Below are 144179 nucleotides of genomic sequence, written 5' to 3'. Positions count from 1 at the left end.
GCAATAGAGAATCTGAAAAGACCAATAACAAGTAAAGAGATTGATCAGTAATCAAAAATCTCCCAATAAAAAAAAAGCCTAGAACCAGATGATTTCACTGGTGAATTCTACCAAACATTTAAAGAAGGAGTAATGTCAATCCTTCTCAAACTCTTCCAAAAAATTGAAGAGAAGAGTGATGTCAGCAACACGTGGAGTGAACTGTTCTCTTTGTCCTCTGAAATATGATTAAATGGACATTCACTGACAATGGAGGAAGCCCACACAGCACAACAGGATGCCTGAGAGACCCCCGCAGCTATACACCTGAGGGTGAATTGACTGGCCCTCCGGGAAGTGGTGGAGATAGGTGAGCACTTCCTGACCTTCCCTGGCAGTCCTGTGCACATGCACAAATACTTTCCAGCCTGTCACCAGCACCGACAGTACCGCTGAGCACAGAAAGTGGGAACACGCCCTGGGGCGACTGTAAGAAGAGGCGGCGGCAGCCCTTAGCCCACTCCTGATTGCTTTCCCGGTGGTGTGGGAGCCCACTGTATCCCTGCAGCCCCAAGGAGTGGCCCTGGCTTGGTCCCTGTGAGGAAGCCCCGCCCACCAAGCACAGTCTACACACGTGCCCGACACTCTCCAGGGCAGTATAAGTGCCCATAGTTCCCCCACATCTTCCAGCAGAGGGGGTGGGATCCAAAACTCAGCTCCTGCTTCCCCCTAGCGGTAGCAGGTGGAATCTGCAACCTAATACTACTAAAAATGCGCCTCCAAAAGATTAGTTCATCAAACACCATGAGAAACTACAGCAAAAATTCAGACAGGAAAGAAAATGACAATTCTCCAGAAACCAGCCCTGAAGGCACAGAAATTTACAATCTAAATGACAGAATATTCAAAATAGTAGTCATAAAGAAACTCAAAAAGTTACAAGAAAACACAGAAAGACAGTTGAATGATCTCAGGAAAAAAATTAATGAGAAAAAGGGATACTTCACCAAAGAGATCGAAACTATTAAAAAAAACAAACAGAAAATCTAGATATGAAGAATATAATTAATAAAATAAAAAATAATCTAGAATCCTTAAAAAATAGAACTGATGTTATAGAGGAAAGAATTAGTGAATTAGAGGCTAGAAATATACAAATGCTACAGGTGGAGGAGGAGAGAGCACTAAGATTATTTTAAAAATGAAGGAATTCTTCAAGAAATATCTGACTCAATTAGGAAAAGCAACATAAGGACTATAGATATTCCAGATGGAGAAAGGAGCAGAGAGCTTCTTCAAAGAAATAATAGCTGAGAACTTCCAAAACATGGAGAAGGAACCAGATTTACAAATACAAGAAGCTAATTGAATGCCTATTTTACATCAATGATAAAAGACCTTCTCCATGGCATATAATAGTAAAACTGGTAAAAGTCAATGACAAAGAAAAAATATTAAGGGTGTAAGGCAGAAGAATATAACCTACAAAGGAACTCCTACCAGGCTTTCAGCAAATTTCTTGGCAGAAACCTCACAGGCTAGAAGAGAATGGAATGATATATTCAAAATACTGAAAGACAAAAACTTCAGCCAAAAATACTCTATCCAGAAAAATTTTCCTTCAGATACAATGGAGAAATAAAAGCTTTTCGAGAAAACAAAAGCTGAGAGAGTACATCGCCTCTAGACCTCCTGTACAGAAATGATTAATGATGCCCTCACATCAGAAATGAAAAAGCAAAGGTCTACAAAGCTTTGAGCAAGGAGATAAATAGACTGACAAAATCAGAAAACTGTGGCTCTCTTTCACAACAGGGTAGCAAATACTTAATCATAACTTAAAAGATAAAGGGAAGGAAAGCATCAAAAGTAATTCATAACACTTCAACTTAGTAACAAACTCACAACACAAAACAGAATAATTTGTAACAACAATAACTCAGAAGGGGAAGAGGTAAGGGATGGAACCTGCTTAGGCTAATGGAAATAAGAGGCTATGAGAAAATGGACTATTTCTTCTACGAGATTTTTTGTACAAACTTCATGGTAACCACCAAACAAAAAATCAGAGTAGAGTCACAAATCATAACTAAAGAGAAAACCTCCTCAGAAAACCATCAAAATGAAATGGCAGTCAGAAACACAAAGGAAGAGAAAAAATGGAAACATAAAACAACCAGAAAACAAGAGATAAAATGGCAGTATTAAGCCGTCATATATCAATAATTGCTCTAAATGCAAATGGATTGAATTCTCCAATCAAAAGACACAGAGTAGCTGGATGGATTAAAAAACAGGACCCAACAACATGCTGCCTCCAGGAAACATATCTCAGCTCTAAAGACAAACATAGTTTCAGAGTAAGGGGATGGAAGACGATATTCCAAGCTAATGGCAAACAAAAGAAAGCACATGTTGCCACACTTATATCAGGCAAAGCAGACTTCAAGTTAAAAAAGACAATGAGAGACAAAAAGGGTAGTATATAATGATAAAAGGGACATTCCATCAAGAAGACATAACACTTATGAATACATATGCACCTAAGACAGGAGCAACAAAGTATATAAAGCAACTATTAACAGACCCAAAAGGAGAAATGAACAGCAACACAATAATAATAGGGGACCTCAGCACCCCACTTACATCAATGGACAGATCATCCAGACAAAAAGTCAACGAGGAAATAGTGGTTTTAAATTAAACACTTGATCAGCTGGCCTTAATAGATATATAGAGGGCATTCCATCCAAAAACACAGAATACACATTCTTCTCAACTGCACATGGAACATTTTCAAAGATAGGTCATACCCTGGGAAACAAAGCAAGCCTCAATAAATTTAAGAATATTGAAATCATCTCAAGCATCTTTTCTGACCACAATGCTATGAAACTAGAAAACAACTATAAGAAAAAACTGAGAATGTCAGAAATATATGGAGACTAAACAGCATGCTACTGAACAACCATTGGATCAATGAAGAAACAAAAGGAAAAATTAAAAAAATGCCTGGAGACAAATGAAAATGAAAATACAACATACCAAATGTTATGGGATGCAACAAAAGTGGTCATAAGAGGGAAACATATAGGAATACAGGCCCACTTCAACAAACAAGAAAAATCTCAAATAAGCAATCTTAAACAGAACTAGAAAAAGAAGAACAAAGACCAAAGTCAGCAGAAGGAGGGAAATAATAAAAAATAGAACAGAAATAAATGAAATAGAGACAAAAAAAAAAAAAGTAGAAAAGGTTAATGAAACTAAGAGCTGGTTCTTTGAGAAGATAAACACAATTGACAAACCCTTAGCCAGACTCACCAAGAAAAAAAGAGAGAAGGCTCAAATAAATAAAATTAGAAATGAAAGAGAAGAAATTACAATGGATACCACAGAAATACAAAGAATCACGAGAGAACACTATGAAAAACTATACGCCCACAAATTGGATAACCTAGAAGAAATGGATAAATTCTTAGACTCGTGCAACCTCCCAAAACTGAGTCAAAAAGAAATACAGAATCTGAATAGACCAATAACAAGTAAAGAGGTTGAAACAGTAATCAAAAACAGAAGTCCAGGACCAGATGGCTTCTCTGGAGAATTCTACCAAACTTTCAAAGAAGATTTACCGCCTACCCTTTTCAAACCATTCCAAATAATTGAAGAAGACAGAACACTTCCTAACTCATTCTATGAGGCCAACCATACCCTGATACCAAAACCAGACAAGGACAACTCAAAGAAGGAAAAGTTCAAGCTAATATCGCTGATGAACATAGATGCAAAAATCCTCAACAAAATACTGGCAAATCGAATAAAGCAATACATTAAAAGGATCATACACCATAATCAAGTGGGATTTATTCCAGAGACACATGGATGGTTCAACATCAGCAAATCAATCAATGTGATACACCACATTCACAAAATGAGGAATAAGAATCACAGGATCATCCCAATAGATTCAGAGAAAGCATTTGACAAGATTCAATATCCATTTATAATAAAAACTCTCAATAAAATGGGTATAGAAGGAAAGTACCTCAACATAATAAAGGCCATATATGGCAAACCCACAGCCAACATCATACTCAAACAGAAAAATACTGAAAGCCATCCCTCTGAGAAGAGGAACCAGACAAGTGTTCCCACTCTCGTCACTCCTATTCAACATAGTACTGGAGGTTTTGGCCAGACCAATTAGGCAAGAAAAAGAAATAAAAAGAATCCAAACTGGAAAGGAAGAAGTGATAATCAACAACTATAGCAAAGTTGCAGGGTACAAAGTCAACTTACAAAAATCAGCTCCATTTTTATACACTAACAATGAACTAGCAGAAAGAGAAGTCAAGAATACAATCCCATTTACAATAACAAAAAAAAAGAATAAAATATCTAGGAATAAATTTAACCAAAGAGGTGAAAGACTTATACACTGAAAACTATAAGACATTATTGAAAGAAATTGAAGAAGACATAAAGAAATGGAAGATATTCCATGACCATGGGTCAGAAGAATAAACACAGTTAAAATGTCCATACCACCCAAAGCAATCTACAGATTCAATGCAATCCCAATCAGAATCCCAATGACATCCTTCATGGAAATAGAACAAAGAATCCTAAAATTTATATGGAACAACAAAAGACCCCGAATAGCCAAAGCAATCCTGAGAAAAAGAACAAAGCGGGAGGCATCACAATCCCTGACATCAAAATATACTACAAAGCTGTAGTAATCAAAACAGCATGGTACTGGCACAGAAACAGACACACAGATCAATGGAACGGAATTGAAAGGCCAGAAATAAAACCACACATCTATGGGCAGTTAATCTTCGACAAAGGAGCCAAGAACATACAATGGAGAAAGGAAAGTCTCTTCAACAAATGTGTTGGGAAAACTGGACAGCCACATGCAAAAGAATGAATGTAGACCATAATCTTGCACCATACACAAAAATTAACTCAAAATAGATTAAAGACTTGAATGTAAGACCTGAAACCATAAAACTCCTGGAAGAAAATGTAGGCAATAGACGCTTTGACATGGGTCTTAGCAGCATCTTTTCGAATACCACGTCTACTCTGGCAGAGGAAGCAAAAGAAAAACTTAACAAATGGGACTCCATCACACCAAAATGCTTCTGCCAGGCAAAGGAAACCATGAACAAAATGAAAAGACAACTCACCATTAGGGAGAAAATATTTTCCAATCATATATACAACAAGGGGTTAATCTCTAAAATATATAAAGAACTCATACAACTCAACAACAAAAAAACAAACAACCTGATCAAAAACTGGGCAGAGAATATGAAGAGACATTTTTCCAAAGATGTATAGATGGCCAACAGACACATGAAACGATGTTCAACATCACTAGTTATTAGGGAAATGCAAATCAAAACTACAATGAGATATCACCTTACCTGGTCAGAATGGTTATAATTACCAAGACAAAAAATAACAAATGTTGGAGAGGATGTGGAGAAAAGGGAACCCTCATGCACTACTGATGAGAATGCAAACTGGTGCAATCACTATAGAAAACAGTATGGAGATTTCTCAAAATATTAAAAATAGAAATACCCTATGATCCAGCTATCCCACTACTGGATATTTATTCAAAGAACTTGAAGTCAATGATCCAAAGAGATTTATTCAGCCCTATGTTCATTGCAGCATTATCCACAATAGCCAAGACATGGAAGCAACCCAAGAGCCTTACTATGGATGAACGGATAAAGAAGATGTGGTATGTATATACAATGGAATACTACTCAGTCATTAAAAAGACAAAATCATCCCATTTGCAACAACATGGATGGTCCTTGAGGGTATGATGTTAAGAGAAATAAGCCAGAAAGAGAAAGACAAATACTGCATGATTTCACTCATATGTGGAAGATAAAAAAATACACAGATAAAGAGAACAGATTAATGGTTACCAGAGTAGAAATAGGCTGGGTGTGGGCCAAAGGGGTAAAGGGGCACATATGTATGGTGACAGACAGAAATTAGACTACTGGTGGTGAGCACGATGAAGTCTATTCAGGGATTGATAAATAATAATGTACACCCGAAACCCCACAATATTATAAACCATTATGGTCTCAATAAAATTATTGAGAAAAAAACTGAAGAGGAGGAAATACTCCCAAACTCACTTTACGAGACCAACATTGCTCTGACACCAAAGCCATATAAGGACACTGTAAGAAAAGAAAACTACAGGCCGATATCCCTGATGACTTAGTGACAAAAATTCTCAACCAAATACTAGCAAACCAAAGTCAATAGCACATTGAAAACATTATACACCATGATCAAGTGTGATATATTCCTGGGATACAAGGATGGTTAAAGGTACACAAATAAATAAATGTGATACATCACATTAATAGAACAAAAGATAAAAATCGCATGACCATCTCAATAGATTCAGAAAAATAATTTGACAAAATTCAACATTCTTTCATGTTAAAAACCCTCAACAACTTAGGTATAAAAGGAATAAAGGCCATATATGGTAAGGCCACAATAACACTATATTCAGTGGTAAAAAGTTAAAAGCTTTTCTTCTAAATCAGGAACAACACAAAACGCCCACTCTCACCACTCCTATTCATCATAGTACTGGAAGCTCTAGCCAGAGTAATCAGGCAAGAAAAAGAAATAAGAAGCTTCCAAATTGGAAAGGAAGAAGTAAAATTGTCTGTTTGCAGATGACATGATCTCATATATAGAAAATCCTAGAGACTCCACCCAAAAACTGTGAGAATTAATAAATTAATTCTGTAAAGCTGGAGAATACAAAATCAATATACAAAAACCAATTGCATCAGATACACTAAAAACAAATTATCTGAAAAAGAAATAAAGAAAATAATTCCATTTACAATACCATCAAAAAATAATAAAATACTTAGGAATACATTTATCCAAGGAGGTGAAGGATCTGTACAATGAAAACTAGAAGACATTAATGAAAGAAATTGCAGAACACACAAATAAATGGAAAGATATCCCATGTTTGCAGATTGGGAGAATTAATACTGTGAAATGTCCATACTACCCAAAGGCATCTGTGGATTCAATGCAATCTCTATCAAGATTCCAATGGCATTTTTCACAGAAATAGAAATAATCCTAAAATTTGTATAGAACCACAAAAGACCCTGAATAGCTAAAGCAATCTTGAGAAAGAACAAAGCTGGAGAAATCACACTTCCTGATTTCACACTACAGTCATGAGTCGTTTAAAATGCATCGTTACGTGATTTCATCCTTGTGCAAACATCTTAGAATGTACTTACACAAACCTGGACGGTATAGCCTACTACACACCTAGGCTATATGGTACTAATCTTATGGGACCAGCATCATATATGTGGTCTGTCATTCACCAAAACATCATTATGTGGCACATGACTGCATACTACAAAGCTATAGTAATCAAAACAGTGTGGAACTGGTGTAAAAACCAGCATATAGACCAGAGAAACAGAATAGAGAGCCCAGAATTGAACCCACACATATATGGTCAACCAGTCTTTCACAAGGGAGCCAAGGATACACAGTGCGGAAAAGATAGTCTCTTCAATAAATGATGTTGGGCAAACTGGATATCCACATGCAAAAGTCTGAAACTAGATCCCTATCTTACACCACTCCCAAAAATTAACTCAAAAGGGATTAAAGACTTAAGTGCAGGACCTGAAACCGTAAAACTCCTAGAAGAAAACCTACTAAAAAGCTTCTTGACATTGATCTTGGCAAAGATTTTTTGGATAAGACACCTAAAGCACAGGCAACAAAAGCAAAAATAACAAGTGGGACTACATCAAACTGAAAAGCTTCTGCAGCAAAGGAAACCATCAACAAAATATAGGTCAATCTGTGGAATGGGAGAAAATATTTGCAAACCATATGTCTGATAAAGAGTTAATATCCACGATATATAAGGAACTCATATAACTCAATAGTGAAAAAGCAAATAATCCCATTTAAAAATGGGCAAAGGACCTGAATAGACATTTTTCCAAAGAAGACATAAATCGCCAATAGATACATGAAAAGGTACTTAACATTGTTAATTATCAGGGAGATACAAATCAAAACAACAATGACATATCACCTTACGCCTGTTAGGATGTTTATTATCAAAAAGGTGAGAGATAGGGGCCAGCCCGTGGCGCAGTGGTTAAGTGAGCACACTCTGCTGCGGCAGTCCGGACCCCGGGCGCCCACCGACGCACCGCTTGTCAAGCTGTGTTGTGGTGGCATCCCATATTAAGTAGAGGAAGATGAGCACGGATGTTAGCCCAGGGCCAATCTTCCTCAGCAAAAAGAGGAGGATTGGCATTGGATGTTATCTCAGGGCTGATCTTCCTCAAAAAAAAAAAAAAATCCACGAGAGAGAAGCACTGGCGAGGATGTGGAGAAAAGGGAATCCTTGTGCACTGTTGGTGAGAATGTAAACTGACACAGCCACTGTAGAAAATGGTGTGGTGGTTCCCCTAAAAATTAAAAATAGCATTACCATATGATCCAGCAAGTCAACTTCTGGGTATACATTCTAGGGAAAGAAAATCAGGATCTCAACGAGATGTCTGCACTCCCGTGTTCATTGCAGCATTATTCACAAGAGCCAAGATATGAAAACAACCTAAGTGTCTGTGAACAGATAAACTGATAAAAATGTGAGGGGTGCGTGTGTGTGTGTGTGTGTGTGCACGTAATGGAATATTAATTGGCCTCAAAAAGAAGGAAATCCTGCCATTTGCAGTAACATAGATGAACCTGGAGGGCATTGTCCCAAGTGAAATAAACGAAATCTGAAAAAAAATTAATTGAACTCATAGAAATAGAGAGTATAATGGTGGTTGCCTGGGGCTGAGAGTTGGGGAAAATGGGAAGATGTTGGTCAAAGGACACAAACTTCCAGTTATAAGATGAGCAAGTACTAAGAATCTAATGTACAGAATGGTGACTACGGTTCATAAGACTATATTGTATACTTGAGATTTGCTAACAGAGTACATCTTAAGCATTCGCACCAAAACAAAACAAAGGTAACTATGGGAGGTGATAGATGTGTTAATTAACTTATGGTAATCATTTAACAATGTATATGTATATCAAATCATCACATTGTACATTTATATATGTAAATATATGATTTTATTTGTCAATCTTACCTCAACAAAGCTGGGGCAATGAAATTAGAATCTGAAGTTCTTAGTGTAGGACCTTGAGTACGGTAAGTGCCTAATAAATGGTAACTGTTTATTATCCAGTTAATTGTTACTTCGTTTCTATCCTCAGTTGATAAATGAGGAAACCATAGTGGAAAAGGTGAAAAGACTTAACCAAAAGCCACATGGCAAGTCATAGCTGAACTGAGGCTACAACTCCTGTTATTTTTCATCTCGCTGGCTCCTTTTGCCCCGGGTTCCACGTGACTCTTGCTGATTGAAGACACATGCGAGCTAACCAGAAGCCAGGACTTAGCAGATAAGGTGGTGGTACTTGATCTCGCTGTTCTCTGGGAACGCCTAGGATCTGGACTGCACACACTCCGCCCCATGCTTAGTGTGTGCTGTTAAACCCAAGCAAGAGGAAAAGGCTGGTGGGAAAGGTTGGAGCAGGAGCAGTCTGTGAACAGTTAGAAAATCCAGAAAGGTTGGTACCAGGACTGGCTCTTCTCCACCAAAATGTCAATGAGGTTAGGTGATTTTCAAGCTCCAAGACAAGCATTTTGAAACAAAGGACAGAGAAGAGATGATTGCTTCACGTGTGGTTTGCAGGAAGCAGATGCCCCGTCCTTTCAGTGCGTGGAGGCAGATCCTGTGCACGAAGGTGAGTTCCAAAAGTGGCCCGGACCTCTGTGTCCTACTTACCTCTTGACCACGTTCAGGAAGGACTCAGGACTTCCTTGGGGCTTGCCAAATTTCCTGCAACCAAAGTTGGGTCCAGCCAGAACCAAGACAATAAGCCAAGTCCTCTTCTGTCCCCAGAGGAGGAATCATGACCAATCACGAAAGAAGAGGCAGCCAGTGCCAACTCTCCGAAGTGTGTTCAAATGCTCTATGGAGGCCCCAGTGCACGCTCCTCTCTTCCTGAAACACTCTATGGACTGTGGAGGAAGCGTCTTTCTCTGTTCCCCTGTGTGCCCTGATTCACCACACATGTCGACCTTTGCTCATAGGGCGCCTCCTACTCAGAACATTTCACTCTGGCTTCTCCAACTCCCCATGCTGGAAGACCTGGCCTGAGCACCACCTCATTGTGAAGCCTCTGTGATCCCTCCAACCAGGGAGTAACCCCTCCAGTATCTCATGGTGTCTGCAGCTGCCACGCACCGCCCAGTGGTGGCGTCCTGGAGCCTGTGCTTTCTATGTCACTACTTGACTTTTTGTGTGAGTTCCTTTCAGTCCTCAAATGAATGAAAAGCCTCTTAGGGATGAAGAATGTGTAGAGTATGTTTCAATGTGTCACAAGAGGTGAACAGCTCATAGAAACCCAGACTGTAATCACATTCCATAAGTTATGACTTTCTTGTTATAATACATACATTATAGATATATGTGTATATATGTTTGTATGCATATATATTTCACATATAATATGTACAGTATACATTCTGTATACTAATACTATACATTTTATATAAATACACTAGCAAATGCCAAAGGGATTATAATAAGATCAATAAACAGAAAGATGATATATTCTGAGAGATATATGCCACATAATCCAATGAAAAAGAGTTTTCATATCGGGTCTCCCCAACCCCAAGATCTGGGCTTGCACAGATGCTGGGATAGAACCTGTAGATGTTTCTGGAGAGGGTCACTGGGTCACACTGTCTCTCCCTCACCCGCTGATAGTCCAGCAGAATTTTGGCTCAACTTTATTTCAACAGTCACACAAACAGCCACATGCCCAACACGCCACATGGCCAGGCATGGATAGGGGAGGGCGCATCAGCAGTACCCTTGTCCCCATCCACCTACCTTCTGGATCACCATAGTAATACACATAGAAGCAAGAGGCTGGGTGGTCAGATTTTCTGGTGTACTTGATGGTCAAGATGTTGCAAGAAGGTGGAAAGGTGAGACCTAAACCTTCACAAATCTTCCCATAGATTTCAGATCCTGGAGGTTCATCTTGGATTTCCACATACTCTTTATTACAGGTGAGGCTGTTGGGGCAGAGGGAAAGACAGGCACCAGCATTTGGAATTGCCCTCCTTCCAGCAGGCAGCCTGTCTCCACCAAGGACTGGACAGGATTGCATGGATTTGCTTAGGAGAAGTGCCAGGCCTGGTGGGCAAGGGAAGGAAAGTCATTCATTCTTCTGAAGAGAGGACAGTCACCCCAGGACCCTCTGACCTCCCGGGGAGGCCTTCTCCTTGCCTGGGCTGCAGGTGACCTCCAAATCTCCTGGGAAGCGCAACCTATGGCTCTGGGATGCCCACACGTGGATCAAGAGCCACTTGTCTTTCAGGACCTCTGAGAGTAATGACTCAGCCAACAAGTGGTATGTTCCTTGGTCAATGACCACTGTGTCATGGTGAGCGGCCCCAGACATGAGTGTGTGGATGCCACTCCTGGTATTTTACCCTCCACCTCCCTGGCAGTTGGAGCCCAGCTACTGAAGATTGGCCTTCATGCCCAGCAGAGGTGAGAGGGGAATCCATCTCTACCTCCTGCAAGGCAAGATGCATGTGGGATTATCACACTTCTGCTGAGGTCTCCCACTGCTTTCTTCTACCCTTGAAGACCCAACCCCCTCATCTTTACTCCACCACCAGCATGCCTCACTCACAGGAGAGAGGCCAGAGGGTCTCTGATTTAGAAAAAGACAAGAAGAGGACATCCTACCAGGACATACACAGCACCCTTTATATTAGTTTGCTCTTGGCCTGAGTCCTTCCTAGGTGCCAAGGACAGTCACATCCAAAATCAATCTTTGAAAAGGACGAGGGGACAACAAATGGAGTCTTTCAAAATAATCCATCCCTTTCACCCTTAGAGAAATGATGATGCAGAAAATGCCTGAATCCTTCATCCCTGGGGAATGGTTTGTGGAGATGGCCCAAGCTTTATTTTTGAGGCAGGAATCTCTAAGTTGTCCTTCATCTCACAGAGCACCTATGTAACCTAGTGGGAATCCCATGCTGTAGCAAGTCTGGAGGGGCAGGGGTCCTTAGTCACAAGATTACATCATCTGTCTCAGCCACCATTGTGGGCTGTGTTTGGTTTGGTCTGGAATTGACGGAAATGTGGATCCCATGTTAAAATCTGTGAAGAACGTTCAGGCATATGAATGCAGTTACTTATTGCTACTTTGGAAAAGCTTACTGTGGCCTTATCACTTCATTCACTCTTTCTTTCATTCATTCTTTCATTCACCCATTCACTCATTAGTTAAAGAAATATTCTTTGAACCCTGAAGATAGACTCCTATTCTACTGGACACAAACAAACATAGGCAAGAGTATTACAACTCTAAATTCCACTCAGACTTTTGCACAAGGTAACGGATGTGACACAAATGAGAGAAAGACCTGTCTAGCTATGAAGAGCCAGGAAAGGGGTCTTAGGTGTTATGGAAAAGTTTGTCCAAGAAAACTCAGGAAATACAAAATGAGGACCGTAAGCAGTGGGCAGGTGAATCTGGAAAGGGTAGAAGGATGCATTCCAAGCAGAGCAGACAGTGTGAGCAAAGGCATGGATCTTCTAAAGGGTCTGGTGTACCAAAACTCAGTGTGTGAGGGCTCAGCACAGAGAGGGGCAGAGGGGAGAAGTGGTTAGAAGAGAGGGGAGATCCAGCAGCCACCATGAAGGAATTTGAAAGCCATGCTAAGGAGAATGAATTTTCTCCAGAAGACAGGGAGCCACTGATGGATTTTCAGCTGGGAGTGAAACAGAGTCAGAACGTGTTTTAGTTGTGTGTGCTGGATGGTGGAGGACAAGATGGACTTGTTCCTATGAAACTACAACATCAGCAAAGAAACACATCCTGAGCACTCACTGGAGGGCAGGTGTTGCCATAACAACGTGGAGACCTGGAGTCGTCTGGATGGTTCAGACACAAACAGTTTTTGGCCCGACATAGTTGAAGATCCTGCCAGAAGGAGGAGGCTGCCACAATCACTACATGCTACAACAGAAGAAAAGGATTCCAGGACCCCAGAAGCAGCACCAGGCCGTGAGGGGCTGTGCCGTCCTGGGGCCCCACACTGTTGTTGACGGTCCTAACTTCCCAGTCCCTGCAATCACAACCCAACATCAATGATCCAAGTCTGATGAGCCCGCAAACAAGGTGGCTTTTATCTTTTACTCTTTTCAGAACTTGTTAAGGGACCTATAGTCATTACTACAAATGGCTTTAACCGAGTGTAGAGAAGAAATTTAACACTTCCTCACCAAAACATTGTTTATCATCAACAGCATCGCCAGATGGACAGCAGAAAGTCCACACAAACAACTCATTCCTGCCTCCCTGAAGATCTCTTCCTAGTGCAGGCATGAGACAAGGCAAATACACAGTTCTCTGCCCCAGAGGGGGCTGACCCCTCAGAGAAATGAGAATCCATCTCCTGATAAAGATCTGCAGGAAGGAGTTCCACACTCTGCTCAGTGATGCCTCAGGCTCCAAATCTGTAATGAGGATAAAAACAGCGCCTTCCTCAGCTGTGTTTAGGATCAAATGTTTTCATGTTTGTAGTATTTTCAGCCAGTACCTGGACCTGGGAATCACTAGGTACATAAATCAGTCAACGAGCCACCCATATGATGAGAAAATCCTTCTTCTCTATGATCCGTAGACCTCGTGCTGCAGTCCGGCCCCCTCCCTTCAAAGCTCTCGGTTCTGACACTGAAGACAGCGAAGCCTCAGGTCTCCACACTCCTGCCCTTCAGAGGAGGAGGCTCCATCCTCCTGTGACCCGGGATCTGTGGAGAGGTGGCTCCCCTCCACGCGCAGTGAGGCTGTGCAGACTGGAGGGAGGAGGCTCCCAGGGCCGTGGAGGAGCTGCAGTGGGGTGGGGAGGAGGAACAGGGAGGAGCCTAGAGGGGTCGGGGGAGAGGGGGGTTTAGGGATGGTTAGGACTGAAGCTACTGCCAGGTTCAGTAATTGCAGTTCTTTTGGTCAAGACCGTGTCCTGATACATGCATTTCCCAGAGAGCCATCGGGACTCCAACCCCACAGCCCACCTCTGTGTGAGGAGGGGAAAGGGGGACACAACACTGTCTGCGTTTGCCTTCTTTCCGTGCAGTTGAAACCAGTGTGGCTGAAAAGAAATCAAAACAGAAAAACAAATGAAAAGCTGAAAGTCAATGATGGGTCAGGGCTCAAGAACAGAAAATACACACACGGGGCCGGCCCCATGGCTTAGTGGTTAAGTGTGCGTGCTCCGCTACTGGCGGCCCGGTTTGGATCCCGGGCGCCCACTGACACATCGCTTCTCTGGCCATGTTGAAGTGGCGTCCCACATACAGCAACTGGAAGGATGTGCAACTATGACATACAACTATGGACTGGGGCTTTGGGGAGAAAAAAAAAAAAGGAGGAGGATTGGCAATAGATGTTAGCTCAGGGCTGACCTTCCTCACAAAAAAAAAAAAGAAAAGAAAATACATTGTGAGGAGGAGCTGCCGCCAAGGGATGGTGCTGAGCATGAAGAGGAGAGAGCGTCGCTGTCCTGGTCCCTGGGGACAGTCCTGGTCACACAGAGGGAAGGGCAGAAAGAAGGTCTGGCACTCAGCGTTCAAGGACTGCTCATTCAGTGGCTTTCTGCTTCTTCTCCAATTCCAATCAGTTACTGTACAATGTTCCCACTCCAGAGCCCAGTCAGAGAGGGCAGTTCTGTAGAGCGTGACCAATGTGTCCCGGAATTTCCTGGCTTTAGCACTAAAAGTCCCTTCTTGTAAGAAACCTCTCCATCCTGGTCAAACTAAGACAGCTGGTCACCTTAACATGACCTGAAGATTTCTTCTAAATTCTGTAATGAGATCAATGATCAATTTGATGTTGGAGAAGACCGACTGAAGAAAATTTTCAACTGAGGAGAAACGGACCATCTGAATTTATGGAAGTTTCACTACATCAGAGACCCCAGTTAGGCACTTGGATCCAAGAGACCTGACTGCAATCACATGGCCTCCCACAGGTGACCCGCACTGGGGCTCATCCTCATGATAGGACATAGTGGGCACAGCACATCTGAGGAACCAGATGGCCCTGGGTCACAGTCCTGGGGTCGTGAGAGCTGGGTGGCTTTGCACAAGCTATTTACTCTCCCTAAGCCTATTTACAGTCTATTCACCTGTAAAATAGGAATCTTAGCAGAAAATACCTCATAGGTTCAGCAGGATAATCTACACAGACCAAGGCTTAGGGCCCCGTGCAGGGGAGCTCTCCACAAAGTCCCCTGTCATTGTGAACATCACCAAAATAGGCGATATTTCTTTCCTCGGTAAATTAGAAATCAACAAATGCTCTAGAACCTATGTGACAATAAAGCTCAACCAGGACACTGAGTCCATCTCCAGCTGCCTTCCTGGGCACTGAGGCCATTGGTCTTTGGGGGTGCAAAGAAAAGTCTCCCCACGCCTGGGGTGTCCATCAACTCTGCTTGGGAAAATATAAATCCCGGTTTGCCAGACAGCAGGCCTCAGGTGCAGAATCCTAAAACCTCCCTGTCACTTTGAGTGACGTCTCTGGACTGGACCTCATCTACATTGAACACTGCTGACCTGGAATCTCAGGTCCAGGCCTTGAAGGCCAGAGAACTCACTGCACCTTGAAGGAGTTCAGGACATGTCACCCAAAAGTATGCCAAAAATAATGGTGTATTGATGATTTTGAGCTGAAAGCACTTGAGAAACAGTAGATGCAGGAAGGGCTCTGATTTTCCCTTTTCTTCCTAAAAACAATCCGTACAGTTTCCCATGAGAATGGTGCCCTCCCTGCACCAGGAGAGAGTCATGTCCTCATCACCAGAGTCTGGGATGGACGCTGACATGGATCTGTGCTCACACACTGACTGTACCACCCCTTCTCGGCCCCCGTTCCCCCATACAGTTTCTAGTCCCATCCCCGCAGTTTACTGCTCCTGCCCAAACCCTTTGTCTTATTGTCTCTTCCCAAGTGGGTCATTTCTTTGACTGAAAGTTATAAAGCTTTCTGCTCTGGTCACTTCTTTGGGTCTTCATTTATTTGTGAAGGCCCTCAGGTACATGTAAAAATGTTTAATAAAATATGTATTTTTTCTCCTGTTAGTATCTTATGTCAGGTTAATGCTTAAGCTGTGCCAGAGAACCTAAGAGAGTAGGGGAAAAATTTTCCTACTCTACGCCTCAATAATAATCACAAGACTTCACATGGCTCAGTTGTTTTAGAAACTAAGTAGTTTTCAAACTTTAGAATCACTTAGGAGCTTCTTTGGTCGGCCTGGTGAAGGGTGGTGGTTCACAGTCCACACCCCTCCACCTGTGACTCTGACAGAGGTGGCTTTCCAGGCACTTCGAGAAACACTCCTTTGACCTTGAGTGAAGAGGCTGCGTTGGTCTCTTCCTAGAAAAAACTCCCTGGCATTCACACAGCAATGTGGATACCATAGGAAAAAGCAAAATCCCATTATGGGTCACATAGAAGAACAATGTTTCCAAGGTCTGGAAACGTTGACGAAGCCAAAATGGCCAGTGGGTGAAGCTCAGGGTCACTGGGGACCTGCGAGCTCCCACTGATGTTTGTGTCCCCAAGTGATGCCCTGGAAGGGCCTGGAGCCAACTGACCAGTCAGGGACTGATGTGCATCGACCCACTGCCTCCTACTAGCTGAAGGAGGCTGATGAAATCCTTCTGCCTAACCTGGCGCCACCACTGTGGGAGGCAGAGGACACAGTCACAGCCCAAGTGCTCCTGGATCTCTGACTAGATCTGCCCTTTCTCCAGTGTCTCTGTAGGGGATTCCATTGGTTCTGGGCTCTGAACCCAGGAAAGAGCCGTGTGGAGGTAACAGTGAAACCACTAAGACTGGAGAGGGGAGCGTGGGGTTGGAGGATGGGGAGGGGTCAGGGGAGGGGGACAGAGACATGAGATTCATAAAACATCCCACTCTAAATGGACCTGTAAATCGTGGTTACAACACATGGAATGAATGAAATGATAAGCATGATGGCCAACAAAACCAACAATTGGAACAGAAATTCACTTCAGATTAATTTGTTTTTGGAAATTTTCTTATGAGGTGAAATTCATATAACACAAAATATTATACGAACCATTTTAAAGTGTATAATTCAGTGGCATTTAGTACAATCATGAAGTTGTGCGACTACCACCTCTATCTACTTCCAAAACATTTCCACTACCTATAAATAAAGCCTGTCCCCATTAAGTGGTCATCTCTATTACCCCCTCCCCACCAGGTCCTGGCACCCACCAATCTGCTTCTGTCTCTGTGGATTTACCTAATTACTCCAGATTAATATTAAGGAGAAATCCTGCAAAGACTTTGGTAAGAATCTTGAAGGTGATCGATTCAGTTATTTTCTTAAAAATCGTTTATTTTGGAATAATTTCAAAATCACAAAAAAGTTGTAAGAATTTCACAAAGAACTCTCATATTGCCCTAAAACAGATCCTCACAATCAGCATCTCACTGCATTTGCTCCCTCACCCTCTCTCTGTCTCTATTACTCCCACTTTCATTAGTCTTTTTTCTGAACCACTTGAGAGTAAGCTGTAGACAAAATGCCCCATCCCCCCTGAATAAGCCAGCGTGCATTTATCACAAACAAAGACATCTTTCTGCATCACCACTAATTCAAAAAGTCAACTATGATATGACCCTCTGATCCAGGCGTCAGATCCCATTAGGATTCTGTCAACTATCCCTTGAATTTCTGCTTCATTTTCGGTCCAGATAACACTCAGAAACACATGTTGCATTAGTTATCAAGTCTCTTTAGCATTTACTAATCTGAAAGATTCCATAGTCTCTCCCTGCCTTTCATGTCCTTGATAGTTGTAAAGAGTGCAGGCCCTACAGTCTGTAGGACGGCCCTCAATCTGGGTCCATTTGATGTTTCTTGGCAGGAATACCATGGGATTGATGCTCTGCTCCTTTAGTGCATCACATCAGGGGCACATGATGTTGACCCATCCCACCCATGGTGACTCTAACCTTCATCACCTGCTCATGTCAGTGGCCGTCAGGTGTCTCCATGGCAAAGGCACCATCTTTCCCTTTGTAGTTGATTAGCATTTTGTGGGAAGATATTCTGGGATTTTGCCAATGTCCGTTTTCTATGTCAATCTCCCTCACTAGCATTGGTGCTGACAACTGTTGTTTGAATTCAGACAACTCGTGTCTGAATACCTCAGACAACTGAGATAGTTACCAAATGGTGATTTTTCTACTTCCGCCATTCTTTCCGCATTTATTAGTTGGCCTTTTAGCATAAGGAAGCATTTCTCCTTTCTGCTGTCTTATTTATTTATTACTATTTTATTAATATCTGTATGAACTTATGGACTGCTACTTTATTCAATGGGTTCTACTCCATTATATCATTATTTCTTTGATGACCAATTTGCCACATTTTTGAACAGTTGAGGCTTCTTCTAGGTGGCTCCTGTGTCCTTTTCACATGTTCCTCTCATACTTTGTGCACTTCCTTATTTTCTGGTACAAGAAGATGTTCCAGATTCACTTTGTACTTCCTCACCTTTAGAGTCAGCCATTTCTCCAAGGAGTCTCGGTTCTCTTAAGTGGTGGATGGTGTTTAGAAACCAAAATATGGTGCTGGGTGTTCTCATTGCTACTGGGAAATCATTGCTTCTAGGTCCTCTCAGCGAGCAGAGCTGGGAATATACATCTATATGTGTTTGCGTGTGTGTGTCTTCACACACATATACACACATTTATCTATAACTATTTTTATATCTATGTATGTATGGATACATATGTACGTTAATATATGTATATCACTATGATAACATAAGTTCCATTGTAATCCAAAACATCTCAGTTTTCTCAATCTTTCTGCATTTCATGTATTTAAATACCTTTTGTTTTCATTAATCTCAATATATTTACTTATATGTTTCCTCAATTTACTAATTTGCTCAATATAACAATCTCCACAAAATGTCAACTTCTTCAGCTGCCATCTGAGTCCCGCCCACACCCAGTGTCCCATGTCCTTGAGGGCCAGCAAGCATGCTGGCTCCACTGCTCCTCCTCCTTCCTCAGCACCCTGTGTCCTTGGCACTGATGGACACAGTGCTGATGTACCTCTCTGTAGCATCCCTTCCTGCCCTGTGTCAGGCTTTGACTCCCGCACACCAGGAAATAACGAGAAGGAAAAGATGAGTAAGAAGAAGGGACGAGCTGTAAGTGTTATTTTAAAAGAAAAAAAATTAAATTATTATATATCAGAAGCAAAACAGATAGATATGTGAAAGAATCAATTGGAAGTGTTGGAAACATAAGTATAGTCATTGAAATAAAAACTGGAATAGATAGTATACACTCTAGGTTGTACATGCTCCAAGACCAAATTAATGATTTGGAATATACTTTGGAATTAATCTAAAATGTAGCACTGAGAGACAAAGAGATTCTTTTTTTAATGAAGGACATAGAAAGGAAGGATTAAGAGACATCAAAATTTATTCAATAGAAATAGTCAAAGATGAGAGAGATGGAATGACTCACAAAAAAGTATTTGATGAGTTTTGGTTAACAATTTTCCAGAATAGATGGAAGTCATGAATCTTCACTTTGAAGCTTCCAAGAGTAAGAGATAGTGTAATAAATATAAATAAATGCCCAACTAAAGGCACTGCAGAGTAAAGATATACACTGTATACAAAGGAATGGTAGCTAAACAGACAGCTGTCTTCTCACTGGCAACAAGAGGACCAGAAAACAATGAGCAACACCTTCAAAGTGCAAGAAAAAATAACCAGAACATTTGAACGTCCAATCCAACCAGAGTGAGACAATCAAAGATAAAGCGAGCTCACCACCCACAGACCCTCACTGAAAGAATTATTGAAAAACAGAGTTCTGAGAGAAGAAAAGTTAGGAGGGAAACTCAGAAAGAATATAAGGAACAATAGTGAGCACAAAAATTAAGTAAATATTTAACTTTAAGTAAACATTGATGGCAAAAAGAACAAATTTTTATGTGTTTAAGCATAAAATGTAAAATTCTGATTGTGGTAACAAGATGAGGGTTATTAAGGAGTAGCTAATACATACTAAATTCTGTGTATTTGGAAGGATGGTAGAAATGTGAAATAACTGTAGACTCTGTTAAAAAAAGACTGTAATTAAGTTTATATTTAAAAAAATTTTAAAGTAACCACTAAAAATGTAGAAATTCTTCCAAATCATCAGAAGTAAATAAGGTAAAACAGAACACCTTATCAATTAAAAGTAAGATGTGAAAAATACAGAAAAGAAGTTAAAGGAAAGAAAAATTAACAAGAAACACACCTGAAGAATGTAGAAATTAGTCAAAATATGTAGGTAATCTTAATAAAAGTAAACGTATAATCTTAATTTATTAAGATACAGATTATTATATAGAGCTGTTGGAAGCAAGTGTTGGTATAATCACTTTGGAAAATTGTTTGTAGCACCTGTAAAACTGAAATAGGCATGCTCAATAATTCTACTCTTAGCTATATACTCAATAGAAATACTTGTGTGTGATCACCAAATGATATGTGTTAGAATATTTGTAGCAACACTATTTAGCTGGATACTGGACGTACACAAATTGCCATTCAGAGAAGGATGGTGAAAAACAAATTGTAGTATATTCACTAGAATACTATCCAACAACGGTAATAAATGATATATAGCTACACACAACAGTATGAATGAATCTCACATACGTAATACTGAGTGAAAGAAACCAGACGTAGAAGACTACATACTGGAGGGATTCGTGTATATAAAGTACAAAACAGGCAAGGCTAGTTTATTCTGTTGAAAGCCAGGATAATGGTTACCCTTGGGAGAGGTGGTTCACTAACGAGAAGTGGTCCTTGTGGGATTTCTGGGATGCTGAAAATATTCTGTTTCATGATCTGGAGGTTGATTACAAGGATGTGTTTGCTTTGTGGAAATTTGTTTAGCTACTCATGTAGGTATGTATATATTTGTATATGTATCTATGCATGCATGTTACCCTCCAATAAAAAGTTAAAAGCATGATTTATTAATTTGGAATTTGAAAAATTTCTAGCTATATTCTACTTTCCAAAAGATAACCTAAAACCAAAACACAAAAACGATTAAAAATTAAGTGATGAAAAATGATATCCCATCCCTCCAAAAATGTGATGAATTTGAAATATTAATATCAAGTAAAATGATAATTTAAATTAGCACAAACCAATACTAAAGATAAATATAGTTACGAAAAACAATGAAAATAGTAACCCATCGAGAAGATAGAACAATCATAAATTGCATACCTAACAACATAACTGCATGTAAAAAACCTGATAGAAATTTAGGAAGAAATAAATATGGTAGGGTAGGGAAAGAAACTCCCAAACAGTAGGGCAACCTCTAGGGCAACCACTAAAAAAAAGTAAAAAAAATAAAAGTAGAAATATAAATGATATACTGAGAAAGGAGAGAAAATAGAATCATATAAAATGTTCAATTAAAACCACAAAAGGCAGGGAAAAAAGTGGAAACAAAAAGGGGAACAAAAGAAAAAGGCCGCAAATAAAAAACAGTAACAAATTTGATAGATATTAATCCAACTACATCAATAATCACTTTGAATGTCAATGGTCTAAAAGCATCAATTAAAAGACAGAGATTGTCAGAGTATTTCAAAAAACATGATCCAACTATATGTTGTCTACAAGAAACCTGCTTTAAATATAAAGATGCATATAGATTAAAAATAATAGATGGAGAAAACTACACCATGCTAACCCTAATCAAAAGTGAGCAAAAGTAAGTATATTTATCTCAGACATATCAGACTTCAAAGCAAGGAAAGTCATCAGGAATAAAGAAGAGCAGTACATATTGATAAAGGGATCAATTCTCAAAGAAGATAAAACAATCCTTGATGTGTATGCATCTAACAAGAGAGCATCAAATAACATGAGGCAAAAACTGATAGAATTGCAAGGGGAAATAGATGAATCTGTTATCGTATGGAGATCAACACTCCTCTATCAGAAATGGACAATTCAGCAGGCAGAAAATCAGTAAAGACATAGTTAAACTATGTCAATAACTGGAATAAACTGCAATCAACTGGATATAGTGGACATCAATAGAGTGCTTCATCCAACAGTAGAAGAATGTACACTCTTCTCAAGCTCACACGGAACATTCACCAAGATAGACCATGTTCTAGGCCATAAAATACACCTTAATAAATTAAAAATAATAGAAAGTGTAAAATGTCTGTTCTCAGACCACAATGGAGTTAAACTAGAAATAAATAACAGAAGTTAACTGAAAAATGCCAAAATACACAAACATTAAACAACACATATAGGGCAAAGAAGAAATCTCAAGGGAAATTAAAATATATTTTGAACTAAATGAAAATGAAAGTTCAACTTATCAAAGCTTGTGGGATGCAGTAAAAGCAGTGCTTAGTGGTAAATTTACAGCATTGAATTCATATATTAGAAAAGAAGGAAGCTCTGATACAATGATTTAAGTCTCTATCTTTAGGAAACAAGAAAAAGAAGAGCCAATTAAATCCAAATTAAGGAAAAGAAAAAAAATTAGTGCAGAGATCAATGAAATTGAAAACACAAATCAATAGAGAAAATCATTGAAACCAAAAATCAGTTCTTTGAAAAGATAAATAAAATTGGTAAGCCTCTAGCCAGGCTAGTTAAGGAAAAAAGAGAGAGGACACGAATTACTAATATCACAAATGAAAGACATCACTACAGATCCCATAGATAATAAGAGGATAATAAAGGAATATGATAAACAACTCTATGACCACAAATTTGATAACCTAGATGAAATGGATCAATTCCTTGAAAGACACAATCTGCCCATACTCACACAAGAAGAAACAGATGATCTGAATAGATCCACATTTACTGAAGAAATTAAATCAGTAATTAATAACCTCCCAACCGAGGCCGACAAGAGTTCACTGATGAATTCTGCCAAACATTTAAGGATGAAGTTATACCATTCTCTACAATCTCTTTCGGAGGATAGAAGTAGAGGGACTAGTTCTTAACTCATTCTATGAGGCCGAGATTATAACAATACCAAAATCAGACTAAGACATTACAAGCAAGGAAAACTACAGACCAAATCTCCCATGAACATAGATGCACGAATCCTCAACAAAATATTAGCAAGTTTAATCCAAGAGTGTGTGAAAAGAATTATACACCATGACCAAGTGGGATTTATTACGGGTGTGCAAGGCTGGTTCAACATTCACAAAGCAATCAATGTAATCCATCACACCAATAGGCTGAAAAAGAGAAATCATATAATCATACCAATTGATGAGCAAAAACATTTGACAAAATCCAACACCCATTCTTGATAAAAACTCACAAGAAACTAGGAATGGAAGAGAACTTCCTCAACCTGATAAAGAATATCTACATGAAACCTACAGCTAATATCGTACTTTGAGTGGAAACTCAAAGCTTACCTACTAAGATTGGTGCAAGAGAAGGATGTCCCCTCTCTCCACTCCTTTTCAAAATCATACTGGAAGTGCTTGATTCCAGTATGAAATAAGACAAGGGAAGTAAATAAAAGGTATACAGATTGGGAAGGAAGAAACAAAACTCTTTCGTAGCAGATGACATGATTGTCTCTAAGTCTGAAGAAATCACCAAAAAAAAACTTCTCGAACTTATATGTAATTATAGTAAAGTTGCATGATAAAAAGGTTAATATACAAAAGTGATTCATTTTCCTATATACTAGCAATGAACAAGTGGGATTTGAAATTAAAAACACAATACCATTTACATTAGCACTCCCCCAAAATGAGATACTTAGATATTAATCTATCAAAATTTGTATAAGATCTATATGAGGAAAACTACAAAATTCTGATGAACGAAACCAAAGATCTAAATAAATGGCGACATAGTTCACAATCATGGAAAGGAAGACTCAATATTGTCAAGATTTCAGTTCTATCCAACTTGATCTATAGATTTAATGCAATCCCAATCAAAATCCTAGCGATATCAACAAGCTGATTCTAAAATTTATATGGAGAGGTAAAAGACTCAGAATTGCCAACAAAATATTGAAGGAGAACAAAATTGGAAGACTGAGGCCACCTGACTTCAAGACTTACTATAAAGCTATAGTAATCAAGACAGTGTGGTAGTAATGAAAGAAGAGACAAATAGATTAATGGAACAGAATAAAGAGCCCAGGAATAGACCCTGATAAATATAGTCAACTGATCTTTGACATAGGGGCAAAGACAATACAAGGGAGCAAATATAGTCTCTTCAACAAATGGTGTTGAAACAAGTGGATGTCCACATGCAAAAAATGAACATAGACAAACAAACCATTCACAAAATTCTACTTCTGACCTAAATGTAAAATGCAAAACTATAAAACCCCTAGAAGATAATATAGGAGAAAACCTAGATGACCAACCAAGATGTCCTTTAGTAGGTGAAGGGTTAAATCAACGTGGTACATCCAGACAACGAAATATTATTTAGTACTAAAAAGAAATGAGCTATCAAATTATGAAAAGACAGGTGGATGAAACGTAAATGCATATTGCTAGGTGAAAGAAGACAATCTGAAAAGGCTACATGTTGTATGACGCAATCATATGGCATTCTAGAAAAGGCAAAACTATGTACACAGTAATAAGTTCAATGGCTGCCAGAGGTTGGAGGATGAACAGGTGGAGCACAGAGGACTTTTAGGGCAGCAAAAATACTCTGTATGTTATTAAGTTGATGGACACGTGTCATTATACATTTGTACAAACCCATAGAATGTACAACACCAAGAGTGAGTCCTAATGTAAACTATGGACTTTGAGTGATTATGATGTGTCAATGTATGTTCATCAGTTGTAAAAAATATACCACTCTGGTGAGAGATGATGATAATGGGGAAAGCTATGCATGTGTAGGCGTGTGGGATATATGGGAAATCTCTGTACCTTTTTCTCAGCTTTGCTACAAAACTAAAACTACCCAAAAAAATAGTCTAAAGAAAGCAAGAGTAATGACAGAGATTTCTCTTATCCATTCAATTTTCCATTAATTCTTTGATTCAACAAATATTTATTGTTTCCACCGAAAAAATCTTTCATAATCAAAAGTTTTCTGCTCCACAAGACTGTAGGTCCAGATAGCTTTACAAGAAAATATCACTGTCTTCAATAATCTTTATCTTATTCAAAATATTTTAGAGGAAGTGAAAAGCCTACTCAATTCATTTTCCAAGTTTAGAATGATCTGATATAACTCAAATCTGATATGAGTAATGGACACGGACAGTGCAGGAAAGAAAATTTTAGGCAGTTTAATTTATGAATACATATGCAAACATAAGATAAAATAAAATAACAGAATAGAGTTTTAGGAAATTGAATTTAGTAATGTAAAACATATTCTTAAACACTAAAGGTTTATCCCAGGGATGCAAAGATAATTCAAAATCAGAAAATTTGTTAAGTTAATTTCACATATTAACAGAATAAATACTAAAATCCATATTAATACCTCAATGGATTCAGAAACAGATTCAACAAATTTCAGTAGCTATTAATGATTCCAAAATACTCTTAGAAACTAGTCATTGAAGGGAACAAGCTTAATGCCATAAAGTGCAACTATAAAAAACCTCCAGCAAATAGCTAATCTATGATTGAGATTTGAGAAGCAATTCCATTAAAGTGAAGGGCAACACAGAATGGTGTCATCATCTCTTTCAATCAATGTTGTATTGGAGGCTTTAGCCATTTTAATAAGAAAAGAAAAGGGAGTAACTGTTGTAAGAATTGGCAAAGAAGAAATAAAACTATCCTTGTGTTTAGCCAATATGATACATATTGAGAATCTGAGATCATCCACAGTCAAATTATATGTGTATATATATATAAATATACATATGTATACATATAAATACATATATATAAATATATATATAAATCTTTAATATTAAGATTAAAGTTGCCAGATCAATGTATGAAAAATAATAATGCTTCCAATTTAATAACCAATTAGCATATCAGGGTTCTATGAAGAAAACTTATAGAATGGTATTGAAAGACATACAGGAAAATGTGAGGAAATGAAGAGACATAAACGTTAATGGTTTAAAAGCCTCAATACTACAAAAACGCAAATTCTGCCCAAGAAATCTATAAATTAATGCCCTTCCATCAAAATCAAATTTCCTAAAATTTGACAACTTAATCCAACACTCATATGGAAGAGAAAACAGTCAAGAATAGTCAGGACAATTTTGAAAAGGAATGACACATAGAGAAGAGAAAGTGCACCTACCACCCATTAAGGAGTGTTATAAAGCCGTGGTCATTAGCCTGTCATGTTATTGGCACAAGGAGAGAGAAGCAGAACATTGGCAGAAGAACAACTGACTACCCACATGGAGGTAAATAAAATTAGTATCTTACCTTATACCATTTGCAAATAATCAGTGACAATATAAATGTCCATCACAGGAAAATGCATAAACAAATTTTAGACTTTTTGCTCAGTGAAGTACTTTACAGCTGTTATAATGAATTACCTAAAGCTATTTCTATGAACATGGAAAAATATCAATATGAGACATATTGAGCAAAAAGCCCTCAAAAATTTGCAGGGTGAAACCATTCCATAAACTTTAAAACCAGTGACATAATATTCTATAAAGTATATGGACACATCAATATCTAGTAAACTTTTGAAAATTGCATAGGCATAATAAAACTGAATTTACAATATAGGACATCTCTTAGGGTGGGTATACAAGGAGCTGTCTTGAATCTGTGGTATTTTATTTTTATTTTTAAAAAGTTCTGAAGCAAATATGTCATTATGTGAAAACTTGATAAACGGTATCGTGAGTACACAAGGGTTACATTATATTCTATTCCTGGATGTGGTTTTGAAATGTTTCACACATACCCAAAATAAATTTTTTAAGGAAGGGTCACTTAAGAAAAATTTTTTTAAACAAATAAGTTGTTCAGTTGGAATATAGTCTTGAGTTTTGCAAACCTTGAGAACTGTAATAAGAATTCTTTAGCCCGACGCTTGTGTGTGCACAGACAGCTGGGGTGAAGGGGCAATGTGGAAAACAGGTTTATGTTTCCTTTCTTCCTTCAGCTACTGGAGGAATCCTTTCTAGGGTTTTAGTGTTCATCTTTTGATGGTTATGATCCTGGTACTCATTGAGACGAAAATACAATTAGCTAACATTTTTTTTCCCCTCACATTACAAGCCCTTGAATACACCCATGGTTTTGAAACAAGGAATGCCTTATAAATCTTTAAAAGCAATAATCCTCCTCTTTGTGTTTCAGATTTAAATGGAAAAATCTCTCCTCTAAACAGGAAAGAATATCTCATACCTTGTATTTCAAAAGTGGCTGAAACAACCCCAGACATGGGGGATGAGATGAATTGTCAAAAGCTGAGATTAAAAGGATTTCAGTTAATGGCTGCCTAGATGCTAAAAGCGATACCACTCACCAGGAAGCATGCTTACCCAGTGGTGACTGCAGTTGGGTCTTGTGGATCCAAGCGCCTAACTCGGGTCCCAGATGTAGTGAAACTTCCACAAATTCAGATGATCCGTTTCTCCTCAGTTGAAAATTTTCTTTAGTTTGTTTTCTCCAACATCAAATTGATCATTGGTCTCATCACAGAATTTAGAAGAAATGTTCAGGTCGTATTAAGGTGACCAACTGTCTTAGTTTGACCAAGATGGACAGGTTTCTTGCAAGAAGGGACTTTTAGTGCTAAAGCCAGGAAATTCCGGGACACATTGGTCACGCTCTACAGAGCTGCCCTCTCTGACTGGGCTCTGGAGTGGGAACATTGTACGGTAACTGATGGAATTGGAGAAGAAGCAGAAAGCCACTGAATGAGCAGTCCTTGAACGCTGAGTGCCAGACCTTCTTTCTGCCCTTCCCTCTGTGTGACCAGGGCTGTCCGCAGGGACCAGGACAGCGACGCTGTCTCCTCTTCATGCTCAGCATCATCCCTTGGCAGCACCTCCTCTTCACAGTGTGTGTATTTTCTGTTCTTGAGCCCTGACCCATCATTGACTTTCAGCTTTTCATTTGTTTTTCTGTTTTGATTTCTTTTCAGCCACACTGGTTTCTACTGCACAGAAAGAAGGCAAACGCAGACAGTATTGTGTCCCCCTTTCCCCTCCTCACACAGAGGTGGGCTGTGGGGTTGGAGTCCCGATGGCTCTCTGGGAAATGTATGTATCAGGACACGGTCTTGACCAAAAGAACTGCAATTACTGAACCTGGCAGTAGCTTCAGTCCTAACCATCCCTAAACCCCCCTCTCCCCCGATCCCTCTAGGCTCCTCCCTGTTCCTCCTCCCCACCCCACTGCAGCTCCTCCACAGCCCTGGGAGCCTCCTCCCTCCAGTCTGCACAGCCTCACTGCGCATGGAGGGGAGCCTGGGTCACAGGAGGATGGAGCCTCCTCCAAAGGGCTGGAGTCTGGAGAGCTGAGGCCTGCACTGTCTTCAGTGTCACAACCGAGAGCTTTGAAGGGAGGGGGTCGGACTGCAGCACAAGGGATACGGATCATAGAGAAGAAGGATTTTCTCATCATGTGGGTGGCGCGTTGACGGATTTATGTACCTGGTGATTTCCAGGTCCACTACTGGCTGAGCACCTTACAACCATGAACACATTTGATCCTCAACACCGCTGAGGAAGGTGCGTCTTTATCCCCATTACAGATTTGGAGCCTGAGGTATCACTGAGCAGAGTGTGGAACTCCTTCCTGCAGGTCTTTATCAGGAGACGGATTCTCATTTCTCTGAGGGGTCAGCCCCCTCTGGGGCAGGAGAACTGCCTATTTGCTATTTCTCAGGCCCGCAGTAGGAAGAGATCTTCAGGGGACAGAAATGAGGTGTTCGTGTGCACTTTCTGCTCTTCAGTTGGGTGACGCGGTTGGTGATGAAGAATGTTTTGCTGCAGAAGTGTTAAATATATTCTATTTCTCAGGGGGCTAAAAGAGATTATACTACAAATGGCTATGAGGTCTGTGAAATCCTTGAAAAGTATGAAACAAGAAATGCCCTTTTGGGGGGCTTTGTTCTCAGATCATCAATTTTTTACCAGGACCTGGTAGTTAGGAGAATAAAGACATCAGGCCCCAGGAATGGAAAAGCCCTTTCATCTCAGGAGCTGCCCTGGATCCCCCAAAATTCCTATTCTCCTGATTATAGAGTCTGCGAAATGTGGGGGCTTCCTCACACATCCTTCAGGCAGGTTGATCAACCTCTTGGGAACAACACAGTGTGTGTCTGGACCATCCGGGTGAAGCCAACATGGAGATCCCATCTGTCCTTTCATCACCTCAAGGGAGTGCTCACAATGTATTTTCCTTGCTGACATTGTAGTTTTATGGGATGGAGACCATCTTGGCCTCTACCAGTTCACCCTACGTTTAACCTCCAGGCGTGTAAAACAAAATTGGACTCTCTCACTTCCTGCTGAAAACTCCATTAGTGGCTTCCTGCCTTTGGGTAAAGTTGATCTCTTCAGCGTGGCTTTGGAAGCCTTCTTGATCTGCCTTTTGGATCTCCCCTTCCTTCACATTCTCTCCCCTCTGCCCCTCTCTGTGCTGAGCCATCACACATTGAGTTTGGGACACAGCAAACCGTTTAGCAGCTCCATGCCTTTGCTCACACAGTCACCTCTGCCTCTTTCCACCCCTGCCAGACTCACCTGCCCTCTGCTTAGTGTCCTCCATTAGCACACCATGGTTCAACTGGAGAGCTAACACTCCCATAATATCTTCCTGACTCTCTCCCAGGTGGATGGATCTCTCTCTCTTTTGTGCTCTGTTAGATGCTTTATGGGACTTCCTATGTGAATTTGAAGCATATGGTTGCCCTTGTTTATTTCCTTCACTTTACTGGAATAAAATCTCTAATTTCTAGCTCAGGATAAATTTCTATATTGAATGATGGATAAATGAATGAATCACTGCAGTGATAAGGCCTCAGAAGGCATCTCTGATGAAAGAACAACTTACAGATTTCGATTCCAGAGTAGTCTTCACAGATCTTAACATGTGAGCCACATTTCCATCAGTTCCAGACCAAGTCAAACACAGCCCACAGGGAGGCTGACCCAGACCATGTAATCTGTGTGCCTAAGGACCCTGCCCCTCCAGACCTGCTGAGGCTTTGGGACCCCAACTAGGGTACACAGGTTCTCTTGGGATGAGGAACACCTTAGTGATGGCCGTCTAAACGTAGGGCTTAGTCAATGATCTCAACCTTTGCCCCAATGAATTTAAAAAAATAGCTGTTGTATAGGATACCGTGTTGGGGAAACAAAGAGAGAGGAGGTTGAGGAGAGGACCAGGGATGAAGGATTCAGGAGTTTCTTGTGTCACCATTTCTCCTGGGTGAGGAAGATAGACTTTTCAGAAAATTTCCCTAAAATATTGCTTTGTCCTTTTCAAAGATTGATTTTGGATTTCACTCTCTTTGGCACCAAGGAAGGACTCAGGCTGGCCAAGAGCCAACTGGTGTAAAGGGTGCCACGTGTGTCTGGGTGAGATGTCCCCTCCTTGTCATATTCTAAACGAGACAGGCTCCAGGCTCTCTCTTGTGAATCTAGGTGGGGCTGGTGTCCATGTGGGGATGGGGCATGGGGATCAGGTTGAGGGTAGAGTGTAGAGAGAGAGGTGGGTTGACCTCCCAGGACTGAGAACACCCATGTGCAGTGTCTCTCACTAGATGGAAGTGGACATCCTTCTCCCATGTGCCCTGAATCAGGGATGGCAAGCTTGGCTGCTGGGGCCATGCTGCCTCACCTCCTACCCCATCTGACACAGGAGAGGGTGCAGAAACCATGGAGTGACATTCACACACTCATGTCGGGAGACTCTCACCCTGTTGTGAGGTCATAGCTGAAAAACACACATGACTGAGGTAGCTGTATTTAATGCTTTGGGCCTGAGATTAAAATTGCTGTGTGCAAATCTCAGAGCCATAGGCAGGGCTCCCTGGGAGACCTGGACTCCACTTGTAGCCCAGGTATAGAGGACAACCTCTGGGGAGATCAGATGGTTCTGGGATGACTGTCATTCTTTCAAAAAAGTGATAAACTTTCCTTCCCTAATCCACATCTGGTCTTACACTTCTCAAGAATGAAGATGGGGTGATCTGGTGTCCGGTCATTGGGGGACGCAGGATGCCTGCTAGAGGGAGGGCAGTTCCAAGAGCTGATGCCTGCCTTTCCCCTCTGCCCCAACAGTGTCACCTGTGAGAGTGAAAAGGTGGAAGTCCTGGATGGACCTGTGGGGTCCAATTCCCTGAGTGAAATTTGTAAAGGCATGTCTTTCTTCTACCAATCCTCTTCCAATATCTTGAGTATCTGGTATTCCAGAACTTCCACCCACTCACCCACCTTCTTTGATGCATATTACCATAGTGATGCAGAAGGTAGGTGGGAGGTAGGCCCCTGTTTCTTCTCCCTCCCCTGTGCAAGCGTGGCTTTGTGGCAGAATGGGGATTTGGCTGTTGTGTGACTGTTGGAAGAAGCTTTAGCCATCCTTCTGTTGGACCATCCTTGGGTGAAAGAGAGTCAGTGTGACCCAGTGACCTTCTCCGGAAACATACATAGGTCCTATCATTTTGTGGAAGGTCTACTCCAGCTTTTCTACATTCCCAGACCTGCAGGTGGGTGTACCCAATAGGAAAACTTTTGATGAATTGTAAACTCCATCCAGAAGATGGGGGAGACATCCATCAAAAAATAGATATTTTTCTCTTTATTGATTTATGTTAAGTCTTTGGCATTTTCTAGTGTATGTGTAGTATACTTAGTGTACAGTAGTGTATAGTATTTTTATTTGTATTTATGTATAGAACAAAAAAGAGTGTCATGGCATGTGATTATAGTCTGGTGATGCTCAACGATATTTTTATTCACCACTTTGTGACACACTGAGTGGTACAATTCACAGTCTTTATCCCCAAGAGGGTTTAATTCTGCTGGAGCCTGAAACCACAGATAAATGTGAAATAGCGACATAGAAAGCACAGGCTCCAGGACGCCACCATCAGGCAGTGGATGGAGTTGCAGACACTGCTGGAGAGGTGACTGCCCAGCTGGAGGGGTCATGTGGGTTTCACAGTGATGGTGGGTGGTGCTCAAGCCAGGCCATGCAGCATGGGGAGTTTGGAGAGGCCAAAGTAGAACATTCAGAGCAGGAGATGCCATATGAGCAAGGTGGGGAGCCAACAAAGTGGGGTGATTTGAAGGACAAAGAGAGAAAGCCTCTTATTCATAGTCCCTCTGGGCATCTGGCTGAGAGAAGCCTGCACTGGGTCAGGTGAGCAGGACTGCTGGACTGAGCGTTTGATGTATTCAGACACTAGATGTGACCGCTGAAGGCTCTGTTCCAGGTGCACCCACCCTCAGTCCCCAACCCTTCCCTGGCACAGTGGGGACTCCTCCACCTCCATCTGCACAGCCTCACTAGGCAGAGAGAGAGGCCACCTCTCCACAGAGCATGAGCCAGAGGAGGATCAAGTCCTCTAACACTTGGGTTCTGGAGAGCTGGGGGGCGTCACCTTCTTCAGTAACAGAAACCAGAGCAGTGAGTGAAGAGGACATGACAGCAGCGTGAGGTGTGGGTTAGAGGGAAGAGAGTTTTCCTCATGATGCTGGCTGCTTATTAATTTAGTTATTCACCTAGTGCTTACGGAGGTGCTGGATAAGTGCTGAGCACCTTACAAACATGAACACATTTCATCCTATAATACCCTTGAGGAAGGTAGTATTTTTATCCTCATTTACAGCTGGATCCTCTTCCCCAGGTGTTTACAGTGAGATGGCTTCCGTATCTCTGAGGGGTGAGGCCTCTTTTGGGGCAGGAGAACTGCCTATTTGCTATTTCTCTGGCACGAACATGGAAAATACTTTCAAGGTGGCAGGAATGAGTTGTTCATGCTGTCTTTCTACTCATCAATCTGGCAATGGGATTGATGATAAAGAATGTTTTCATGAGGGACATTATATTTCTTCTGTTTCCCAGCCATCAAAAGTAAATTGTACTACAAGTGGATATGGGTCCTTAAAAATCTCAGAGAGAAATAAAACAAAAAATGCAGCTTGATTGTGGTACCATTACTCTAGTCATCCATGTTATATTTTGTTCACCAACCAGGAAGTTAGGAGAATCAACCAGGATGTGGGGCCCGTGAGTGGAACAGCCTTTCTCAGGCCTGGAGCTGCCCTTGACTGCCTCTGTGTCCTTGCCTTCTGTTTGTAGAGCCTGGTGAATATGGGGGCCTCCTCACAAACGCCTCGGGCCAGTTTACCAGCTCTCCAGGGAACAAAAGTGCCTGTGTCTGGACCATACAGGTGAAGCCACCTCAGCAAGTAATTCTTGCATTTCCTTTCCTCAAGTGAGTGTCAGGATGTGTTTTTTTTTTGCTGATGTTGTTGTAGATTCCAGGAAGGAGTCTATCTCAGCTTCTTCCAGCTCACCCTCGTAGGCGAGGAAATATATCTTTTCCTTCTACCCTTCTAAGTTCTCCACTGGGGCACCTGTGAAAAAACAGATTATCAAGGGAAAAACAGAAGTTTATTACCATGTTTACCTCACACATACATGGGAGAAAACCCAGGGAAAGAGAATGAGTAACTCAAAGTGGTGGCTAAGAACTCTAGCTTATATGGCATCTTCAGCAAAGGTCAATAAATTTGAAGAGAAATAACAGGAGAAAAGAAAGTGGTTTTAGGTCTCCAATGAGGCAAATGGTGGGAAGGTAAACATATGGAGGAAACTAAAAGAGTACAGTTTGTCTGCAGATTCATCTGGTGCAGTCTCTGGGCTGATAAGAGTCCACAATCTCTCCACTAAAGGAGAATTTCCATCCTGCCTTTAGGCAGTAGAGGGGGAGGGTAGAGAGAGCTTTTCCTTCATTTGCTGATTGTTAATTGCCTTCAGCTCAAAATAATTTTTATTTCAATGAGGCATATTTCTTTGTGATGTGTTCTGGTTTCCTTCACCCTCCACATGTCCAGCATAGGCATCTAAAACACAATCTGTCTCATTTTTCACTCCTGGCTAAAAACCATTCACTGGCTCCCTGCGGTCTGGGTAAAGTTTACAATCCTTACCATGGATTTCAAATATCTGCACAATCTTGACCCTGAATTTCCCCCTCTTCTAACCACCTCTCTCTTCTGGACCCCCGCTCTGTGTTGAGCCATCACAGCCTGAGCTTTGGACAGACCAGACTGTTTGCCAACTCCATGCCTTTGCTCACACTGTCCCCTCTGACTGAAGAGCAGCCCTCCACCCTCCCAGGCGCACCTGCCCACTACCTAGGGGCTTCCATGCATATTTTGTGATTGAGCTTGAGGACTAACTCTTTCATAACATCTCCCTGACCTCCCCCCAGGTGGACGGATCTCTCTCCTATTCGCCCCTCAGTTACCCCATGCAAAGCTGCGCAGAATATGAAGCATACAATATCATTTCTCATTTATTTGCTTGGTCTACCACAATGGGAGATCTAATGTCAAAGTCCAAGTTATATTCTTGAGTGAGTGAATGAATAAGTGAACGAACTGATCAGGCCACAGGAGGCATTACAATGCATCAATAATTTACAGCATTTCCTTCCGGGCAGTTCACAGACTAACATGGTAACCACATTTACATCAACTTTAGATCAAAGCAAAACACAGCCCACAATAGCAGCTGAGGAGGAGGAGGAAATCTGTGTGCCTAAGAGACCCTGCCCATCTAGACCCACTGTGGAGTCAAGACTCCACTAGCCTACAAGGACTCTGTGGGATCAAGGACACATTAGAGACTGCTGCCCCACAAACAGGTCTTAGACTACCTCCTGAATCCATACCCCAGGAATTCTGAAAAAGAAAAATACTAAAAGCATCATGTTTGTGCAACAAGGAAAGAGGGAATTTGAGGAGACGATCAGGGATGCAATCTACAGGCATTAAATGTGTTACCGTTTTTCAATAGTCAAAGAGATATTGCTCTGTAAAATTTTCTTATACTTGTATTTTGTCCTTTCAATGTTTTTTGGATCTGATTGTCCTTGACACCACAAAGGACTCAAGCTGGAAAAAGGACTTTCCTTTTTCCAAGAGGAAAACTAGTATAAAGGGCATCCTTTTTATGTGCCCTAGTAGAATGTTCCCCTTGTTCTCTTGTTAAATCCCAGAGAGACTCTGATCTCTCTCTTGTGACTATAAGTCATGCTCATGGATAAAAAAGGGTGAGAGATCAGGGCTGAAGAGTAGAGGGTGGAGAGAGAAGTGGGGGAACCTCCCAGGACTGAGAGCACCCTATGTGCAATTTGTCTCTCACTAGATGGAGATGGACACCACTCAAATTTTTGCTCTGGTGATGGAGGCCGAGCGCGGGAGGCTGAGGCCATGCTGCCTCACTTGACAGTGGAGGGGGAGGCAGAAACCAAGGAATGAAATCCACACACTCATGTCTGTGACCTCTCAGCCTGACACAACAGTTGTGCCCAAGGAATCACACCACTGTGTGGGCTGTATTGTCACACTAGTGAATTTGGAAACATGTGGCTCCTGACCTAAATTCCAGTGTCAGCGTCCTAGAGTCATAGGTAGAGCTTCGTGGCAGCATTGGAGGCCAGCTATAGTCCAGGTGAAGGAAAGGGCCTCCTGGAGAGCTAGGAGGGTCCTGGGGTGACTGCAGTCTGTTCAGAAGAACTAATAGACTTTCCTTTCCTTGTTGTCCACAGCTGGCCTTGCATTTGTCTCCAGTGAAGCTGGAGTGATAGTTTCCAGTCTTTGGTGAAGATATGCTGCCTAATGGAGACAGGGCAATTCCAAACGCTAAATCCTGACTTTCCCTCTGGCCCAACAGCCTCCCCTGTGAGACTGAGCAGGTGGAAATCCTAGATGGACCTCCAGGGTCTGATTCCCTTGGGAGAGTTTGCCAAGGCTTCTCTCTAGTCTACCAATCATCTTCCCACATCATGACCGTAAAGTATTCCACAAATTCCAGCAAGTCACCCACCTTCTTCGATGTATATTACTATTGTGATCTAGAAGGTAAGTGGGAGAAGATCCTTTGCTGTTCCTCTCTCCTAGCTTTGTGACAAGATGTGCATGTGGCTGTTTACGTGACCTTTGAAATAAAGTGGAGTCAACGTTCAGTTGGAGCCTTGTTGAGTGAGATAGAGTCAGTGTGACCCTGTGACCCTCTCCCAAAACCTGCACACGTGCTCTCACTTTGCAGATAAGTGCTATCTCAGCATTCCTACATACCCAGACCTGAAATCTTTCCAAGTTTTATCTTCTGTCGAGATGTCAGGACATGTATCCCTCAGAAAAAGAATCTTTTCTCTTTACTGATGTTATTATATGTCAGTTAGCATTTTTAAATATATTTATTCATAGTGTATAGTATACTTACTGTATTATATGTGTGTATAATACACATATACTATATATATGTAAAAATAGGTGTATCTGCTTCTGTATGTAATTGTATGTATTTATGTGTGTATATAATTGTAATATATAAGTATATGCATATATGTTAACAGCACACAGTAAGCATGTGACTTAGTGTTGCAGTTCAGAACCTTTGATGTTCCCAGAGAACTCTTGAGATAGAATAATAAGATACTGTCAGCTAATCCTGACTTCTGGTCTGCACATTTATGGTATTTGATTAAAAAGAGTCTAGTCAATCTCTGGCTAGAAGGAGCTAGAGAGGTGACAATAAGCAGTGTTGTAGTCTCTATTCTGATACCTGCTAACCATGTGGCTTCAGGTATGTCATTTCACCCATTTTGACTCTGGTTTGCTCATTTATAAATTGAGAATGGAAATAATGTAACAATTCAGTACATAAGAATGGTAATAGCCAGACAACGTGTATTGAGTACTTACCACACTCTGAGTATTCCTTTGACAACTTTGGAGAGGTGATCAAATTTCGTCTGGAAAAAGCTCTATGTGGTTGGGTATTTGGTTCCCCATTTTACAGATGAGAAACCTGAGGCTTGGAGAGAGTCAATCACTTGTCCAAAGCCATTCCACTGACGTCCACAAGGAGTATGACCCAGTGCTGCCTGGTTCCTCAGCTGAGCTGTTCCTACCTCGTCTCATCGTGAGGATAACCAAGTGCATGTCACCCGTGGTTGGCCCTGTGATTGCAGTCAGGTCTCTTGGATCCAAGAACCCACTCAGGTCCTTGAAATGGTAAAACTTCCTTATAAAGATGGCTGATCTTTCTTTCTTGAAAATTTATTGAGTCGGTTTCCTCCAACATCAGACTGGTCATTGGTCTCCTCACAGAATACACAAGAGAAACGTGCAGGTCAGAGTTAGAGTGACCAGCTGTCCTGTTTCCCAAGGACTGACGGGTTTCAGACACAGTGGACTTTCAGTGTTAAAGCGAGAAATAACCAGGCAAACTGGACAAATTGGTCAGCCAGGTCAGAGCTGACTTTTCTTACTGTGGCTCCAGAGTGGAAACACTGCACTTCAATCTAATGTAATAAAAAAAAAAAAGGGGGGGGGGTGCCACACAGTTGAATGAGCTAGTCTTTGAATGCTTCATGCCAGACCTTCTTTCTGCCCTTCCCTCTGTGTGACCACGATTGTCCCCAGGGACGAGGACAACAATGCTCTCTCCTCTTTGTGCTCAGCATCATCTTTGGGGCTCAGCTCCTCTTCAAAGGGGAATGCATGTTCATTTCTCTTACTTTTACCCATCAGCACCTTCCAGCTTTTCATTTTGCTGTATGTTTTTGTGTCTTCTCGGGGCTAATCCATTTTACAACAAGGAGAAAAGGTAAATTTGGCCCAAATTATTTTACCTTTCCTTTTCCTCACATAGAGAATGAATGTTTTATGGAGGAATCCAAACGACTCACTTGGAGTTTTATACATGAGGGACACCCTCTTGGCCAAGAGATGGTGGCATTTCTGAACCTGATAATCAACGTCATTCTTAACGATCCCTAAAACCCCCCATCTTGACCCCTCAAGGCTCCTCCCTGTTCCTCCTCCCTACCCCACTGCAGCTCCTCCACAGCTCAGGGAGCCTCCTCCCTCCCGTCTGCACAGCCTCACTGGGCAGGGAGAAGAGCCGCCTCTCCACAGAGCCCAGGTCACAGGAAGATGGAGCCTTCTCCAAATGGCAGAGTCTGGAGAGCTGAGGGGCTTCAGCATCTTCACTAACAGAAATGAGAGCAGTGAAGGGAGGGGGACGGGCTGCAGCGTGAGGGATGCAGGTCAGAGGGAAGAAAGGTTTCCTTGCCATGTAGGACACTGTTGATGGATTTATTGTTTCCAGGGGAGGAACAAGTTTTCCTCAACCCTGTTAGGGTCCCTGGGAGTCTGAAAGTTAAACTGACAAAAACAGATGAACAGGAGAAAAGCATACAAATTTTGATTTTTTATATGGACACGAGAACCTTCACAGGACAATGAAGATCCGAAGGGACCAAACATTTTAGACAAAGAAACAATAAATATGTGACGATTTGACAAGACAAAGGGCTTTGGGCTAGGGGTGGTAACTGGTGAAGAAGCAACTAGGAGGATAGGACTTAGAATAACAAGGTTTCTTTGGATAGAGTTGTCGGCACCGGTTTCCTCGTCTCTGGTACTAAGGATGCCTTCCCTCCTCCTGGTCCAGAGGGCACCTTTCACAGGGGAGATTTATGACCTGTTTCAGGAAAGAATGGCAAGTTGGGGGAGGTTAGGGTGAACTTCCTGCATCTGCCTTGTTCTCAAAGTCTTCCAGCTTATTAAGTTATGCAACACTCCAAGGTGCCGTATTTTGGGGTAATGTGTCCTGACTCCACCATTTATCAAATGCCTGGGACTTGCAGGGTAGGGTAAAGTATTTCATAAATGTGAACACTTGGGATCCTAGAACATCCCCTGAGGAAAGTGCTGTTTTTATCCTCATTATACAGTTTTGGAGACTGAGGCTTCACTGAGAGTACGCGGAAGCACTCTGATAAGTCTCTAAAGTAGACGGTGCTCACTTCTCTGAGAGGATACGCCTCCCTTAAGACAGAAGAGACTATTTGCTGGATTTCTAGCCCACACTAGGGACAGATCTCCAGGGAACACAGATGAGCTGTTCATGCTGGCTTTCTGCTCACCGTCTGGGAGTGTGGTTGGTGATAAAGAGTCTTTCAGTGAGGAGGTATTAAATGTCCTCTCTTTCCCGCTGGTCAAAAACCAGTTGTACTTTACATCTGAGTGTGGGTCCCTGTAACGGCTCTGAGAAGAGAAAACCAAAGCCACATCCTTTGTGGGGTCATCAGACTCGGGTGGGCTGTGCTGCGCTTCCCTGGAACTCTGGGAATTCAGGAGCGTGAGGAACCATTGGGGCCCCAAGAACAGCACAGCCTCTCCCGGGCCTGGAGCTGCCCCGGACTGCCCCGTGTCCTCGCCTTCTGTTTGTAGGGTCAGGGGAATGTGAGGGGTCTTCACAGACCTTCCCGGCAGGTCCATCAACTCCCTCAGGAACAACACTACCCGTGTCTGGACCACCCAGCAACTCAGAGAGTCTCGCCGGGATTTCCATTCCTCAAGTGAGTGTACAGGATGTGGGTTTCTTTGCTGATGTTGTAGTTTTCTGGGAAGGAGTCCATCATGGCCTCGTCCAGTTCACCCTCCACCATCCTGCACAGGCATCTAAACACCGTCCAACTCCATTTCCTCTCTCTCATGAACACCCTTCACTGGCTCCCTGCCTCCTGGAGAGAGTTTACCCACCTTAGCATAATTTACAAAACCCGTCATGATCTGGCCTTTCCTCCCTTCTAACCACTTCTCCCCTCTGCTCCCTCTCTGTGCTGAGCCATCACACACTGAGTTTTTGGACAGATCAGACTGTCTAGAGGCTCCATGCCTTCTTCACACTGTCCCCTCCCTCTGCCTGGAATGCATCCTTCCAGCCCTTCCAGACTCCTCAGTTACTACAGCATGGTTTGACTGCTAACTCTTCAGCATGTCTTCCTGATTCCTTCCCAAGTGAATGGATCTCTCTCTCTCCTTTATCCTCTATCAGATACTCTTTGCAAAATCTAGGTGGTCCTTAAAGCATAAAATTACCCTTGCTGATATTTTTGTTTTTGTCTGTTAGATGGGACTCAACTTGGGGGTTAAGAAATATTTTTTTAGTGAATGAAGGAATAAATGAGGGAACATAATGATAAGCTGTAGATGACATTTCCAATGCATCATTAACTTATAGGATTTCTATCCCTGAGCCTTCTTCACAGATTTTAACATAGGAGCCACATTCCATCAATTGCAGACCAAGCCACACATAGCCCTCAGTGGTAGCTGAGACAGATGATGTAATCTGTGTGACTAAGGGCCCCTGTCTCTCCAGACCTGCTGAGTGTTAGGGAAGTCCAGCAGCTTTAGGTTATCTCTAGGATGAAGGATACCTTAGACACTGCTTAGAGACAAAAATAGGGTTTAGGTCATCTACTGCAACTTGCTCCATGCTTCTGGAAAAGGAAATGTGCTGACACAATCACGTTTGGAACAACAAGGAGACAGAGAAGTTAAGGAGAGAGCCAGGGATGAGAGCAGCATTCTGCATCACAGTTCACCAGGGGTCAGAGGGAGAGCCTGTCCTGAAATTTCCCCGTATTGTCCCTTTGTTCTTGTCAAAGATTGCTGCTGGATCTGACTGTTCTTGGCACCAAGGAAGGACTCAGGCTGGGCAAGAGCAAACTAGTATAAAGTCTGCTGTGTGTGCGCCTGGTGGGATGTCCCCTCCTTGTCTTGTTACACCACGACAGCCTCCAGGCTCTCTCCTGTGAGCATGAGATGTGCTGGCAGCGAACTGAGGAAGAGGAGTAGAACTCATGTGCAGAAGGGTAGATGGGCCTTGCAGGGGAGGAGAAGGAGAGGGGACCTCAACAGGTGTATGACAAGCCCGTGTTCATGTGAACTCACAGTAGGAGGGCTTGGACGCCCTGGCACTGCTACCCTGAGTCAGGGAAGGCAAAGTTGGGCTGCTGGACCCCATCTGGCAGGTGAGAGGAGGCAGAAACCAGGGAGTAGCATCCACCCACTCAGGTGTGGGGCTGCTCACTCTGACACTGAGGCTGTGGTCCAACGAAACTCACTGCTGTGTTGGCTTCATTTTGATGCTTCTGAGGGACTGAAACACAGCTGACCTCTGAGACTACCATTTTGGTTTCAGAATCTAAGAGCCATAGGCAGGACACCCTGGAAGCTCTGGAGGTCACCTGCAACCCACATGGAGGGAGGACTCCAGGTGTTGGAAAGGCTGAGGTGAGTGTCATCTGTCAGAAGAACCGAATAACTTTACTTCCTTGTCTTCATCTGGCTTTTTCCCCTCTCACGAGTGTGGCTGCTCCATTCTGGTGTCCACTCATTGGTGTTGGATGTTGGGTGTTGAGTGTCCACCCATTGCTGTTGGGCAGTGGCCTGGTGGAGGGAAGGCAATTCCAAATGCTGATGCCTGTCTTTCCCTCTGCTCCACAGCCTCACCTGTGAGAAAGAGAAGGTGGAAATCCTCAAGGATTTTTTGGGTCTAATTCCCTTGGGATCATTTTCCAAGCCTTGTCTCTCTTCTACCCATCCTCTCCCAACCACTTAACCATGTCATACTACAGAAATGCCGGCCACCAGCCCACACTCCTCTATGTGTATTACTATAGTGATTCCCAAGGTAGGTGGGGTGGGTGTTCCTTCCGAATCCCTTCTCCTTTCATTTGAATTCTGCCAGAACGTTTGCTTGGAGATTGAAATATCACCTAAAGCTCATTGACATTTTTGAGAAGAAAAACAAATCCTAGTGAACTTTTCAGATCCTGTTCCCATGCCTGATCTCCCACGTGTCCTGTCCTCTTGTTTTTGGTCACAGCACACAGTAAGTGTGGACTCAGTGTGTGCAGTTCCAGACCATCAAGTCCCAAAAGACACCCGATATTGAGTAACACAATATTGTCAGCTAAGTCCTGGCTTCTATTCAGTGTGCTTATAGTCTTTAATTACAAAGGGGCAGGTCAAACTCAAGCAAAATGGAGCCGGAGGTAAAAATAACAAGACTTCTAGTCTCACTTCTGGTACATAATTGTTGGCTGCTCCTAGGTAAGTACTTTCCTCCTTGTTGAATTTTGTTCCTCATTTTAGCGAATGGGGATAGAACAACATAACATTAATTATATAATAATGATAACAATCAGGTAACACTTTTCAGCAATTTTGGGACTCAAGGTACTACACTGGGTACTTTAGACAGGTTATCAAATTTCGTCTTGAAAAGAACTCTTGGTTGGTATTATGATACTCATTTTACAGATGAGAAACTCGAGGCTTAGTGAAAGTGAAAACCTTGTCCAAAGCCATCCAGTAATGTACTCAGGACTGTGACCCATGCTCACCTGATTCCAAAGCTGTGCTGTACCCACTATATTACATCCTGAGGATAAACCACAGAGCCATGGCAACCCTGGGAGGCCATGTGATTGCATTCTGGTCTCTTGGATCCAAGCACCTAACTTGAGTACCTAAAATGGTGAAACACCTGTAAATTAAGATGCCTTATATGTCCTCACTAGGAAATTTCTTTCAATTGGTTAAAACCAACAACAAATGGACCATGGACCTCATTACAGAATTTACAGTAAGAAATGATCATGTCAGAGTACGATGACCAACTCTCTTGGTTTACCCAGCACTGAGGGGTGTCCTGGGACACAGGCCTTTCAGTGCAAAAACGAGTAAATTCCTAGGCAATTGGGGACAAGCTGGTAACCCTACTCAGAGTTGACTTTTCTCAGTGGCTTCAATGGGAAGACTGTAATTTAGTTAAGCGGAATCAAGAAAAAGAAAGCAGCTGAACGAGCTAGTTACTGAACATGAGTGCCAGACCTTCTTTCTGCCCTTCCCTGTGTGTGACCAGGATTGTCCCCAGGAATGAGGACAGCGATGCTCTCTCCACTTTGTGCTCAGCACCGTCCTTGGCACTCAGGCTCCTCTTCACAGTGTGAGCATTTTCCATCTTCATGCCTCCACCCATCAGTAAATTCCAGCTTTTCATTTGTTTTTCTGTTCTGTTGTCTTTTCAGATATAATTGAAGCATCAACAAGAGTAAGAGGTAAATATGTTCACCTTCTCCTTTTCTTCCCATAGAGCCTATGGGTCTTGTGGATGGAGTCCAAATGACTCGCCTGGAATCTTAAGTTTCAGGGACATGTTCATGGCCAAAAGAATTTGGAATTACTGAAGCTGACAGTCTATTTCAAACTTAACCATCCCTAAACCCCCTCTCTCCTGCCCTCTCAGACTCCCTCCCTGTTCCTCCTCCCCACCCCACTACAACTCCTCCACAGCCCAGGGAGCCTGCTTGGCCCTCCCATCTGCACAGACTCATTGGGAAGGGAAAGGAGCCACCTCTCCACAGATCCCAGGTCACAGGAAGGACTGGAGACTCCTACAAGTGGCTGGAATCTGGAGAGCTGAGGCCTGCACTGTATTCAGTGTCAGAAATGAGAGCTTTGAAGGGAGAGGGGCAGACTACAGCATGAGGGATGTGGCTCAGAGGGAAGAAAGGTTTCCTCACTATGCAGGTTGCCTGTTGATTAATTTATTTACCTAGTGAATACGAGATGCTAGGTGCAGACTGAGCAGTTTAAGCAAAACTCATTGGGTCCTAGAACACCCCGAGGAATGTGCTATTTTTGTCTTCATTTACTGTTTTGGAGCCTGAGGCATCACGGAGCAGGCCCCTGGAGTCTCTTCCCACAGGTCTTCACAAAGAGATGGATCCTCATTTGTCTGCGGAGTGGAGAACTGCGTATTATCTATTTCTCAGGCCTGCACTTGAAAAAGATCTTCAGGGAGGCAGAAATGAGGTGTTGTCAACTTTCTGATCTTCAATGTGGCAATGCTGTTGACAATAAGGAACGTTTTGGTGAAGAGGTGTGAAATTTCTTCTATTTTACACTTATCAAAAACAAATTCTACTACAAATGGGTTGTACTCTTTAAAAAGCTCTGAAAATAGTAAAATGAAAAATCGACATTGTTTGTGGGGTCATCAAACTCGGTCATCTGTGCTGGGTTGTGTCCTCAAGAACCAAGAAGTTAGGACTGTCGACAATGCTGCAGACACATGGGATAGCACAGCCCCTCAAAGCCGTGTGCTAGCCAGGACCCCCCTCAGCATCCTCTTCTGTTTTCAGGCCTGGTGGCTGTGGGGACCACTTCACAGTACTTCAGACAAGCTTCTCAACTCTTTTGGGCCCAAAGTTGTCTGTGTCTGCAGTGTCCACCTGAGGCCGTCAGAGAAAGTCCTTCAGGCACAAGTGAGTGTGCAGGATTGAAGTTTGTTTGCTGATGTTGTCATTTTCCAGGAAGGAATCCATCTTTGCCACTTCCAAGTCACCCCCATAGGCATCTAAAACAAAATCTGACTCTTTTTCTTAATTGCATCAAAATATACATAACATAAAATTAACCATTTTGAAGTATACAATTCACTGGCATTTATGACACTGACACTGCTCTAACAACCACGTCCACCCTTTAGTTTCAAAAATTTTTCATCACCCCAGAAGAATACCTTGTAATCATTAAATAATCACTCTTCATCCTCTCTTCTCTCCATTCTCTGGCAACATCAATTCTGCTTTTCCTCTTTATGAATTTTCTATTCTGAGTATTTCATAAAAATGGAATCAAAGCATATATGGTCTTTTATTTCCTGTTTCTTTCTCTTAACAGTGTCTGCAAGGTTCATCCATGTTATATCATGTATCAGTACTTCATTTCTTTCTTGTTTGAATAATATTCCATTGTGTGTATATAATAAATGACTCCCCTTAGGATTTCTTGTTGGGCAAGTCTGTTAGCAGAAAAGTCCTTGGCCTTTTGATTAACAGGGGATGTCTTAATTTTTCCTTTGTTTTTGCTGGAAAGTTTTGCAGGAGATAGAATTCTTGGTTGACTGTTATTCTTTTGGCACTGTAAATACGTCATCCCACAGCCTTCTGGTCTCCATGTTTTGTGATAAGAAATCCTCTTTTAATCTTGAAGATATTTTATCAGGACATATTGCTTCTCTCATGCTCCTTTCAAAATCCTTTCTGTGTCTTGGGCTTATAACAGATTGATTATAATCTGTCTTGGTGGGAATCTCTTTGAGTTTAATCCGTTTGGAATCCATTGAGTTTCTTGAATATGTAGATGCATGTCTTTCATAAAATTGAGATGTTTTCACACGTGATGTCTTTGAATATTCTCTCTCTCTTTTCTTCTTCAGAGACTCATAGTGCATATGTTGATACTCTCAAAGGAGTTTCACAGGTCCCTTGAACTCTGTTTGCTTTGCTTCATTCTTTTTTTCTTCTGTTCCTCATGCTGTGTACTTTCAATTGCCCTATCTTCAAGTTCACTCATTCTTTTTACTACCTGTTCAGATCTGCTTTTGATTGCCTCTAGTGATGTTTTCATCTGCTATTATTTTTTCAGCTCTAAAATTTCCCTTTTATTCCTTTTATAATTTCTGTATAGGTCTTTATTGACATTTCCTTCATGTTTATTACATTTTTCTTATGATTTCCTTTAAGTCTTTGTACATGGTTTCCTTTAGCTCTTTGAGAATTTTTAAGAGTGTTGTTTTTAAGTATTTGCTAAGTAACCCCATTGACTGGGCTTCAACATGGATGGTTTTTGTAAATTTTTTTTGGCCTGTGAATGTGGCCATAATTTCCTCTTTCTTTATCCTTCATAATTTTTTGTTGAGTACTAGACATTTGGAATATTTTAAGTTGGTAACTATGGATATTTGATACTATCCTCTCCCAGGATTACAGTTGTTTCTTGTTGAGGTCTATGGTTGTCCATTTGCTCAGTGACTTTTCCGAACTCTTTTTGCAAAGACTATATGCCTTGTGTCTGATCACTGAAGCCTCTGTTACATTTTCTCCACAGTCAGCCAGTGACCTGACAGATAGTTTCATTAATGCCAGCCTATATCCTCTCAAGCACTCCATGGATGTTGCAAATTTTAAATAGACCCCAGAGTTCTGACATAGTTGATGCTATTATTTCTTGCAAATTCAATAGTTTTTTAGCTGGAAGGAGCAATTCCAATAGTTTCCTACCCCATCTTCTTTATGATGCCACTCTCCTGACTCACTTTTTCACTCCCTGCTGAAAACCCTTCAATGATGCTACGCCTTCAGATAATGTTTACTCTACTTACAATGACTTTGCATTATCCTTCATGATCTAGCTCATGGATTTCACCTCCCTTCTAATCACTTCTACCCCTCAGACTCCCCTCTCTGTGCTTGAGCCTTAGTAGATACAAAATTACTTAGCATGTCCAAACTTTGCTCATATTATCCTCTTTGCTTGAAATGCATCCTTCTACACCTACTAGATTCATCTGCCTTATATTTAGGGACCTCTGTTTGTATTTCACGATGCTATTCAAGGGGTAACTCTTCCATGAAGATTTCCTGATTCCGTCCCCAGGTGGTCAGGTCTCTGTGTCCTTTGTGCCTCTTTGCATACAATATGGAATTCTCTAGGTAGATTTTAAAGAACGCATTGCCCTTGCTTATTTGTTTGTTTGTCTCTAAAAGAATGGTAGATCTATCTTTAGGACTTGAAGAGTATTTCTTGCGTGCATGAATGAGGGAATGTCTGCAGAAATGAGGCCACAAAGAGGCATTTGTAATGCTGGAAGACCTTAAAGCATTTATGTTATAGGATAGTCTTCAGATTTTAACATGGAAGCCATTTTTTCATCAACTCAGGATCAAAGTTAAACACAGCCCACAATTTTGGATTAGACAGATGATGTAATCTATGTGACTAAGGGTCCTTGCCACTCCAGACCTTCTACAGAACTGGAACTGCCAGTAGTTTCTCTGTTGAATGGCCAACCTATAAAGTGCTGAATCAAAAATAAGGCTTGTTTCATTTTCTAAACTCTTGTACCAGTGCTTTTGAAAAAGGGAGTACAGAGGAGAAGACCAGGTTTGGGTACACAGTGAAGGAAAAGTTTTATGAGAGCCTCAGAGATGAAATAAACAGGCGTTTCCTGAACCACCCTTTCTCCAAATGTCAGAGGGATGGGCTGTTCTGATAATTTCTCTCGGTTGGCCATTTGTATGGTTTAAACATTGCTTTTGTGTCTGAATGTCCCTGGCAGTAAGGAGACCTTGAGGTTAAGAGCAAAACTCATATAAAGGGTGCCTTATGTCTGTCACCTGGTGGGATGTTTCCTTCCTTTTCTTGTTATAACCCAGAGAGCCCCTGGTCTCATTCCTGTGAGCCTGAGAAAGGCTAGAGGCTATGTGAGGATGAGAGGTGGGAGATCAGGCGATGAAGAATGGAGGGGCCATGCAGGGAGGAAAGAGAAGTAGGTTGAGAGCATTCCACATATGCTTTGTCTCACCCTAGGTAGAGATGGGCATCCCTCTCCCCTCTGCCATGAGTCAAGAAGGACAAGCTTGAGCTGGTGGGCCAGGCTGGTCACTTCATGCCCAATATTCCAGGGCAAAGGGAGGTAGAAACTGAGGAGTGACACAGTCATGTCAGGGGTTTCTCTCCTTGACACAGTGGCCAGCCAAGGAAACACACCACTGGGTTGGTTGCATTTTGATGTTTCTGGGGCCCCAAACACAACTTGATCTCTAAGACTAAAGTGCCTTTTTCAGAATCCCAGAGTCATAAGCAGAGCTTCTTGGGATACTTGGAAACCACAAGACTTGGAAGCCCAAGAGGAGGGAAAGCTTTCTGGGGAGGAGCTGGGAAGGTTCCTGGGGTGACTGTCCTCTTTCAGAGGAACAGACTTTCCTTCCTTTGTCCACATCTGGCGTTTCACTTCTCATGAGTGAATCTGATGTGGTCTGGTTTCAAGTCATTGGTGGAAGGAGGCTGTCTGTTGGAGGTAGAGGGATTCCAAATGTTAATGCCTGACTTTTTCTCCTGTCTGACAGCCTCACCTGTATGAGTGAGAAGGTGGAAGTCCTGGATGGACCTCTTGGGTTCTATTCCCTTGGGAAATTTGTCAAGGCATCTGTTTAGTCTACTGGCCAAATTCCAAGCATCTATTTCGTACTCCCAAGAATCCACCCAACCACCTCTTCTCATTGATGCTTATTTCTATGGTTCTTCAAAAGGTAGGTGTGGGTGGGGTACCTTCTGTTGCTTCCCCCTCCACTCTGTTATGGTTATGTGGCATCAAGTGCACGGGGCAGTTTTTATGACTTTTGAAATAAGTTAGAGCAAATGTCCTGGTGCATTACCACAAGTTGATGGAGAGTCAGTGTGAACCAGTGACCTGATCCAGAAACATTCAGAGATTCTATTTTTAGTGGAAACATTCTTCCAGGCACTTTAACATAATAGACCTTTGGATGTGAGTATATGGTTTATTAAAAGTATTTTCTGAACTGTGCCTTTCATCCAGATGATGGACATATAATCTTCCAGATATATAAATTTTATGTTATTGATCTTATTACACCCCTTTTGGATTTACTTATGTACAGTCAAGTGTCACGTAACGATGGGAATAGTTCTAAGAAATGTGTCATTAAGCTATTTCATCACTCTGTGAACATTGTAGAGTGTACTTATACAAAACTGGATGGTATAGACTATTACACACCAAGGCTATATGATCCTAATATTAAGGGGTCAACATCATATATGTGGTCCATTAGTGACTGAAATCTTGTTATGTGGCACATGGTTCTATTTATATATGTTGTTGGTAGAGACAGTGTATAGTATCCATAGTACTCTAGGTAATCCATTAAGAAATTAGGCAGTAATTTCATTTTGAAATGAAATCTATGTGTTGGGTATTATTGACCTCACTTTACAGATTGACCTCACTTTACAGTTACACTTGGCAAATAACTTTCCCAAGGCCACCTGATTACTAACTGCTGACCAATACTCAACCCAGGGCCTTCTGGATCTTAATCTGTGCTCACACACACTCCCTTAGATTGTGAGGATAAGCCACAGCCACTTCTCAACTATGAGTGTCATGCATTTGCATTGAGCTCTTGGATCTCAAGTACTTTTCCTGTGTCCCATAAAGGGTATAATGTCCATAAGTTAAGATGGTTGAATGTCACCTAAAATTTTATTCAATCAGTTTACTCCAACATCAGTTTGATTGCTAATCTCACTACAGAATTTACAAGAAATGTCAGGTCAGGCTGAGATGATCACCTCTCCTGGTTTGCCCAGGACAGAGTGTTTGCTGGGACCTGGGACTCTCAGCGCTAAAACTGGGAACGTTGGTCCCCTGGTCAGACCTGACCTCTTTGACGGGGCACCAGAGTGGGAACATTGTACTGTAACTCAATAGAATTGGAGAAGAAGGAGAAGGCAACTGAATAAGCTAGTCATTGAATGCTGAGTGTCAGACCTTCTTTCTGCCCTTCCCTCTGTGTGAGCAGGATGGTCCCCAGGGACGAGGACAGTGATGCTCTCTCCTCTTCATGCTCAGCACCATCCCTTGGCACTCAGGCTCCTCTTGACAGTGTGTGCATTTTCCATCCTCATGCCTTGACCCACCAGTACCTTGCAGCTTTTCACTTTGTATTTCTGTCCAGGTTCTTTTCAGTGGCAATCCGTGTACCTGGAAGGAGAAAAGGTAAACGTGGGCAATATTATTTCACCTTTCCCTCTCTCCACTCAGAGAATGCTTTTGGGTGAAGTCCAAATGGCTTGCTGGGAATCGCATGCACCTGGGACACATTCTTGGCCAAAAAGTGTCATCTGTATTTTGCTATCTGCTTCAGCCCTCACAATCCCTAAATTGTCCTCTCTGGTAGAACTTCTTGAGACTCCCTCCCTGCTCCTCCTCCCCCTCCCCCTTCAACTCCTTCACTGTCCAGGGAGCCTCCCCGGAGGTCCAGTCTGCACAGCCTCACTGTGCAGGGAGAGGAGCTGCCTCTCCACAGAGCCCAGGTCACGGGATGATGGAGGCTCCTCCAAACCACTGGATTCTGGAGAGCTGAGGGGTATGTCATCTTAATGAGGGCACTGAGGAGAGAGGGAACGACCACAGCATGAGGGATGTGGGTTAGAGGGAAGAAGGTTTCCTCAGGATGCAGGAGACTTCAAATGTTTTTAGTTACCTAGTGCTTGTGACGGGTGATGTGTGAGGTAAGCCCTTTACCTGCCTGAGCACATTTGACCCTAGAACAGCCCTGCGGTAGGACAATCCTTATCCTGACGATGAACGTTACCTGAGCCCTGTGATCCAGGAACACAGGGAAGTTAGGGACCCTCCTTCCCCCATATTGTGGGGATTCCTTAGTTCAAAGACCATCCTTCCCCATCTGACACAGAGAAAACTCTCAGATGCCCCCTTATTTTCCTAGGACAATACAGACATGGTCCCTCAGATTCTCGCTCTGTCTCATCAATGATTAGCTGAACTGTTTTTCCCCACTTCTCAATTGGAAGAAAATACTTAAGTTGACTTAACCAAACTCTAGTTAAGCTGTTCTCCTCCCCACAGTACCCCATCTCTGACTCATCCCTGAGAGTGCACAGACATTGCAAACAGAGCAGACCCTTCTGGAACCCGCACCATGAGGAGAGACATTTCCTGGTCATCTGTCTGATCACACCTGTTCCTCCCCCTCCTCCTCTCCTGCCTCCTGTCCTCCTCCCTATAAAGGAATGTCCTTTCTCCTGACCTTTGAGATACTTGCCCATCTTGTGGTCGGGGCATTCTACTTATTCCCGTAATCGTGTTGAACAAAGTCTCTCTTTTCCTAAGTCTGCATTTGGTTTTTCATTTGAAAATCCTCATTTCTCCGTGTTGGAGCCTCAGGCTTGACTGAGAGGGATTGAAGCACCTCCCGACGGGGCTTTAAAATAAGATGGATTCTCATGTGTCCGAGACCTGTCTTGGGGCAGGAGATGGCCTAGTTGGGCTGGCTTTCTGCTGATCTTTCTGGCAATGTGGTTGATGATCAAGAATATTTTGGGAGGATGTGTTAAATTTCTTCTGTTTCCTACCTGTAAACAACAAATGCTACTACACAAGGGTGTGGGTCTCTACAAAAGCTCTGAGAAAGTGAAACAAAAGGCCCACAATGTTCGTGGGGTCACCAGACTTGGGTTTTGATGTTGCATCTTATCTGGACGACCAGGGAATGAGGAGGATCAAAAGGGACACGGCCCCCTGAAAGGCACAGCCCCTCACTGGCCTGCGGCCGTCCTCGGCTGCTCCGGTCCTGTCCCTCTGTCTGAGGAGTCTGGGGCACGTGGGGGCCTCTTCACAGACCTTCCAGCAGGTTCAGCTCCCTCGGGAACAACACTCACTGTGTCTGGACCATCCTCATGAAGCCAAGTCATGCTGGGATTCCTTCCTCAACGAGTGCTCAGGAGGTGGGTTTCTGTGCTGATGTCGATGTGGATTTTAGGCAGGAGTCCACCTTGGCCTCTTCCAGTTCACCCTCCTCCATCCAGCACAGGCATCTAAACACAATCCGACTCCACTTCCACCCTTGGTGAGAACCCTGCAATGGCTCCCTGCCTCCTGGATAGAGTTTACCCACCTTTCTGTAGTTTACAAAATCCTTCATCATCCAGCCCCTGGATCTCCTCCCCTCTAATCACTTCTCCCCTCTGCCCCTCTCTCCGTGATGAGCCATCACACACTGAGTTTTATAGACACATCAGACCAATTAGCAGCTCCACGCTTTTGCTCACTCTATTTCCTCTGCCTGGAATACGTTCTTCCACGCCTCCCAGACTCATCAGGTTTTTCCATCTGAACCACAGGACTTGGTTTTCTTATTCCAGGCTTAGCTGTCTATGCAGTGGACGCGACACACACAGCCTCCCTCAGCCTGCACACACACAGACTAGGCTGCCTCTCCAGGTGCACAGACACTGACACCTTGTGTCCCAGCCAAACACACTCAACGGGGAGGAGACTCTGAGGTCAAACCCAAGGCCCCTGGAGCAAATGACCATGAGCTGAGGCTGTCCCTGATTAGCTGGAATCCTCTCTGATGCCATCAAACCTGTTGGATAATGAGCCCCCACCTTGGCAGAACCCCATGCCGGACACTCCAGAGACAGGACTGGGGGGCAGGATCTCAAGGATCTGCTGGATATTGGCTTTCAGCCCGTGTTGGGTCCCCCAGGGCCCAGCTGGGCTGTATTGCAGACGGATGTAAAAGTCACAACAACCCACAAACCCCTCCTAATGCACCTGGTCCTCATTTGCAAGGGTTCCCCACACAGCTGCAGACAGGAGTGCAGGATGCAGTAAGATGTGCAAAGTCTAATGGAGGCCAATCCTTGGGATCCTGGTGCCCTGGGGCTGGGGGCAGAGGAGGGAGGAAAACCTGGCACTAGGAGTCCATGGACAGGACTCCATGCGAGCCCTGCCTCTCTGTACCCCGATATTGCCTGCGTTCTGTGCTGTCTCCCCCTCTGAGCCTTGGTTTCCATCCTTGCAGGTGGGAATGGTAATACCGGACCCACACAGCTGTCAGGGGATTGCATTTCACAACAGGTCCGAAGTGCCCGGCTGGTAAGAGATGCTTGATCCGTGTTTCCTCCATGCTGTGTTCTTACTGGAGGTACACAGTAGAGTCAACAGTAGCAAAGGTGGAGGCAACACTGTCAGTCAAAACACTTTAGGGAAGTGTCATTATAAGAGGTCTTTTGAGACTTGATTAAGAAAAGAAAGTGCCTCTTTGGAAGTGCTCTGGGCAAGTCGATTTGGCCCTGCCTCCAGAGTCCTCCCATCTGTACAGCAGGGACTCTTCTCACGAGCAGGGCTCAACTGCCCTCCTCACAGGGATGCAAGGACTCCTAAGCCAGCAGTTCTCAACCTTGGCCACATGGGAACCCTCCCGGAGATTTTAAATCTCAGATGTCAGGCCCACCTGCAGAGATTTTGCTCTGCGTGATCTGGGTGCAGCATGGCAGCAGAAGGTTTAAAGCCCCTGCCCTGGTCATCCTCATGTGCAGCCAGAGTTGAGCATCCCAGCCCTAAACCACAGTCTCAGCTGCTGGAAATCACAGCAGCCTGGTGTCACCCCCACCCTGTCCAGGACGTCGTGTGGATGGTGGGTCCCTACTCCCAGGCCAGGCCACCTTCTTGGAGCCCTCTGTGCCCAGGATGTGCCTCGTCCCGCAGCCTCTGTCCAGAGCCCTATCACCCATGGCTGTGCCTCCTGCCTTTGCCTGTCACCACCTGACCTGTCTTTTGCTCCCAGACTCACCTGTATACATTTGCCACCCACCTGCCTGGGCCCTGTAGGCTGTCACCTACCCCCCTGAACACCTGCCATGGCATTTGGCTCTGTCCACCCACTGCATGCTACTCCCCTGAGAGGCAGGGTCTCCCCTGAGCCACATGGTGGTGCTGTCTGTCCCTGTCATCTGCCCAGCCCTCCCGTGCTGGAGCCCCTGCATCCACAGAGAGACTTGTTGCGTGCTAGCCGCATCCACACTGATTCACTGATCACATACAGAGCCTGGCCTTGTACTCAGAAAGGGCCATTACCTCTTCCCTTGAAAGGAGCCCATGGCCAGGAGCCAGTCTGGATATGGCGGTCATCTGTGAGGGATGGCTGCTTCCTGAGGGGGAGGGGATATTCCCAACGAGAGAGAAGATTCCAGATGGAGTCTGGTGGGTGCAAGTTCCCCTTTATAAAGGTAGAATCATTTGCAACACCTCTCTGTATCCCCAGAGCCAAGCACAGAGCCTGGCTTTGGGCCAGCTTCTGATGGAATGAATGAATGAGTGAATGAATGAATGAATTCAGGGATCTGTGTTGGTTCCCAGGCACTGGACATTCTTGCAGTTCTTAGATGACCAACCTGCTGCTTTGTTCCTCTGATGTATACTTCACAGCCACGTGTCAGCTCCAGATCGCAGCTTCTCCCACATCTGCTCAGATCCTGGGCCTGGTGCTTACGTTTCACTGTATTGTCATTGTCATAGGGACAGACTCGCTATCATGGGTGACCCTCAATGCTTTCCTGGATCATTCAGCCTGAGAGAGCTGGGTGAGCGCGGGCAATGATGGAGAGGATACTGGAAACAGCTAATGCCCCAGGGCCCCTCGCTCCTCTGCCTCTGGCAGGACTCAGGGGTCACCCACACCCTGTGGAGGTTGAGATTTCTCACCGCAGCGCTTCCAGGCTCTCCGTCAGCCTTAGTCAGCTGGCAGCTGTGGCCACGACCCTGTTGGAATTCTCCGTCCCCTCGTCCTGGAGTCTCCCCTGCAGCTGCTGCCCCGTTGGGTCTCACTCTGCTCAAGTCACACCTCAAACATGGGCATTGCCAGGGCAGTGTGCAAAAGCTCCCATTCTTACCAAGACTGATCTAGGGGCCCACGATCTGGCTTCTGTCCCATTTTCCAGCAAATCCACTGCCTCCTTAGAAATCACATCATCCTTTTGTTTCTTCTGAGACCCGGTGTCACCTGTTAATCCACTTCTCCCTGGAGACCATATGCAAATAGGCCTCCTAGTGGCCCAGTCCAATGCCCCAGAGATCATGGGGGCGCTGAGGAGGCTGCTCTCTTCCCTAAACTCCCAGCCCACACTTCTGGATATGATGTCAAAACCAGAAGATGCACAGATTCTTGGAAAAATAGAGGCAATCATTTTGAATTTTAAAATTATGATGCCGTTAGCATTCCGGTCTTTCTCTAGATTTCACACTTCCTGCTTTAGGCAGAATCAAAACATGCCAAGGACAATGGAGGACACCTTATCTATTCCCTAGAAGGTTTTGGAAGCCACACAGAAGAGCCTCCTGGCCTTTGTCATTCCTTGTGACAGCCCACTCTACTTGTCAGATTAATTTGAAGGGATCCAGTGCTTAGGTGAGCCACTGGAAACAATGACCAAACGGACACTTGCTTTGAAAAGAGTCCTTTATTCAGCTTGTCCTCTAAATGGAAAGGCTAAGATGTACACCACAGGCCTAAGAAGCTAGTTCATAAAGGTCAGAAGAGAACGTCTACCTAGAGAGAGCTCGGCTGCTACTAGTATCCGGCTCACGGCGGATGCAGGAGTTTAAACACCGGCACCTGCTTGCCTGACATTTTGTCTCAGCCCCGAACCTGTTTCTGGGAAAACCTGCCTCCATCTTTCTGCACCCCCACCTCAACCCCCGCCACTGTGTGCCCGGGCCAGAGTGAACAGAGTGGAGGTGCAGCTGGGTGCCAAGCTCTGGGCACGCATCTCTTCCTCCCTCATGGGTCCCGAAGCACACGGGGTCGATGTCTGAGCGCTGTGTGCGTCCTCCTGGCTTCACATCTTAGAGCTCAGAGGCTGGTCATTGGCGGCGCGGGTGTTCCTCCCCAGGGTGAAAGCTGCCACAACCAGGACCACGACCAGGAAGACCCCAGCAGAGACGGCAGCGCTGTGGTAGCTCCCCTGCGTGCTGGCCTGCTCCTCCACGTCAGCCGGCGGGGCTGGGAAGGAGAGGGACCAGGAGAAGAGAGTCAGGATCAGGATGAGCCCAGGGGAGAAGATGAGGGACAAGTAAGGGTGGTGGTCCCAGGGTAGGTGATGCCAATAAGAACTGTTTGTCTGGTAGGAGGGGACAAAGGAATGGGAGAGAGAAGTGCTGAAGGGGAAACTGAGGCCAGACCCCAAAGGGCAGCTGAGGGTCAGGCCAGGGAGATTCAGTGTCTTGTCAGCCAACGGAGCCGGAGGAGGTTTCTCAGCGGGAAGTCAGAGCTGGGCTTTGGGAGATCAGAGCTGGCTGGAGGCTCCCGATGGACAGGAGGGGAGATAGCTGGGGCACTGAGACCAGTTGGGAAAAGGGTACAGAGTCGCAGGCAAGAGGTCCCCAGCCCCAAAGCTCCTGCAGTGTCAATGGGGAGAGAAGGGAGAAGAGAGAAGCGGGCAGCATCCCCGTCAACCATCACCCTGCCCCGCCGTCCTCCTCTCTGTAGCTCCCACTCCCAGCAGGGTTGCCGTGCACTCTGCTTATTTGGCTTATTTCTGAATTGTGTCCCCTCCTGCTGGAATGGCAGCTCCACAGGGGCAAGGATTTTGATCTGTTTCTGTTTGTTTAGTCATTCGTCTCCTGGCACGTAATAGGCCTTCAATAAAAACGCATGAATGAGTGAAGAAAGAGCCTAGATCAGCCAGACATCGGGATGAGCTGAATACTGGACATAAGGAGAGAGAGTCATCAAAGATGCTCCATGGGGTAGAGCTCTGTGACCGAAGGGAGGGTTTGTGACAACTACTGCTAGCCCACACCTGCCCCTGTCATCAGTGCCACCACGTCTCTTGACCTGGGCCCGGCCTAGACCGGAAATCCCGGGAATCACTCTGCAAACATTTCCTCACCCACACCCACAACAAAACAGCACAGCGGGAAAGATGATCCCCATCCTAAATGAACACAATGAAACTGCTTGTCCAGTGTCCGGCCCTGTGAGCAGTCAGAATAGATCAACCCTGCCGACACCCCCACGGCCAGCCGGACCCTGATGTCATTACCCGTGGGACTAACTTGTTATTATCATCATGAGTAATAATGTTATCACTAATGTTGTTAATATCAGTGACAATAACAATAGAAACAAAAACCACCATTCATTGCACCCAATGCCTTGTACCAGGCAGAGGCCAAGGCCGTTTAACGTTATTATTTGTAACTCTCTCAACAGTCCTAAGAGGGAAGTGTTAACGTGTTTGTTTTACAGACGAGGAGCTTGAGGTTCTGGGAGTTCAGACCCAGAGGATGAAGGTATCGGCTGTGTCTGTGTCCCAGGTCAGAACCCTCAGGACCAAACCCTACACGTGGCTGCCCCACAGACCAGGAGCCCTTGGAACAGGGCGGGAATCAACTCCGTATCGCCCGGCAGAGCACAGCGTGCCTGGCACACAGTAGGTGTCCAATGTGAGGTGGAACACGACACCAACAGAAACACCCTGAGTCCCCACGGGTCAAAGGCATGGGGCCCCGCCAGCAGCGGGGTGGCAGGGCGGCCACCTACCCAGGCTCCTCTCCTTGGTGTGCGGGCCCTGCAGTAGGATGGGCCCCAGGACGACGTCCACCTTCTCCTGGTAGGAGCCCACGTCCCTCTTGGCCCTCACCACGCAGCCTCTGTGGCAGCGGGAAGAGGAGTCGTACACCTTGCACACCACCATCTTACACTGCAGGTACACGGAGGGGAAGCGCTTCACAAAGTGGAAGGAACTGAATTTGAAGCGGGCGATGCGGGGCGACGGCGGAGCGTAGGATTGGTAGGTTTCATCCTTCACACACCTGGAAGAGGAGCAAAGTAACCCATGAGCTCTCACCAACGCACTGCACTCCTCGTGACGTGGATGCGCCAGGAGTGGAACTTCACAGCGCAGCCTCGAGGCCACGCCTCCTGCTGCACCTCACCCTCCTTCCTTCAGGACGTGTGGTTCAGACATTGACTGCCAGCCCTGCGGGAAAATCCTGGCAGTTCTGGGACGTCAGCAGCGTCTTAAAGCAGCAAATCAGCCCAGGGTGTCCACACAGAGAGAAGGCCCCATAGCGCACAGTGGGTGCTCAGTGACCCTGTGCTCACTGGCCCCAGGTAACCCAGGTGAGTCAGAGGTAGCAGGGCCCAGAGAGAGGGCAGGAAGGATGACATTTCCTGCCCTTTCCTAGTTTCAGGGCCAGGCAAGGTAATGCTCAGCTGCTCTCTGGCGTCTTTGGTGCCCACCCTCTCCAGGGCTATGTCTCCTGACCCGCCTCCACTTGCCCTGTGCCCTGGGCAGCCGTACCTTCCCCATGGGCCGGAGTATCCTCCAGGACCCCCTACCCTAATATCAACCACCTCCTCGTCCCCTCGGGCACCTCATCTCCACCGATGTTAAAAGGAAAATAACCTAAGAATCCACTGGAAGAGATTTCACTAAGCTATGGTGAGGGTGCATCTCCCAGCGACTCCCAGTGGAGAGAGAGGCTCGCGCTGGACTGTGTGCGTCTCTAACGGGAGGATTTCAGGTGATGCGGGAATGAGAAGAGCAAGGAAACTGGCCCATGGGGTTTGGGTGGAGATTTTTTGTGGCGAATGGGAGCTGTCACCAGGGCAGTCTGGCTCTGCCCGGAAACGTGACGCAGGGTCCATTGCTGTCTTCCTTCTGCCTTCAAGAGCTTCCTTCCTCCACGCTCAACTCACATTCAAATACCAAGCCTTTGTTCCCAGGCAGTCACTTTAGCAGCAAAGGTGGGAGAGAAAGGACCCAGAGACCCTTTAGGAGGTGGGACACTTGTAAGTGAGGCCAGGGGAACTCAGGGGCCGCAGTAACTGCATTTCCCATAAAACCGCACCAGTCAGGGCAGTCTCTGTAGCCAGAGCTCCGTAACCCCGGCTGCACTTCAGAGTCAGCCAGGAAATTTTTCACAACAGATGTCTGTGGGCTGGTCCTGTGGCTTAGTGGTTAAGTGCATGTGCTCCGCTACTGACAGCCCAGGTTCGGATTCCGGGCGCGCACCGACGCACCGCTTCTCCGGCCATGCTGAGGCTGCGTCCCACATACAGCAACTAGAAGGATGTGCAACTATGACATACAACTATCTACTGGGGCTTTGGGGAAAAATATAAAAAGGAAGAGGATTGGCAATAGATGTTAGCTCAGAACCAGTCTTCCTCAGCAAAAAGAGGAGGATTAGCATGGATGTTAGCTCAGAGCTGATCTTCCTCACCAAAAAATAAATAAAATAAAATAAAAATTAAAAAAAAAAAAAAAAAAAACAGATGTCTGAGCCCCACCGCAGGCCAGACAGAGAGAACATGCAGGTGGGCCCAGGCATGGCTGTGCTTGAAGCTCCAGGTTACTCTAATGGGTATCTGGTGGTGGAGGGCCAGGTGTGGCTAATGAGTTCCTGTGCTCCAGGAGCAGGGGAACATAGCTACCCCCACAGGCACATCACCCTCCCCCAGAAAATTGCATTATCTCATGTACATATATATGCCAGAATTGATAAAAACTATTCTCTAGCAAAGAAGAACTAAATCACTCCCTCATTTGCATTAATCTCAGTCATTTGACATAAACTCAGATATCACGTTGTTACTGTTTGTAGAAAGAGGAGCTGAGTAAGCTTCTCCCCCATCTTTGCTGCCAAGGGGCTGCTGTGAAGTGAACCAACTGCATAGACTGTGAATAAGACAAGCCTCAACACCCAACTACTGATTTGACACATATTGAAACCATGCCTGGGAAGAAATGTTGTTTTTTCTATCTCAGGGAGGTGTGAAATTTACCCTCCCAACTCTAGTTCCAAGCAGAGCCCTTACCCTGTCAGTACAACTTCTATATGAGGCAGTTGTTACTGAGGTGCCAAGGTCAAATTATAAGCCAAGAAATGGTGTACACACCAATGGACAGAGACGGAAGCATAGGGATTAGAGGTGCACACCCAGGGGTCCTAGGACCCTCCATGAGCTCAGAAGAGGACAGGACTCACCAGTCCTGTCATCCAGGGAAGCAGGACTATGGTGGAGCAGCCCAACCTGGCACCACTGACCCAAGCCTGGGCACCGCTGGCCTCACCTCTGCATCTCTTGATGGACCATGGACTCTGAGAACGTCCACTCTCAGCTGATAGAGGTCAAGGGACATTCTGCTGCCTTTGATGCAACACACCTTGTGGACCTCCGGCTGTGCATGCTCTTTGCCCAGGGCCCACCTACTCTTTCTCATTTGCTCCTCCCACCAGCCCATGATGTGGGCATCGCTATGCTCACTGGATGGGTGAAGAAACCGGCACAGAGAGGTGCGGTTGTCTGTCCTGAGTGATGCAGCTAAGGTGTGGCAGAGCTGGCATCTCAACCTCCATCTGCTCCAAAATCAACGCTTTTCCCACTACACGCGTGTCTTTTTAATACTAAGGCTTGCCTGGAGTTTGGTCACCTGGGGTCTCATCCCAGTTTACAGCTAACCTGATTGGTAACCACTTGAGTCATTCATTTCTCCAGACACTCATCCCCCTCTGTGTTAACCGGAGATGATAACTGGTTAAGCTTCAGCTACTGGGACCAAAATCTACATTCCTTGAGCCTTTGGGCTACTCGTGTTTGAGTTACCAGGTAAAAGTTTAAGTCCATCCCACGAAGACACTCCTTACCCGCTCCGGATTAGATCATAAGTCAGGGATGTAGAGTCATTGGAATATGGCGACGCCACACAGGTGTCCACAAATAAGTCCAGGGAGGCGTCAGAATGGAGGATTTCAGCCTGAAGGTACAAATTCTGGTTCAGGTCCACATAGTATGGGCCACTGGTCACGGGATACAAGAATGAAGAGGATGTGTAAAGGGAAATGTTCACGTCAAAATTGCCATACTGGACTTCCTCGACCTCGATGGTGTCATTAGCAATGTACATTGTGTCAACCCAAGTGTTCTCAAGCATTCTGCAGCTGACGTGAATGTAGAGGTCCTTCTTTCTCTTGATGATGCCCCTTGAAACCGCTGCTTTGAGGACGTTGGAATAGGTGATAGTATCATTATCTACCTGGGAGAGGCAGGCAGGAGAGCAGAGTCAGGCAAATGTCACCTGCTAAGGAAGTCTCATTGGTGATTTTGGTTAGAATGAAAGGGAAGTGACTCAACAAGACTTCAAAACCCTCCCAGAACCACACAGAGATGGCGTATGCCTACTGCCAGGGTTTCCATCGCCTGGGATGGGCATGCTGCTTAACTAGCAAGACTCCTGCCTTTCACACATCCCCTTTCCTCCACCATAGGAGAGGGGACCACAGTGTGGGCCAGGTGTTGGGGCCTCCTGGGAGCTGCTGCTCATGGGAAGATGGGGGTGTCTGGACGATCCCTTGCCCTGCCATATGACTAAACTCAGTTTGGACCACATGGGTCAGGCCCTTTCTTGCTTGTTCTGTTTCATTCTCACTACTGGTGGGAGAAATCAGGGGAGGTGGTCATGTACTTGTGGGAGGGGCTGGTGGGAGTAGTTTTCACTGTGCTGTTTGGATGGGTCTGTCGCTATTGCAGTTTGGTGTCTGAAGACGCTGGAGCCGGAAGCAACAGAGATCCGGAGTATTGGTGCACCAGGTCTCTGGTCTCTGGGGTAAGGACTTCCCCAGAGGCTCAAAGGAACAAGCGGGTGGGCCACAGCAGCACTGGAGCACTTCCTGTCACAATCTGCCTTTTCACTCCCCGGACCACGGCACCATTTGTTACTGTGCCTTTCACCAAATTCATAAGAATGTTGGTCTCTCACGCTGTTTGACGTGTCTACCATCTCATGAGTGACCTTTCTGGGGATGAGAGCCTGCTCCTGGTGGTCTGTGAGCATCACAAGGAAAGGATGATGTCTAAGCATCTCTCTTCTCCCAGAGCTTGGTATAGTGTCAACAACAGCGTCAGTAGCGTCAATAAATATCCATGGAATGGATGAAAGGTATAGGGGACAGAGGCCTCGCAAAAGCACTGTGACGAATGAAGGATTGGGCTGGGAGCAGCCATCCCAGATGCCAAGAGGACACAGGCGACCAAGGCCCCTGGAAGCTCCATGATCAAGATCATCTGGCCCCAAGTGAGGTGAACACAAGTGAGGCATCGCCAGGTGGAGACTGGGGGCATCTCTTTCCCTCCCACACGCTATGATGATCAGAAGCAAACCTCTCCTAGCCAGGTGCGAGTTCCCTCAAGCCATGGGTGCTTTTGCAGGAAGGAGCACAAAATAACACCATAATGGCCTACACAGAAGTCCTAAAATGTAAGGCAACCTTACTCTGAAAAAAAGAAAAAGAAGAGACGTTTGTCAGTCTCATTTAGTCCTCTACGCTGTCGAGAGCTACATCCCATCCCTGGCTGTTTGGGAGATCAGACAATTTCTCTCCTGGAGCCACACCTGTGCAGCTGAAATACAGTTACCCTTCAGAATGGGGTGTGTTAGGGAGGCTTTTGCTTCATGTCTGCAGTTGCAGAACCCAACTCTGAATTTGTCTCTTCCAGAAAAACACGTGAAAAGAGAAAATTGTAACAAGTAGCTTAAAGTGGTTTTGCGCCCCCTCGTCCCCTGCCCTTCTCCCTGATCACTGGCTTCCCTTTTCTCCCTTCCTAGGGCAGAAAGAGCTCCCTTTGGTTCCAGGGCCAGCCTGGCCTGCAGGGGACACCAGAGCCCACAGGTTGGACTCAGGTCTAGGAAGGACCTAGAATGGGCTCTGTGGCCTCCGTCTACTCATGGTAAGTACACTATATTTTCTGCCTTTATGTTTCCTTAAGAAAATTTTTGGTTTTATATTTGAGTGCCAGTAGTTGTCACAATAAACCATATAAATGTTGTCACCTTGTTACTTCTTCAAACACAAGCTGAGGCGCCTTCAATTTAACTCTGTACAGTAACGAGTTTTTTTAGAATCCACATGTCTCTATGGTTTCTATGGACAAGCTAAATTCTGAATCCACGCCACACGATGCCTGTGGAGTGCAGGTTTATTTCTTGATCATAAGAAGCAGTTCCAATTTTAGATTAAAATTCCTTAGCAGCCGTCTGCTCCGTTTGGAAGGAGCTCACTATGTCATGGGAAGATGTGCAGATAAGTCAACTGCTGTTCCCTTGGAGCCCTGGACTCTTCCACCCTGGCCTCCCTCTCATGTGGAGGGATACCTCATCTATTCAGCCACATCAGCCAACATCTGTCAGACACCTGCTAAACGGGGCATCTGGGGGAGTGGTGGAAAGTTCTGGCTATGGGTCATGCCATCCCACCTTTGAATCCTGGCTCCACAGTTCAGGATCATGTGACCTTGGGCAAGTGGCTTAACTTTGTAAGCCTCCATTTCCTCAGGATTAAATGGGAACAAAAGTCACCCTGAGAATTCTGGCAGTCACAGAACTCTTAGTTCAGTGCCTGGCATACACATTAACTGTTAATAATCCGAATATAAAGGCTTAGGCTGCACACCAGGGGACTGGGAGTGTCAAAGACAAATAAACTATTGGCCCTGCCCCTGAGGCACTCCGTTTGGTAGGGGCTACAGGTATTTAAATAAACGGAGGAATAAGAATGTGGCATGTGCTGCCCATGACCAGCCAAGTTAGAAGAACCAGGCTGGGCATGTTGCTTTGGCGGCTCCTAATGGAGATGAGGGAACATCGATGGGGTGGCTCAGATGTCAGAGTCTCCAGGCTGCACATTTGGAACCAGGAGGGGTGATCCCCTTTGGTAGACTGATTCCCACTGACTAAACTCATGACAAACCAGAAACCAACACGATCAATTTACAGGGCCGAAGATGAAAGCTAGGTTGATTAGAACATTTGCATGGTGTATGTACCTTCTCTGCATGTTGGTCTTCCTAATCCACTAGGTTCCTCTCAGAAGGTGACCTGGTGTCTGTAAGGACTAAGAAAAGGGAGCCGTGTGACCACAGTGGCGATTGCAGACCCTCAGGTCCAGGCTCCCAGGCTGACAGGCCAATCTGGTGCTAAATGAGTGTCCTCTTCCTCTCACAAATTCTCACGTGTCAAAGATTCAGGAAGAACCTTGCCAGGTAATGAACAGCATCATCTTCGCACCAGCACAGTGCCTGGGACACAGCAAAGGCTCAGGGTGTCTCTGGTGAATGAAAACTGAGCCCTCGGCCTGCGTGTGCCACCCATTGTACGTACTCGAGCATTTCATGTTGTGTACTTACTGCAGGCGTAAGCCAAACAAAAGGATTTGCATTGTGTCCGTGCCCTGACAGACAAAATCTGGAAATGACTACTTAGGTGTCAGCCAAAAACGCAGAACTTAGAATGGATAATTTAAAATAACTTTACATAAAATGACGCGCAACCATTCTAAGTGTACCGTTCAGTGAGGCTGGACAATAATCACGCCCACAACGAGACACAGAACATTTCCATTCACGCAAACGCCTCCCTCTGCCCCTTTGCAGTCCACGCCTTCCACCAGATCGGCTGTCCGTCACTATCCATTTATTCTCCATTTCTAAATTTTACAGAAATGGAGTCCGCGAGCAGGTCCCCTGGTGCGTCTGCTTCTTTCACTCCGCGTGACGTTTCTGAGATTCTCAGAGTCTGGCGTCGGCTCTACCACTTCGTGGCTGAGCGGCCTTGGGTTTGACCCCTCGAAGCCCAGCCTCCATATTTTTAAAGTGGGATGACAATGAGAGAGGACTTGGTGGGGTTTGGGGAGTGACATGGACTAATCCCACTGTCTGTTCACTTGTAGGGTGACCAGCATCCCAGTTTGCTCAAGGTTGAGGAGTTTCATGGGACACAAGACCTTTCCATGCTAAAATCTGCCAAGTCCCAGGCAAACCAAGGCAGTTGGTCACCCTACACGGTGACAGCTCAACAAATGGCAGCTGCAGAGGCCAATTTACTGTGAAGCTAGTGAAGCTTAAGCTTCAGCCCCCTCCCCGCAACGCGCACAGGTTCTTCCAAAGCAATCCGCGTATTGCACAGCCACGTGTTTTTGTCAGATTTATAAAAGTAAGATATGTTTGCATTCTTCTGCTTAATGAGGCACCCGCCTCTCTCATCCACCCCAACCCCAAAGTGTGTAAGCTTTCGGCCCTACAACACCTGGAGCTGCCCCGGGAGCTGCTGTCACTTTTGCTGACACGAGTGGCCACTTGCCAGGCACCCTCTGTGCTGGACAGTGCTGGAAAAGCTGCCTGCTGACCTCCTTGCCTTCCTTCCCTCTCTTTGGAAGTGGCTGCAGCCACGTCATGGCACCAAGAAACAGATGTATATCCCCTCCCTATCATGCTTTGGTCATACCATAATCATGTCTTCTGGTCCCCAGAATTCACTAAGCGTAGCGCACATCACTATAGGAAAGCTTGCTCAGCGGGAGACAGGGTGGGAAGCCCCTGGCTTACCTGCTCGAGGGTGCCGCAGCCTGAGTAGGGAATTGTGAATGTCACCTGGCTCGACGTTATCTGGGGCCGACACTGGTAGCTCCCGTTCCAGCTGAGAATGACAAGATCCCTGGCAGAATAGCCCAGGGATTGGAGGTAGATTCTGCTCACGCTGGTTTGCATGTGATTCGACCGACAAAGCAGCTCTGGTGGCCGAGGCAGAGAGTGCAGTCAGTCAGCGCCCCCGAGTCCCAGCAAGTGCCACCAGGAGCTGCTCCCACATAAAGGCACAGAGATCAAGATGGCTGACAGTCAGCACCAGGATATGCATCCCCACTACCCCACAGTGGAAATATGGCTGAAGTCGGCCTCATTCTCGTGAGAGCCCTATGAGCGCACAGGGACTTAGGATCCCTCTGATGGGGAAATGGGGCAGGAGGTGAGATGTTTTGCCCAGTTACCATTTATCCATAAAGTAAAGTAACACTCCAGTTGAATTGTGGGGATGTGAAATAAGGTCCTTTGGCTCCGGGAGCAGGGCAGTGCTCAAAATCCTGACTGCAGAAGGGAGCTTGGACACCACCTTGCCCAGTCCCTGCCCATTCTGCCAATCAGTCCACTTAACAGCTCAAATCATGGCCGTTAGCCTCTGCTGGGGGTGGCTGAGTGACCAGCTCAGTCCATCTTCAGACAGCAGCCAAATGTGCTAGGCGTCAGGACATGGTCCAGAGTCCCACACTCTGGGAAGGTCACAGGCCTCAAGGTCACCTCTGCCCTTCGCACCATCTCACTATATGCTGAAAGCATCATCCTGCACCTTCTACTTAGTCTCTGATGACCACAGTAAGGCCAAAACACTGTGCATCGGCTAGTTCTGGCCCTTGACCTCGTTTCTAGGCAGCCAGAGTCCCAAGACCCACTGCTCTCGGCCCCGTGGTGACCTGACAAGGCTGCTCTAGTTTCTTATTTCACAGCCACAGAACGGTTGAGCAGCAGAAGGCTCTCAGAGGTGCCCCCACTCCCGGCGAGCCCTCATGCAGGGGACTTACTGGTGCTGTCATTGGAAGGACTAGAGTAGAAGTCGGCCTGGAAGCCTCTTCTTGTGACACTGCCGTCGCTGATGAAGCGAATAGACATGAAGTTTGACGACGAGGTGAAGGAGCCCCTTGACCCATCACAGACGCGTGCGACAAGGGGGGAACTGTGGTGGGGACCATCAAACACCTCGACGTAGTCGTAGTTACAGCCGCCATCAAGCCTGCAGAGACAGAACACACAGCTCTGGCTTCACTCTTCACCAGGATTCGATGCAGGGGGTCAGATCTCAGGGAGGGGTCGCACCTCTGTGCCAGAAACTCTGACAAAAGTAAAAGGGAAAGGAATGATTTTCTTAAATCTAGCAGAGATTCATTTTCCCACGATCTCCGTGCAGGGGTCTTAGTCCTACCTTTTAGGGTGTCACTTAAGAAATCTACAGCCTGTCTCCTGACAGCCCTCTGTGTCATAAAAGGAAGGGATCACAGGCTGCCTTAGGTGTTTTCTTCAATCAGAAAGATCCCAGTTTCCCAAAGAATAAAATAAATATCAAGGAATTCATAGTGATAGAAATAAATAATTGAACAAATAAACATTGGGCCAGTCAAACAGCCTCCCTGAAGCCCCGGTTCCTTATTTTCAAAGGTGAAGTAATCCTATCCACACATACTGACGAGAGCTGGTGTGAGGCTCAAATGAAACAGTATATGGAAAAGGGCCTCATAAAGTGTCACCAATGGTGGGGTCCTTGTTACTAAGGTGTTGGCTAAAGAACCAGGGGTGGTCAACCTTCCTCCAGAGAATTTCACAAGTCCCCAGTCCAAAATGCACAGTAATGATGTGGAGATTAAAATAATATTACATCTATGCAAAACCCCAAATGAATTTCCAAGTCAGAGACTCCCAAGGCCACTGCAACCAGAAATCAAGACAGAAAACTATTTCGTTCAGTGATGGCTGTTAGAAGAGAAATTACAGTAACCACTTTCCAGGACCCTCGAGAACGCTGGTGCCTCTGCACGGTCACCTCCTCCTTGGACCGATCATGTATTAATGTGGCTTTGATGATGTCTCCTCTGCTTAAAACGATGGCCCCCGCTCTCCCTTGGATGAGGAACAGACACTAACCTCTGCAGCAGTGGTTTCCCCACCTCCGCCTGATCCCAGGAACTCCCCCCATAAAAGGAGGGAGTGGAGAGAAAAGCCACAAAAAACCTCGTGTGGCTGTCAATAGGCTTCTTTGCATTATTATTACACCGAACAATAATCCCTCCTATTGGATAACATTTTCCAAGTATTTTCATATATTTCTCTCCTGTGACCTTTCCAGTGACCAGTGAGGGGAGGAAAGCAGGTATCTTATTCCCCTCTTTTGACTGAGGCTCAGGAAAGTTAAGTGATTTCCTGTGGCCACTCAGCAAATTAGAGACAGAACTGGGACTTTAAACCAGGGATCTTGTCCTGGCCCCACCTCCACGGGCTGCCTCTGTGTTAGGGAAAAAAATCGAAGCCACAAGAAAAAATGTCAACCCTGCAAACATCTCTCCTGGGTGTAGGTACCATTTATTCCCTCCCAAAATGTCACGAGGCCCCCACACGATCTGCTTTGCCCCCACACTCACTGGACATCTCTGAAGACAACAGTCACGCAGTAGGTGTTTTGGACTTCGATGTCCCACACACATTTGGCGTTGTTTGGATAGTTCCCAGGATAGAATGGGCTGGAGAGGTGCCCTGAAGGTTGGGACAGGAAGCCTCCGCAGGAATAATTTGCTGTCAGAACAAAATGGAAATGCTGATGCCCCCCAGAGCACACTGCACGGTCACCTGGGGGACGTGTGTAAACAATTCCCAAGACAGAAACCCGACAGGAGGAGGCCTAGACCTGGACTGGCCACGGAGGGTCAGTGGGACGCCCTTCCCACCCTTAGGGAAGTCATCTCCTCATCATTCTCGTCATCCTCCCCCAGTGTCACTGCCACCGAGGGGAAGGCAGAGGGGATTTGTCAGGGAGCTCAGAACTTACTGGTTGGACGAGTGATGTACATGGGAACTGTTGACAAAGAGAAAAGACAACGATCAGTTTCCTGGCATCCCTGACACAATTGTTGAGTGCTTGTTTGTGCTGGGCCAGAAATGTGCCAACGCTGGGCTCACAGCGAGATGCTGGATACAGGCCATGCCCTCAGGGAGCTCACAGCCTGGAGCAGAGGACGGAAAAGAGTGAATCCCAACGTAGCGAGATGGAGAAGTGATCAAGTAGAGTCCAGGCAATGGTGGGAGCCCAGAGCTTTGGCTTCTGACCCAGACTGAGCAGAGAACAGAGGACTGGTAATCAGGAGCCCAGGCAAAAAGGTGGAAAGGAGTGTTCCAGTCAGAGGGAACAGCATGTGCAAAGGGACCCAGGTAGGAGAGTCCCTGGCACACTTGGGAGACCTCAGTGTGGATGGAGCAGGGAGGGGAGGGAGAGAGGAAACCAAACAGACAAAGGGAGTGAATCGTGGAGAGCCCTAGAGATCGTCCTGAGCAGTGAGGATCTGTGCCCAGAAGGCCCTGAGGTGTCACTCGAAGGTGCTGAGGCTGAGACTGACACTGGCATTTCATAGAAGGCCCTGGCTGCAATGCAGAATGGGTGGGAGGAGCAGGCCTGAAGCTGCTCTGCTGCAGGAAGCCAAGTGGTGAGGACATGAGGGTGGGGATGGAGAGGAAGGTCTCAAGGAGCCAGGAGTGTGCTGGGAACACTTAGAGAGGTTCAGCAGGAGCTCAGGAGCTGGCAGTCAGGAGCTTTTGCTGGTTACACACCGAGCTCAGCGATGAAGCAGGCCCCATCCAGCCCACACTGACCAGGGTCTAGTGCCTGAAGGGATAAGCAGCCTTAGGGTTCCCGGCCTCTCCTAGGGACTGACCAGAGATCAGAATCTCATGCTGACCAGGCTACTGAAGGACAAAGAGGAGCCTAGAGAGAGGCCCAGCTCTCCTTGGGTTGGATGTCAGCTACAGGGGATGCCACTTGCTAGGGAAGGCGCAAGGACAAACACGCCCTGCACAGTCCAGGGGCCAGCAGCAGAGAAGGGCAGCCAGACGGTGAGATGGAAATCAGGGGTACTCACCAGAGGTTGTTGTGTAGCTTCCTAAAAAGGAATAGAGGAAAACCATCAGTCACTAAAGTGTGGCTGGAAGGAAGGGAAGAGACAGGGGCACACCCATGCGACTCATGGACTACCCCCTCAGTGAGTGCACCATTCCCCTCCCGTCCACTGAGTTCTTGCTGTGAGTCCTGTGTTACTAGGAGGAGGCCTAAGTGGTTTCTCCAGCTGTTCCCTCAGCCCCATCGTTGCTTGGGGGTCATCAGCGTCACAGCCAGGGATTATACCATCATTTATTCATCATTTCCTACTTGTCCAGCATTGTTCTAAGGTTTTACAACCATTACCCATTTAAATTCTCTGATCACAGTTGGAGGCAAGTACTATCGTGATCATTTCCTCTTAATAAACGAGGAGACAAATATAGAGAGGTTAACTCACTGCTAAAGGTCATAGAGCAAACGAGAGAGTAAGAACACACACAGCACACCAGCTGTGTGTCCAGCATAATAGCATCAGGGCACAGAAGCCCACCAGAGATAACACGGCCCATGCATGGTCTCCTGGAGTGAGTAGGCCAAGGGGACAAGCTGACAAGCTCCTGCCTGTCCTCTCCCCAAACCGAGCCACAGACACCATCAGCCGCCTGACTTTAGCTCTCATATTGTGGCAGGTCAGAGGTGAAATGGGCCTTCCATGAATGACATCACATGATACCTGAGCAAATAACTCCAGCATCTTCACGGTGGCAGGCCAAGACCATCACCCTGTGGGGAGCTTGTTGGCCCCTGCGTGGTCCTGCCTGGGTTCTCCCACGTCCCAGCAGAGGATGGGACCTGGGCCAGACACAGGCGGTCCAGGCACTCTCCCGCCCTCCACCCGGGACAGCGGCCCGTCGCCTGGGAGCCAGGAGCCAGGTCCCGGCAGGACCCGCGAGGACTCCAGGGCGGACGCTGAGCCCCTGGAGGAGGCCCTTAGCTCAGCGTCTGGGCCAGCATCCCGCTGGAGACAGGCGGCCAGCCCCCCAGGATCAGACCTAGGACTTGTTCTCCAGGGACTCCTCCCTCTGCCCCACCCCACCCCTCCCCGCCCCGCCCACAGGGACAAGGAGCAAGGAAGGGCCCACCCCGAGCCTCCTCCTATCACTTTCGGACCCAAGATGGATCCAGAAGCAGAGCGTGGGCCCCAGGGAGCGTGGGCCCCAGGAATCTTTACCTGTCGCGGACGCCACACCTGGGCTCGTGTTGGGCCCGGCGGCTGAAGTGCAACAAAGGGAAGGCAGAGTTAGACGTCAGGGAGAGAAGGGTTGGAAGAAGGCTTGTGGCGGCACCACGACAGCGCTTCCACACGTGGATCCCGCCCCTTGCTCCCCGTGTGTGCTGCACCAGCCTCCTGCTCAGCTGCCTCCCTGGGGACGAAGGCCCTGCCGGAGATCAGCCTGCTCCCGCCGCCTCTCTGAGCACGGCCCGCCCTCTCGTCCCTTGGAAAATCTTTGCCACCTCCCTCCTCTGAGCCACGGACTCACTGGCCCGTCCCAGGGGATGCCCAGACGCCGCGGCTCGCACAGAAAAGGCAGGCGCCGCCGGGCAGAGTGGACCAGGAGCCGATCGGGTCTCCCGGTCCCCGGAGCCCCACAATCACTCATTCCCCTCCCGTCCCCTGGGCACCGTCTCTGCCAGTCGTGGATGCGGAGGTGACCCTGCTGAACCTGAGGGTGCTGCAAGGAGTGAGGGATGGAGGGAATCCGGCCTGCTCCGAGAGCCCGTCAACAGAAGGTCGGTGGCGATCCACCTCCATCCTCCCACAAAAGTCTCCCCGGCCTGGACCGGGCCAGGGCAAAGGTCAGGGAACGCGCGGCCCGTTGGCTGAGTTTCTGGGGACGCTGTCAATGCGCCCCGTGAAAGCTCACACTGACGTCAGGACGGGAAGACGCAAGCCTCGGGACTCCCAGGACTAGTTAGGAAGCGCGTGGCGTGCCGCGTGTCTCGGTGACAGAGGGCGAGAATGAGGCGACCCGTAGGTTCCGCACAGAGCAGCGGTTGGCCCGGAGTGAGGAGACAAGGGAGGGGGGGACAGGGAGCAGAGGGACTTCCCGAGGAAGTCGCCGGGTACTTACACGGCAGGAGTGTGGACCGGGCCCGCACGTCTGCGAGAAAGAGAAGGAAAGTCGGACCCAAAGCGCGCAGGGGCCCCAGCTGGTCTCCGAGGTGGAAGAGGCGCAGGGGCTCACGCCGAGCTGAGGCTGCTGGCGCGCCCGCTGCGCGCACACCGCCCCCCAGCGCCGCGAACCTGCGGGTCCTCCGGGAGCTCCGCCCTCTATCCCACCGCCAGTGCCTGCCTGCCTGGCTGGGCCTGGGGGCTTCCTCCTCTCCGGAATAGGACGGCCCCTTGGCACGCCCGGGACAGGCCGCCACGGCCACCGCCTCAACTCCCCTGCGTGGCAACAGCAAGGAGGGGTCCCAGCAGTTCTGGGGGAAGAGCCCATTCCGGCGGCCCAGGGGCAGGGAGTCCGAGACTAATCGGGCCGCCCCCGAGACCCTGCTGGGGATGGAGCTCCAGCCCCAGCGGCCTCGCTGGCTCATCAGCATTCCGGGCTTCAGCGACCCGCCACTGCCCACAGCCCGGCGGCCCCCTTCCCCACTGCTCTTCTCGCCCTCCCCGGTTCACGCAGGAGCCTGGACTCCTGTTCCTTGAGTTGGCCTCTGCGAAGACCCAAATGAATGCATCTGTCAAGGGGTGAGGTTGGTACATTTTTCAACTGCACCCCCAAAAGCTGTGCTCTGAGAAGAAAGCCCCAGAGAAAACTGGGGGTGGACTGAGCACTTGGCCCTGGTGAAAAGGAAGAGGCTCATTTTGTCTGCCTGCAGAACAATAGGAAATGAGCAGTGACTTTTCTTCCCAAAGCCCAGGCTGCCAGAACCTCAGGTTGTATTGACTCTACCTCCCAGCTCTCTCACTACAGGCTCCAGGGGGGTGCACGGGACCTCTGATGTCCACAGGCTGAAGTAACACAGTTCCTCTGTGTTGAGAAGGAGCCAAGGTGGCCTAATATGGGCTCAGGAAGCGCACAGGCAAGGATGCTGCCTCAGAACGTTTGCACCTGACTCTCCAGGCCCTGCATCTAGAGACTTAGCCTCCCAGCGTGGCGAGGTATCAGCACGCATTGGTAAGAACCACAGGGCTGGGCACTGAGCATGTGCAGCAGGACCTCCCTGGAGACAGGACCCCAAACTCCACCTTGGAGCTCCTTGGAGATGCCTCTGCAGGTTGATTCCTTCCCAATCTCAGGGCCATTGTCCATGGAAAACATACCTATTCAGGCCTGAGGCCCTGTTCAGAGGGCCCCCCCTTGGGAGCTGAGAATCCCCACTTCTTATACCTTCTGCACCTCTTCTGGATCAGAGATGAACCTATGGGTGCACTGGGGTAATGAGCCCACAGGGATTCCATGTAACAAAGTTTACCTTCCATTGCAGCTGTCAGGAGTGCCTCCACGGAAAACAAAGAAGCTAAAATGTGGAGAAAAGAAGAGGTCATTCGAGGTTGGCCCTCATTTGAGGAGGACTGGCCCTCTGCTTCCTCACCTCTGAAACAAGAAGTTGGATGCTGAGATCCAGAAGCCCCGTCCTCTCCTAAAAGGCTATGTTTCTTTCTTGTGAAACAGCACACATCTCTCAGTCACTTTACTGGCCCTCATTCAATGCTGAGATGCCACCAGGGACACTGTTTTCTCCTGTCATCATCCTCCCTCCTCCTCTATTCCTCTATTCCACAGTCTCCCTCCAAAAATCACCCAGTTGATTAACAGCCCCACCTGATTCATAAGCTTGTACTTCAAATACCAACTGCCTACTTCTATGGCTCAAACACACCCCCAAAGGACAAATGTCTACCATCCCTGAGATATTCTTGTAAGGTGATGCCAACTAGGAACACTGACAGTTTCCCAAGAAGCATCCCCAAATGCTGAAATAAACCCACTCCAAAGTGACAGCTTGGAGGGCCACACTCTCTTCGGGAGCCCATATTCTTGTGGTGGTTGGATTACCAGGGTCACATCCTGTGCATGGCAGCATGTGCACACCCCAGGCCACGTGGCAAATGCCAGAGGTTGCTCTACAGGTGAATAATTTAACCAGAAACTCTGCCTTGGGGGACACACATCAGGCAGCATCCTCAGAGGTTTCTTTGTGGATTTAAGGACACCTTGGTGCTTGAACACCTACCTGCGCCCTGTGAACAAAGGAGGATTGGGGCGCTGGGATTCACTAGGTCGAGTCAGGGAGAATTTCTCTCTTCCGCTGAGGGTGTAAATCTCTTTTGCTTGTCATTTAATCCCCAATAAAGAGAACATACTGGTTACTCCTCATTCAGATTTTGGTATAGACTTAAGTTTTAAGGACCGCAAGTCCCCATCCTTCTCCCTCTCCTTTAAAAGGAGGTGAAAGGGCCACTTAGGAAGGCATTTGGTCATCTCAGGCCAGGATGGTCATGATGCTGCTCATTGGAAGGTGTCCACTGGGTGGACATCAACAAGCTCTGAAGGGGACTGAGATGGAAACCCGCCTCCACCACCTCCAGCTTTAGGATTTTAGGCAAGTCACTTGCCCTCTCTGACCCTCCATTTCTTTATCTGTGAAAAGAGACAGTAATACCTGCCCTCTAACCTCAAATAAGACATGACTTAGAGTAGAGCAGGTAAACCGCAAAGCGTTATGTGCATGCGCTGTAATGTTGAGGACAGCAGGAGCCCCTGTCCTTAGAGTGGCACAGGTGACAGCACGAGGCGATGTCTGCAGTACCTGAACACAGGATTCTGGCATCTTCCCTGTGGCCACACTCATGCTCCTACCACCCCCTGTGGGGGCAGCTGACAGGTAGGGCTCCCATCCCGAGCATTACGCTGCACCCAAGAGAACGTTTCCTGAGCCCTGACCAAAGTGGGCCCCACACAGGGCCAACACTGAATGGCAACAGCCGAGCTGCTGACAGACAATGTCTGCATCCTGGGCGTCCCAAGTGTCATCACACACGGTGCCCCAGTAGCCTTGGTACAGGACCTCCACCCGGCCCTGACAGCAGTCACCTCCATTCACCAGCCTCAGAGGCAAACCTGCATCGACACGGTGGAAAGCCCTGTCTTCCCCCTCTTGGCCCCCTGATTTTCACCACCCAGCACTCCCTGTTCTCCTCCTTCCTCTGACCACTGCCCCATCTCCTTCACCAATTGTTCTCCTCTCGCGGGCCCTTACAGATTGCTGCTCTCCCAAGTGCTGTCTTAGCCCTCTTCTCACCCTGTCTTTTCCCCCTAAAAGACCTGATGTACTCTGAGAGCTTCCCAGGAAGACGACCCCAAATCTGTCTCTCCAGTGCTAATCAGCCCTGACAACACCTGCCTTAAGCTCTAGACCAGTGTTTCCAGTGGCCTCCTGAACATCCCACCCCACCATCCCATACTGAACACAGACTCTCTCCTCCATTTGAATTGATGGTGTCACCATGCTCCACAACAACTGTGTTGGAAATTTGCTTGTCACATTTGATCCCTCCTTATCCTCACCTCTTATATTCAAGGTCACCTTTCACCTTATCACCAAGGTCATCTTTCCTTTTATTCCCACCACTATTTTGCTAGGTTAGATGTTACTTCTCTTGTCCTGGCCAACTCCAGGGGCTTCCCAGTTGATCTCCCCACCACTTCACCTCCTCTCTAACCCATTCACATTCACTGATTCAAGCAGCATTTATGGAGTGCCTACTCGGTGCCTATACCCATGCTGAGATGATTTCTCTGTCTCCCCCAGACTTTCTCAAATTTGATCTTCAGAGAGTACAGATATGTTCAAGTCACTTTCCTACTGAAAATGTCTCAGTGTACTCTCCACTCCCATCAGGCTCAAGTCCAAGATGCCATTCGTCCAAAACTGGCCTTGATCTACCCCCGCAAGCCACCTCTGAGGGGCACAGAGACCCTGAATCCTACCATAAATATGACCACAGCTAGGGAGTCAATGCGCACTGTGTTCTTGCCTGATATGATCCTGCTAAATCACCCGCACTGATCATGCAGGGAACACAGACAGCAGGTCCTGAGGAATCCAGCCCAACATCCTGACAGCAGGAGCCACATCCTGGGTGTGGTTTTTCAGTGGTTAGTTTGAGATGATGAAAGACTGGGCAGGGAGTGACCAGAGAGGCTGGAATGGGATGGAAGATGAGGGGGCCGGTGGTTGCTGTGGTTATTCTAAGAGGAGAGGATAGGGATAGAGGGAGGAAAGGTAAATTGGACTGTCTCTGGGGTATTCCCAAGGTGCATCAGCCCTCCTTGCGACCCCCTTCTGGTCACTCCTGTGAATGCGGAGGCGCTCTCCATTTCCCTGTCTCAGCCCTGGTCCTAACTGGACATCAATCACCAGAAAGCTGTCCCTCGAGTTCCTCTTGGCCATGCTCTCAGGGCATGCTCTAAAACAGCAGGGAGTGGCCTCCATTCACTGAACCAAGAACTCACTGGCAGGGTCAGCTGTCCTGAGGGAGCACCTAAAGGACCCTGACATGTCAAAGGGCACACCCTCTCACTGCGGAGAGGTAGCAGAGATGAATACATCTAGTGAGACTCATGGACAAAGGCAAAGGCACCTGTTCTGGGTTCAAATCTCTGTCTGGCCACTTACCCACCATGTGACCTTAAACATATAACTATTGACAACTTACCTAACTGTGTCCTGGTTTCCCCATCTGCAAAATGGGGGTAATTATGCTACTCACATCAATGTTTTGTTGGGAAGATTTCATGGTAATAGCACTTACTATGTGATTAGTTGAGCACTGATGTGCCAGGCAGTATTTTAAGTGCTTTTTGAATATGTAAATTCATTTGATGTATGAAAATAATTTTGTCCAGGATACATAGCAAGCACTGAGAGGATGTTAGCTATCTTCAGCAAAACTGTCATGAAGGGGAGAAGAGGCGCTGACTGTCTGATTTCTCCTGACACCAGACTGAAGCTAATCTCGTGCAATGAATGAATTAATGAATGAGAGGTGAGAGAAGAGGGAAGGAGAATGAAAGATGGGCCTGGCTGACTGTGTGCCTGGGACGTGCACAGGGTCTTGGCACCCCTGGACCCCTCCCTCTCCATTCCTGCGTTCTGAAGGGCAGACACTTGCTCTGTGGCCAAGCCAGCACTCAGCCTCAATTAGCCAACAGCAGCAGCAGCAGAACTGGCTGACCCTGCCAGTGAGCAAAACCCCGGGATGCCAAGTAAAGAAAAAAGGTCTTAGCATAGGCGGTAGCCTGGGGGTTCCACTGACCTAGAAAGAAACCACATTCATCTTAGAAAGGAGGTTCCGCTGTTTGTACATGATCTCCTCCAGTCAGATACTGGCTTGAGCTTCACCTAACAGTCATGCCAGGGGGCGCTGTGGTTCAATCTTGGGTTTGTGTGTCTCTGGTGTTCTTGCAGTGTTTGGGGTTTTGCAAGAGCAGATTCAAACATGTGGGTAGGATACGAGGTGCTCAATAATTTTAGATGTAATAAAGTACATGTCTATTTACAGGCCCCCTAACGCTACAGTCTCTAGTCACAGGATGTAATCTATGCTCAGAGAGAAAGTCTGGACCAGAGAAGGTAGTTTAAACTGGTTGTCAAGGATTCCGGGCAGCTGCTGAATCCAACCTCCAGTCTAAAATTTGAGTAGAGTCAGCACTGTGAATGGCTCCAGGGCCCCCTAAAGAAGTAAATATTTTGGTGGCAGATATCCTGTTCCTTCTGTTACATACCCTGAGAAATTTTCATTCTATCTTGAAGAAAACCAAAATCTAGAAAAGCCCGGATCTTTACCATCAGTGGGGCCAGGCTAAAGTTCTCCAAACCCTCTTCAATTCAGGTTAACCCTCAGTGTACCATCAGGGTCCCTTGGACTCAATTCTAGTTTTTGAGTTTCTTTCTTTGAGCAAGTCTAACTATATTTGTGAATATCAATATTTCATGACTTTTATATATTTTTAAAAGTCTTCCAAAGTCCAAAAACAATGTTTATTCATTAAAAAAATAGACTAAAGCTCATTCTCTCCTACAGACACTATATGGATTGATTAGATGCTTCTATAAATCCAAATATATTGCGGGTTATAGTGATCTCATTTTTCCTACATCTTGAAACATTTTTCTACTTCATCATTCAAGGAATTATTTCATCAGTTATTAATCCATCAATTACTACTATAAAAAATATTTATGTAATAAGAACATTGGAGAATGATAGCATTGCCTAGAAGGAAGATAAAATAGTGAAATAAATCATCATTCTTCAGTGCCCAAAACATCGCATTATCTTTCAAGAAGCCTTTTTTAAAACAATAGTGGAGACACTGGCTGTATAGTGTGCTTTTAGTTTTCATTGAATGCAGTTAAGAATTCAGAATTTTTCATTTTCTATTCATAAAGGCAAACAGAAGAAATTGACAAAGGAAGATGTTTCACAACAATTAGATGAATCAGAAGAGTAATGCTAAGATACAGAGAGCAGTACCTAGATGCTAACAGTAACGGTGAAATTGATTGTACAATTGAAATCGCAGGCTATGAGTCTTCAGATGATGATATCTTAGATGAAGTTCCCCAAATTCAAGAATCGAGGAGTCAGTAATATAGTTCAAAGTGCAAAAATAAAATATGGTCCTCTCACCCACTTCGTGGGAAGGATTTCATCCATGATATTTTCCAGCAAGAACTTAGACCATCTCATTCTGCTAAAAGGACATGTGATAGTACCCTTTTATCTTTTATGATTCTTATGTACCCAAATCTACTTAATACAAAGAGACCTGCTATGCTTAAATTCTTAATAAAATGTCTAACAAGGTTGCTTTCACGATCCCTTGTTTCTAACTTCCTGATACGGGGAGGGTTAAGGCATCTGACAAACTTCTCAGATACTTTTCCAAGGTCAAGTCCCGCCGGGAGCAGCCATCAGGGTCAGAGGCTTGAAGCTCTCTAACAGAACCACCAGGCCAGTGAGGGTCCTTGATGTTAGAGAACTGCGCCACTGGAGCAGTCTCTCCACCTGGAACGTGGGGCCCACAAGGGACTCTTCCAGCTGCCCTGCCTGATGTTCTTGACGGCCCATTAAGAGGACCAGTGAGGCCAGGTGGCTACACACCCCTGAAAATGAAGAAGCAATTCACAATAGAAACAGGCAGCCAGAGGATTCTTTCAACAGACACCACAGTACCAGGAAGGGTCTGCCCCAGCACATCCCCACCTCATTTCCGACATACCATCCCTACTCCCACATTCAAGGGCAAGCTGACAGACGTGCCCGAGAGAATCCTCCAGTCAGAACTCTGCTATTTGAACACAGTTCAGAGGACACCATGCGATTCCCACTGCCAGGCTCCAGGCATCTTGCTTAGTCACGTGGCAGTCAATGTCAGAATCTGCATCCAGCTCAGAAGCTCTGAGCTCCAGAGTCTTGACAACACTCATCCACAGCACCAAACAGAACACTGAAGGTGTCCCTGCTTGGGCTGTGTCCATGCATTTTGAATGAACCCTTTTGCGCAGATTACTGAGACCAACTTGCACTCTTCCAACAGTCAACCACATAGTCCTAGAGGAGGCTGGCTGCCATTTTGGGAACGGTGGTAAATCGCCTGGAGAAAGAAGCTTCTACTTCTTTGTTTTCCAGGAATGGAAACAGACTGTTCTCTAGCACCGGGGATCAGTGTTCAAGATAGCTAAGCTGTCCGAATGGACCAAAACAGGAGCCACAAAGAGATCTCTCCAGATATTCCCCCAAAGAACTAGTCACTTTCCTGGGGAGCTGGTACCTTTCCATCTGGATTCAGCCATTGTCCCAAACCCCCCGAAGAACCTGTTGTGCACATTAGGACATTGTGTACATTATTGCTCTACTGGGGGACAAATCGAAGGGCTTGAGCATTGAAAACAAGCAAGGTATCGTCCTATATCTACAGGATGGGCCACTCTAGTTATTCTAGGAGAGAAGCCTAAGGAGATTGTATAGCGACTCCAACAGGTTCGCTGTTCTCCAACAGAGAAAGTCCTCTGGGACGTAAGCAAATGTTTACTGAAGAGTTATTGCATCTTCCTAGTTTCTTGAAGACAATACCATGTCTTCCTATTCATATGCACTATCGCATTCAATCCTTCCCCCAACCCCATCATTCCCACCTACAGATGAGGACACTGAGGTGCAGACATGCTCAAAGAAGCCCAAGGACACACAGACTCCAGCTCTACTGTCCATGCTTTTAGCTATCATCCCGAGCTGCCTTTTGTCACAGCCACTGCCTGCTACCAGCCCACTCCTTGTGGTTCTTGCAAGGAAGGTGGTCCATGCCAACCTACCTTCCATACACCCGCCACAACTTGGTTTTCAACTGGCAGTCACCCAGCAGCCTTGACTAAGATTCTGTATTGTTTTTCCTCTGATTTTCAGCACCATTCCAAGAGAAGAAACTTTTTGATCCTTGTGGTTTCCGTCTCTAATCTGTCACAAGCAACCAGGTTAGTTCATTCTCTCAGGTCCTATCTCTTCTCTGTCATAGAGTCTCTCCCGTAGAGGCGAGTTTAAGGATTCTGTGGATGGGAGCCTTATCTGAGCCGTCTCCATGGAGTCTCGTTGTCCCCAAGCCAATGGCCAGCCTAAGAGGATGGTACAGAGGGACAGGATGCCTCAAGTGGAGATGGTCCCAGATTGCTCATTGTTTCATGGGTCAGCTCAAGACGGGACCAAGGATGTGCACCCCAGAGATTTACTCCTGAATATATCTCTGGATTTGCCTCCACCATCTCCACCCAGATTGAGACAAGGACTTAGAAGGCAAACAAGAACTGGGACCGACTGCAGCTGTCCCCACATTTGCCACAAAGTCAGGAAGTGTTCGACCACCAATGGCAGGCAATACTTCCAAAACTTCGTTGATAAGCAGTTTTTTTTTCCCTAGAGCTTCCGAAAATGTTTCAAGGGCACAGTTTGGGAAATGCGAACTAGAAAAATCCTCCCATCGGGGCACTTACCCTGGCTAGCTACAATATTAGGATGGCTAAGCCTGCAGGAGGAGGAGTATCTGACAGCTGGGGGAGGGTGGCTACTGTTAACCTAAGTCTATCCGTTCCCTCAAGTTCCTGACAACAGCGACAGTGAATGACAGAGAAGCACTCTTCCTTCCTGCTCTGTCTGACTGACTCCTACACCGGCTCTGGACCTCAGTTCACCTGGGACTTTCTAGAGACCGCTCTCTCTCTGATGGCTTGAGCACGTCTCTCTTGCCGAGTGCCTCTTGCTCCAGCATTTATCACGGCTGTAATATTAACGGAATGCTCAGTCGATCAACGTCTATCTTGCCATTACACCCTACGTCCCTGAAGGCAGGGAACGTGTTCCCCTGAAACAACACAGAGAGAGGCCACGCTTTGGTCTTTCCTGCTTAGAAGGGTCCTGGTAGGACTGGATCTTGTGGAATGAGGTGGGAAGGATATTGAGGCCATGTTGAATGGTATGTAAAAGTTCACTGCTAGCAATGCACCTGTGAACATGTCTTTCTACCAAAAAGTCACACTTCTGATGTAGCCAAGAACCATTTGGGAAAATGTTCAAAACCTAAATTCACTTGACATTTAGCAAAATATAGGCATTAATAAGAAAACAAGTAAAAATAGGTAGCGCTTACAATAGTCATCCATATCTTCTATCACTTCCTTTCCAAACTATTAGCCAAGTCATGCTTCCATAATTCTATTGCAAACACAAAAACTTAATTCACGACTGGGCCATGCAGCATGGATGTTCCATGTGTGGTCTGCCGATCATCCTTATTGTTGGCTCTATAAAAATGCCGATTCCTGAGACCCACCCCAGGTCCTCCAAATCAGAGACTCTGGACCAGGGTAAAGCGAATTCCAAGGACCTCGCATTCAAACAAATACCACAGTTGATTCTGATGTGCACTGAAATTTGAGTCAAAGGCAAAATAAAATTGAGGAAGAACATAACTGTACGACCCCAAAGTCCACTTATGCTATACATTCAAGATGTTTCTATTACCTTTGTATTTCTAGAAGGGAAACAAATCATACCATTCATTTAAGTTCCATGAGGCAGTATTTACTCTTAAGATAAAAATAATTGTGTAGAATGAAGAATAAATTATACACAAAATACAACATATACTTTTCAGAGTACTTACCATTTGTTGTGAGAAGATCTGAGTGGGAAACTACAAAGGAATAGAAGAAAAATGAGACACATGTGTGGTTCATCCACAGGGATCCTGACCGAGAAATCCACCTTTGAACCCTTGCTTTTCTTACACTTGACTCTGAAGTAGAGACATAGCAACTTCGGGGAAATCAATTTCAACAGGTCTATAATCTGATTTCGAAATTTAATTCCAATTGATAAAGATTTCTGGAGTCTCTCGTGGGTGCACCACAAAATGCCAAAATCGTCCCGGGATGTGGTGATGAAAAAAAAAACTGGCTCTTGATACCTTAAATTCAAGTTCAATGAAACACTAATAATTTGTACATTAGTTTCTGTGTATTTCCTGCTGCAGGTATTTCTTTATTTCATTAAAAGAGAAATTAACCTTTCATCACTGCAGAAGAATAAATGAGGCTTGTGCAAAAATGTGGACCCATTGCTTTTCTTACTTCTTTGAGCAAAGTTAGCCTGACAGCTTGTACTAACAGGCATGAGGAGTTGAGGTTGAGGGCTTGGATTTAATTTACCGGTTCTCGACTAACTGAATGGAACGGCTAAGAGCACAGATTAGTAAATATTTGATCATTTAGACCAACAAAGTCAAGTAATTTTGTGTTGACAGAGACACTGGGAGATAAAAATTTCTCTCCTTTCCCAGAAAACGACAGAGATGATCACTATTGAGACTTACTAGGTATCATAGGGTTATTGGGAGAATTAAATGAGAAAATCCAGATAAAATGCTGATCGTACTGACTGGCACATTGCCAGCAGCCAACAAGCGTGAGCTACTACTGCAATGAGATTATGATGATGACCGTGAGTATACAATTTCCATCACTCGCTGTCTTAAGTATTTCATTATCTCATTTGGTCCTCACGGCAACCCTTGATGGAAGAGTTTCCTCGTCTTAAGAGAAGTAAACTGAAGCGCTTAGAGGTAAAATAACTTGCCCAAGGTACCACTATTATTTCCATTTTCCTGATGGAGACACCAAGGTTGGAGAAGGATAGGCATCTTTACTATTGTGCCTCTGCCCTGTGCTACATCCTTTGTACTACCTCTTGGAGGCCCACCTGAGCAGATGACGCTGGCGTCTTCCCCGTGGCCGCAGTTGTGCGAGAGCCAGCCGTTGTGGGGGCAGCTCCACAGGTAGGACTCGTGTCCTGAGCAGCCTACTTCGTCCAGGACAATAGGCCCTGAGCCATGACCGAAGCGGGCACTTCCTGGGGCGGACGTGGCCTGGCCACAGCCCAGCTGCCTGCACACCACGTTGGCATCATTGGTGTCCCAGCCGTCGTCACACACGGTGCCCCACGAGCCCCGGTACAGGACCTCCACCCGGCCCTGACACCGGCCCTCTCCGTTCACCAGCCTCAAGGCCACATCTAGAGGAAAGCACGGAGATTTCACTGTCTGTCCCTTCTGAGGGACAAAATGCCGGGTCTGCGTGAGATGCAGAGCCCTTCACAGTGAGCGGGGATCCAGAAAAGACTGGACAATCAAACCGATTCCTCGACTTGTTTTTGTGTTTGAACTTAACAAGCTAAACATTCTGCCTCTTCAGTGGAGTTTGGGCAACCTTGTATCCTGAGGGGCTTTCGTGGTGACATCTCTTTCAGGTCCCACTTCTGCCTCCGGCCTGACCTCTCAAGTCCAGTTCCAAGCATGAAAAGCTTGTCCTGCCTGTGGCACAGCACTTTCCCCCCACCATGGGAGCACCCATCGTGTGCCCGGCACTACCATGGGGATTGCTCCCCACTCAGAAAGTAGAGCAATAACATTCCGACTGTCAGCGAGAGAGCCAGGCTTGCCTCTAAAAGGCCTGTGTCCCTGCACACTTTGGACATCTCTTCTCCTCCGTCTCACACCACAAGGCACGGAGTTTCAAAGTTTAATCATGGCAGACGGTTTTGAGCATTTCCTAAATGGGAACCTCTGCTCATATTCAAGAGCTTGATATACGTCATCTTAGTAAATCCTCAAAACAACCCTGTGGGGAAACTGAGGCTCAAGAAGGTGACCCCAGATCAAATGACTCGTGAGTGACAGGGGCAGGATACGTACTCAGGCCGTTGCTCTTAACCATTTCACCTTTCTGCCTCCTGATATTGTTTTTAACATTTGAACAATTTGGCCCAAGTCACGCTCTGTGCTTTGGCACAAGCCGGCACACTCATGCACTCACAGGACTAAATGAGAGGAGGAAATAGTGAGCAGGAGAAGTTACCGTGTAAGGCATCACCTGAGGCAGAAGTATCCACCGTATTGCCATGACGTGATAAAAGTTCTAGAAAAGGATATAAAAAATAAGCGATTACATCCAGAGAGATTCGGTTAGATGCTGCTGTTCCAAACTGCCTCTGCTGCCCTCCTGAGTGGCTGCAACGCCTGCTGGACACCCAGAAGGCCTGCCTGGGGCGCCGAGATCTTAGGAAGTGGGTGTGGCTGCGCTCAGGGTGGACTGGGGACTGTGGGCCTGTCTTCCGGTCAGAGCGGAACCTCGCAAGGAAGGGGCTGAGGGCCCGGGTGGACCCCAACAGAGGAGGCCCTTCCTGTCCTGCATCTAAAACCCAGCAGGATTCTCTGCAGCCGTCCCCCCTGAGTCCTTCGGGCTGGCCTTGGGTCCCACAACCTCCCAGTCGCAGAGTTTAATTACCTGTTGGCGTCTGCGTCTCCACAGAAGTGCTTTCCATGGTTGTTGCTAAAAATAAAGAGAAAAAGGCCCAATGAGAGCTCCTCTGAACACAAACATTAAATCTGACGCCCTTGCTCATTGGAGCAAGGCCGGGGGGTTGCATCACACTTCACTTTGGAGGCTTAGCTGGCCCTGTCACTCCTAAATTAATTCACTCAGCGAATATGGACTAATCTCTGACCGCACACGAGGCACTGCGCTAAACGTCGGGGAGAAAGAAGGGATCCATCGTAGAGGGTGAGGCTCAGTCCTCTGGAGCTCAGAGACTACTCAGCAGCCAGACTTGGTCACCGGCCAAGGAGGAGCAGAGACTGGGGGGGAGCGGGACTCTCAGATGGAGCAAGTCGTGGGCTTGGGAGAAGGGCAAGAGCAATCCAAAGAGGAAAGAGGAACGGGTATTTCTTTGCGCTGACAAAGCTGGGTGACAGTCGAGATGCCTGCAGACCATGTTGGCCTCATTGATGTCCCAGCTGTCATCAGACACCGTGCCCCGGGAACCCTGGGACAGGACTTCCACCTGCCCCTGACACCGATCACCTGCGTGCCGCAGCCTCAGGGCTAAACCCGATTCGGTCCCTAGAGGAAGGCACAGCATTTCTCTCGTATGTTCCAACTGAGAGACAAGGTCTCAGGCCTCTAAAGCATTCATAATCCTTCCCAGTAGACAAAGATCCCCGAGAGAATCACTGCCCGGGATGGACCCTTAACATGCCTTGAGTTAGTGTTCTTCGTGCTTCAACTGCAGTGACTGCTCTGCCAAAACCCAATCCACTAGAGCTTCTGAAGGAAAAGTACACACGCCTCAGTTTGCCTCCTGGAGAGGACCTGGAAACGATTCATCTTTTATGATGCTTTCGTGCCAAAATCGACTTAATACAAAGAGATCTGCCATGTTTAAATTCTTACTAAACTGTCTCACAAGGTTGCTTTCACGATCCCTTGTTTCTTACTTCCTGATACGGGGAGGGTTAAGGCATCTGACAAACTTCTCAGATACTTTTCCAAGGTCAAGTCCCGCCGGGAGCAGCCATCAGGGTCAGAGGCTTGAAGCTCTCTAACAGAACCAACAGGCCAGTGAGGGTCCTTGATGTCAGAGAACTGCGCCACTGGAGCAGTCTCCACCTGGAACGTGGGGCCCACAAGGGACTCTTCCAGCTGCCCTGCCTGATGTTGTTGACGGCCCATTAAGAGGACCAGTGAGGCCAGGTGGCTACACACCCCTGAAAATGAAGAAGCAATTCACAATAGAAACAGGCAGCCAGAGGATTCTTTCAACAGACACCATAGTACCAGGAAGGGTCTGCCCCAGCACATCCCCACCTCATTTCCGACATACCATCCCTACTCCCACATTCAAGGGCAAGCTGACAGACGTGCCCGAGAGAATCCTCCAGTCAGAACTCTGCTATTTGAACACAGTTCAGAGGACACCATGCGATTCCCACTGCCAGGCTCCAGGCATCTTGCTTAGTCACGTGGCAGTTAATGTCAGAATCTGCATCCAGCTCAGAAGCTCTGAGCTCCAGAGTCTTGACAACACTCATCCACAGCACCAAACAGAACACTGAAGGTGTCCCTGCTTGGGCTGTGTCCATGCATTTTGAATGAACCCTTTTGCGCAGATTACTGAGACCAACTTGCACTCTTCCAACAGTCAACCACATAGTCCTAGAGGAGGCTGGCTGCCATTTTGGGAACGGTGGTAAATCGCCTGGAGAAAGAAGCTTCTACTTCTTTGTTTTCCAGGAAATGGAAACAGACTGTTCTCTAGCACCGGGGATCAGTGTTCAAGATAGCTAAGCTGTCCGAATGGACCAAAACAGGAGCCACAAAGAGATCTCTCCAGATATTCCCACAAAGAACTAGCCACTTTCCTGGGGAGCTGGTACCTTTCCATCTGGATTCAGCCATTGTCCCAAACCCCCCGAAGAACCTGTTGTGCACATTAGGACATTGTGTACATTATTGCTCTACTGGGGGACAAATCGAAAGGCTTGAGCATTGAAAACAAGCAAGGTATCGTCCTATATCTACAGGATGGGCCACTCTAGTTATTCTAGGAGAGAAGCCTAAGGAGATTGTATAGCGACTCCAACAGCACTTTCTCCAACAGAGAAAGTCCTCTGGGACGTAAGCAAATGTTTACTAAGAGTTATTGCATCTTCCTAGTTTCTTGAAGACAATACCATGTCTTCCTATTCATATGCACTATCGCATTCAATCCTTCCCCCAACCCCATCATTCCCACCTACAGATGAGGACACTGAGGTGCAGACATGCTCAAAGAAGCCCAAGGACACACAGACTCCAGCTCTACTGTCCATGCTTTTAGCTATCATCCCGAGCTGCCTTTTGTCACAGCCACTGCCTGCTACCAGCCCACTCCTTGTGGTTCTTGCAAGGAAGGTGGTCCATGCCAACCTACCTTCCATACACCCGCCACAACTTGGTTTTCAACTGGCAGTCACCCAGCAGCCTTGACTAAGATTCTGTATTGTTTTTCCTCTGATTTTCAGCACCATTCCAAGAGAAGAAACTTTTTGATCCTTGTGGTTTCCGTCTCTAATCTATCACAAGCAACCAGGTTAGTTCATTCTCTCAGGTCCTATCTCTTCTCTGTCATAGAGTCTCTCCTGTAGAGGGGAGTTTAAGGATTCTGTGGATGGGAGCCTTATCTGAGCCGTCTCCATGGAGTCTCGTTGTCCCCAAGCCAATGGCCAGCCTAAGAGGATGGTACAGACGGACAGGATGCCTCAAGTGGAGATGGTCCCAGATTGCTCATTGTTTCATGGGTCAGCTCAAGACGGGACCAAGGATGTGCACCCCAGAGATTTACTCCTGAATATATCTCTGGATTTGCCTCCACCATCTCCACCCAGATTGAGACAAGGACTTAGAAGGCAAACAAGAACTGGGACCGACTGCAGCTGTCCCCACATTTGCCACAAAGTCAGGAAGTGTTCGACCACCAATGGCAGGCAATACTTCCAAAACTTCGTTGATAAGCAGTTTTTTTTTCCCTAGAGCTTCCGAAAATGTTTCAAGGGCACAGTTTGGGAAATGCGAACTAGAAAAATCCTCCCATCGGGGCACTTACCCTGGCTAGCTACAATATTAGGATGGCTAAGCCTGCAGGAGGAGGAGTATCTGACAGCTGGGGGAGGGTGGCTACTGTTAACCTAAGTCTATCCGTTCCCTCAAGTTCCTGACAACAGCGACAGTGAATGACAGAGAAGCACTCTTCCTTCCTGCTCTGTCTGACTGACTCCTACACCGGCTCTGGACCTCAGTTCACCTGGGACTTTCTAGAGACCGCTCTCTCTCTGATGGCTTGAGCACGTCTCTCTTGCCGAGTGCCTCTTGCTCCAGCATTTATCACGGCTGTAATATTAACGGAATGCTCAGTCGATCAACGTCTATCTTGCCATTACACCCTACGTCCCTGAAGGCAGGGAACGTGTTCCCCTGAAACAACACAGAGAGAGGCCACGCTTTGGTCTTTCCTGCTTAGAAGGGTCCTGGTAGGACTGGATCTTGTGGAATGAGGTGGGAAGGATATTGAGGCCATGTTGAATGGTATGTAAAAGTTCACTGCTAGCAATGCACCTGTGAACATGTCTTTCTACCAAAAAGTCACACTTCTGATGTAGCCAAGAACCATTTGGGAAAATGTTCAAAACCTAAATTCACTTGACATTTAGCAAAATATAGGCATTAATAAGAAAACAAGTAAAAATAGGTAGCGCTTACAATAGTCATCCATATCTTCTATCACTTCCTTTCCAAACTATTAGCCAAGTCATGCTTCCATAATTCTATTGCAAACACAAAAACTTAATTCACGACTGGGCCATGCAGCATGGATGTTCCATGTGTGGTCTGCCGATCATCCTTATTGTTGGCTCTATAAAAATGCCGATTCCTGAGACCCACCCCAGGTCCTCCAAATCAGAGACTCTGGACCAGGGTAAAGCGAATTCCAAGGACCTCGCATTCAAACAAATACCACAGTTGATTCTGATGTGCACTGAAATTTGAGTCAAAGGCAAAATAAAATTGAGGAAGAACATAACTGTACGACCCCAAAGTCCACTTATGCTATACATTCAAGATGTTTCTATTACCTTTGTATTTCTAGAAGGGAAACAAATCATACCATTCATTTAAGTTCCATGAGGCAGTATTTACTCTTAAGATAAAAATAATTGTGTAGAATGAAGAATAAATTATACACAAAATACAACATATACTTTTCAGAGTACTTACCATTTGTTGTGAGAAGATCTGAGTGGGAAACTACAAAGGAATAGAAGAAAAATGAGACACATGTGTGGTTCATCCACAGGGATCCTGACCGAGAAATCCACCTTTGAACCCTTGCTTTTCTTACACTTGACTCTGAAGTAGAGACATAGCAACTTCGGGGAAATCAATTTCAACAGGTCTATAATCTGATTTCGAAATTTAATTCCAATTGATAAAGATTTCTGGAGTCTCTCGTGGGTGCACCACAAAATGCCAAAATCGTCCCGGGATGTGGTGATGAAAAAAAAAACTGGCTCTTGATACCTTAAATTCAAGTTCAATGAAACACTAATAATTTGTACATTAGTTTCTGTGTATTTCCTGCTGCAGGTATTTCTTTATTTCATTAAAAGAGAAATTAACCTTTCATCACTGCAGAAGAATAAATGAGGCTTGTGCAAAAATGTGGACCCATTGCTTTTCTTACTTCTTTGAGCAAAGTTAGCCTGACAGCTTGTACTAACAGGCATGAGGAGTTGAGGTTGAGGGCTTGGATTTAATTTACCGGTTCTCGACTAACTGAATGGAACGGCTAAGAGCACAGATTAGTAAATATTTGATCATTTAGACCAACAAAGTCAAGTAATTTTGTGTTGACAGAGACACTGGGAGATAAAAATTTCTCTCCTTTCCCAGAAAACGACAGAGATGATCACTATTGAGACTTACTAGGTATCATAGGGTTATTGGGAGAATTAAATGAGAAAATCCAGATAAAATGCTGATCGTACTGACTGGCACATTGCCAGCAGCCAACAAGCGTGAGCTACTACTGCAATGAGATTATGATGATGACCGTGAGTATACAATTTCCATCACTCGCTGTCTTAAGTATTTCATTATCTCATTTGGTCCTCACGGCAACCCTTGATGGAAGAGTTTCCTCGTCTTAAGAGAAGTAAACTGAAGCGCTTAGAGGTAAAATAACTTGCCCAAGGTACCACTATTATTTCCATTTTCCTGATGGAGACACCAAGGTTGGAGAAGGATAGGCATCTTTACTATTGTGCCTCTGCCCTGTGCTACATCCTTTGTACTACCTCTTGGAGGCCCACCTGAGCAGATGACGCTGGCGTCTTCCCCGTGGCCGCAGTTGTGCGAGAGCCAGCCGTTGTGGGGGCAGCTCCACAGGTAGGACTCGTGTCCTGAGCAGCCTACTTCGTCCAGGACAATAGGCCCTGAGCCATGACCGAAGCGGGCACTTCCTGGGGCGGACGTGGCCTGGCCACAGCCCAGCTGCCTGCACACCACGTTGGCATCATTGGTGTCCCAGCCGTCGTCACACACGGTGCCCCACGAGCCCCGGTACAGGACCTCCACCCGGCCCTGACACCGGCCCTCTCCGTTCACCAGCCTCAAGGCCACATCTAGAGGAAAGCACGGAGATTTCACTGTCTGTCCCTTCTGAGGGACAAAATGCCGGGTCTGCGTGAGATGCAGAGCCCTTCACAGTGAGCGGGGATCCAGAAAAGACTGGACAATCAAACCGATTCCTCGACTTGTTTTTGTGTTTGAACTTAACAAGCTAAACATTCTGCCTCTTCAGTGGAGTTTGGGCAACCTTGTATCCTGAGGGGCTTTCGTGGTGACATCTCTTTCAGGTCCCACTTCTGCCTCCGGCCTGACCTCTCAAGTCCAGTTCCAAGCATGAAAAGCTTGTCCTGCCTGTGGCACAGCACTTTCCCCCCACCATGGGAGCACCCATCGTGTGCCCGGCACTACCATGGGGATTGCTCCCCACTCAGAAAGTAGAGCAATAACATTCCGACTGTCAGCGAGAGAGCCAGGCTTGCCTCTAAAAGGCCTGTGTCCCTGCACACTTTGGACATCTCTTCTCCTCCGTCTCACACCACAAGGCACGGAGTTTCAAAGTTTAATCATGGCAGACGGTTTTGAGCATTTCCTAAATGGGAACCTCTGCTCATATTCAAGAGCTTGATATACGTCATCTTAGTAAATCCTCAAAACAACCCTGTGGGGAAACTGAGGCTCAAGAAGGTGACCCCAGATCAAATGACTCGTGAGTGACAGGGGCAGGATACGTACTCAGGCCGTTGCTCTTAACCATTTCACCTTTCTGCCTCCTGATATTGTTTTTAACATTTGAACAATTTGGCCCAAGTCACGCTCTGTGCTTTGGCACAAGCCGGCACACTCATGCACTCACAGGACTAAATGAGAGGAGGAAATAGTGAGCAGGAGAAGTTACCGTGTAAGGCATCACCTGAGGCAGAAGTATCCACCGTATTGCCATGACGTGATAAAAGTTCTAGAAAAGGATATAAAAAATAAGCGATTACATCCAGAGAGATTCGGTTAGATGCTGCTGTTCCAAACTGCCTCTGCTGCCCTCCTGAGTGGCTGCAACGCCTGCTGGACACCCAGAAGGCCTGCCTGGGGCGCCGAGATCTTAGGAAGTGGGTGTGGCTGCGCTCAGGGTGGACTGGGGACTGTGGGCCTGTCTTCCGGTCAGAGCGGAACCTCGCAAGGAAGGGGCTGAGGGCCCGGGTGGACCCCAACAGAGGAGGCCCTTCCTGTCCTGCATCTAAAACCCAGCAGGATTCTCTGCAGCCGTCCCCCCTGAGTCCTTCGGGCTGGCCTTGGGTCCCACAACCTCCCAGTCGCAGAGTTTAATTACCTGTTGGCGTCTGCGTCTCCACAGAAGTGCTTTCCATGGTTGTTGCTAAAAATAAAGAGAAAAAGGCCCAATGAGAGCTCCTCTGAACACAAACATTAAATCTGACGCCCTTGCTCATTGGAGCAAGGCCGGGGGGTTGCATCACACTTCACTTTGGAGGCTTAGCTGGCCCTGTCACTCCTAAATTAATTCACTCAGCGAATATGGACTAATCTCTGACCGCACACGAGGCACTGCGCTAAACGTCGGGGAGAAAGAAGGGATCCATCGTAGAGGGTGAGGCTCAGTCCTCTGGAGCTCAGAGACTACTCAGCAGCCAGACTTGGTCACCGGCCAAGGAGGAGCAGAGACTGGGGGGGAGCGGGACTCTCAGATGGAGCAAGTCGTGGGCTTGGGAGAAGGGCAAGAGCAATCCAAAGAGGAAAGAGGAACGGGTATTTCTTTGCGCTGACAAAGCTGGGTGACAGTCGAGATGCCTGCAGACCATGTTGGCCTCATTGATGTCCCAGCTGTCATCAGACACCGTGCCCCGGGAACCCTGGGACAGGACTTCCACCTGCCCCTGACACCGATCACCTGCGTGCCGCAGCCTCAGGGCTAAACCCGATTCGGTCCCTAGAGGAAGGCACAGCATTTCTCTCGTATGTTCCAACTGAGAGACAAGGTCTCAGGCCTCTAAAGCATTCATAATCCTTCCCAGTAGACAAAGATCCCCGAGAGAATCACTGCCCGGGATGGACCCTTAACATGCCTTGAGTTAGTGTTCTTCGTGCTTCAACTGCAGTGACTGCTCTGCCAAAACCCAATCCACTAGAGCTTCTGAAGGAAAAGTACACACGCCTCAGTTTGCCTCCTGGAGAGGACCTGGAAACGATTCATCTTTTATGATGCTTTCGTGCCAAAATCGACTTAATACAAAGAGATCTGCCATGTTTAAATTCTTACTAAACTGTCTCACAAGGTTGCTTTCACGATCCCTTGTTTCTTACTTCCTGATACGGGGAGGGTTAAGGCATCTGACAAACTTCTCAGATACTTTTCCAAGGTCAAGTCCCGCCGGGAGCAGCCATCAGGGTCAGAGGCTTGAAGCTCTCTAACAGAACCAACAGGCCAGTGAGGGTCCTTGATGTCAGAGAACTGCGCCACTGGAGCAGTCTCCACCTGGAACGTGGGGCCCACAAGGGACTCTTCCAGCTGCCCTGCCTGATGTTGTTGACGGCCCATTAAGAGGACCAGTGAGGCCAGGTGGCTACACACCCCTGAAAATGAAGAAGCAATTCACAATAGAAACAGGCAGCCAGAGGATTCTTTCAACAGACACCATAGTACCAGGAAGGGTCTGCCCCAGCACATCCCCACCTCATTTCCGACATACCATCCCTACTCCCACATTCAAGGGCAAGCTGACAGACGTGCCCGAGAGAATCCTCCAGTCAGAACTCTGCTATTTGAACACAGTTCAGAGGACACCATGCGATTCCCACTGCCAGGCTCCAGGCATCTTGCTTAGTCACGTGGCAGTTAATGTCAGAATCTGCATCCAGCTCAGAAGCTCTGAGCTCCAGAGTCTTGACAACACTCATCCACAGCACCAAACAGAACACTGAAGGTGTCCCTGCTTGGGCTGTGTCCATGCATTTTGAATGAACCCTTTTGCGCAGATTACTGAGACCAACTTGCACTCTTCCAACAGTCAACCACATAGTCCTAGAGGAGGCTGGCTGCCATTTTGGGAACGGTGGTAAATCGCCTGGAGAAAGAAGCTTCTACTTCTTTGTTTTCCAGGAAATGGAAACAGACTGTTCTCTAGCACCGGGGATCAGTGTTCAAGATAGCTAAGCTGTCCGAATGGACCAAAACAGGAGCCACAAAGAGATCTCTCCAGATATTCCCACAAAGAACTAGCCACTTTCCTGGGGAGCTGGTACCTTTCCATCTGGATTCAGCCATTGTCCCAAACCCCCCGAAGAACCTGTTGTGCACATTAGGACATTGTGTACATTATTGCTCTACTGGGGGACAAATCGAAAGGCTTGAGCATTGAAAACAAGCAAGGTATCGTCCTATATCTACAGGATGGGCCACTCTAGTTATTCTAGGAGAGAAGCCTAAGGAGATTGTATAGCGACTCCAACAGCACTTTCTCCAACAGAGAAAGTCCTCTGGGACGTAAGCAAATGTTTACTAAGAGTTATTGCATCTTCCTAGTTTCTTGAAGACAATACCATGTCTTCCTATTCATATGCACTATCGCATTCAATCCTTCCCCCAACCCCATCATTCCCACCTACAGATGAGGACACTGAGGTGCAGACATGCTCAAAGAAGCCCAAGGACACACAGACTCCAGCTCTACTGTCCATGCTTTTAGCTATCATCCCGAGCTGCCTTTTGTCACAGCCACTGCCTGCTACCAGCCCACTCCTTGTGGTTCTTGCAAGGAAGGTGGTCCATGCCAACCTACCTTCCATACACCCGCCACAACTTGGTTTTCAACTGGCAGTCACCCAGCAGCCTTGACTAAGATTCTGTATTGTTTTTCCTCTGATTTTCAGCACCATTCCAAGAGAAGAAACTTTTTGATCCTTGTGGTTTCCGTCTCTAATCTATCACAAGCAACCAGGTTAGTTCATTCTCTCAGGTCCTATCTCTTCTCTGTCATAGAGTCTCTCCTGTAGAGGGGAGTTTAAGGATTCTGTGGATGGGAGCCTTATCTGAGCCGTCTCCATGGAGTCTCGTTGTCCCCAAGCCAATGGCCAGCCTAAGAGGATGGTACAGACGGACAGGATGCCTCAAGTGGAGATGGTCCCAGATTGCTCATTGTTTCATGGGTCAGCTCAAGACGGGACCAAGGATGTGCACCCCAGAGATTTACTCCTGAATATATCTCTGGATTTGCCTCCACCATCTCCACCCAGATTGAGACAAGGACTTAGAAGGCAAACAAGAACTGGGACCGACTGCAGCTGTCCCCACATTTGCCACAAAGTCAGGAAGTGTTCGACCACCAATGGCAGGCAATACTTCCAAAACTTCGTTGATAAGCAGTTTTTTTTTCCCTAGAGCTTCCGAAAATGTTTCAAGGGCACAGTTTGGGAAATGCGAACTAGAAAAATCCTCCCATCGGGGCACTTACCCTGGCTAGCTACAATATTAGGATGGCTAAGCCTGCAGGAGGAGGAGTATCTGACAGCTGGGGGAGGGTGGCTACTGTTAACCTAAGTCTATCCGTTCCCTCAAGTTCCTGACAACAGCGACAGTGAATGACAGAGAAGCACTCTTCCTTCCTGCTCTGTCTGACTGACTCCTACACCGGCTCTGGACCTCAGTTCACCTGGGACTTTCTAGAGACCGCTCTCTCTCTGATGGCTTGAGCACGTCTCTCTTGCCGAGTGCCTCTTGCTCCAGCATTTATCACGGCTGTAATATTAACGGAATGCTCAGTCGATCAACGTCTATCTTGCCATTACACCCTACGTCCCTGAAGGCAGGGAACGTGTTCCCCTGAAACAACACAGAGAGAGGCCACGCTTTGGTCTTTCCTGCTTAGAAGGGTCCTGGTAGGACTGGATCTTGTGGAATGAGGTGGGAAGGATATTGAGGCCATGTTGAATGGTATGTAAAAGTTCACTGCTAGCAATGCACCTGTGAACATGTCTTTCTACCAAAAAGTCACACTTCTGATGTAGCCAAGAACCATTTGGGAAAATGTTCAAAACCTAAATTCACTTGACATTTAGCAAAATATAGGCATTAATAAGAAAACAAGTAAAAATAGGTAGCGCTTACAATAGTCATCCATATCTTCTATCACTTCCTTTCCAAACTATTAGCCAAGTCATGCTTCCATAATTCTATTGCAAACACAAAAACTTAATTCACGACTGGGCCATGCAGCATGGATGTTCCATGTGTGGTCTGCCGATCATCCTTATTGTTGGCTCTATAAAAATGCCGATTCCTGAGACCCACCCCAGGTCCTCCAAATCAGAGACTCTGGACCAGGGTAAAGCGAATTCCAAGGACCTCGCATTCAAACAAATACCACAGTTGATTCTGATGTGCACTGAAATTTGAGTCAAAGGCAAAATAAAATTGAGGAAGAACATAACTGTACGACCCCAAAGTCCACTTATGCTATACATTCAAGATGTTTCTATTACCTTTGTATTTCTAGAAGGGAAACAAATCATACCATTCATTTAAGTTCCATGAGGCAGTATTTACTCTTAAGATAAAAATAATTGTGTAGAATGAAGAATAAATTATACACAAAATACAACATATACTTTTCAGAGTACTTACCATTTGTTGTGAGAAGATCTGAGTGGGAAACTACAAAGGAATAGAAGAAAAATGAGACACATGTGTGGTTCATCCACAGGGATCCTGACCGAGAAATCCACCTTTGAACCCTTGCTTTTCTTACACTTGACTCTGAAGTAGAGACATAGCAACTTCGGGGAAATCAATTTCAACAGGTCTATAATCTGATTTCGAAATTTAATTCCAATTGATAAAGATTTCTGGAGTCTCTCGTGGGTGCACCACAAAATGCCAAAATCGTCCCGGGATGTGGTGATGAAAAAAAAAACTGGCTCTTGATACCTTAAATTCAAGTTCAATGAAACACTAATAATTTGTACATTAGTTTCTGTGTATTTCCTGCTGCAGGTATTTCTTTATTTCATTAAAAGAGAAATTAACCTTTCATCACTGCAGAAGAATAAATGAGGCTTGTGCAAAAATGTGGACCCATTGCTTTTCTTACTTCTTTGAGCAAAGTTAGCCTGACAGCTTGTACTAACAGGCATGAGGAGTTGAGGTTGAGGGCTTGGATTTAATTTACCGGTTCTCGACTAACTGAATGGAACGGCTAAGAGCACAGATTAGTAAATATTTGATCATTTAGACCAACAAAGTCAAGTAATTTTGTGTTGACAGAGACACTGGGAGATAAAAATTTCTCTCCTTTCCCAGAAAACGACAGAGATGATCACTATTGAGACTTACTAGGTATCATAGGGTTATTGGGAGAATTAAATGAGAAAATCCAGATAAAATGCTGATCGTACTGACTGGCACATTGCCAGCAGCCAACAAGCGTGAGCTACTACTGCAATGAGATTATGATGATGACCGTGAGTATACAATTTCCATCACTCGCTGTCTTAAGTATTTCATTATCTCATTTGGTCCTCACGGCAACCCTTGATGGAAGAGTTTCCTCGTCTTAAGAGAAGTAAACTGAAGCGCTTAGAGGTAAAATAACTTGCCCAAGGTACCACTATTATTTCCATTTTCCTGATGGAGACACCAAGGTTGGAGAAGGATAGGCATCTTTACTATTGTGCCTCTGCCCTGTGCTACATCCTTTGTACTACCTCTTGGAGGCCCACCTGAGCAGATGACGCTGGCGTCTTCCCCGTGGCCGCAGTTGTGCGAGAGCCAGCCGTTGTGGGGGCAGCTCCACAGGTAGGACTCGTGTCCTGAGCAGCCTACTTCGTCCAGGACAATAGGCCCTGAGCCATGACCGAAGCGGGCACTTCCTGGGGCGGACGTGGCCTGGCCACAGCCCAGCTGCCTGCACACCACGTTGGCATCATTGGTGTCCCAGCCGTCGTCACACACGGTGCCCCACGAGCCCCGGTACAGGACCTCCACCCGGCCCTGACACCGGCCCTCTCCGTTCACCAGCCTCAAGGCCACATCTAGAGGAAAGCACGGAGATTTCACTGTCTGTCCCTTCTGAGGGACAAAATGCCGGGTCTGCGTGAGATGCAGAGCCCTTCACAGTGAGCGGGGATCCAGAAAAGACTGGACAATCAAACCGATTCCTCGACTTGTTTTTGTGTTTGAACTTAACAAGCTAAACATTCTGCCTCTTCAGTGGAGTTTGGGCAACCTTGTATCCTGAGGGGCTTTCGTGGTGACATCTCTTTCAGGTCCCACTTCTGCCTCCGGCCTGACCTCTCAAGTCCAGTTCCAAGCATGAAAAGCTTGTCCTGCCTGTGGCACAGCACTTTCCCCCCACCATGGGAGCACCCATCGTGTGCCCGGCACTACCATGGGGATTGCTCCCCACTCAGAAAGTAGAGCAATAACATTCCGACTGTCAGCGAGAGAGCCAGGCTTGCCTCTAAAAGGCCTGTGTCCCTGCACACTTTGGACATCTCTTCTCCTCCGTCTCACACCACAAGGCACGGAGTTTCAAAGTTTAATCATGGCAGACGGTTTTGAGCATTTCCTAAATGGGAACCTCTGCTCATATTCAAGAGCTTGATATACGTCATCTTAGTAAATCCTCAAAACAACCCTGTGGGGAAACTGAGGCTCAAGAAGGTGACCCCAGATCAAATGACTCGTGAGTGACAGGGGCAGGATACGTACTCAGGCCGTTGCTCTTAACCATTTCACCTTTCTGCCTCCTGATATTGTTTTTAACATTTGAACAATTTGGCCCAAGTCACGCTCTGTGCTTTGGCACAAGCCGGCACACTCATGCACTCACAGGACTAAATGAGAGGAGGAAATAGTGAGCAGGAGAAGTTACCGTGTAAGGCATCACCTGAGGCAGAAGTATCCACCGTATTGCCATGACGTGATAAAAGTTCTAGAAAAGGATATAAAAAATAAGCGATTACATCCAGAGAGATTCGGTTAGATGCTGCTGTTCCAAACTGCCTCTGCTGCCCTCCTGAGTGGCTGCAACGCCTGCTGGACACCCAGAAGGCCTGCCTGGGGCGCCGAGATCTTAGGAAGTGGGTGTGGCTGCGCTCAGGGTGGACTGGGGACTGTGGGCCTGTCTTCCGGTCAGAGCGGAACCTCGCAAGGAAGGGGCTGAGGGCCCGGGTGGACCCCAACAGAGGAGGCCCTTCCTGTCCTGCATCTAAAACCCAGCAGGATTCTCTGCAGCCGTCCCCCCTGAGTCCTTCGGGCTGGCCTTGGGTCCCACAACCTCCCAGTCGCAGAGTTTAATTACCTGTTGGCGTCTGCGTCTCCACAGAAGTGCTTTCCATGGTTGTTGCTAAAAATAAAGAGAAAAAGGCCCAATGAGAGCTCCTCTGAACACAAACATTAAATCTGACGCCCTTGCTCATTGGAGCAAGGCCGGGGGGTTGCATCACACTTCACTTTGGAGGCTTAGCTGGCCCTGTCACTCCTAAATTAATTCACTCAGCGAATATGGACTAATCTCTGACCGCACACGAGGCACTGCGCTAAACGTCGGGGAGAAAGAAGGGATCCATCGTAGAGGGTGAGGCTCAGTCCTCTGGAGCTCAGAGACTACTCAGCAGCCAGACTTGGTCACCGGCCAAGGAGGAGCAGAGACTGGGGGGGAGCGGGACTCTCAGATGGAGCAAGTCGTGGGCTTGGGAGAAGGGCAAGAGCAATCCAAAGAGGAAAGAGGAACGGGTATTTCTTTGCGCTGACAAAGCTGGGTGACAGTCGAGATGCCTGCAGACCATGTTGGCCTCATTGATGTCCCAGCTGTCATCAGACACCGTGCCCCGGGAACCCTGGGACAGGACTTCCACCTGCCCCTGACACCGATCACCTGCGTGCCGCAGCCTCAGGGCTAAACCCGATTCGGTCCCTAGAGGAAGGCACAGCATTTCTCTCGTATGTTCCAACTGAGAGACAAGGTCTCAGGCCTCTAAAGCATTCATAATCCTTCCCAGTAGACAAAGATCCCCGAGAGAATCACTGCCCGGGATGGACCCTTAACATGCCTTGAGTTAGTGTTCTTCGTGCTTCAACTGCAGTGACTGCTCTGCCAAAACCCAATCCACTAGAGCTTCTGAAGGAAAAGTACACACGCCTCAGTTTGCCTCCTGGAGAGGACCTGGAAACGATTCATCTTTTATGATGCTTTCGTGCCAAAATCGACTTAATACAAAGAGATCTGCCATGTTTAAATTCTTACTAAACTGTCTCACAAGGTTGCTTTCACGATCCCTTGTTTCTTACTTCCTGATACGGGGAGGGTTAAGGCATCTGACAAACTTCTCAGATACTTTTCCAAGGTCAAGTCCCGCCGGGAGCAGCCATCAGGGTCAGAGGCTTGAAGCTCTCTAACAGAACCAACAGGCCAGTGAGGGTCCTTGATGTCAGAGAACTGCGCCACTGGAGCAGTCTCCACCTGGAACGTGGGGCCCACAAGGGACTCTTCCAGCTGCCCTGCCTGATGTTGTTGACGGCCCATTAAGAGGACCAGTGAGGCCAGGTGGCTACACACCCCTGAAAATGAAGAAGCAATTCACAATAGAAACAGGCAGCCAGAGGATTCTTTCAACAGACACCATAGTACCAGGAAGGGTCTGCCCCAGCACATCCCCACCTCATTTCCGACATACCATCCCTACTCCCACATTCAAGGGCAAGCTGACAGACGTGCCCGAGAGAATCCTCCAGTCAGAACTCTGCTATTTGAACACAGTTCAGAGGACACCATGCGATTCCCACTGCCAGGCTCCAGGCATCTTGCTTAGTCACGTGGCAGTTAATGTCAGAATCTGCATCCAGCTCAGAAGCTCTGAGCTCCAGAGTCTTGACAACACTCATCCACAGCACCAAACAGAACACTGAAGGTGTCCCTGCTTGGGCTGTGTCCATGCATTTTGAATGAACCCTTTTGCGCAGATTACTGAGACCAACTTGCACTCTTCCAACAGTCAACCACATAGTCCTAGAGGAGGCTGGCTGCCATTTTGGGAACGGTGGTAAATCGCCTGGAGAAAGAAGCTTCTACTTCTTTGTTTTCCAGGAAATGGAAACAGACTGTTCTCTAGCACCGGGGATCAGTGTTCAAGATAGCTAAGCTGTCCGAATGGACCAAAACAGGAGCCACAAAGAGATCTCTCCAGATATTCCCACAAAGAACTAGCCACTTTCCTGGGGAGCTGGTACCTTTCCATCTGGATTCAGCCATTGTCCCAAACCCCCCGAAGAACCTGTTGTGCACATTAGGACATTGTGTACATTATTGCTCTACTGGGGGACAAATCGAAAGGCTTGAGCATTGAAAACAAGCAAGGTATCGTCCTATATCTACAGGATGGGCCACTCTAGTTATTCTAGGAGAGAAGCCTAAGGAGATTGTATAGCGACTCCAACAGCACTTTCTCCAACAGAGAAAGTCCTCTGGGACGTAAGCAAATGTTTACTAAGAGTTATTGCATCTTCCTAGTTTCTTGAAGACAATACCATGTCTTCCTATTCATATGCACTATCGCATTCAATCCTTCCCCCAACCCCATCATTCCCACCTACAGATGAGGACACTGAGGTGCAGACATGCTCAAAGAAGCCCAAGGACACACAGACTCCAGCTCTACTGTCCATGCTTTTAGCTATCATCCCGAGCTGCCTTTTGTCACAGCCACTGCCTGCTACCAGCCCACTCCTTGTGGTTCTTGCAAGGAAGGTGGTCCATGCCAACCTACCTTCCATACACCCGCCACAACTTGGTTTTCAACTGGCAGTCACCCAGCAGCCTTGACTAAGATTCTGTATTGTTTTTCCTCTGATTTTCAGCACCATTCCAAGAGAAGAAACTTTTTGATCCTTGTGGTTTCCGTCTCTAATCTATCACAAGCAACCAGGTTAGTTCATTCTCTCAGGTCCTATCTCTTCTCTGTCATAGAGTCTCTCCTGTAGAGGGGAGTTTAAGGATTCTGTGGATGGGAGCCTTATCTGAGCCGTCTCCATGGAGTCTCGTTGTCCCCAAGCCAATGGCCAGCCTAAGAGGATGGTACAGACGGACAGGATGCCTCAAGTGGAGATGGTCCCAGATTGCTCATTGTTTCATGGGTCAGCTCAAGACGGGACCAAGGATGTGCACCCCAGAGATTTACTCCTGAATATATCTCTGGATTTGCCTCCACCATCTCCACCCAGATTGAGACAAGGACTTAGAAGGCAAACAAGGACTGGGACCGACTGCAGCTGTCCCCACATTTGCCACAAAGTCAGGAAGTGTTCGACCACCAATGGCAGGCAATACTTCCAAAACTTCGTTGATAAGCAGTTTTTTTTTCCCTAGAGCTTCCGAAAATGTTTCAAGGGCACAGTTTGGGAAATGCGAACTAGAAAAATCCTCCCATCGGGGCACTTACCCTGGCTAGCTACAATATTAGGATGGCTAAGCCTGCAGGAGGAGGAGTATCTGACAGCTGGGGGAGGGTGGCTACTGTTAACCTAAGTCTATCCGTTCCCTCAAGTTCCTGACAACAGCGACAGTGAATGACAGAGAAGCACTCTTCCTTCCTGCTCTGTCTGACTGACTCCTACACCGGCTCTGGACCTCAGTTCACCTGGGACTTTCTAGAGACCGCTCTCTCTCTGATGGCTTGAGCACGTCTCTCTTGCCGAGTGCCTCTTGCTCCAGCATTTATCACGGCTGTAATATTAACGGAATGCTCAGTCGATCAACGTCTATCTTGCCATTACACCCTACGTCCCTGAAGGCAGGGAACGTGTTCCCCTGAAACAACACAGAGAGAGGCCACGCTTTGGTCTTTCCTGCTTAGAAGGGTCCTGGTAGGACTGGATCTTGTGGAATGAGGTGGGAAGGATATTGAGGCCATGTTGAATGGTATGTAAAAGTTCACTGCTAGCAATGCACCTGTGAACATGTCTTTCTACCAAAAAGTCACACTTCTGATGTAGCCAAGAACCATTTGGGAAAATGTTCAAAACCTAAATTCACTTGACATTTAGCAAAATATAGGCATTAATAAGAAAACAAGTAAAAATAGGTAGCGCTTACAATAGTCATCCATATCTTCTATCACTTCCTTTCCAAACTATTAGCCAAGTCATGCTTCCATAATTCTATTGCAAACACAAAAACTTAATTCACGACTGGGCCATGCAGCATGGATGTTCCATGTGTGGTCTGCCGATCATCCTTATTGTTGGCTCTATAAAAATGCCGATTCCTGAGACCCACCCCAGGTCCTCCAAATCAGAGACTCTGGACCAGGGTAAAGCGAATTCCAAGGACCTCGCATTCAAACAAATACCACAGTTGATTCTGATGTGCACTGAAATTTGAGTCAAAGGCAAAATAAAATTGAGGAAGAACATAACTGTACGACCCCAAAGTCCACTTATGCTATACATTCAAGATGTTTCTATTACCTTTGTATTTCTAGAAGGGAAACAAATCATACCATTCATTTAAGTTCCATGAGGCAGTATTTACTCTTAAGATAAAAATAATTGTGTAGAATGAAGAATAAATTATACACAAAATACAACATATACTTTTCAGAGTACTTACCATTTGTTGTGAGAAGATCTGAGTGGGAAACTACAAAGGAATAGAAGAAAAATGAGACACATGTGTGGTTCATCCACAGGGATCCTGACCGAGAAATCCACCTTTGAACCCTTGCTTTTCTTACACTTGACTCTGAAGTAGAGACATAGCAACTTCGGGGAAATCAATTTCAACAGGTCTATAATCTGATTTCGAAATTTAATTCCAATTGATAAAGATTTCTGGAGTCTCTCGTGGGTGCACCACAAAATGCCAAAATCGTCCCGGGATGTGGTGATGAAAAAAAAAACTGGCTCTTGATACCTTAAATTCAAGTTCAATGAAACACTAATAATTTGTACATTAGTTTCTGTGTATTTCCTGCTGCAGGTATTTCTTTATTTCATTAAAAGAGAAATTAACCTTTCATCACTGCAGAAGAATAAATGAGGCTTGTGCAAAAATGTGGACCCATTGCTTTTCTTACTTCTTTGAGCAAAGTTAGCCTGACAGCTTGTACTAACAGGCATGAGGAGTTGAGGTTGAGGGCTTGGATTTAATTTACCGGTTCTCGACTAACTGAATGGAACGGCTAAGAGCACAGATTAGTAAATATTTGATCATTTAGACCAACAAAGTCAAGTAATTTTGTGTTGACAGAGACACTGGGAGATAAAAATTTCTCTCCTTTCCCAGAAAACGACAGAGATGATCACTATTGAGACTTACTAGGTATCATAGGGTTATTGGGAGAATTAAATGAGAAAATCCAGATAAAATGCTGATCGTACTGACTGGCACATTGCCAGCAGCCAACAAGCGTGAGCTACTACTGCAATGAGATTATGATGATGACCGTGAGTATACAATTTCCATCACTCGCTGTCTTAAGTATTTCATTATCTCATTTGGTCCTCACGGCAACCCTTGATGGAAGAGTTTCCTCGTCTTAAGAGAAGTAAACTGAAGCGCTTAGAGGTAAAATAACTTGCCCAAGGTACCACTATTATTTCCATTTTCCTGATGGAGACACCAAGGTTGGAGAAGGATAGGCATCTTTACTATTGTGCCTCTGCCCTGTGCTACATCCTTTGTACTACCTCTTGGAGGCCCACCTGAGCAGATGACGCTGGCGTCTTCCCCGTGGCCGCAGTTGTGCGAGAGCCAGCCGTTGTGGGGGCAGCTCCACAGGTAGGACTCGTGTCCTGAGCAGCCTACTTCGTCCAGGACAATAGGCCCTGAGCCATGACCGAAGCGGGCACTTCCTGGGGCGGACGTGGCCTGGCCACAGCCCAGCTGCCTGCACACCACGTTGGCATCATTGGTGTCCCAGCCGTCGTCACACACGGTGCCCCACGAGCCCCGGTACAGGACCTCCACCCGGCCCTGACACCGGCCCTCTCCGTTCACCAGCCTCAAGGCCACATCTAGAGGAAAGCACGGAGATTTCACTGTCTGTCCCTTCTGAGGGACAAAATGCCGGGTCTGCGTGAGATGCAGAGCCCTTCACAGTGAGCGGGGATCCAGAAAAGACTGGACAATCAAACCGATTCCTCGACTTGTTTTTGTGTTTGAACTTAACAAGCTAAACATTCTGCCTCTTCAGTGGAGTTTGGGCAACCTTGTATCCTGAGGGGCTTTCGTGGTGACATCTCTTTCAGGTCCCACTTCTGCCTCCGGCCTGACCTCTCAAGTCCAGTTCCAAGCATGAAAAGCTTGTCCTGCCTGTGGCACAGCACTTTCCCCCCACCATGGGAGCACCCATCGTGTGCCCGGCACTACCATGGGGATTGCTCCCCACTCAGAAAGTAGAGCAATAACATTCCGACTGTCAGCGAGAGAGCCAGGCTTGCCTCTAAAAGGCCTGTGTCCCTGCACACTTTGGACATCTCTTCTCCTCCGTCTCACACCACAAGGCACGGAGTTTCAAAGTTTAATCATGGCAGATGGTTTTGAGCATTTCCTAAATGGGAACCTCTGCTCATATTCAAGAGCTTGATATACGTCATCTTAGTAAATCCTCAAAACAACCCTGTGGGGAAACTGAGGCTCAAGAAGGTGACCCCAGATCAAATGACTCGTGAGTGACAGGGGCAGGATACGTACTCAGGCCGTTGCTCTTAACCATTTCACCTTTCTGCCTCCTGATATTGTTTTTAACATTTGAACAATTTGGCCCAAGTCACGCTCTGTGCTTTGGCACAAGCCGGCACACTCATGCACTCACAGGACTAAATGAGAGGAGGAAATAGTGAGCAGGAGAAGTTACCGTGTAAGGCATCACCTGAGGCAGAAGTATCCACCGTATTGCCATGACGTGATAAAAGTTCTAGAAAAGGATATAAAAAATAAGCGATTACATCCAGAGAGATTCGGTTAGATGCTGCTGTTCCAAACTGCCTCTGCTGCCCTCCTGAGTGGCTGCAACGCCTGCTGGACACCCAGAAGGCCTGCCTGGGGCGCCGAGATCTTAGGAAGTGGGTGTGGCTGCGCTCAGGGTGGACTGGGGACTGTGGGCCTGTCTTCCGGTCAGAGCGGAACCTCGCAAGGAAGGGGCTGAGGGCCCGGGTGGACCCCAACAGAGGAGGCCCTTCCTGTCCTGCATCTAAAACCCAGCAGGATTCTCTGCAGCCGTCCCCCCTGAGTCCTTCGGGCTGGCCTTGGGTCCCACAACCTCCCAGTCGCAGAGTTTAATTACCTGTTGGCGTCTGCGTCTCCACAGAAGTGCTTTCCATGGTTGTTGCTAAAAATAAAGAGAAAAAGGCCCAATGAGAGCTCCTCTGAACACAAACATTAAATCTGACGCCCTTGCTCATTGGAGCAAGGCCGGGGGGTTGCATCACACTTCACTTTGGAGGCTTAGCTGGCCCTGTCACTCCTAAATTAATTCACTCAGCGAATATGGACTAATCTCTGACCGCACACGAGGCACTGCGCTAAACGTCGGGGAGAAAGAAGGGATCCATCGTAGAGGGTGAGGCTCAGTCCTCTGGAGCTCAGAGACTACTCAGCAGCCAGACTTGGTCACCGGCCAAGGAGGAGCAGAGACTGGGGGGGAGCGGGACTCTCAGATGGAGCAAGTCGTGGGCTTGGGAGAAGGGCAAGAGCAATCCAAAGAGGAAAGAGGAACGGGTATTTCTTTGCGCTGACAAAGCTGGGTGACAGTCGAGATGCCTGCAGACCATGTTGGCCTCATTGATGTCCCAGCTGTCATCAGACACCGTGCCCCGGGAACCCTGGGACAGGACTTCCACCTGCCCCTGACACCGATCACCTGCGTGCCGCAGCCTCAGGGCTAAACCCGATTCGGTCCCTAGAGGAAGGCACAGCATTTCTCTCGTATGTTCCAACTGAGAGACAAGGTCTCAGGCCTCTAAAGCATTCATAATCCTTCCCAGTAGACAAAGATCCCCGAGAGAATCACTGCCCGGGATGGACCCTTAACATGCCTTGAGTTAGTGTTCTTCGTGCTTCAACTGCAGTGACTGCTCTGCCAAAACCCAATCCACTAGAGCTTCTGAAGGAAAAGTACACACGCCTCAGTTTGCCTCCTGGAGAGGACCTGGAAACGATTCATCTTTTATGATGCTTTCGTGCCAAAATCGACTTAATACAAAGAGATCTGCCATGTTTAAATTCTTACTAAACTGTCTCACAAGGTTGCTTTCACGATCCCTTGTTTCTTACTTCCTGATACGGGGAGGGTTAAGGCATCTGACAAACTTCTCAGATACTTTTCCAAGGTCAAGTCCCGCCGGGAGCAGCCATCAGGGTCAGAGGCTTGAAGCTCTCTAACAGAACCAACAGGCCAGTGAGGGTCCTTGATGTCAGAGAACTGCGCCACTGGAGCAGTCTCCACCTGGAACGTGGGGCCCACAAGGGACTCTTCCAGCTGCCCTGCCTGATGTTGTTGACGGCCCATTAAGAGGACCAGTGAGGCCAGGTGGCTACACACCCCTGAAAATGAAGAAGCAATTCACAATAGAAACAGGCAGCCAGAGGATTCTTTCAACAGACACCATAGTACCAGGAAGGGTCTGCCCCAGCACATCCCCACCTCATTTCCGACATACCATCCCTACTCCCACATTCAAGGGCAAGCTGACAGACGTGCCCGAGAGAATCCTCCAGTCAGAACTCTGCTATTTGAACACAGTTCAGAGGACACCATGCGATTCCCACTGCCAGGCTCCAGGCATCTTGCTTAGTCACGTGGCAGTTAATGTCAGAATCTGCATCCAGCTCAGAAGCTCTGAGCTCCAGAGTCTTGACAACACTCATCCACAGCACCAAACAGAACACTGAAGGTGTCCCTGCTTGGGCTGTGTCCATGCATTTTGAATGAACCCTTTTGCGCAGATTACTGAGACCAACTTGCACTCTTCCAACAGTCAACCACATAGTCCTAGAGGAGGCTGGCTGCCATTTTGGGAACGGTGGTAAATCGCCTGGAGAAAGAAGCTTCTACTTCTTTGTTTTCCAGGAAATGGAAACAGACTGTTCTCTAGCACCGGGGATCAGTGTTCAAGATAGCTAAGCTGTCCGAATGGACCAAAACAGGAGCCACAAAGAGATCTCTCCAGATATTCCCACAAAGAACTAGCCACTTTCCTGGGGAGCTGGTACCTTTCCATCTGGATTCAGCCATTGTCCCAAACCCCCCGAAGAACCTGTTGTGCACATTAGGACATTGTGTACATTATTGCTCTACTGGGGGACAAATCGAAAGGCTTGAGCATTGAAAACAAGCAAGGTATCGTCCTATATCTACAGGATGGGCCACTCTAGTTATTCTAGGAGAGAAGCCTAAGGAGATTGTATAGCGACTCCAACAGCACTTTCTCCAACAGAGAAAGTCCTCTGGGACGTAAGCAAATGTTTACTAAGAGTTATTGCATCTTCCTAGTTTCTTGAAGACAATACCATGTCTTCCTATTCATATGCACTATCGCATTCAATCCTTCCCCCAACCCCATCATTCCCACCTACAGATGAGGACACTGAGGTGCAGACATGCTCAAAGAAGCCCAAGGACACACAGACTCCAGCTCTACTGTCCATGCTTTTAGCTATCATCCCGAGCTGCCTTTTGTCACAGCCACTGCCTGCTACCAGCCCACTCCTTGTGGTTCTTGCAAGGAAGGTGGTCCATGCCAACCTACCTTCCATACACCCGCCACAACTTGGTTTTCAACTGGCAGTCACCCAGCAGCCTTGACTAAGATTCTGTATTGTTTTTCCTCTGATTTTCAGCACCATTCCAAGAGAAGAAACTTTTTGATCCTTGTGGTTTCCGTCTCTAATCTATCACAAGCAACCAGGTTAGTTCATTCTCTCAGGTCCTATCTCTTCTCTGTCATAGAGTCTCTCCTGTAGAGGGGAGTTTAAGGATTCTGTGGATGGGAGCCTTATCTGAGCCGTCTCCATGGAGTCTCGTTGTCCCCAAGCCAATGGCCAGCCTAAGAGGATGGTACAGACGGACAGGATGCCTCAAGTGGAGATGGTCCCAGATTGCTCATTGTTTCATGGGTCAGCTCAAGACGGGACCAAGGATGTGCACCCCAGAGATTTACTCCTGAATATATCTCTGGATTTGCCTCCACCATCTCCACCCAGATTGAGACAAGGACTTAGAAGGCAAACAAGGACTGGGACCGACTGCAGCTGTCCCCACATTTGCCACAAAGTCAGGAAGTGTTCGACCACCAATGGCAGGCAATACTTCCAAAACTTCGTTGATAAGCAGTTTTTTTTTCCCTAGAGCTTCCGAAAATGTTTCAAGGGCACAGTTTGGGAAATGCGAACTAGAAAAATCCTCCCATCGGGGCACTTACCCTGGCTAGCTACAATATTAGGATGGCTAAGCCTGCAGGAGGAGGAGTATCTGACAGCTGGGGGAGGGTGGCTACTGTTAACCTAAGTCTATCCGTTCCCTCAAGTTCCTGACAACAGCGACAGTGAATGACAGAGAAGCACTCTTCCTTCCTGCTCTGTCTGACTGACTCCTACACCGGCTCTGGACCTCAGTTCACCTGGGACTTTCTAGAGACCGCTCTCTCTCTGATGGCTTGAGCACGTCTCTCTTGCCGAGTGCCTCTTGCTCCAGCATTTATCACGGCTGTAATATTAACGGAATGCTCAGTCGATCAACGTCTATCTTGCCATTACACCCTACGTCCCTGAAGGCAGGGAACGTGTTCCCCTGAAACAACACAGAGAGAGGCCACGCTTTGGTCTTTCCTGCTTAGAAGGGTCCTGGTAGGACTGGATCTTGTGGAATGAGGTGGGAAGGATATTGAGGCCATGTTGAATGGTATGTAAAAGTTCACTGCTAGCAATGCACCTGTGAACATGTCTTTCTACCAAAAAGTCACACTTCTGATGTAGCCAAGAACCATTTGGGAAAATGTTCAAAACCTAAATTCACTTGACATTTAGCAAAATATAGGCATTAATAAGAAAACAAGTAAAAATAGGTAGCGCTTACAATAGTCATCCATATCTTCTATCACTTCCTTTCCAAACTATTAGCCAAGTCATGCTTCCATAATTCTATTGCAAACACAAAAACTTAATTCACGACTGGGCCATGCAGCATGGATGTTCCATGTGTGGTCTGCCGATCATCCTTATTGTTGGCTCTATAAAAATGCCGATTCCTGAGACCCACCCCAGGTCCTCCAAATCAGAGACTCTGGACCAGGGTAAAGCGAATTCCAAGGACCTCGCATTCAAACAAATACCACAGTTGATTCTGATGTGCACTGAAATTTGAGTCAAAGGCAAAATAAAATTGAGGAAGAACATAACTGTACGACCCCAAAGTCCACTTATGCTATACATTCAAGATGTTTCTATTACCTTTGTATTTCTAGAAGGGAAACAAATCATACCATTCATTTAAGTTCCATGAGGCAGTATTTACTCTTAAGATAAAAATAATTGTGTAGAATGAAGAATAAATTATACACAAAATACAACATATACTTTTCAGAGTACTTACCATTTGTTGTGAGAAGATCTGAGTGGGAAACTACAAAGGAATAGAAGAAAAATGAGACACATGTGTGGTTCATCCACAGGGATCCTGACCGAGAAATCCACCTTTGAACCCTTGCTTTTCTTACACTTGACTCTGAAGTAGAGACATAGCAACTTCGGGGAAATCAATTTCAACAGGTCTATAATCTGATTTCGAAATTTAATTCCAATTGATAAAGATTTCTGGAGTCTCTCGTGGGTGCACCACAAAATGCCAAAATCGTCCCGGGATGTGGTGATGAAAAAAAAAACTGGCTCTTGATACCTTAAATTCAAGTTCAATGAAACACTAATAATTTGTACATTAGTTTCTGTGTATTTCCTGCTGCAGGTATTTCTTTATTTCATTAAAAGAGAAATTAACCTTTCATCACTGCAGAAGAATAAATGAGGCTTGTGCAAAAATGTGGACCCATTGCTTTTCTTACTTCTTTGAGCAAAGTTAGCCTGACAGCTTGTACTAACAGGCATGAGGAGTTGAGGTTGAGGGCTTGGATTTAATTTACCGGTTCTCGACTAACTGAATGGAACGGCTAAGAGCACAGATTAGTAAATATTTGATCATTTAGACCAACAAAGTCAAGTAATTTTGTGTTGACAGAGACACTGGGAGATAAAAATTTCTCTCCTTTCCCAGAAAACGACAGAGATGATCACTATTGAGACTTACTAGGTATCATAGGATTATTGGGAGAATTAAATGAGAAAATCCAGATAAAATGCTGATCGTACTGACTGGCACATTGCCAGCAGCCAACAAGCGTGAGCTACTACTGCAATGAGATTATGATGATGACCGTGAGTATACAATTTCCATCACTCGCTGTCTTAAGTATTTCATTATCTCATTTGGTCCTCACGGCAACCCTTGATGGAAGAGTTTCCTCGTCTTAAGAGAAGTAAACTGAAGCGCTTAGAGGTAAAATAACTTGCCCAAGGTACCACTATTATTTCCATTTTCCTGATGGAGACACCAAGGTTGGAGAAGGATAGGCATCTTTACTATTGTGCCTCTGCCCTGTGCTACATCCTTTGTACTACCTCTTGGAGGCCCACCTGAGCAGATGACGCTGGCGTCTTCCCCGTGGCCGCAGTTGTGCGAGAGCCAGCCGTTGTGGGGGCAGCTCCACAGGTAGGACTCGTGTCCTGAGCAGCCTACTTCGTCCAGGACAATAGGCCCTGAGCCATGACCGAAGCGGGCACTTCCTGGGGCGGACGTGGCCTGGCCACAGCCCAGCTGCCTGCACACCACGTTGGCATCATTGGTGTCCCAGCCGTCGTCACACACGGTGCCCCACGAGCCCCGGTACAGGACCTCCACCCGGCCCTGACACCGGCCCTCTCCGTTCACCAGCCTCAAGGCCACATCTAGAGGAAAGCACGGAGATTTCACTGTCTGTCCCTTCTGAGGGACAAAATGCCGGGTCTGCGTGAGATGCAGAGCCCTTCACAGTGAGCGGGGATCCAGAAAAGACTGGACAATCAAACCGATTCCTCGACTTGTTTTTGTGTTTGAACTTAACAAGCTAAACATTCTGCCTCTTCAGTGGAGTTTGGGCAACCTTGTATCCTGAGGGGCTTTCGTGGTGACATCTCTTTCAGGTCCCACTTCTGCCTCCGGCCTGACCTCTCAAGTCCAGTTCCAAGCATGAAAAGCTTGTCCTGCCTGTGGCACAGCACTTTCCCCCCACCATGGGAGCACCCATCGTGTGCCCGGCACTACCATGGGGATTGCTCCCCACTCAGAAAGTAGAGCAATAACATTCCGACTGTCAGCGAGAGAGCCAGGCTTGCCTCTAAAAGGCCTGTGTCCCTGCACACTTTGGACATCTCTTCTCCTCCGTCTCACACCACAAGGCACGGAGTTTCAAAGTTTAATCATGGCAGACGGTTTTGAGCATTTCCTAAATGGGAACCTCTGCTCATATTCAAGAGCTTGATATACGTCATCTTAGTAAATCCTCAAAACAACCCTGTGGGGAAACTGAGGCTCAAGAAGGTGACCCCAGATCAAATGACTCGTGAGTGACAGGGGCAGGATACGTACTCAGGCCGTTGCTCTTAACCATTTCACCTTTCTGCCTCCTGATATTGTTTTTAACATTTGAACAATTTGGCCCAAGTCACGCTCTGTGCTTTGGCACAAGCCGGCACACTCATGCACTCACAGGACTAAATGAGAGGAGGAAATAGTGAGCAGGAGAAGTTACCGTGTAAGGCATCACCTGAGGCAGAAGTATCCACCGTATTGCCATGACGTGATAAAAGTTCTAGAAAAGGATATAAAAAATAAGCGATTACATCCAGAGAGATTCGGTTAGATGCTGCTGTTCCAAACTGCCTCTGCTGCCCTCCTGAGTGGCTGCAACGCCTGCTGGACACCCAGAAGGCCTGCCTGGGGCGCCGAGATCTTAGGAAGTGGGTGTGGCTGCGCTCAGGGTGGACTGGGGACTGTGGGCCTGTCTTCCGGTCAGAGCGGAACCTCGCAAGGAAGGGGCTGAGGGCCCGGGTGGACCCCAACAGAGGAGGCCCTTCCTGTCCTGCATCTAAAACCCAGCAGGATTCTCTGCAGCCGTCCCCCCTGAGTCCTTCGGGCTGGCCTTGGGTCCCACAACCTCCCAGTCGCAGAGTTTAATTACCTGTTGGCGTCTGCGTCTCCACAGAAGTGCTTTCCATGGTTGTTGCTAAAAATAAAGAGAAAAAGGCCCAATGAGAGCTCCTCTGAACACAAACATTAAATCTGACGCCCTTGCTCATTGGAGCAAGGCCGGGGGGTTGCATCACACTTCACTTTGGAGGCTTAGCTGGCCCTGTCACTCCTAAATTAATTCACTCAGCGAATATGGACTAATCTCTGACCGCACACGAGGCACTGCGCTAAACGTCGGGGAGAAAGAAGGGATCCATCGTAGAGGGTGAGGCTCAGTCCTCTGGAGCTCAGAGACTACTCAGCAGCCAGACTTGGTCACCGGCCAAGGAGGAGCAGAGACTGGGGGGGAGCGGGACTCTCAGATGGAGCAAGTCGTGGGCTTGGGAGAAGGGCAAGAGCAATCCAAAGAGGAAAGAGGAACGGGTATTTCTTTGCGCTGACAAAGCTGGGTGACAGTCGAGATGCCTGCAGACCATGTTGGCCTCATTGATGTCCCAGCTGTCATCAGACACCGTGCCCCGGGAACCCTGGGACAGGACTTCCACCTGCCCCTGACACCGATCACCTGCGTGCCGCAGCCTCAGGGCTAAACCCGATTCGGTCCCTAGAGGAAGGCACAGCATTTCTCTCGTATGTTCCAACTGAGAGACAAGGTCTCAGGCCTCTAAAGCATTCATAATCCTTCCCAGTAGACAAAGATCCCCGAGAGAATCACTGCCCGGGATGGACCCTTAACATGCCTTGAGTTAGTGTTCTTCGTGCTTCAACTGCAGTGACTGCTCTGCCAAAACCCAATCCACTAGAGCTTCTGAAGGAAAAGTACACACGCCTCAGTTTGCCTCCTGGAGAGGACCTGGAAACGATTCATCTTTTATGATGCTTTCGTGCCAAAATCGACTTAATACAAAGAGATCTGCCATGTTTAAATTCTTACTAAACTGTCTCACAAGGTTGCTTTCACGATCCCTTGTTTCTTACTTCCTGATACGGGGAGGGTTAAGGCATCTGACAAACTTCTCAGATACTTTTCCAAGGTCAAGTCCCGCCGGGAGCAGCCATCAGGGTCAGAGGCTTGAAGCTCTCTAACAGAACCAACAGGCCAGTGAGGGTCCTTGATGTCAGAGAACTGCGCCACTGGAGCAGTCTCCACCTGGAACGTGGGGCCCACAAGGGACTCTTCCAGCTGCCCTGCCTGATGTTGTTGACGGCCCATTAAGAGGACCAGTGAGGCCAGGTGGCTACACACCCCTGAAAATGAAGAAGCAATTCACAATAGAAACAGGCAGCCAGAGGATTCTTTCAACAGACACCATAGTACCAGGAAGGGTCTGCCCCAGCACATCCCCACCTCATTTCCGACATACCATCCCTACTCCCACATTCAAGGGCAAGCTGACAGACGTGCCCGAGAGAATCCTCCAGTCAGAACTCTGCTATTTGAACACAGTTCAGAGGACACCATGCGATTCCCACTGCCAGGCTCCAGGCATCTTGCTTAGTCACGTGGCAGTTAATGTCAGAATCTGCATCCAGCTCAGAAGCTCTGAGCTCCAGAGTCTTGACAACACTCATCCACAGCACCAAACAGAACACTGAAGGTGTCCCTGCTTGGGCTGTGTCCATGCATTTTGAATGAACCCTTTTGCGCAGATTACTGAGACCAACTTGCACTCTTCCAACAGTCAACCACATAGTCCTAGAGGAGGCTGGCTGCCATTTTGGGAACGGTGGTAAATCGCCTGGAGAAAGAAGCTTCTACTTCTTTGTTTTCCAGGAAATGGAAACAGACTGTTCTCTAGCACCGGGGATCAGTGTTCAAGATAGCTAAGCTGTCCGAATGGACCAAAACAGGAGCCACAAAGAGATCTCTCCAGATATTCCCACAAAGAACTAGCCACTTTCCTGGGGAGCTGGTACCTTTCCATCTGGATTCAGCCATTGTCCCAAACCCCCCGAAGAACCTGTTGTGCACATTAGGACATTGTGTACATTATTGCTCTACTGGGGGACAAATCGAAAGGCTTGAGCATTGAAAACAAGCAAGGTATCGTCCTATATCTACAGGATGGGCCACTCTAGTTATTCTAGGAGAGAAGCCTAAGGAGATTGTATAGCGACTCCAACAGCACTTTCTCCAACAGAGAAAGTCCTCTGGGACGTAAGCAAATGTTTACTAAGAGTTATTGCATCTTCCTAGTTTCTTGAAGACAATACCATGTCTTCCTATTCATATGCACTATCGCATTCAATCCTTCCCCCAACCCCATCATTCCCACCTACAGATGAGGACACTGAGGTGCAGACATGCTCAAAGAAGCCCAAGGACACACAGACTCCAGCTCTACTGTCCATGCTTTTAGCTATCATCCCGAGCTGCCTTTTGTCACAGCCACTGCCTGCTACCAGCCCACTCCTTGTGGTTCTTGCAAGGAAGGTGGTCCATGCCAACCTACCTTCCATACACCCGCCACAACTTGGTTTTCAACTGGCAGTCACCCAGCAGCCTTGACTAAGATTCTGTATTGTTTTTCCTCTGATTTTCAGCACCATTCCAAGAGAAGAAACTTTTTGATCCTTGTGGTTTCCGTCTCTAATCTGTCACAAGCAACCAGGTTAGTTCATTCTCTCAGGTCCTATCTCTTCTCTGTCATAGAGTCTCTCCTGTAGAGGGGAGTTTAAGGATTCTGTGGATGGGAGCCTTATCTGAGCCGTCTCCATGGAGTCTCGTTGTCCCCAAGCCAATGGCCAGCCTAAGAGGATGGTACAGACGGACAGGATGCCTCAAGTGGAGATGGTCCCAGATTGCTCATTGTTTCATGGGTCAGCTCAAGACGGGACCAAGGATGTGCACCCCAGAGATTTACTCCTGAATATATCTCTGGATTTGCCTCCACCATCTCCACCCAGATTGAGACAAGGACTTAGAAGGCAAACAAGGACTGGGACCGACTGCAGCTGTCCCCACATTTGCCACAAAGTCAGGAAGTGTTCGACCACCAATGGCAGGCAATACTTCCAAAACTTCGTTGATAAGCAGTTTTTTTTTTCCCTAGAGCTTCCGAAAATGTTTCAAGGGCACAGTTTGGGAAATGCGAACTAGAAAAATCCTCCCATCGGGGCACTTACCCTGGCTAGCTACAATATTAGGATGGCTAAGCCTGCAGGAGGAGGAGTATCTGACAGCTGGGGGAGGGTGGCTACTGTTAACCTAAGTCTATCCGTTCCCTCAAGTTCCTGACAACAGCGACAGTGAATGACAGAGAAGCACTCTTCCTTCCTGCTCTGTCTGACTGACTCCTACACCGGCTCTGGACCTCAGTTCACCTGGGACTTTCTAGAGACCGCTCTCTCTCTGACGGCTTGAGCACGTCTCTCTTGCCGAGTGCCTCTTGCTCAAGCATTTATCACGGCTGTAATATTAACGGAATGCTCAGTCGATCAACGTCTATCTTGCCATTACACCCTACGTCCCTGAAGGCAGGGAACGTGTTCCCCTGAAACAACACAGAGAGAGGCCACGCTGTGGTCTTTCCTGCTTAGAAGGGTCCTGGTAGGACTGGATCTTGTGGAATGAGGTGGGAAGGATATTGAGGCCATGTTGAATGGTATGTAAAAGTTCACTGCTAGCAATGCACCTGTGGACATGTCTTTCTACCAAAAAGTCACACTTCTGATGTAGCCAAGAACCATTTGGGAAAATGTTCAAAACCTAAGTTCACTTGACATTTAGCAAAATATAGGCATTAATAAAAAAACAAGTAAAAATAGGTAGCGCTTACAATAGTCATCCATATCTTCTATCACTTCCTTTCCAAACTATTAGCCAAGTCATGCTTCCATAATTCTATTGCAAACACAAAAACTTAATTCATGACTGGGCCATGCAGCATGGATGTTCCATGTGTGGTCTGCCGATCATCCTTATTGTTGGCTCTATAAAAATGCCGATTCCTGAGACCCACCCCAGGTCCTCCAAATCAGAGACTCTGGACCAGGGTAAAGCGAATTCCAAAGACCTCGCATTCAAACAAATACCACAGTTGATTCTGATGTGCACTGAAATTTGAGTCAAAGGCAAAATAAAATTGAGGAAGAACATAACTGTACGACCCCAAAGTCCACTTATGCTATGCATTCAAGATGTTTCTATTTCCTTTGTATTTCTAGAAGGGAAACAAATCATACCATTCATTTAAGTTCCATGAGGCAGTATTTACTCTTAAGATAAAAATAATTGTGTAGAATGAAGAATAAATTATACACAAAATACAACATATACTTTTCAGAGTACTTACCATTTGTTGTGAGAAGATCTGAGTGGGAAACTACAAAGGAATAGAAGAAAAATGAGACACATGTGTGGTTCATCCACAGGGATCCTGACCGAGAAATCCACCTTTGAACCCTTGCTTTTCTTACACTTGACTCTGAAGTAGAGACATAGCAACTTCGGGGAAATCAATTTCAACAGGTCTATAATCTGATTTCGAAATTTAATTCCAATTGATAAAGATTTCTGGAGTCTCTCGTGGGTGCACCACAAAATGCCAAAATCGTCCCGGGATGTGGTGATGAAAAAAAAAACTGGCTCTTGATACCTTAAATTCAAGTTCAATGAAACACTAATAATTTGTACATTAGTTTCTGTGTATTTCCTGCTGCAGGTATTTCTTTATTTCATTAAAAGAGAAATTAACCTTTCATCACTGCAGAAGAATAAATGAGGCTTGTGCAAAAATGTGGACCCATTGCTTTTCTTACTTCTTTGAGCAAAGTTAGCCTGTGCAGCTTGTACTAACAGGCATGAGGAGTTGAGGTTGAGGGCTTGGATTTAATTTACCGGTTCTCGACTAACTGAATGGAACGGCTAAGAGCACAGATTAGTAAATATTTGATCATTTAGACCAACAAAGTCAAGTAATTTTGTGTTGACAGAGACACTGGGAGATAAAAATTTCTCTCCTTTCCCAGAAAACGACAGAGATGATCACTATTGAGACTTACTAGGTATCATAGGGTTATTGGGAGAATTAAATGAGAAAATCCAGATAAAATGCTTATTGCACTGACTGGCACATTGCCAGCAGGTAACAAGCATGAGCTACTATGGCAACGAAATGATGATGACCGTGAGTATACAATTTCCACTACTCGTTGTCTTAAGTAATTGATTTTCTAATTTGGACTCATGGCAACCCTTGATGGAAGAGTTCCTTATCTTAAGAGAAGTAAAGTGAAGCACTTAGAGGTAAAATAACTTGCCCAAGGTACCACTATTATTTCCATTTTCCCGATGGAGACACCAAGGTTGGAGAAGGATAGGCATCCTTACTATTGTGCCTCTGCCCTGTGCTGCATCATTTGTACTACCTCTTGGAGGCCCACCTGAGCAGATGACGCTGGCGTCTTCCCCGTGGCTGCAGTTGTGCGAGAGCCAGCCGTTGTGAGGGCAGCTCCACAGGTAGGACTCGTTTCCAGAGCAGCCCACATTGTCCAAGACAATACGCCCTGAGCCCTGACCAAAGCGGGCACTTCCTGGCGCTGACAGAGCTGGGCCACAGTCGAGCTGCCTGCACACCACGTTGGCGTCATGGGTGTCCCAGTCGTCGTCACACACGGTGCCCCACGAGCCCCGGTACAGGACCTCCACCCGGCCCTGACACCGGCCTTCTCCGTTCACCAGCCTCAAGGCCACATCTAGAGGAAAGCACGGAGATTTCACTGTCTGTCCCTTCTGAGGGACAAGATGCCCGGCCTGCGTGAGATGCAGAGCCCTTCACAGTGAGCGGAGATCCAGAAAAGACTAGACAATCAAACGGGTTCCTCGCCCTGTTTCTGTGTTTGAAATTAAGAAGCTAAACATTCTGCCTCTTCAGTGGAGTTGGGGCAACCTTGTATCCTGAGGGGCTTTCGTGGTGACATCTCTTTCAGGTCCCACTTCTGCCTCCCGCCTGACCTCTCAAGTCCAGTTCCAATCACGAAAAGCTTATGCTGCCTGTGGCACAGCCCTTTCCCCCAACCTTGGGAGCACCTACCGTGTGCCCCGCACTGCCATGGGGATTGCTCCCCACTCAGAAAGTAGAGCAATAACATTCTGGCTGTCAGCGAGAGAGCCAGGCTTGCTTCTAAAAGGCCTGTGTCCCTGCACACTTGGGACATCTCTTCTCCTCCGTCACACACCAAAAGGCACGGAGTTTTAAAGTTTAATCATGGCAGACGGTTTTGAGCATTTCCTAAATGGGAACCTCTGCTCATATTCAAGAGCTTGATATACGTCATCTTAGTTCATCCTCAAAACAACCCTGTGGGGAAACTGAGGCTCAAGAAGGTGACCCCAGATCAACTGACTCGTGAGTGACAGGGGCAGGATACGTACTCAGGCCGTTGCTCTTAACCATTTCACCTTTCTGCCTCCTGATATTGTTTTTAACATTTGAACAATTTGGCCCAAGTCACGCTCTGTGCTTTGGCCCCAGCCGGCACACTCATGCACTCACAGGACTAAATGAGAGGAGGAAATAGTGAGCAGGAGAAGTTACCGTGTAAGGTATCACCTGAGGCAGAAGTATCCACCGTATTGCCATGACGTGATAAAAGTTCTAGAAAAGGATATAAAAAATAAGCGATTACATCCAGAGAGATTCGGTTAGATGCTCCTGTTCCAAACTGCCTCTGCTGCCCTCCTGAGTGGCTGTAAGCCCTGCTGGACACCCAGAAGGCCCGCCTGGGGCGCCGAGATCTTAGGAAGTGGGTGTGGCTGCGCTCAGGGTGGACTGGGGACTGTGGGCCTGTCTTCCAGTCAGAGCGGAACCTCACAAGGAAGGGGCTGAGGGCCCAGGTGGACCCCCACAGAGGAGGCCCTTCCTGTCCTGCATCTAAAACCCAGCAGGATTCTCTGCAGCCGTCCCCCCTGAGTCCTTCGGGCTGGCCTTGGGTCCCACAACCTCCCAGTCGCAGAGTTTAATTACCTGTTGGCGTCTGCGTCTCCACAGAAGTGCTTTCCATGGTTGTTGCTAAAAATAAAGAGAAAAAGGCCCAATGAGAGCTCCTCTGAACACAAACATTAAATCTGACGCCCTTGCTCATTGGAGCAAGGGCGGGGGGCTGCATCACACTTCACTTTGGAGGCTTAGCTGGCCCCGTCACTCCTAAATTAATTCACTCAGCGAATATGGACTACTCTCTGACCGCACACGAGGCACTGCGCTAAACGTCGGGGAGAAAGAAGGGATCCAGCGTAGAGGGTTAGGCTCAGTCCTCTGGAGCTCAGAGACTACTCAGCAGCCAGACTAGGTCACCGGCCAAGGAGGAGCAGAGAGTGGGGGGGAGCGGGACTCTCAGATGGAGCAAGTCGTGGGCTTGGGTGAAGGGCAAGAGCAATCCAAAGAGGAAAGAGGAACGGGTATTTCTTTGCGCTGACAAAGCTGGGCCACAGTCGAGCTGCCTGCGGACCACGTTGGCCTCATTGATGTCCCAGCTGTCATCAGACACCGTGCCCCGGGAACCCTGGGATAGGACCTCCACCTGCCCCTGACACCGATCACCTGCGTTCCGCAGCCTCAGGGCTAAACCCGATTCGGTCCCTAGAGGAAGGCACAGCATTTCTCTCGTATGTTCCAACTGAGAGACAAGGTCTCAGGCCTCTAAAGCATTCATAATCCTTCCCAGTAGACAAAGATCCCCGAGAGAATCACTGCCCGGGATGGACCCTTAACATGCCTTGAGTTAGAGTTCTTCGTGCTTCAACTGCAGTGACTGCTCTGCCAAAACCCAATCCACTAGAGCTTCTGAAGGAAAAGTACACACGCCTCAGTTTGCCTCCTGGAGAGGACCTGGAAACGATTCATCTTTTATGATGCTTTCGTGCCAAAATCGACTTAATACAAAGAGATCTGCCATGTTTAAATTCTTACTAAACTGTCTGACAAGGTTGCTTTCACGATCCCTTGTTTCTTACTTCCTGATACGGGGAGGGTTAAGGCATCTGACAAACTTCTCAGATACTTTTCCAAGGTCAAGTCCCGCCGGGAGCAGCCATCAGGGTCAGAGGCTTGAAGCTCTCTAACAGAACCAACAGGCCAGTGAGGGTCCTTGATGTCAGAGAACTGCGCCACTGGAACAGTCTCTCCACCTGGAACGTGGGGCCCACAAGGGACTCTTCCAGCTGCCCTGCCTGATGTTGTTGACGGCCCATTAAGAGGGCCAGTGAGGCCAGGTGGCTACACACCCCTGAAAATGAAGAAGCAATTCACAATAGAAACAGGCAGCCAGAGGATTCTTTCAACAGACACCACAGTACCAGGAAGGGTCTGCCCCAGCACATCCCCACCTCATTTCCGACATACCATCCCTACTCCCACATTCAAGGGCAAGCTGACAGACGTGCCCGAGAGAATCCTCCAGTCAGAACTCTGCTATTTGAACACAGTTCAGAGGACACCATGCGATTCCCACTGCCAGGCTCCAGGCATCTTGCTTAGTCACGTGGCAGTCAATGTCAGAATCTGCATCCAGCTCAGAAGCTCTGAGCTCCAGAGTCTTGACAACACTCATCCACAGCACCAAACAGAACACTGAAGGTGTCCCTGCTTGGGCTGTGTCCATGCATTTTGAATGAACCCTTTTGCGCAGATTACTGAGACCAACTTGCACTCTTCCAACAGTCAACCACATAGTCCTAGAGGAGGCCGGTTGCCATTTTGGGAACGGTGGTAAATCGCCTGGAGAAAGAAGCTTCTACTTCTTTGTTTTCCAGGAAATGGAAACAGACTGTTCTCTAGCACCGGGGATCAGTGTTCAAGATAGCTAAGCTGTCCGAATGGACCAAAACAGGAGCCACAAAGAGATCTCTCCAGATATTCCCACAAAGAACTAGCCACTTTCCTGGGGAGCTGGTACCTTTCCATCTGGATTCAGCCATTGTCCCAAACCCCCCGAAGAACCTGTTGTGCACATTAGGACATTGTGTACATTATTGCTCTACTGGGGGACAAATCGAAGGGCTTGAGCATTGAAAACAAGCAAGGTATCGTCCTATATCTACAGGATGGGCCACTCTAGTTAGTCTAGGAGAGAAGCCTAAGGAGATTGTATAGCGACTCCAACAGCACTTTCTCCAACAGAGAAAGTCCTCTGGGACGTAAGCAAATGTTTACTGAAGAGTTATTGCATCTTCCTAGTTTCTTGAAGACAATACCATGTCTTCCTATTCATATGCACTATCGCATTCAATCCTTCCCCCAACCCCATCATTCCCACCTACAGATGAGGACACTGAGGTGCAGACATGCTCAAAGAAGCCCAAGGACACACAGACTCCAGCTCTACTGTCCATGCTTTTAGCTATCATCCCGAGCTGCCTTTTGTCACAGCCACTGCCTGCTACCAGCCCACTCCTTGTGGTTCTTGCAAGGAAGGTGGTCCATGCCAACCTACCTTCCATACACCCGCCACAACTTGGTTTTCAACTGGCAGTCACCCAGCAGCCTTGACTAAGATTCTGTATTGTTTTTCCTCTGATTTTCAGCACCATTCCAAGAGAAGAAACTTTTTGATCCTTGTGGTTTCCGTCTCTAATCTGTCACAAGCAACCAGGTTAGTTCATTCTCTCAGGTCCTATCTCTTCTCTGTCATAGAGTCTCTCCCGTAGAGGGGAGTTTAAGGATTCTGTGGATGGGAGCCTTATCTGAGCCGTCTCCATGGAGTCTCGTTGTCCCCAAGCCAATGGCCAGCCTAAGAGGATGGTACAGAGGGACAGGATGCCTCAAGTGGAGATGGTCCCAGATTGCTCATTGTTTCATGGGTCAGCTCAAGACGGGACCAAGGATGTGCACCCCAGAGATTTACTCCTGAATATATCTCTGGCTTTGCCTCCACCATCTCCATCCAGATTGAGACAAGGACTTAGAAGGCAAACAAGAACTGGGACCGACTGCAGCTGTCCCCACATTTGCCACAAAGTCAGGAAGTGTTCGACCACCAACGGCAGGCAATACTTCCAAAACTTCGTTGATAAGCAGTTTCTTTTTTCCTAGAGCTTCCGAAAATGTTTCAAGGGCACAGTTTGGGAAATGCGAACTAGAAAAATCCTCCCATCGGGGCACTTACCCTGGCTAGCTACAATATTAGGGTGGCTAAGCCTGCAGGAGGAGGAGTATCTGACAGCTGGGGGAGGGTGGCTACTGTTAACCTAAGTCTATCCGTTCCCTCCAGTTCCTGACAGCAGCGACAGTGAATAACAGAGAAGCACTCTTCCCTCCTGCTCTGTCTGGTTGACTCCTACACTGGCTCTGGACCTCAGTTCACCTGGGACTTTCTAGAGACCGCTCTCTCTCTGACGGCTTGAGCACGTCTCTCTTGCCGAGTGCCTCTTGCTCCAGCATTTATCACGGCTGTAATATTAACGGAATGCTCAGTCGATCAACGTCTATCTTGCCATTAGACCCTACGTCCCTGAAGGCAGGGAACGCGTTCCCCTGAAACAACACAGACAAGGTCCACGCTGTGGTCTTTCCTGCTTAGAAGGGTCCTGGTAGGACTGGATCTTGTGGAATGAGGTGGGAAGGATATTGAGGCCATGTTGAAAGGTATGTAAAAGTTCACTGCTAGCAATGCACCTGTGGACATGTCTTTCTACCAAAAAGTCACACTTCTGATGTAGCCAAGAACCATTTGGGAAAATGTTCAAAACCTAAATTCACTTGACATTTAGCAAAATATAGGCATTAATAAAAAAACAAGTAAAAATAGGTAGCGCTTACAATAGTCATCCATATCTTCTATCACTTCCTTTCCAAACTATTAGCCAAGTCATGCTTCCATAATTCTATTGCAAACACAAAAACTTAATTCATGACTGGGCCATGCAGCATGGATGTTCCATGTGTGGTCTGCCGATCATCCTTATTGTTGGCTCTATAAAAATGCCGATTCCTGAGACCCACCCCAGGTCCTCCAAATCAGAGACTCTGGACCAGGGTAAAGCGAATTCCAAGGACCTCGCATTCAAACAAATACCACAGTTGATTCTGATGTGCACTGAAATTTGAGTCAAAGGCAAAATAAAATTGAGGAAGAACATAACTGTACGACCCCAAAGTCCACTTATGCTATGCATTCAAGATGTTTCTATTTCCTTTGTATTTCTAGAAGGGAAACAAATCATACCATTCATTTAAGTTCCATGAGGCAGTATTTACTCTTAAGATAAAAATAATTGTGTAGACTGAAGAATAAATTATACACAAAATACAACATATACTTTTCAGAGTACTTACCATTTGTTGTGAGAAGATCTGAGTGGGAAACTACAAAGGAATAGAAGAAAAATGAGACACATGTGTGGTTCATCCACAGGGATCCTGACCGAGAAATCCACCTTTGAACCCTTGCTTTTCTTACACTTGACTCTGAAGTAGAGACATAGCAACTTCGGGGAAATCAATTTCAACAGGTCTATAATCTGATTTCGAAATTTAAGTCCAATTGATAAAGATTTCTGGAGTCTCTCGTGGGTGCACCACAAAATGCCAAAATCGTCCCGGGATGTGGTGATGAAAAAAAAAACTGGCTCTTGATACCTTAAATTCAAGTTCAATGAAACACTAATAATTTGTACATTAGTTTCTGTGTATTTCCTGCTGCAGGTATTTCTTTATTTCATTAAAAGAGAAATTAACCTTTCATCACTGCAGAAGAATAAATGAGGCTTGTGCAAAAATGTGGACCCATTGCTTTTCTTACTTCTTTGAGCAAAGTTAGCCTGTGCAGCTTGTACTAACAGGCATGAGGAGTTGAGGTTGAGGGCTTGGATTTAATTTACCGGTTCTCGACTAACTGAATGGAACGGCTAAGAGCACAGATTAGTAAATATTTGATCATTTAGACCAACAAAGTCAAGTAATTTTGTGTTGACAGAGACACTGGGAGATAAAAATTTCTCTCCTTTCCCAGAAAACGACAGAGATGATCACTATTGAGACTTACTAGGTATCATAGGGTTATTGGGAGAATTAAATGAGAAAATCCAGATAAAATGCTTATTGCACTGACTGGCACATTGCCAGCAGGTAACAAGCATGAGCTACTATGGCAACGAAATGATGATGACCGTGAGTATACAATTTCCACTACTCGTTGTCTTAAGTAATTGATTTTCTAATTTGGACTCATGGCAACCCTTGATGGAAGAGTTCCTCATCTTAAGAGAAGTAAAGTGAAGCACTTAGAGGTAAAATAACTTGCCCAAGGTACCACTATTATTTCCATTTTCCCGATGGAGACACCAAGGTTGGAGAAGGATAGGCATCCTTACTATTGTGCCTCTGCCCTGTGCTGCATCATTTGTACTACCTCTTGGAGGCCCACCTGAGCAGATGACGCTGGCGTCTTCCCCGTGGCCGCAGTTGTGCGAGAGCCAGCCGTTGTGAGGGCAGCTCCACAGGTAGGACTCGTTTCCAGAGCAGCCCACATTGTCCAAGACAATACGCCCTGAGCCCTGACCAAAGCGGGCGCTTCCTGGCGCTGACAGAGCTGGGCCACAGTCGAGCTGCCTGCACACCACGTTGGCGTCATGGGTGTCCCAGTCGTCGTCACACACGGTGCCCCACGAGCCCCGGTACAGGACCTCCACCCGGCCCTGACACCGGCCCTCTCCGTTCACCAGCCTCAAGGCCACATCTAGAGGAAAGCACAGAGATTTCACTGTCTGTCCCTTCTGAGGGACAAGATGCCCGGCCTGCGTGAGATGCAAGCCCTTCACAGTGAGCGGAGATCCAGAAAAGACTAGACAATCAAACGGGTTCCTCGCCCTGTTTCTGTGTTTGAAATTAAGAAGCTAAACATTCTGCCTCTTCAGTGGAGTTGGGGCAACCTGTATCCTGAGGGGCTTTCGTGGTGACATCTCTTTCAGGTCCCACTTCTGCCTCCCGCCTGACCTCTCAAGTCCAGTTCCAATCACGAAAAGCTTATGCTGCCTGTGGCACAGCCCTTTCCCCCAACCTTGGGAGCACCTACCGTGTGCCCCGCACTGCCATGGGGATTGCTCCCCACTCAGAAAGTAGAGCAATAACATTCTGGCTGTCAGCGAGAGAGCCAGGCTTGCTTCTAAAAGGCCTGTGTCCCTGCACACTTGGGACATCTCTTCTCCTCCCTCACACACACCACAAGGCACGGAGTTTTAAAGTTTAATCATGGCAGACGGTTTTGAGCATTTCCTAAATGGGAACCTCTGCTCATATTCAAGAGCTTGATATACGTCATCTTAGTTCATCCTCAAAACAACCCTGTGGGGAAACTGAGGTTCAAGAAGGTGACCCCAGATCAACTGACTCGTGAGTGAAGGGGCAGGATACGTACTCAGGCCGTTGCTCTTAACCATTTCACCTTTCTGCCTCCTGATATTGTTTTTAACATTTGAACAATTTGGCCCAAGTCACGCTCTGTGCTTTGGCACAAGCCGGCACACTCATGCACTCACAGGACTAAATGAGAGGAGGAAATAGTGAGCAGGAGAGTTACCGAGTAAGGCATCACCTGAGGCAGAAGTATCCACCGTATTGCCATGACGTGATAAAAGTTCTAGAAAAGGATATAAAAAATAAGCGATTACATCCAGAGAGACTCGGTTAGATGCTCCTGTTCCAAACTGCCTCTGCTGCCCTCCTGAGTGGCTGTAAGCCCTGCTGGACACCCAGAAGGCCTGCCTGGGGCGCCGAGATCTTAGGAAGTGGGTGTGGCTGCGCTCAGGGTGGACTGGGGACTGTGGGCTTGTCTTCCGGTCAGAGCGGAACCTCGCAAGGAAGGGGCTGAGGGCCCAGGTGGACCCCCACAGAGGAGGCCCTTCCTGTCCTGCATCTAAAACCCAGCAGGATTCTCTGCAGCCGTCCCCCCTGAGTCCTTCGGGCTGGCCTTGGGTCCCACAACCTCCCAGTCGCAGAGTTTAATTACCTGTTGGCGTCTGCGTCTCCACAGAAGTGCTTTCCATGGTTGTTGCTAAAAATAAAGAGAAAAAGGCCCAATGAGAGCTCCTCTGAACACAAACATTAAATCTGACGCCCTTGCTCATTGGAGCAAGGGCGGGGGACTGCATCACACTTCACTTTGGAGGCTTAGCTGGCCCCGTCACTCCTAAATTAATTCACTCAGCGAATATGGACTACTCTCTGACCGCACACGAGGCACTGCGCTAAACGTCGGGGAGAGAGAAGGGATCCATCGTAGAGGGTGAGGCTCAGTCCTCTGGAGCTCAGAGACTACTCAGCAGCCAGACTTGGTCACCGGCCAAGGAGGAGCAGAGAGTGGGGGGGAGCGGGACTCTCAGATGGAGCAAGTCGTGGGCTTGGGAGAAGGGCAAGAGCAATCCAAAGAGGAAAGAGGAACGGGTATTTCTTTGCGCTGACAAAGCTGGGCCACAGTCAAGCTGCCTGCGGACCACGTTGGCCTCATTGATGTCCCAGCTGGCATCAGACACCGTGCCCCGGGAACCCTGGGACAGGACCTCCACCTGCCCCTGACACCGATCACCTGCGTGCCGCAGCCTCAGGGCTAAACCCGATTCGGTCCCTAGAGGAAGGCACAGCATTTCTCTCGTATGTTCCAACTGAGAGACAAGGTCTCAGGCCTCTAAAGCATTCATAATCCTTCCCAGTAGACAAAGATCCCCGAGAGAATCACTGCCCGGGATGGACCCTTAACATGCCTTGAGTTAGAGTTCTTCGTGCTTCAACTGCAGTGACTGCTCTGCCAAAACCCAATCCACTAGAGCTTCTGAAGGAAAAGTACACACGCCTCAGTTTGCCTCCTGGAGAGGACCTGGAAACGATTCATCTTTTATGATGCTTTCGTGCCAAAATCGACTTAATACAAAGAGATCTGCCATGTTTAAATTCTTACTAAACTGTCTGACAAGGTTGCTTTCACGATCCCTTGTTTCTTACTTCCTGATACGGGGAGGGTTAAGGCATCTGACAAACTTCTCAGATACTTTTCCAAGGTCAAGTCCCGCCGGGAGCAGCCATCAGGGTCAGAGGCTTGAAGCTCTCTAACAGAACCAACAGGCCAGTGAGGGTCCTTGATGTCAGAGAACTGCGCCACTGGAACAGTCTCTCCACCTGGAATGTGGGGCCCACAAGGGACTCTTCCAGCTGCCCTGCCTGATGTTGTTGACGGCCCATTAAGTGGGCCAGTGAGGCCAGGTGGCTACACACCCTGAAAATGAAGAAGCAATTCACAATAGAAACAGGCAGCCAGAGGATTCTTTCAACAGACACCACAGTACCAGGAAGGGTCTGCCCCAGCACATCCCCACCTCATTTCCGACATACCATCCCTACTCCCACATTCAAGGGCAAGCTGACAGACGTGCCCGAGAGAATCCTCCAGTCAGAACTCTGCTATTTGAACACAGTTCAGAGGACACCATGCGATTCCCACTGCCAGGCTCCAGGCATCTTGCTTAGTCACGTGGCAGTCAATGTCAGAATCTGCATCCAGCTCAGAAGCTCTGAGCTCCAGAGTCTTGACAACACTCATCCACAGCACCAAACAGAACACTGAAGGTGTCCCTGCTTGGGCTGTGTCCATGCATTTTGAATGAACCCTTTTGCACAGATTTACTGAGACCAACTTGCACTCTTCCAACAGTCAACCACACAGTCCTAGAGGAGGCCGGCTGCCATTTTGGGAACGGTGGTAAATCGCCTGGAGAAAGAAGCTTCTACTTCTTTGTTTTCCAGGAAATGGAAACAGACTGCTCTCTAGCACCGGGGATCAGTGTTCAAGATAGCTAAGCTGTCAGAATGGACCAAAACAGGAGCCACAAAGAGATCTCTCCAGATATTCCCCCAAAGAACTAGTCACTTTCCTGGGGAGCTGGTACCTTTCCATCTGGATTCAGCCACTGCCCCAAACCCCCCGAAGATCCTGTTGTGCACATTAGGACATTGTGTACATTATTGCTCTACTGGGGGACAAATCGAAAGGCTTGAGCATTGAAAACAAGCAAGGTATCGTCCTATATCTACAGGATGGGCCACTCTAGTTATTCTAGGAGAGAAGCCTAAGGAGATTGTATAGCGACTCCAACTGGTTCACTGTTCTCCAACAGAGAAAGTCCTCTGGGACGTAAGCAAATGTTTACTGAAGAGTTATTGCATCTTCCTAGTTTCTTGAAGACAATACCATGTCTTCCTATTCATATGCACTATCGCATTCAATCCTTCCCTCAACCCCATCATTCCCACCTACAGCTGAGGACACTGAGGTGCAGACATGCTCAAAGAAGTCCAAGGACACACAGACTCCAGCTCTACTGTCCATGCTTTTAGCTATCATCCCGAGCTGCCTTTTGTCACAGCCACTGCCTGCTACCAGCCCACTCCTTGTGGTTCTTGCAAGGAAGGTGGTCCATGCCAACCTACCTTCCATACACCCGCCACTACTTGGTTTTCAACTGGCAGTCACCCAGCAGCCTTGGCTAAGATTCTATATTGTTTTTCCTCTGATTTTGCAGCACCATTCCAAGAGAAGAAACTTTTTGATCCTTGTGGTTTCCGTCTCTAATCTGTCACAAGCAACCAGGTTAGTTCATTCTCTCAGGTCCTATCTCTTCTCTGTCATAGAGTCTCTCCCGTAGAGGGGAGTTTAAGGATTCTGTGGATGGGAGCCTTATCTGAGCCGTCTCCATGGAGTCTCGTTGTCCCCAAGCCAATGGCCAGCCTAAGAGGATGGTACAGAGGGACAGGATGCCTCAAGTGGAGATGGTCCCAGATTGCTCATTGTTTCATGGGTCAGCTCAAGACGGGACCAAGGATGTGCACCCCAGAGATTTACTCCTGAATATATCTCTGGATTTGCCTCCACCATCTCCACCCAGATTGAGACAAGGACTTAGAAGGCAAACAAGAATTGGGACCGACTGCAGCTGTCCCCACATTTGCCACAAAGTCAGGAAGTGTTCGACCACCAATGGCAGGCAATACTTCCAGAACTTCGTTGATAAGCAGTTTTTTTTTTTCCTAGAGCTTCCGAAAATGTTTCAAGGGCACAGTTTGGGAAATGCGAACTAGAAAAATCCTCCCATCGGGGCACTTACCCTGGCTAGCTACAATATTAGGATGGCTAAGCCTGCAGGAGGAGGAGTATCTGACAGCTGGGGGAGGGTGGCTACTGTTAACCTAAGTCTATCCGTTCCCTCCAGTTCCTGACAGCAGCGACAGTGAATAACAGAGAAGCACTCTTCCCTCCTGCTCTGTCTGGCTGACTCCTACACCGGCTCTGGACCTCAGTTCACCTGGGATTTTCTAGAGACCGCTCTCTCTCTGACGGCTTGAGCACGTCTCTCTTGCCGAGTGCCTCTTGCTCCAGCATTTATCACGGCTGTAATATTAACGGAATGCTCAGTCGATCAACGTCTATCTTGCCATTAGACCCTACGTCCCTGAAGGCAGGGAACACGTTCCCCTGAAACAACACAGACAAGGTCCACGCTGTGGTCTTTCCTGCTTAGAAGGGTCCTGGTAGGACTGGATCTTGTGGAATGAGGTGGGAAGGATATTGAGGCCATGTTGAAAGGTATGTAAAAGTTCACTGCTAGCAATGCACCTGTGGACATGTCTTTCTACCAAAAAGTCACACTTCTGATGTAGCCAAGAACCATTTGGGAAAATGTTCAAAACCCAAATTCACTTGACATTTAGCAAAATATAGGCATTAATAAAAAAACAAGTAAAAATAGGTAGCGCTTACAATAGTCATCCATATCTTCTATCACTTCCTTTCCAAACTATTAGCCAAGTCATGCTTCCATAATTCTATTGCAAACACAAAAACTTAATTCATGACTGGGCCATGCAGCATGGATGTTCCACGTGTGGTCTGCCGATCATCCTTATTGTTGGCTCTATAAAAATGCCGATTCCTGAGACCCACCCCAGGTCCTCCAAATCAGAGACTCTGGACCAGGGTAAAGCGAATTCCAAGGACCTCGCATTCAAACAAATACCACAGTTGATTCTGATGTGCACTGAAATTTGAGTCAAAGGCAAAATAAAATTGAGGAAGAACATAACTGTACGACCCCAAAGTCCACTTATGCTATGCATTCAAGATGTTTCTATTTCCTTTGTATTTCTAGAAGGGAAACAAATCATACCATTCATTTAAGTTCCATGAGGCAGTATTTACTCTTAAGATAAAAATAATTGTGTAGACTGAAGAATAAATTATACACAAAATACAACATATACTTTTCAGAGTACTTACCATTTGTTGTGAGAAGATCTGAGTGGGAAACTACAAAGGAATAGAAGAAAAATGAGACACATGTGTGGTTCATCCACAGGGATCCTGACCGAGAAATCCACCTTTGAACCCTTGCTTTTCTTACACTTGACTCTGAAGTAGAGACATAGCAACTTCGGGGAAATCAATTTCAACAGGTCTATAATCTGATTTCGAAATTTAAGTCCAATTGATAAAGATTTCTGGAGTCTCTCGTGGGTGCACCACAAAATGCCAAAATCGTCCCGGGATGTGGTGATGAAAAAAAAAACTGGCTCTTGATACCTTAAATTCAAGTTCAATGAAACACTAATAATTTGTACATTAGTTTCTGTGTATTTCCTGCTGCAGGTATTTCTTTATTTCATTAAAAGAGAAATTAACCTTTCATCACTGCAGAAGAATAAATGAGGCTTGTGCAAAAATGTGGACCCATTGCTTTTCTTACTTCTTTGAGCAAAGTTAGCCTGTGCAGCTTGTACTAACAGGCATGAGGAGTTGAGGTTGAGGGCTTGGATTTAATTTACCGGTTCTCGACTAACTGAATGGAACGGCTAAGAGCACAGATTAGTAAATATTTGATCATTTAGACCAACAAAGTCAAGTAATTTTGTGTTGACAGAGACACTGGGAGATAAAAATTTCTCTCCTTTCCCAGAAAACGACAGAGATGATCACTATTGAGACTTACTAGGTATCATAGGGTTATTGGGAGAATTAAACGAGAAAATCCAGATAAAATGCTTATTGCACTGACTGGCACATTGCCAGCAGGTAACAAGCATGAGCTACTATGGCAACGAAATGATGATGACCGTGAGTATACAATTTCCACTACTCGTTGTCTTAAGTAATTGATTTTCTAATTTGGACTCATGGCAACCCTTGATGGAAGAGTTCCTCATCTTAAGAGAAGTAAAGTGAAGCACTTAGAGGTAAAATAACTTGCCCAAGGTACCACTATTATTTCCATTTTCCCGATGGAGACACCAAGGTTGGAGAAGGATAGGCATCCTTACTATTGTGCCTCTGCCCTGTGCTGCATCATTTGTACTACCTCTTGGAGGCCCACCTGAGCAGATGACGCTGGCGTCTTCCCCGTGGCCGCAGTTGTGCGAGAGCCAGCCGTTGTGAGGGCAGCTCCACAGGTAGGACTCGTTTCCAGAGCAGCCCACATTGTCCAAGACAATACGCCCTGAGCCCTGACCAAAGCGGGCGCTTCCTGGCGCTGACAGAGCTGGGCCACAGTCGAGCTGCCTGCACACCACGTTGGCGTCATGGGTGTCCCAGTCGTCGTCACACACGGTGCCCCACGAGCCCCGGTACAGGACCTCCACCCGGCCCTGACACCGGCCTTCTCCGTTCACCAGCCTCAAGGCCACATCTAGAGGAAAGCACGGAGATTTCACTGTCTGTCCCTTCTGAGGGACAAGATGCCCGGCCTGCGTGAGATGCAGAGCCCTTCACAGTGAGCGGAGATCCAGAAAAGACTAGACAATCAAACGGGTTCCTCGCCCTGTTTCTGTGTTTGAAATTAAGAAGCTAAACATTCTGCCTCTTCAGTGGAGTTGGGGCAACCTGTATCCTGAGGGGCTTTCGTGGTGACATCTCTTTCAGGTCCCACTTCTGCCTCCCGCCTGACCTCTCAAGTCCAGTTCCAATCACGAAAAGCTTATGCTGCCTGTGGCACAGCCCTTTCCCCCAACCTTGGGAGCACCTACCGTGTGCCCCGCACTGCCATGGGGATTGCTCCCCACTCAGAAAGTAGAGCAATAACATTCTGGCTGTCAGCGAGAGAGCCAGGCTTGCTTCTAAAAGGCCTGTGTCCCTGCACACTTGGGACATCTCTTCTCCTCCCTCACACACACCACAAGGCACGGAGTTTTAAAGTTTAATCATGGCAGACGGTTTTGAGCATTTCCTAAATGGGAACCTCTGCTCATATTCAAGAGCTTGATATACGTCATCTTAGTTCATCCTCAAAACAACCCTGTGGGGAAACTGAGGTTCAAGAAGGTGACCCCAGATCAACTGACTCGTGAGTGAAGGGGCAGGATACGTACTCAGGCCGTTGCTCTTAACCATTTCACCTTTCTGCCTCCTGATATTGTTTTTAACATTTGAACAATTTGGCCCAAGTCACGCTCTGTGCTTTGGCACAAGCCGGCACACTCATGCACTCACAGGACTAAATGAGAGGAGGAAATAGTGAGCAGGAGAGTTACCGAGTAAGGCATCACCTGAGGCAGAAGTATCCACCGTATTGCCATGACGTGATAAAAGTTCTAGAAAAGGATATAAAAAATAAGCGATTACATCCAGAGAGACTCGGTTAGATGCTCCTGTTCCAAACTGCCTCTGCTGCCCTCCTGAGTGGCTGTAAGCCCTGCTGGACACCCAGAAGGCCTGCCTGGGGCGCCGAGATCTTAGGAAGTGGGTGTGGCTGCGCTCAGGGTGGACTGGGGACTGTGGGCTTGTCTTCCGGTCAGAGCGGAACCTCGCAAGGAAGGGGCTGAGGGCCCAGGTGGACCCCCACAGAGGAGGCCCTTCCTGTCCTGCATCTAAAACCCAGCAGGATTCTCTGCAGCCGTCCCCCCTGAGTCCTTCGGGCTGGCCTTGGGTCCCACAACCTCCCAGTCGCAGAGTTTAATTACCTGTTGGCGTCTGCGTCTCCACAGAAGTGCTTTCCATGGTTGTTGCTAAAAATAAAGAGAAAAAGGCCCAATGAGAGCTCCTCTGAACACAAACATTAAATCTGACGCCCTTGCTCATTGGAGCAAGGGCGGGGGACTGCATCACACTTCACTTTGGAGGCTTAGCTGGCCCCGTCACTCCTAAATTAATTCACTCAGCGAATATGGACTACTCTCTGACCGCACACGAGGCACTGCGCTAAACGTCGGGGAGAGAGAAGGGATCCATCGTAGAGGGTGAGGCTCAGTCCTCTGGAGCTCAGAGACTACTCAGCAGCCAGACTTGGTCACCGGCCAAGGAGGAGCAGAGAGTGGGGGGGAGCGGGACTCTCAGATGGAGCAAGTCGTGGGCTTGGGAGAAGGGCAAGAGCAATCCAAAGAGGAAAGAGGAATGGGTATTTCTTTGCGCTGACAAAGCTGGGCCACAGTCAAGCTGCCTGCGGACCACGTTGGCCTCATTGATGTCCCAGCTGGCATCAGACACCGTGCCCCGGGAACCCTGGGACAGGACCTCCACCTGCCCCTGACACCGATCACCTGCGTTCCGCAGCCTCAGGGCTAAACCCGATTCGGTCCCTAGAGGAAGGCACAGCATTTCTCTCGTATGTTCCAACTGAGAGACAAGGTCTCAGGCCTCTAAAGCATTCATAATCCTTCCCAGTAGACAAAGATCCCCGAGAGAATCACTGCCCGGGATGGACCCTTAACATGCCTTGAGTTAGAGTTCTTCGTGCTTCAACTGCAGTGACTGCTCTGCCAAAACCCAATCCACTAGAGCTTCTGAAGGAAAAGTACACACGCCTCAGTTTGCCTCCTGGAGAGGACCTGGAAACGATTCATCTTTTATGATGCTTTCGTGCCAAAATCGACTTAATACAAAGAGATCTGCCATGTTTAAATTCTTACTAAACTGTCTGACAAGGTTGCTTTCACGATCCCTTGTTTCTTACTTCCTGATACGGGGAGGGTTAAGGCATCTGACAAACTTCTCAGATACTTTTCCAAGGTCAAGTCCCGCCGGGAGCAGCCATCAGGGTCAGAGGCTTGAAGCTCTCTAACAGAACCAACAGGCCAGTGAGGGTCCTTGATGTCAGAGAACTGCGCCACTGGAACAGTCTCTCCACCTGGAATGTGGGGCCCACAAGGGACTCTTCCAGCTGCCCTGCCTGATGTTGTTGACGGCCCATTAAGTGGGCCAGTGAGGCCAGGTGGCTACACACCCTGAAAATGAAGAAGCAATTCACAATAGAAACAGGCAGCCAGAGGATTCTTTCAACAGACACCACAGTACCAGGAAGGGTCTGCCCCAGCACATCCCCACCTCATTTCCGACATACCATCCCTACTCCCACATTCAAGGGCAAGCTGACAGACGTGCCCGAGAGAATCCTCCAGTCAGAACTCTGCTATTTGAACACAGTTCAGAGGACACCATGCGATTCCCACTGCCAGGCTCCAGGCATCTTGCTTAGTCACGTGGCAGTCAATGTCAGAATCTGCATCCAGCTCAGAAGCTCTGAGCTCCAGAGTCTTGACAACACTCATCCACAGCACCAAACAGAACACTGAAGGTGTCCCTGCTTGGGCTGTGTCCATGCATTTTGAATGAACCCTTTTGCACAGATTTACTGAGACCAACTTGCACTCTTCCAACAGTCAACCACATAGTCCTAGAGGAGGCCGGCTGCCATTTTGGGAACGGTGGTAAATCGCCTGGAGAACGAAGCTTCTACTTCTTTGTTTTCCAGGAAATGGAAACAGACTGTTCTCTAGCACCGGGGATCAGTGTTCAAGATAGCTAAGCTGTCAGAATGGACCAAAACAGGAGCCACAAAGAGATCTCTCCAGATATTCCCCCAAAGAACTAGTCACTTTCCTGGGGAGCTGGTACCTTTCCATCTGGATTCAGCCATTGTCCCAAACCCCCCGAAGAACCTATTGTGCACATTAGGACATTGTGTACATTATTGCTCTACTGGGGGACCAATCGAAGGGCTTGAGCATTGAAAACAAGCAAGGTATCGTCCTATATCTACAGGATGGGCCACTCTAGTTATTCTAGCAGAGAAGCCTAAGGAGATTGTATAGCGACTCCAACAGCACTTTCTCCCACAGAGAAAGTCCTCTGGGACGTAAGCAAATGTTTACTAAGAGTTATTGCATCTTCCTAGTTTCTTGAAGTTAATACCATGTCTTCCTATTCATATGCACTATCGCATTCAATCCTTCCCCCAACCCCATCATTCCCACCTACAGATGAGGACACTGAGGTGCAGACATGCTCAAAGAAGCCCAAGGACACACAGACTCCAGCTCTACTGTCCATGCTTTTAGCTATCATCCCGAGCTGCCTTTTGTCACAGCCACTGCCTGCTACCAGCCCACTCCTTGTGGTTCTTGCAAGGAAGGTGGTCCATGCCAATCTACCTTCCATACACCCGCCACAACTTGGTTTTCAACTGGCAGTCACCCAGCAGCCTTGACTAAGATTCTATATTGTTTTTCCTCTGATTTTCAGCACCATTCCAAGAGAAGAAACTTTTTGATCCTTGTGGTTTCCGTCTCTAATCTGTCACAAGCAACCAGGTTAGTTCATTCTCTCAGGTCCTATCTCTTCTCTGTCATAGAGTCTCTCCCGTAGAGGGGAGTTTAAGGATTCTGTGGATGGGAGCCTTATCTGAGCCGTCTCCATGGAGTCTCGTTGTCCCCAAGCCAATGGCCAGCCTAAGAGGATGGTACAGAGGGACAGGATGCCTCAAGTGGAGATGGTCCCAGATTGCTCATTGTTTCATGGGTCAGCTCAAGACGGGACCAAGGATGTGCACCCCAGAGATTTACTCCTGAATATATCTCTGGCTTTGCCTCCACCATCTCCATCCAGATTGAGACAAGGACTTAGAAGGCAAACAAGAACTGGGACCGACTGCAGCTGTCCCCACATTTGCCACAAAGTCAGGAAGTGTTCGACCACCAACGGCAGGCAATACTTCCAAAACTTCGTTGATAAGCAGTTTCTTTTTTCCTAGAGCTTCCGAAAATGTTTCAAGGGCACAGTTTGGGAAATGCGAACTAGAAAAATCCTCCCATCGGGGCACTTACCCTGGCTAGCTACAATATTAGGGTGGCTAAGCCTGCAGGAGGAGGAGTATCTGACAGCTGGGGGAGGGTGGCTACTGTTAACCTAAGTCTATCCGTTCCCTCCAGTTCCTGACAGCAGCGACAGTGAATAACAGAGAAGCACTCTTCCCTCCTGCTCTGTCTGGTTGACTCCTACACTGGCTCTGGACCTCAGTTCACCTGGGACTTCCTAGAGACCGCTCTCTCTCTGATGGCTTGAGCACGTCTCTCTTGCCGAGTGCCTCTTGCTCCAGCATTTATCACGGCTGTAATATTAACGGAATGCTCAGTCGATCAACGTCTATCTTGCCATTAGACCCTACCTCCCTGAAGGCAGGGAACTTGTTCCCCTGAAACAACACAGACAGAGTCCACGCTGTGGTCTTTCCTGCTTAGAAGGGTCCTGGTGGGACTGGTTCTTGTCGAATGAGGTGGCAAGGATATTGAGGCCATTTTGAAAGGTATGTAAAAGTTCAATGCTAGAAATGCACCTGTGGAAAAGTCTTTACATCAACAAGTCGCACTTCTGAGGTAGCCAAGAACCAGTGGGGAAAATGTTCCAAACCTAAATACGCTTGACGTTAAGGAAAATATAGACATTAAGAAGAAATAAGTAAAAATAGGTAGCACTTAAAAGAGTTATACATATCTTCTGTCGCTTCCTCTGGAAATTCTCAGCCAAGTCATACTTCCATAATTCTATTGCAAACACAAAGCCTTAATTCAGTACTGGGCCACGCAGCTTCATTGCTCAGGGTGTGGTCTGCAGGTCCTCCTTACTTTGGGTTATATAAAAATGCAGATTCCCAAGCCCCACACCAGGTCCTCCAAATCAGAGACTCTGGACGGGGGTAAGGCGAATTCCAAGGACCTCACATTCAAACAAACACCCTAGTTGATTCGGATGTGCACTGAAATGGAGTCAAAGGCACAATAGCATGGACTGTATGACCACACGGTCCATTTACGCTATACATTCAAGATGTTTCTATTGCCTTTGTGTTTCTAGAAGAGACACAAATCATACTTGTATGCAGACCTCACACCATTCACGAAAGTTCAGTGAGGCAGTATTTATTCTTAAGATATAAATAACTGTGTAGAATGAAGAATACATTATCCAAAAATTACAACATATTCTTTTCAGAGTACTTACCAGGTTCTGTGAGAAGATCTGACTGGGAAACTATAAAGGAATAAAAGAAAAATCAGACGTGTGCGGTTCGTCCACAGGGATCCTCACCGAGAAATCCACCTTTGAACCCTTGCTTTTCTTACACTTGACTCTGAAGTTGAAATGTAGCAACTTCGGGGAGATCGATGCCAACAGATCTATAATCTGATTGCAAAATTTAATTCCAATTGATAAAGATTTCTGGAGTCTCTCGTGTGTGCACCGCAAAATACTAAACTAGTTCCAGCAAATGTGATGATAAAAAAAAGTGGCTCTTGATACCTTAAAAACAAGTTCAATGAAACACCCTTTAGTAATTTGTGCATTTGTTTCTGCATGTTTCCTGCTGCAGATATTGCTTTATTTCATTAAAATAGAAATTATCCTTTCATCACTGTAGAAGAACAAATTAGGCTTGTGCAAATATGCTTTTCTTATTTCTTTGAGAAAAGTTAGCGTATGCAGCTTGTATTAACGAAGTTGAGAGTTTTGATTTAATTTACCAGTTCTCAACTAACGGAATGGCATGGCTAAGAGCACAGATTAGTAACTATTTGATCATTTAGTCCAACAAAGTCAAGTGATTTTGTGTTGACAGAGACACTGGGAGATAAAGATTTCTCTCCTTTCCCACAAAAGGACAGAGATGATCATTACCGAGACTTACTACGCTTCATAGGGTTATTGGGAGAATTAAATGAGAAAATCCAGATAAAATGCTGATCGTACTGACTGGCACATTGCCGGCAGCCAACAAGCGTGAGCTACTACGGCAATGAGATTATGATGATGACCGTGAGTATACAATTTCCATCACTCGCTGTCTTAAGTATTTCATTATCTCATTTGGTCCTCATGGCAACCCTTGACGGAAGAGTTTCCTCGTCTTAAGAGAAGTAAACTGAAGCGCTTAGAGGTAAAATAACTTGCCCAAGGTACCACTATTATTTCCATTTTCCTGATGGAGACACCAAGGTTGGAGAAGGATAGGCATCTTTACTATTGTGCCTCTGCCCTGTGCTACATCCTTTGTACTACCTCTTGGAGGCCCACCTGAGCAGATGACGCTGGCGTCTTCCCCGTGGCCGCAGTTGTGCGAGAGCCAGCCGTTGTGGGGGCAGCTCCACAGGTAGGACTCGTGTCCTGAGCAGCCTACTTCGTCCAGGACAATAGGCCCTGAGCCATGACCGAAGCGGGCACTTCCTGGGGCGGACGTGGCCTGGCCACAGCCCAGCTGCCTGCACACCACGTTGGCATCATTGGTGTCCCAGCCGTCGTCACACACGGTGCCCCACGAGCCCCGGTACAGGACCTCCACCCGGCCCTGACACCGGCCCTCTCCGTTCACCAGCCTCAAGGCCACATCTAGAGGAAAGCACGGAGATTTCACTGTCTGTCCCTTCTGAGGGACAAAATGCCGGGCCTGCGTGAGATGCAGAGCCCTTCACAGTGAGCGGGGATCCAGAAAAGACTGGACAATCAAACGGATTCCTCGCCTTGTTTTTGTGTTTGAACTTAACAAGCTAAACATTCTGCCTCTTCAGTGGAGTTTGGGTAACCTTGTATCCTGAGGGGCTTTCGTGGTGACAGCTCTTTCAGTTCTCACTTCTGTCCCCGGCCTGACCTCTCAAGTCCAGTTCCAATCACGAAAAGCTTGTCCTGCCCGTGGCACAGACCTTTCCCCCCACCATGGGAGCACCCACCGTGTGCCCGGCACTGCCATGGGGATTGCTCCCCACTCAGAAAGTAGAGCAATAACATTCTGGCTGTCAGCGAGAGAGCCAGGCTTGCTTCTAAAAGGCCTGTGTCCCTGCACACTTGGGACATCTCTTCTCCTCCCTCACACATACCACACGGCGCGGAGTTTTAAAGTTTAATCATGGCAGACGGTTTTGAGCATTTCCTAACATGCGAACCTCTGCTCATATTCAAGAGCTTGACATACGTCATCTTAGTTCATCCTCAAAACAACCCTGTGGGGAAACTGAGGTTCAAGAAGGTGACCCCAGATCAACTGACTCGTGAGTGAAGGGGCAGGATACGTACTCAGGCCGTTGCTCTTAACCATTTCACCTTTCTGCCTCCTGATATTGTTTTTAACATTTGAACAATTTGGCCCAAGTCACGCTCTGTGCTTTGGCCCCAGCCGGCACACTCATGCACTCACAGGACTAAATGAGAGGAGGAAATAGGGAGCAGGAGAAGTTACCGTGTAAGGCATCACCTGAGGCAGAAGTATCTGCCGTATTGCCATGTCGTGATAAAAGTTCTAGAAAAGGATATAAAAAATAAGCGATTACATCCAGAGAGATTCGGTTAGATGCTCCTGTTCCAAACTGCCGCTGCTGCCCTCCTGAGTGGCTGTAAGCCCTGCTGGACACCCAGAAGGCCCGCCTGGGGCGCCCAGATCTTCGGAAGTGGGTGTGGCTGCGCTCAGGGTGGACTGGGGACTGTGGGCCTGTCTTCCGGTCAGAGCGGAACCTCGCAAGGAAGGGGCTGAGGGCCCAGGTGGACCCCAACAGAGGAGGCCCTTCCTGTCCTGCATCTAAAACCCAGCAGGATTCTCTGCAGCCGTGCCCCCTGAGTCCTTCGGGCTGGCCTTGGGTCCCACAACCTCCCAGTCGCAGAGTTTAATTACCTGTTGGCGTCTGCGTCTCCACAGAAGTGCTTTCCATGGTTGTTGCTAAAAATAAAGAGAAAAAGGCCAAATGAGAGCTCCTCTGAACACAAACATTAAATCTGACCCCCTTGCTCATTGGAGCAAGGGCGGGGGGCTGCATCACACTTCACTTTGGAGGCTTAGCTGGCCCCGTCCCTCCTAAATTAATTCACTCAGCGAATATGGACTAATCTCTGACCGCACACGAGGCACTGCGCTAAAAGTCGGGGAGAGAGAAGGGATCCATCGTAGAGGGTGAGGCTCAGTCCTCTGGAGCTCAGAGACTACTCAGCAGCCAGACTTGGTCACCGGCCAAGGAGGAGCAGAGAGTGGGGGGGAGCGGGACTCTCAGATGGAGCAAGTCGTGGGCTTGGGAGAAGGGCAAGAGCAATCCAAAGAGGAAAGAGGAACGGGTATTTCTTTGCGCTGACAAAGCTGGGCCACAGTCGAGCTGCCTGCGGACCACGTTGGCCTCATTGATGTCCCAGCTGGCATCAGACACCGTGCCCCGGGAACCCTGGGACAGGACCTCCACCTGCCCCTGACACCGATCACCTGCGTTCCGCAGCCTCAGGGCTAAACCCGATTCGGTCCCTAGAGGAAGGCACAGCATTTCTCTCGTATGTTCCAACTGAGAGACAAGGTCTCAGGCCTCTAAAGCATTCATAATCCTTCCCAGTAGACAAAGATCCCCGAGAGAATCACTGCCCGGGATGGACCCTTAACATGCCTTGAGTTAGAGTTCTTCGTGCTTCAACTGCAGTGACTGCTCTGCCAAAACCCAATCCACTAGAGCTTCTGAAGGAAAAGTACACACGCCTCAGTTTGCCTCCTGGAGAGGACCTGGAAACGATTCATCTTTTATGATGCTTTCGTGCCAAAATCGACTTAATACAAAGAGATCTGCCATGTTTAAATTCTTACTAAACTGTCTGACAAGGTTGCTTTCACGATCCCTTGTTTCTTACTTCCTGATACGGGGAGGGTTAAGGCATCTGACAAACTTCTCAGATACTTTTCCAAGGTCAAGTCCCGCCGGGAGCAGCCATCAGGGTCAGAGGCTTGAAGCTCTCTAACAGAACCAACAGGCCAGTGAGGGTCCTTGATGTCAGAGAACTGCGCCACTGGAACAGTCTCTCCACCTGGAACGCGGGGCCCACAAGGGACTCTTCCAGCTGCCCTGCCTGATGTTGTTGACGGCCCATTAAGCGGGCCAGTGAGGCCAGGTGGCTACACACCCCTGAAAATGAAGAAGCAATTCACAATAGAAACAGGCAGCCAAAGGATTCTTTCAACAGACACCACAGTACCAGGAAGGGTCTGCCCCAGCACATCCCCACCTCATTTCCGACATACCATCCCTACTCCCACATTCAAGGGCAAGCTGACAGACGTGCCCGAGAGAATCCTCCAGTCAGAACTCTGCTATTTGAACACAGTTCAGAGAACACCATGCGATTCCCACTGCCAGGCTCCAGGCATCTTGCTTAGTCACGTCGCAGTCAATGTCAGAATCTGCATCCAGCTCAGAAGCTCTGAGCTCCAGAGTCTTGACAACACTCATCCACAGCACCAAACAGAACACTGAAGGTGTCCCTGCTTGGGCTGTGTCCATGCATTTTGAATGAACCCTTTTGCACAGATTTACTGAGACCAACTTGCACTCTTCCAACAGTCAACCACACAGTCCTAGAGGAGGCCGGCTGCCATTTTGGGAACGGTGGTAAATCGCCTGGAGAAAGAAGCTTCTACTTCTTTGTTTTCCAGGAAATGGAAACAGACTGCTCTCTAGCACCGGGGATCAGTGTTCAAGATAGCTAAGCTGTCAGAATGGACCAAAACAGGAGCCACAAAGAGATCTCTCCAGATATTCCCCCAAAGAACTAGTCACTTTCCTGGGGAGCTGGTACCTTTCCATCTGGATTCAGCCACTGCCCCAAACCCCCCGAAGATCCTGTTGTGCACATTAGGACATTGTGTACATTATTGCTCTACTGGGGGACAAATCGAAAGGCTTGAGCATTGATAACAAGCAAGGTATCATCTTATATCTACAGGATGGGCCACTCTAGTTATTCTAGGAGAGAAGCCTAAGGAGATTGTATAGCGACTCCAACAGGTTCACTGTTCTCCAACAGAGAAAGTCCTCTGGGACGTAAGCAAAAGTTTACTGAAGAGTTATTGCATCTTCCTAGTTTCTTGAAGACAATACCATGTCTTCCTATTCATATGCACTATCGCATTCAATCCTTCCCTCAACCCCATCATTCCCACCTACAGATGAGGACACTGAGGTGCAGACATGCTCAAAGAAGTCCAAGGACACACAGACTCCAGCTCTACTGTCCATGCTTTTAGCTATCATCCCGAGCGGCCTTTTGTCACAGCCACTGCCTGCTACCAGCCCACTCCTTGTGGTTCTTGCAAGGAAGGTGGTCCATGCCAACCTACCTTCCATACACCCGCCACAACTTGGTTTTCAACTGGCAGTCACCCAGCAGCCTTGGCTAAGATTCTATATTGTTTTTCCTCTGATTTTGCAGCACCATTCCAAGAGAAGAAACTTTTTGATCCTTGTGGTTTCCGTCTCTAATCTGTCACAAGCAACCAGGTTAGTTCATTCTCTCAGGTCCTATCTCTTCTCTGTCATAGAGTCTCTCCCGTAGAGGGGAGTTTAAGGATTCTGTGGATGGGAGCCTTATCTGAGCCGTCTCCATGGAGTCTCGTTGTCCCCAAGCCAATGGCCAGCCTAAGAGGATGGTACAGACGGACAGGATGCCTCAAGTGGAGATGGTCCCAGATTGCTCATTGTTTCATGGGTCAGCTCAAGACGGGACCAAGGATGTGCACCCCAGAGATTTACTCCTGAATATATCTCTGGATTTGCCTCCACCATCTCCACCCAGATTGAGACAAGGACTTAGAAGGCCAACAAGAATTGGGACCAACTGCAGCTGTCCCCACATTTGCCACAAAGTCAGGAAGTGTTCGACCACCAATGGCAGGCAATACTTCCAGAACTTCGTTGATAAGCAGTTTTTTTTTTTCCTAGAGCTTCCGAAAATGTTTCAAGGGCACAGTTTGGGAAATGCGAACTAGAAAAATCCTCCCATCAGGGCACTTACCCTGGCTAGCTACAATATTAGGATGGCTAAGCCTGCAGGAGGAGGAGTATCTGACAGCTGGCGGAGGGTGGCTACTGTTAACCTAAGTCTATCCGTTCCCTCCAGTTCCTGACAGCAGCGACAGTGAATAACAGAGAAGCACTCTTCCCTCCTGCTCTGTCTGGCTGACTCCTACACCGGCTCTGGACCTCAGTTCACCTGGGACTTTCTAGAGACCGCTCTCTCTCTGACGGCTTGAGCACGTCTCTCTTGCCGAGTGCCTCTTGCTCCAGCATTTATCACGGCTGTAATATTAACGGAATGCTCAGTCGATCAACGTCTATCTTGCCATTAGACCCTACGTCCCTGAAGGCAGGGAACGCGTTCCCCTGAAACAACACAGACAAGGTCCACGCTGTGGTCTTTCCTGCTTAGAAGGGTCCTGGTAGGACTGGATCTTGTGGAATGAGGTGGGAAGGATATTGAGGCCATGTTGAAAGGTATGTAAAAGTTCACTGCTAGCAATGCACCTGTGGACATGTCTTTCTACCAAAAAGTCACACTTCTGATGTAGCCAAGAACCATTTGGGAAAATGTTCAAAACCTAAATTCACTTGACATTTAGCAAAATATAGGCATTAATAAAAAAACAAGTAAAAATAGGTAGCGCTTACAATAGTCATCCATATCTTCTATCACTTCCTTTCCAAACTATTAGCCAAGTCATGCTTCCATAATTCTATTGCAAACACAAAAACTTAATTCATGACTGGGCCATGCAGCATGGATGTTCCACGTGTGGTCTGCCGATCATCCTTATTGTTGGCTCTATAAAAATGCCGATTCCTGAGACCCACCCCAGGTCCTCCAAATCAGAGACTCTGGACCAGGGTAAAGCGAATTCCAAGGACCTCGCATTCAAACAAATACCACAGTTGATTCTGATGTGCACTGAAATTTGAGTCAAAGGCAAAATAAAATTGAGGAAGAACATAACTGTACGACCCCAAAGTCCACTTATGCTATGCATTCAAGATGTTTCTATTTCCTTTGTATTTCTAGAAGGGAAACAAATCATACCATTCATTTAAGTTCCATGAGGC

At 46.8% G+C, this 144179-nt stretch overlaps 2 protein-coding genes across 2 annotated transcripts in view; both read right to left on the bottom strand.

Annotated features, from left to right (window-relative positions):
• Window positions 1–55569: 55569 nt before the first annotated feature.
• LOC131407632 (deleted in malignant brain tumors 1 protein-like) lies at window positions 55570–125428 on the bottom strand. Its single transcript, XM_058544389.1, has 21 exons — window positions 125407–125428; window positions 124399–124728; window positions 119171–119183; window positions 118395–118425; window positions 117436–117775; window positions 110933–110935; window positions 110457–110768; window positions 103422–103786; window positions 97819–97869; window positions 96475–96841; window positions 94594–94623; window positions 89511–89840; window positions 83005–83007; window positions 82529–82840; window positions 70037–70083; window positions 67757–67929; window positions 66149–66357; window positions 65121–65305; window positions 60389–60777; window positions 57276–57547; window positions 55570–55733 (listed from the first exon to the last, which is right to left on the bottom strand). Exons 1-21 carry the CDS (start codon window positions 125426–125428, stop codon window positions 55570–55572), a joined length of 3948 nt encoding a protein of 1315 aa, XP_058400372.1.
• A 7853-nt stretch (window positions 125429–133281) lies between these two features.
• Window positions 133282–144179, bottom strand: part of LOC131407631 (deleted in malignant brain tumors 1 protein-like) — a 13922-nt gene continuing 3024 nt past the window's right edge. The window contains exons 2-6 of the mRNA XM_058544388.1: window positions 140404–140566; window positions 139952–139996; window positions 139614–139809; window positions 138367–138736; window positions 133282–133598 (exon numbers count right to left, since the gene is read on the bottom strand). Of these exons, the coding sequence (XP_058400371.1) occupies window positions 133282–133598; window positions 138367–138736; window positions 139614–139809; window positions 139952–139996; window positions 140404–140566 (1091 nt within the window). The remainder of the gene's footprint in view (window positions 133599–138366; window positions 138737–139613; window positions 139810–139951; window positions 139997–140403; window positions 140567–144179) is intronic.

Source organism: Diceros bicornis, chromosome 6, assembly GCF_020826845.1.
Source record: "Diceros bicornis minor isolate mBicDic1 chromosome 6, mDicBic1.mat.cur, whole genome shotgun sequence".
Classification (NCBI taxonomy): domain Eukaryota; kingdom Metazoa; phylum Chordata; class Mammalia; order Perissodactyla; family Rhinocerotidae; genus Diceros; species Diceros bicornis.
This window is presented reverse-complemented; position numbering and strand designations above follow the sequence as displayed.

Coding starts and splice junctions, on each gene's coding strand:
- LOC131407632 (XM_058544389.1), bottom strand. CDS start 125,428: ATGGTTAAGAGCAACGGCCTGA. Junction 97,870..103,421: donor CACAGGGCAGAGGCACAATA/GTAAAGATGCCT, acceptor GTCCACCCTGAG/CGCAGCCACACCCACTTCCT. Junction 67,930..70,036: donor GTCCCATCCTCTGCTGGGAC/GTGGGAGAACCC, acceptor GGGGGGCATCAG/CATTTCCATTTTGTTCTGAC.